This window comes from Pteronotus mesoamericanus, unplaced genomic scaffold (genome assembly GCF_021234165.1).
Source record: "Pteronotus mesoamericanus isolate MK-2021 breed Mesoamerican mustached bat unplaced genomic scaffold, CSHL_Meso_final contig_25, whole genome shotgun sequence".
NCBI lineage: Eukaryota > Metazoa > Chordata > Mammalia > Chiroptera > Mormoopidae > Pteronotus > Pteronotus mesoamericanus.
In genome coordinates, this window is record NW_026555105.1 from 5,430,797 (window position 1) to 5,574,975 (window position 144,179).

Sequence of the window (144,179 nt, forward strand, 5' to 3'; positions counted from 1 at the left end):
GGCAGGACATGCAGATGGTGGAAAAGTGTTCAGTTCCATACCAGCTGCTTCCAAAGACACAGTGCAGGAGACAGCCATCCCTCCATGGAAGAAGTTGACAATGAGGTCATAGGAAAGTGACAGATAAGAAGCAATAGATGCCCCTGACCAGTGTCCACCTGATGAAACTAAGGCAAAGGAATGATGATGTGTCCAAGGGAAAGTTCTTGAAAGCATGACTTCCTGAACCGTATCAGGAAAGAAGAGTAGTTGGAGCAGAAGAATATGGAAGCAAGAGAACAAAGTTTGCACTGATTCAACCAATATTTGATGAGTGCCAACTAAGTCAAAACACATCCAGGGCTTCTCTCCATTTCTTTATTCTTCCTCAGGGTACCTGGCAACGCCGATACAATATCCTGCCTCTGTGTGTGCTTATTGCTTGACTCTTGTCTCCCTCTGCACAATGCAAGCTCCCTGAGGGCAGGGACTTCATCTCTTTAGTTTACCAGGGTATGCTCAAAACTTAGAACAGCCCCCAAAGCACAGTAGGTTCTCAATAAATGTCATCGGAAAGTACCCATCCCCATGGAGCCCAGAGCCTAAGGCAGCAGAGCACCGAGCAGCGTGAGTGCATATGGCAAGGACAGCATGGAGCTCAGGCCCTGGCATGTCCCCAGAAACCAGAGCTGTCGTAACACCCTGCCCTACAGAAGGCGAAGCAAGGAGGTTGCTCCTCCTTGCACGTTTGTTAAATAGACTGTCCTGAAAGACACACCATCCGAAGCAAAAAAGGATGACGGCATTGCTTCATTTTTTACTTCTCTCTCCAGCTAACACGCATCTTCTACGAAGAAAAAAATGCCTCACACAATTTAGCCGTGCCTGGTGCCACTTAAACGGAGGTGGGGAGCCACCAGCCCGAGACAAGAGCATCCATGCCATTTCTGAGCTGTGCAGGAGCATCTCAACCTTGGAGGAATTAATTTAAGGCACTGGATGAGATTTTAAAGTGTGCGTGCATGTGTGTGTGGCATGCGTGCGTGTGCCTCTGTTCAGTGACAGCACATTCGCAAACCAGTGGACAGTCGCTACGCACCTCTCCTCTTCCCGCCAGACGGGATGTCGAGGCAAACACCGGAACCCCCCGCTGCCAATGCTGCCAGGGCAAAGCAGCGAGAAATTGTCAGTGAGGCTGACTTCTCAATAGGGGAAAAAGGACCTAAATTAGACTTCTATAAAAAATAATATCGCATATTTATTTCCACAATAACACCCAGGAAAAATGTTAGTCAAGAAGCAAGCAATTGGGTGAATAAATAAGCTTGTCTTTGTTCTCATCAATTAAGTTATTACATCAGTTGGAAAACCAGTGAATTATAATACAGATGTTTAATGAAACACTGCTGAGCCTATAAGTCAAACTCCTATTTTGTGGTGTGATTTTGGCTGCATAGTTTTGTGTGTGTTAAACCGTATTTATTAGCTGATACCCATTATTATTTTGAGCAAGGTATAATTCAGTTGTCAGGCTCCGTCACAGGCAAGGAGATTTAATCAGTAAGAGCCGCTTTGCTACTGAGTATAAAACAATGTGGGTTTCATGAAGCAATCAAGGCAGTGTGGAAAAAAATGGGATTAATTAGTATTGTAGAAGAACAGGCAGCATGCTCATTAAAACCTTGTGAGGTGGCTCTTGATAAACTGCCACTTGATAGGACCCCATTAATGTGACAAGGCAAAGACTTCATTTCCAAATCCTTTCTGATTGTATCTTGCTTTGAAGTTACCTGGAATGACCCTCCCCGGCATTCGGAAAACAAAGATCACAGTGAGGTCCAGGGGTCCGGAGCCACCTGGACGCGGGGCACCAAGCGTAGATGAGGAAGCTTCAAAGACAACTTTTTCTGAGCTCGCAGTCAAACACGAATCAATAGCTGTAAATGAAGCGGCACCAGGGGAGGCGGTTTTGCATTCGCACTCGGCAGGTCGGGCAGAAACTAATTTGACAATTGGCAACCCACCTTAATGGAGGCCTCGGACAAATCCCGTCTGTTTGTTTAGGCAGTGGGCGAGGTGTTTGGAAATGTAGGGACCCCCAGGAAGTCAGCAGGGACCTCAGAGAGCAGCGGGGGTACCGTGGGAGGGAAAGGAGGAGAAGGCAGAACTCAGCCTGCTCTGCCGCCCACACGGCAGAGCGCCCTGCCCAGCGACTAGCTCTGGGTTTCCAGAATGCCTCTCTTGGTTCCTAAAACGCAGTTCTATTTTTTTGTTTTATTTTGTTTTCACAGTGAAAGCATCTGCACATGAAAAAAATGCCCAGTGAGAACAATCTGTTTTGCTTAAGGAATATTTTTTGATGGGCTTTAGACTGGTTTTCCTCTTTGGGCATCCAATTTGACTGTCTTTCCAACTTGCAACCCTTTGGGCTGTGTCTTCAAGCAGAAGTCACTTGGCAGCAGGGAGGGGCGGCTCTCAAGTCAACATCTGCGGAAATGCCTTCTGTGCACCAGGTTCATCCAGTTCACTAGGTTCATAGTTTCCTAGAAAGACCTTCTCTTACCCTGGTGGCTTTAGCTAACACAGTTTGCAAGACAACTCTACATCGAGCAGGTATTTGTTAGGTGTATTTCTCAGACCAAAAAGGCCGTTCAAAAACCTCAAAGTCCCTTCCCTGCTCCCCCCAATTACATATATATGTTTGTTAAAGCTCATCAGCATATTAAGAGAATGCTTTCTACCATGCAGCTCAAGTACTCAGCTCACAATTATAGGTTGTTTGCAGTTGAACTTGGGTAATTCCAGGGCAATCTGCAGACTCAAGACAGAAGCGAGACTACCTGAGCAGGTTAGATAGGATTAGGAATATGGCTGTATCAAGTGATGGGTTACAATACTAATCATTTAAACCCTAACATCTCATTGTTGTGATCTGAGCTGCATGATGTAATGCAATGTGACAGCCATCGAATTAAGAGAAAATGGAATTCATCTCTCAAAATTTCACACAAAATAAAGGCACAGAGACAGACAAAAATAAAGAGAGAAAGACAGACAGATAAAGACCTCTCCTGTTTTTTTTCCTGTACCCGGCTAAGTCTGCCAGGAGTCACACAGCCTCAGCCCATTTGTGCAGAGAGCCGTCGTATTTATTCCTCTGTAAGGAAAAGTAGTGCGTCTGTTCCTATTTTGTTTCTTTTATTTTAGCAAGCGAATTGAATAGCGGTAATATGCTGTGAGCGAAGGTGAGAGCGTTACCACTTAGGCGGAACACAGTAATAGGAAATTTTCTGCCCCTCTTAGCTTGATGAGAACCTCCTGCAAAAGACCCACGAACTCCTTCAGGTAGTAGCCACCCACCTCCTTGATTTATAACCCTACAGTGGCGGAAGAGGTTAGCTGGGTAATTTAAATCGCTAGACTTCGCTAATGAACTAGGGCCGGAGAGAAGGCACTTTACATTGTAAAGGCTCCATTTCACCTTCCTTATGTCCCACATACTTTATCTCCAAATTTGTACATTATTCATATAAAAAGGGAAATGGTTCTCTCGGAGGAAAATGAGTGAGCCAAGCCTCTCCGCGGCTCAAGGAGCCCCTACAGCTCACGGCCACTCAGATTCCCTCGCTCAGGGACGTAACAGCAGAGTTGCTGGATTTAGCAAAGGAAAACACAGAATGCCCGGTTCAATTTGCCTATGACATTGACCATAAATAATACAATATTTTGGACCTATTTATATTAAACGTTCTTTGTTACCCATCTGAAATTCAGATAGAACTTAGTGTCCTGTATTTTATCTGAGATGCTGAACTGAACGGGGGTGGGAAGATGGAAAGGAGGTGGGACCAGGGAGGGCATTGCAGGAAATGTCAGGAGAGAACGCTCCACAAAGCCTGGGAAAACTGACCGTTACACAGAAGCCTTCTGGGGTCCGTGCTCCTCAGCAGAGCATTTTTATTCGACAGATTGCTACAGGCTTCACTGAGCTTCGAAATAAAGTATTGGTCACTTTTTCCCACACGGGTAAGCAAGTTTCAAAGGATGCTTCCTTCACATTAACCGCAAAGAGACTTTTCTCCTGTTCCACTTTGTGTAAAGGAAATATACGCCCGTTCTCACCCCTAGGAATTCCTGGAACCTTCCCAAACGCCACCAACATCAAATTTCTTCCTCTCTCCATAGACTGCCGTTTCAAAAAACATGGATCTTATAATCTAACCAAGGGAATTGAAAATGGGTATTCAAACAAATACCTGTGCAAATAAATACATGTACACACATGTCCATAGCAGCACGATTCACAACAACCGAAAGGTAGACACCACTAAAAGGGCATCCGTGGATGGATGGATAACGGAATCGGGATCTATACTTACAATGCAATATTATTCAGCCATTAAAAGGAATGACATATGGAGGCATGTCCCAACAAGGATGGACCTTGAAAACCTTATGCTAAGTAAAAGAAGCCACACACAAAAGGCCACATATTGTATGGCACTACTTATGTGAAACATTCCGGGTAGGTAAATGTAGAAAAACATAAAGCAGATGAGTGGTTGCCACAGCCAGGAAGGACAGGCAGGGAGCTGGAGGCAGGGACATGACCGCTGATGGGTTCCAGTCTCCTGTCGGGGGGATAAGAATGTTATGGAACGAAATAGAGGTGGTATTGGCACAGCATCGCCAGCATGTTAAATGCCATTAACTTGTTCACTTTAAAATGGTTAATTTTACATTTTGTCAGTGACACCTCAATAAATATAAATAAATGATCAGACCAAAAAATCATTGGTCCTAATGAGCAAATGGGGTTTGCTATTCTGCCTTCGGACTCCTTTTGGATGTATTACCACCTACAAAAAGACCTCGTCACTGTCCATAAAGCTTACCAATGGAGAGACCGTTCCATGTACGAAATTAATTCAACTACTGTGAATTGAGACCCTCAGGGAAAAGTCACAGGTAGCTATGCAGAGCCCTTGTGTGATTAGAAAAAGGTGTCCCATGGGGGGCTGCTTCATGAGCTGAGCCCACTTACCACCTGGGCAGGGCCCCTACGTGCAGCCCCAGCCTTCGCTCTCCTCGGAAGCGCCCCCACCCTCCCCGGCCGTGCGATGAATCTTAGGGGACTTCTAAGCCGGCACAAGGTAATGCTCCAGTGTGCATGCCCAAGAGCCAGGCATTGGGTCCTTATCAGCTGTGTGACCCTAGGCAACTCTTTAAACCCTGAGGCCTCAGTTTTCTTATATTTAAAACAGGAATAACAGTATCTACCTCCCAGCGCGATTAGGGATGGGGTGGAGAGGGTAAATCTGTTTAAAGCATTAAACGCAGTATCGGACACCCACCAGGAGGGCTAGAATTAAAGACTGGCAGCCCTAAATGCTGATGACATTGCGGGACAATGGGGTCCTTTCACGTATCTATTGGGAGTGTCACCCCACACCCTGTCACTGTTACGATCCCCGCAAGTATGAGCTCAGGAATTAGAGTTTGATCACACACTCTTTATTATTTGGCCAAGTTTTACCTGCACAGGGGCCACCTTTCCCTCGAAAGGAAAAAGGCGTGCCGCTGTCAGGGTACACGGGTTTTTATAAGCAGAGCAAGCAAGCAGGATACAAGGGCGAGAAGTGGCAGTTAGCGATAGGCTACTTTAGGCAGCTTCTTTTCTACTGATTGGGTTCAAGGCTGTTACTGGGCCCCCCTACTCTGTGGTCAGGCTGTTTATCTGAGGCAAGGCTCAACCGTTGTCCTATCTTGTTACTAAGGGGGGCTCTAATTCTTCCCTTCATCTTGGGGTATTGTTTGTTCTAGTTTGGGTCAACTTGTTCCCCTTAGTCTGCTCACATCGTGTTGTTCTTGTCCCATCTGCAAGTTGCAGCACCCTGAGGTTGTTTAGTCTTTCAGCTTAGTTCCTAGTTCCTGTTTCTTGTTTCGGCCTAGACTTGACCTAGTTTTAGAGTTTGGCCCCTTCAGTCACCACTATGGAAAGCCATTCAGCAGTTTCTTACAAAGTCCAACCCACCTAGGTTATGCCTCAGCAATTCTACCCCTTGGTCTTTACCCCCCAAAGATTAAAGCCTCTGTCTATAAAAAGACTTGTCCAAGAATAAATAAATGGAAGCAACCCAAGGATCCATCAGTAACAGACTGGATAACCACATTGCGCGTTCATACAATGGAATAATACTCAGCAATAAAAAGGAATGGACTACTGATACTCAGAAAAACACCAGTGAATTTCAAAAACATTATGCTCAGCAAAAGAATCCATCCAGTTCCTGAAGAGGATGTGCTACACGATTCTATTATTAATGAACCTCAGACACAGTCAAACTAATTTACGGGAATAGGAATCAGAGCAGTCTTTGCCTCTGGGGCACAGAGCATGAGGGACCTTTCTAGAGTGAGGGTGGTATCAAAAGTTTTCGGAAGAGGTTTTCTGGAAAGGGCCAGACAGTAAATAGTTTAGCCTTTGAGGTCCACAGAGAATCTTGGTTGTGTATTATTCTTTGTTTGTTTATTTTTTTAATAACCCTTTAGAAATGTTAAAACCATCCTTCGGCCCAGAGACCACACACCATCAGCCCCCAAGCCGGAACGCCCCGGGGGTTGCAGTCCGCCCACCTCCACTCGGTAACAGGTGCTGGCCACATGGGCGCGCACATTTGTCAGAACTCACTGAACAGTATGCCTAAGGCCTGTGCATTTCACTTTATGTAAGCATTTCTTAATAAAAGATAGAACTGTGCCAGGTAGTTGACTTAATACTCAAACAGCAGCTTATCTCATTCCAGCTTCACGTAAGTGATATACTTATTTAGTTTTAATTATAACAAAGAAACGATCCTCCTTTCACATTGCATAACAGATTCAAACACTCTATTTAAGGCCTTCATTATAATTCCCTCGCTCCCTCCCACTACCTACACACACACATTTCCATTCCCCTTCCTGCCAAGAGCATTTGATTGTTGGGGGCCACGTCTCAAACCCGGGAACACCCAGTGCAGGGGACGTATTCTCAGACCTCTCAGGGTCTTCAAACTATAGTCAGAGAAACCGGCACCAGTGGAGGCCAAACCGTCCCTCTCACCTGGCACCCAGGTGAGTGCTGGCTCGTCTTCGGCAGACCACCTTGCCTTTGAAGAGTGAGCCACGTGTCTTTCTTCCCAACTGGAGTTCTTACCAACATCAGCACTGAGGAGAGAGTGTTTTGGGAGGAGAATTCCTTGCATCAAAGAGCCACCAGATAAGAACTGGCAGCGTTTCCAAAGGAGAAGACCCTTTATCAAGAAGATTTTTTGTACATTCCTATTCACTTACATATGTATTGGCATCTCTTCCCACTCACGCTGAAGAATGCTCGGTGTAGAACCAGCAGTGGCAGCCTGCTGAGCAAGGCAGTGTGGGAGCATATCATGAGGCAAGTCCCACACGGAGTGGAGAGTTCTCATCTGAGGCCCGCAAGAGAAACCCTGGTATGGGTGGCAACAGGAAGTAAAGGCGCTTTGCTAACTGAATCATAGTAGGACACTGGAGTGTGGCTACCGCAGACAAAATTATTCAGCTCGCTCTTAAAATTCCAATTTCAGAGTTCCAGTCCCAGAACATAAGCTGAGACTCTGGTGGGTCTACTGTTTCTAGCTAAATTTGCTTCCTATAATTAAATTATCCATATCTCTTTTGCTTATTCCCTCTCACTCTTACTCATTCAATTATATATAATACACACACGTGCGCACATCCATATAAATAGATAGCTGGGATGAAGGAGAAATAAACTGTTTAATTAATGCAATTAATTTAATTGTACCGAACTATACTTTTTATCGGGTTTTTTATGTCCCTCTGTCCATTATTGCCACGTGCTATTTGGAAATGGCGGGGAGGGGGAAGGAGAGAGGCTCGCTGTTGTCCCTGGGAAGCCTCTAGTCCTTGGCAGGTAAGGGGAACATCCTCAACCAACAATGTCCCATTCGTCACCGCCTTGGCAACAGGTATTACTATGCCTGGCCTTGCACTAAACACTTTAGATGCCCTGATTTATTTAATCCTCATAATAACCCCTGGAAATAGACATTATCTGTACACCCATTCTACAGATGCGACAGCTGAGCGCAGTCAGAAGGTGAACAACTTAGCCAAGGTCCGACCCCAAACAGTAAGTGATGGAGTTCGCATTAGACTCCATTCCACCAGACTCCAAATACAACTGAAAATACCAGTGAAGGTGGACCAAGAAGGAGTGCCTGACATTGCCGAAAAGCATCCAGGATGACCAAGGACTCGAATGGAAAAGCCTGTATAAATTACGACCTCCGCTTCACTTGGAAACAGGAGTAATTTCTGAGTGTCAAAGACAGGTGAGGATAGCATTTCCTAAGGACATCCCAACTATCTGGGATAGATTCCTGGAAACATCTATTAAGGAAAAAAAAAACGCAAATATTAAATTCTCAAAAGGGAACTTCAGTCCAATTAAAACAGCTTCATTTGCTGTCACGTATTACCTCCTTACAGATACCCTGATCTGTGAAAATTGATCAGAACATGATGAATATTTCAAGGAAAAAATCACTCTTCCCAACGGCAGGGACAGCGATATGTCACGGAACTTTGGGCAATTACTGTTATTACAGTGGTGTAGGGAACGCTGCAATTTTGCCTGGTAAATGGAGTCAGGATACCATGTCTCCTATACAAGCTGATGCATATTTTATGGGCATGGAGACTGATGGGGAGAGAAAGGGCAGCAGCAATGAAGAGGTGCAAAATAAATCTAACGGAGTATGTCCAGTCTAGAAACATCTAATCTGTTTCATTTCTCTTTTCTGTGCTCGGGAACGAAGGACTAACTTCCCTCAGAAGCTGCTGAAGGGGAGGTGATTGGCAATCTGGCTGCAGGGCTGGGAGGACCCTGGGTGGCTGGGTGGCTGAGGGCGTCTCCAAAGCCTCCCCTTGCCAGAGGTACTCTGGAGAGGAGGAGATGCTGTTCTCCGTGGCCTCTGTTACTATGGCAACCTTCCCCTTTGTTTCCCTGGATCCAGAGCTGCTGCATTTAGCGAGGGGCACTCAGGTGAGGCAGCTGCGTGATGGCATTAGGAACACAAGGAAGTAGAAAAACAAAGGTGCTGCAACAAAGTCACCGGCGCACACCCGGGCCCTGAGAAGGCACTGTCAGGACAAGTTTCCGGACCTTTAGCCTCGTTCTCTGTGAGCCCATCAGCATCACGTGTTTGCCATTGCTGTTGAACAACATGCTTGAGGAATTTTCACTTTCCTCTGGCTGTCACTTGGGTGGCAGCCTTTCTCGCCTTCTTTACGTTGCCTGTAATACTTCGCTCTTCCTCACCCTGCAGAGGGGTCTCAGCGTAAAGGTCACTTTCTCAGACAGGCTTTCCCAGACTGCACCACTCCACCCCCTGCCGACTGCTCTCTCAGCGCCCGCTCTGCTCCCTTCACAGCAGTAAACACAGCTCATAACCGTTTCACTGATGGTCTCGTCTCCGTCCGTTTCTGCTCATCTCCCCACTAGAGCACAAGCTCCATGAGGTCAGGGACGCTGCCAAACTTGCACGACATGCTGTCACATGAAATGCACCATGCCATTGGCCGCAAATGAAAATGTGTGGAATAAATAAAGAACGTGGTAATTCTGAAAATGGGATTTAGGATGCTGAGATGCTGAGTGTTGGTCTCGTGGCTTAGAGACGCTCCCCCTCAGTTCTCCTGAAGGAACAATCAACCACAGAGTCCTAGTAGAATCAAAGAACAGGACCTGAACCCAAACTCCACGTACTGACATCGAAACATCTGCTTCCTTGTGGCTCTCCCCACATCTTAAGGATCTACTTAGCACTGAGTCGCGTATTTACAGTGGCGTAGTGCAGGAGGATGATGGAATGTAAAGTTGCCATCGAGAAATAAAGACAAGTTGAACCCCTGCAGAATGACTATTAGGTGTTTTCCAACGGGCTTGCAACCATGGGGGCAGGGGGGTGTCAGGACATTGATTTACATCCTAAATCATCAGAGGGAAGTTCCAAGAAAGAAATCTCTACCACCCACAGAGGGAAGAGAGCAGGTAGCGGTGTAAGTGATGTTAAGACTAGAGGAAGTTCTGCAAATGGGCAGCACCCTTCCCCAATCCACTCACTTAGTTCTCTAGAATCCCAGGGGATCATTTGCTTTCTTGATGTCCTTGTATAAAAGTTAGGAATGAAATCTATTCGTTGGGGGCAGGGTGCATTCCTCTACCCCAGCAATTTTCAACCCGGGTGCTGCAAGAATTTTTAAAACATGCAATACCTGACTATTTAGTCACGGGCACTCTTTTCCCCTTTGATGGTCAAATTAAAAAATGACAGCAGGCAACACAACAATAATCATTCCATGTGAACACCCTGTCCTGAACCATAAATATATAGGTCATATCATAGAGTCGCATCTTATTGGTCACGTCACATAATAGAGTAGAATCTGATTGGTTAATTCGTGGCACTAGAAATCCTTGGGTACAAGGACAGGCACCTGATTTTTAAAAAGTCACCTTAGAGCCAAAACGGTAGGTAATTACTATGATTTTTTTTGTAAATCAATCAAAATTATGCCTAATTTTTTGTCAGATTGGCAAAATGTATAATATATTGTTTGGTGTGTCGTGGAATTTTAGTAGTTACTCTGTGTGTGCTGTGAGATGGAAAAGATTGACAATCACTGCTCCACCCCATCCTGGAATATCTCCCCAAATGTATCATGTACGGGAATGAAAAATCGGCTTACTTTTACAGAAAGGTGTAATTTAGGCAACTTGGATGGGACTTATGCTTTCTAAAATACTAAAGCATGTGGCCAAATAAAATGACTCAGCAGAATCAATGGCACCAAACAAACCAAAAACAAAATTACAAAAAAAAAAAAGAAACAAAAGCTAGCCTGAAAATATCTGTGAATTCCAGTGACATACCAGGAGGCAAACTTAATGGATCAAGTTCACAGAGAGGCAGAGCATCCTACTTTCTTACACCGAAAAACAAATAGTCCCCGAAGGGAGAGGCTGTGATAAGCCGGCGGACTTCCGATGGCTCTGGTTCCCCGGTGGTCACTCACACTGAGGACAAACCCAGAACTCTTCCAGGGAGAGAAAGCAACTCTACCTCTGCTGAGAATCCCAAAATTATGTCACTGGCAAATGCAGTGTCCACACTGCTCCTCTTGCAACACTTTTAGCTCAAAGGTCTCCATGGGTGACCGGCCGGGCCCAGCTTTTGAGCCTACATTCCAAGCTCTGCTATTGGGACCTACAATAAAAAAAACAAACAAACGTGTATTTGGCCTTCGTTCCTGTTTCTGGCACACAGCTCCCATAATGCGTGGAATTTCCTAAGTGATAGGAAATTGCAGTCAAGGTGAAAGGAGTGATTTGCTATTCAGAACCAGCCCCTCTCACCACACCTGAATTTATGTTAATGAGGTGCCTCTTGGAAATCCCTTAAGGATGGGGGCACTGGTTGCCAGGGGAACCAGCCCAGTGATTAAGAGGGTTGTAACTTTCAGCCCCATCTCCTGACTTGCAGGGGAGGGGAAAGGGGCTGGAGATTGAGTTCAAGCGCCAATGGTCAATGATTTCATCAATCACGCTTACATAATAAAGCCTCCGTAAGAACCCTAAGAGGAGGGGTTCAGAGAGCTTGCAGATTGGGGAGCACAAGGAGATGCTGGGAGGGCGGAGCGCCTGCAAAAGGGCTTGGAAGCTCCGCCTCCCTGCCCCCGTAGCTTGCCCCACGCATCCCTTCCATCTGGCTATTCCTCACTTCTATTACTTGGTTTCTTTCTCTCTTTTTTAATTTTTAAAATTTTATTGTATTTTTTCATTACCTTTTATCTCCACCATACTCTCTTCCATCTCCTCTCCCTTCCAATAATTTTGAAATTGTGCGATTTCCAAGTAACTGATACGTAAACTGGCTTGCAGTGTTGTTCTTCTATTACTTGGTTTCTGCAATATGCTACTCTTTGTAGACAGCTGCCTGCCGCCCCAAAGATAGGTCCTACTCAACTCATATGAGGGTGAGGTGGACCACACCTTCTCTTCCAAAGATGAGTGACCCAGGTCACACAAAATAGAGATTGTTTCCTCTCTGGCCCCAGGGAATATTTTTTGATGGGTGCGTGACCCAAACTGAATTTTCCCTAGGGCCTTTGACTATGAAAAGAGACTTCAATAAAAATAATTTGTAAGATCCAAACCCAGGAATCAATAAAAATCCTATGAATAAATAAGTCATTGGACTAGAGCTGTGGTTCTCAAGCAAGCATACCTGGGAGGGTTTTGTTTTTGTTTTAGCTGCATACCTGGTATACTCCAGATAAATCAAATGAATCGCTATCTCAAGAAGACTATGGCACATCTCTCTAATTAAGAAGCAGTTTTATAGAAATACTAGATTCTTATGGGCAATTGAACTATGCTTTCACATTTTATACAGATCCTGAAAAATGAGTATGTAGAATAAAATTACAGAGCATTCATTCAACTGCTAAATTGCTTAAAAGGTACTTCCTATAGCAGAAATAGATGTGATAGAGCTGTAAGTTAGGGGAGCAGAATAAAGTTAGGAATGATAGGAAATAGCCGTTATTAACCAGGATTATTTTGGTTGAAAGTGACAGAAAACCCAAATCAAAGGGTTAAGGTAAGAGGGGAGGGTTAATTGGTTCATACAGTGGGAAATCCAGATGTAGAGATACCTCCAAGTAAGGCTAGTCTACAAGTTCAGACAAAAGCACCTAAGTTCTCTGTTTTCCTATGTCTGAGGCTCTGCTTATTCTTGCTTGGATACATTCTTCAACGTGGTAGAGGAGATGACTCCACACCCCCCCTCCCAGAACCCACGGTTGAAGCTTGCCAACCCCAGTGGAAAGAGGATTTCTTCTCTTCAGTGCCTACTTGCGAGTTCCAAGAAGACTTTAAATAGCTGGACCAAGAAGAATGACAAAGATAACTGATCCAATAATGAGAGGCCTGTTCTGGGTCAGATTTCATAGAGTAGAAGATCGTAATTAAAAGTCTCACCAGGAGGGTCACCAGTTCGATTCCCAGTCAGGGCACACGCCCGGGTTGCGGGCCAGGTCCCAGGCAGGGGGCGTGTGAGAGGCAACCACACATTGATATTTCTATTCCTCTCTTTCTTCCTCCTGCCCCCTCTCTAAAACTAAATAAATAAAATATTTCTTAAAAAAGGCGCTCCAGAAAACCTGGCCTGAGGAGAAAGAGGTCAGTGCCCCTCCCAACCTCACCCTGAAACGGGATGAGGGGAAGATAAAAATCAGCATAGGGCCACGGCCCTCATGCACACCTCGAGTCACACTGAAGACTTGCTTTAATTGCTGATTATCTATGACCAGTCAATGACTTCCCAAATGTCTGAAGTCAATGAAAAATGAATATGGCACTTACCAACAATAGCAAAGTGTTATTACTGCTAAAGTGCCAATCAGTGTGTATGGCACCAGGCTAGAGGTCTGTCCAGGAGAGCTTGGATCCATAAGAGCCTTCCTCAGTCCGAAGTCAGTCTTAGAAGGCAGCAAAATTTGAGGGTTCCACATCACCAAGGCTTTGTAAAAATACTCTCTGTTCCATTCTAGTGAACCCAGTCTTCTTCATGGAGAGCTGAGTCCAAGAAAAGGGAGGTGCCTGACTACATCTCACATGATTTCTGCTAAAAGCTGACCCCAAACTCTTGGGTGACACCCAGTTTCAGGGTCTGATATACCTGCTGTAAGAAGATGCCAAATGTTGGTCCTCACACCAGCTCACGCATGGAAATAACACAATTAGCACAAAGAGCTGCATGCTCGTGAATGTTTTCAGCAGAGGAGCTCTGCAGACTAACTCTGCTGGGATGGTGCCCCCGAAACCGCTCTGCCCACCCTCCCCAGCTGCGCCTGCACCAGCGGCCCGACCCCTGACGCACACAGGGAGAGTTCTGCCCGTGCCAGGGTTGAGAATAAAGAATATGCCTGCGGCTGTGGAAAGAATTTTAATATTTCGAACTTTCAGGAAACAGAACTACTCCAACTGATTTGCTATGTTAGGCCCCATGGCCGGATGTGTGGACCAGCTGGCAGGTTAGGCAGGCAATGAATAAAATGGAACCATTTAATAAGGGACTGAGACCACCAGCATTCATAGCACCTACAGCGCTGAGTGCCCTTTGAGTGCACCATGGGGTATGTGTTCAGGTGACTGGTTAGGTGACAGCAAACCTGATTCCATGAGCTCTAATAGTCACATGAAATCTCTCAAGCAGCAATGTATCATGGGTTAAATATTTTAAATCAGACGCAATCTAGACTGAATGACATCTGAACCGAAGGTGTGAATGAAACCATAAGGCAGACCCAAAATTAATTCGAGGGACTTTACCACATTTTTTTTTCTTACAAATAAATCAAAGGTTTTCATTGAAAGAAAAACTATTTTCCAAAGAAAGTGTCGATTTGCTCTGTAATTCAAAATAGGGTAAAATAGCATAACCACCACATGAGGGAGAATCCGGGTTCACGTTCAGCGTGTATTTATTGAACACCTAGTACGTGCTAGCCTTTCTGTGCTCAGGATACAGCAGTGAACTTAGCAGATGGCATTGCTCACCTCATGAATCTCAAAGTCTAATGGAGAGAGACACGCACATCTGGGAAATAAATAAATGCACAAAAAATATCCAGACCCTCAATCTCTTAAAGCAGGGGTTGACAAACTATGGCCCTTGGGCTGTTCCTACAAATAAAGTTTTATTAGACCACTGCTGCGCTCATTTGTTCATAGCTCATGCATCTTCTCGGGTGGTTTCTGTGCTACCATGGCGTGTGGAGCAGTTGGAACATATACCGTGTGACCCACAAAGCCTAAAACACTGTTATCTGGCCTTTACAGAAAAGGTTTGCTACCTCTGCGAAGAAACAAGAAGGATGACTTAAGAGCCTGGAGTGGGAGGTTGAGCAGAAGGCCTGGGCAGGACTCGCGAAAGCAGTGGCATTTGAGTTCAAACCCGAGAGCGATGAGAGGAAACCAGCCGTGGCAAACAAAGCATTTTAGACACACAGAGCAGCATGGCAATTTTGGTGGCTTTTGTTTTTTGTGAAGCATTGCCTTAAAGGCTGTGAACCAGATACCAGGTTGCAACTTTAAGAGAACCTCAGGTGAGGTAAGATAAACAAACGCCAGACTTTGAGCTTGCACCCTGTGCAAGGCAGTAAAAGCATTCTCCAGTCTCCTTCAAAGGAGGGCGCGGGCAGCAGGTCCAACAAGCTGCTCTGGGGGGAAACGCATTGGGGCGTCCCTGGAGGGCTGAGGCTTCCAGGTGAGAGCCCAAAGCTCGCCTTTCTTTAGGAACCCTTCCTCCTTGCTTTGTCTCCGATTACGATTTCTCTCACCTTCTTGCCTCAGTGCTGACCTAAGACATCTGCTTAAAACATTGCTGGGAGTATCTTTCCCCTGAAAAGGCATTTCAGTATCATTTGTGGAGACACAGAGGGACCCAGACCAGGGACTCTCAGTGAGAGAGATGCGGAGGGGATCCGAAGGCGCTGTGGGGAAGCTCTCCTGACTCTGGAGGAGGTTTGCTGGCAGGGGCCGGGGCGGGGGTGCGGGGAGGGACTCTTGTTCTTCCTTGGCTGCGCCCTGTGTCCCCGGGTGGGCTGCTTTGCAACAAAGGTGGAAAACCCACTCCCCCTTTTTGGGCAGTAGCTTAGACAAATGTCCCTTTCACTCTCGATCCTCACACCGTATTCGAAACTATCCCAGGCGGAATCAGGCACTTGGCATGTCCTTGCCTGTGTGAAAAGCCTTCGGTTTGACTTTTTCAGATATTTTCATGATGCTTGTGGTGGTCGTGGATGGAGAAATTAAATCCGCTTTTCTCCTGATTGCCTTGCTGGCTCTCTTTGTAACTTCACTTTGTATTCCTTTCTGTTCAATACTTTTCAAAGTACTGAGAGTTTAAAGAGGTACAATAAATCCCAGATCAGTTTTTAATGACCACAGTAAGCCTGCTTGTAATATGTCAGTAAGCTGAACCTAAAAGCCAATGGGGACTAGGCCATTTCTGCCTTAGTAATTGCCTCCACAGAAAGATTTATAATGTCATTATCTGAATCTACAAGAAATAACTCATAGAGCTGAAATACCCTAAAAAAATATTACAATTCTCTTAAAATCTAGTCATTCATAAATGCTAAATCATAAAACTTTTTCAAGATGTTTTATGTTAAAAGTAAAACCCAGTCAAAATATAAATGCTCGTTTCTTAATCAGATTCCTCATTCTTTATGTGTCTGTTTGTGGCTTTGCAGTTTTCTGGGCTGTATTTACAAACTGAACACTCAGCTGCCCGAGTCCCCAGCCACGGCAAGAAGCCACAGTGTCTAAGACGGCGTTTGTCCTCACCTTTTTATCTCCGTCTCATAGCTGGGAGGGAGGAGGAAGAGCATTAGTTAGTGGCAATAAAATTAATTTCAGCTGTAAAAGTCACCCTTCCCCCCCCCCAATTTACCCACAGAAAGAAGAAACATACTAAACTTCCTGCCAAACGCACCACCCGAGCCGTTTCTGCAGTGTTCCTTTCCCCCTCGCATTTCCAAATCAAGAAAGGATCCGTCACTTATTTCAAATAGCAGGAAACATCCTTTCCAATTTGTCCAGTTTAATCAAGCCCTGGTCTTGTCATGTCTCCTCGTCCCCCCACGCCATCAAATAGAGCAACATTTATACTAATTTCTGCAGAGCAAAAATGTTCTTTGGAGTAGAGAATCTATTACAGCATAAAAGGGACACTTGAGATGTTTTCTGTAATTTGTAAAATCATATTTTCTCCCTTTACATACAGTAATTTGGTGCAAATGTGAACCCTGAACAGGCTCTTTTCAGGATTTCCCTCTTGCCTCTATTAGCCTACTCAAAATTGGGATTTTATCTACATTTTTAATATCTAGGATTGCAGCAAAGCCGGGGGTGGAGGGTGGGCGGGAGGTGTGGAGAAGGTTTTTTTTTAAGGAATTGGGAAAGAGAGTGAATCCTGTGCCTGTTGTTTGCCTCTCCTGTCGCCCCGTCCTAGAGCTGACCACCGTCATTATTGCTCCTTCATTGTTGTTGTCCGTTTGACATCTCTGTGAACGTAACTCTCAAGTGTCTCAATGTACGGTATTTTGCCGTGTATAACGTGCTCCTGTGTTAATGAGCACCCACATTTCTGGCCCAGACTTTCAGGAAAAATAGCCTTCCTTTTAACTTTTTAATTCAATTTTTTACTTATTTATATTTAGAGACAAAACCAATGATCACAGTCCAGGGTATTATTTTGCATACGGATATTGTTATTGTTTTCTAAAGTTACACTTTTAACACATAAGCATAAACAAAAGAATTAAAAACATTTATATAGATATAGAATTAGTACTAGCCATGTATAATGCACATCCTTATTTTTCCGTCAAACATTTGGGCCCAAAAGTATGCATTATGCACTGCAAAATATGGTAGCTTGAGTCAACATCTCTAAACTGAACTAACCTCCCTCCCAGGAAAGTGCTGCTCTCAGTGAATGGTACTGCTTGTCCATCTGTTAGGAACCATCAACCCAGGTCGAGGTGAATACGTTGCCTCCCAATCTCTCACCACCCAGATCCAAATAATCACCAAGAAAAATTCTATATCCAAAAAGCTCCCAAACATGAACATTTTCATCGGTCACTGCCACAGCCACCTTAGTAATTTCTCACGTGAACTATTGTAGCTACCTCCCAGCTGGTCACCTCACATGGCTCTCCCCTTTTACCCACAAGCCAAACAAGAGCAAAGGAAATCTGAGAACTCAGACCTGATCACAAGTCTTTTAAATACACTTCGGGTAACATTTAAAGTCCTTTTCACGGCTTCCTTCAAGATCTGATGCCTTCTGACCTCTATGACATCATGACATTGCTCTCTCCACCTCTGACCCATTCCGGCCATTTCAGTCCTCTTCTGGTTCGGGGGGTACATCCATATACTCTTATCTCACTGCCCCCACGCATGCTATTCCTTCTACCTGGAACAACCTTCTCTCACCCTACCTCCTTTCCCTCTCTAACTTGTAGTGGGGGCCTCGGAGAAGTCTTCCATAAATCCCTGGTCTAGGAGAGCTTCCTTATGCTGTCTTAGCGACCTCCATCTCCTCTTGCGAAGCATTCAGTACACTGGACATCCCTTGTTAAATCCTGGTCCCATTATCAGTAGATGCCATGGCGGCAGGGAATATCTCTGTTTCATTCAGCACTGTACCCTCAGCTACTAGGAAAGATGACCTCAATATTTGATGAATGAATTAATCTTAAAACAGTTCTATAATTCATCTTCCCGTATCAATTGCTACCCATCCGTCCATCTCCTCAACCATAGCTACTGAAAATTTCTTAGACCGTGCTCATACTAAGCATTAGGATGAACTCCAGATAAAGTAGGACAGATAGTGTTGCTAGTGAGGAACCCAAAAAAGTATAAAAATAAGAAAATTGTAGATGGTGATAAGAACTGTGAAGAAAATACAGCAGTTGTACCACAACGCACCAGAAGGTAGGATGTGAGCTGAGAGCTGAACGCAGAGGAGGAATTGAGCAGTAAATGACGCAGAGGGGGACAGGCTCAAGCCAGAGGTCCAGCAAGGAGGGGCTTCCTTTCGTAGAAAGGAGATCCATGTGATCAAGGAAGACAGCATGGCTGGGGCATGGTGATCTGGGGACCCAGGTGCCTAAAACGAGGCAGGGCCAGATCACATGGGGCCACAGAAGCTGCAGGATAGAATGCGGGTTTTCTTTACATGCATGGGAAACCATCTGAGGCAACAATATGATGGGATTTTCATTGTCGAAGAGTAAATCTGTTTGTCTTCAGGAAAGTAGATTAGAGGGGGGCCAGGAGTGAAAGCAAGGTAATTAGAGAGCTGTGTTAATTTGGATGCAATCTTCAAAGACGCCCCACTGCCTATGGAACAAAGCTCAAATTCCACCACATGACATCTAAGGTCCCCTAAATCCTGGCTCCTGTGACCTCAATAGGGTCACTCCTACACACTCCGCGCTGGTCTTTACACTGCAGCTGGTTGGCACACAGCACCTTAAATCGACCCAGAACCTTTTCCCTCCAGCATTTAACATACTACAGTTTCCACTTTTGCTAATTTCCCTGAAAATGTGTCCTCCTTCCGAAATCCCATCTTCCACATGAAGGCTTCAGAACACTCCAGGCCACAGCAAACTTTCTTTGTCCTGAACAACGGGCTGCCCTTTATTTTCTTTTCTGTTAAACAGATATACCTCTTACCACCTCTGGGACCATTGCTTTGTATTATCATTTACCTCTTGGTTAGTTATTTCATTTTCCTTGCGTGTGCACAAGACTCATTTCTCCAGCCCCAGTGGAAACCCCTGAGGCAAAGAGCTCTCTGCTGTTTCCGTGGGTCCCCTGCCCCCGAGCCTGGCGCCCCGCCACGCCCATTAGCACGGCTCTGGGTGTTAATCTGCTGTGGAGGCGACGCTAATGCCCTTGTCAGAGCCCAGAGAGCCGTTGAGTGGCCTCAGGACTAGGTAAGTTAAGGAGTTGGAAGTTGGAGAGATTTTTTTTTTTTAAGACCATTTTTTAATAGCTTCTTGCCTGGAAGCCTCTTTTCTATAAAAACCCCCATGCTTGGAGTGGAATTGGAACTGGAATGGGAAAAAAAGCTTGATGTGCTGTTGCTCATTGGCTCCAAAATTCCGACCTGGCTGAGATCAACGATTTAGAACTAAGCCCCTCTGAAGGAGCGGCATAAAGAAGAGCGGGCGGGAGGAGGCAGCATGCTTGGTGTGGCCCTGGATCGAGTAGATGCTCACCTGATGTGAGGTCTGAAGGCCGAGGGCGGGCGATAGCGTTGAGGACAGAGAAAGGTAAGCCGGGGTGAAAAGAGCGAGATGTCAGCACAGACTACTGCGCTGCCCGGCGAGAACCAGGCAGTGTGTGCGGGGAGAGCTGGCCCCCGCCTGCTCCTCTCTGGCCACATTTCTTCACCTTTGTGGGCAGGAGACGCCACTGAGGGGGGCGGCATTGAATGGGGATGATAGAAGGATGAATATGCACGACTGGCTGGACCACAGCACTGGTGTTTCTGTCCTCTGCTGGTAGTTTCCTACGCCCATCAAACCAGAAGTCCCTGCAAGGGACGTGGAAAGTCACATGGAGGAAAGGTAAGAGCTCCCTAGTCAACTGGATATAGAACGAGAAACCGGTGGCCACTGGGAAATAGCACTTGTTAACTAAACTTTTTTCTATGGGAAGGAAGAGGAATGGAGGGAATCCCAAATTGTCTCCCTGGGATTAAGGAGAAGCTAGGACCCCTGGTGAAATATTCTGAATCTCAAGACTTAGAAGACTGTTGATGGTGCAAACTTGAGAGCAGGTTCCTTGAGTCTTGGCTCTATTGACATTTGGGGCTAAATAACCCAATGTCATGGAGGATCGTCCTACACCCTGTAGGATGTTAGGCTGCACCCCTGGCCTCACCCAGCTGATGCCAGAAGCCCCTCCATCCCAGTATAAAAACCAAAAATGTCTCCAGACATTTCTGTGTGTCCCTTCATGGGGGGGAGGCAGGGGGAACAGGAGGCAAAATCAACTCTAGTTACAAACCTCTGGGCTACAGTCAGACAGACTTGGTTTAGATTTCAGATTTGCCATGCCTTCATCTGTAAGATGGGAATAAATCTATGCCATTTTAAAGAGTTTTGGGGGATCATGGGATGGATGACACATGTAAACCATGAGCACAGCTCTGGCATGTAGTAAAGGCTCACTAAATAACAGCCATTGCTATTATTTTCATTATTATTTATTGACCATGGCCTGGGCAGATAATTCCTCACTCTAAATATTAGTTTTAACTATTTTAAATGAAAAGAAAAGGTATTTTTTATGTGACATTATTTCTTACTCCTGTTAATGAGGAATAATATCTCTTGCCACAAAATTTTTCACAGACAAGATCCAGAGCCCTGACTTCTCTTAACTTTACCCAACAAATAACTCGAGTATTAAGGAAATCTTCCCATATTTGCCTGCCTTTAAAAAGAAAAGGAAAAATGCTTGGTGTTTTTTTTCTTTTGCATTTTCAAGTCAATTCCCAAATGAAACAGCAGAAGAATGTCATGCACACCAATTATCTAATTGTGTGACCGATCCTCACTTAAAGTATCCATGTTTTTGACATAAATAGTCATGAAGCGGCAAGTTTTCAGCATGATTGTTAGGCTGCTTGCTGAGTGCCAGATACCAGAGGCTGAAGAGGTTTGCGCCTGAAATAGCACTTTCATGTCTTTCAGTTGGGGGAAAAGAAAAAAAATCACATCAAGTGAATTAAAATAAATTATGCCCTCGCTATGGGCCCTAGGTAATCTCCAACCTGTGTGTTAGAATTAGTGGTCGTGTGGAGGATCAAAAATGGGGGATGAGATGAAGTTCAGGAAATAATTTAGTCTTGTTTAGTTCTTCCATGGTTGATTTTGTTTTGTCTTGTTTTGAAACTGGGGAAGAGAGGTGAATGAAAGAGTACGAACAGATCTCTAACTTGTAAACAAGTCTTTTCTCATGTATGTGAACTTCACAGAGATGCCTGCCAACAACGCAGGTCCACAGCGTGTTTCCAGGTAAAACAGCGAGCTCTGTGGATATTCTGAAACGCCTCTCCTCATCGGGGTTGTTCACCAACACTGGCCAAGGTTTTCTGCACTAGGGTCAGACAGTAAATATTTTAGGCATTGCAAGCTGTATGATCTCTGTTGCGACTACCCCATTCTGCTGTTGCAGCACAAAAGAGCTATAAAAAGATATGTAAACGATTGAGTGTGTCTGTGTTCCAATAAAACTTTATTTACAAAAAAGGGCAGAGGGCTGCGTTTGGCCCACATGCCCTGGTTTGCCAACCCCCGATCAAGGTAATACCCTGTAAATGACTTCTCCTCAACACCCATGGATTTATTATTATATCTGTCCTTTCAATGCATTTGTGACCCTTTCTGTGTAAATCCCCTTAGGGAAATAATAAATACATAGAGGCCCTTTCATTTCCAAATGACTGGACAGAATGATTGAGAAGGCGGCTTCTTTTAACAGAATCATTCCAGTGTCTTTGCAGACTAAATAAGCCTAGTATGGAGCAGCACATTTAATTTAATTTTTCTCCTCCAAAAATAAAAAGCAGCCGTATTAAGAAATCCCATCACTCAACGCTGAGAGGGCACTCCTTCAGGTCTCTTCCGTGCTGCAGTAATTACTAGCGAAGGACCCCTGATGAGAGATCCTTGAAAAATGGAAAATGTACCCCCCCCCAAACTCATAAAAACCCAGTCAACTGCTGTTAGAGATCTCTAAACAGAATGCAGGGACGAGACAAGGAGGATTACAGCTCCGTAGCTGCCACCCAGCCCCCAAAGCAAGTCAGGAAGAAAGACTTGAAGAGGGTGGAGGCAGGCAGAGACCTGGAGAACCTGGAGGGGGTTTGCCCTTTCTGTTCGGATGCAGGTTTGGAATAGTGTTCACAGCCCTGATACCCTGAGGCTAACTGCGCACGCAGGTCAAGGGAGCTGGAAGGAGAAAAGAAAGGAGCCAGAAAGAAGGAATATGTCATTGTTTTGGAATTAGCCGTACCCATGGAAATAGTTTACAATTTAAAACTGTATATGGAAAGGAAAGAAAGAAAGGAGGGAAGGAAGGGAGGGAGGGAGGAACAGCCGAGCAGCCCATCAAATCAGAACATACATTAGAGAAAAATCGTACTAAGTAAATGAAAAAACACAGGGAACTAGGCACAAGAAGTAGTCGTTGCGTGCTGGGCTGCATTTGCCTCCATGTAGGAGACCTTGGAAGAAGTCCTTTGCCCCAGAGAGATGGCGCCAGGAGTCGTGACCAGGTGACACACCCTCCAGTATTGGAAGGGAGACCCTCTGGGTGGCATGGAGCGCCTGACCATCACAGAGGAAGGGAGCGCCTTCTCCTGCCTGTTCTCTCAGGAGCATCTCTGGGCGGTTTGGTGAGTTTTGCATAAACCGGCCTTTATTCTGACTAGAGATTATGGAACCCACAAGCCACACTAACGTCTCAGGAAAGCGGTGGAGCTGTGACTGCCCACCAGCTAGCTGCGCGGTCCCTGGCACTTCCTAGCTCCTTCTGCAGTTAGTCTGGGGCCCGTCGCTGAGCCAGGATAGTAGGATTCACCTGGAAAGGATGTCACCTGCACTGAGGGCTGGCTGTCTCTGTCTTTGCCACAACACCCACGGGAGATCATGTTCCAGGTGCACGGCGGAAACACAGAGGCAGCCCAACTCCTGAGTCAATTTTCAGGCAAGAGCCATGGAGCAGAATTGCTCAGCAGACTGTGATCTAAGTAAGAAACACATCTTTTTTCTTTTTTTAGCCACTGTATTTTCAGAGTGCCAGATCCCAGAGGCTAAAGAGGTTTTAGCGTCTTTAGCATCTCAGTGGTCAGGGTACATTGGGGACCCTAGGGAGCCCTAGGCTCCTCCCAGTGACAAAACCGGTGCAGTGTCTCCAGACCCTGTCTTCCTGTGGAAAAATCTGGAGGGTAAAGAGTTCCCTTTCCGGAGATACCTACAAAGGCCTCAGGGTGTACTATGATTGGGCCAGCTCAGTTCACCCTGAACTTGAACTCATCCTTGTACCTAAACGAGTGCAATGCCCTGTCCGCGCAGGCCTGAGCCACATGCTCTGTGGCTGGAGCTGAGGGAGAACCTTTATCCAGGACACGTGGACTGAGACTGGGAGAGGCGAGTTCCAGAGCCAAGAAAAGGAAAGGAGAGCAGGGGAGGTAAAGGTGTGTCTCGAATGACCAACAAGAGGAGCGGTCACAGCTGTTTCATTCAGTTGGCGCCCCAAAGGCTCACTCTGTAACCCCCCCGGGAACACGCAGCGCTCTGAATTTGTACATTGGGAAATCCAATGATTGGCTGATGTTCTAATTTTTAAGGCTACATTGAGAACGTAAGAGCAAAAGGTGCAATGTTGCTCACAAGAGCAATGTCGATTTGACACCCTTGTTAATCCAAGCAGTATCAGTGAATGCTCACAATGTGCCTCTTTAAAAGCTGCCTGTTTAGAGACAGCAAAGAGCAGCTGAAGAACACAGGCTGTGATGGAGAGAGACTACCTTCACGCATTTCTGTCCTGGTGATCTTGGGCGCTCTACCTGCCCCCTCAGGATCTCAGGCTCTGCCCTCCTGCAAGGGATGAGGATGCTTATTGTGCGAGGCTGTGGCAGGACTGGAGAATAATGTATGGAAAGAGCCTGCAACAGTGCCTGACACAGGGTAGGCACTCAGTTTGTGTCCCTTCATTTACTTAACGTTACCATTCTTCTGCTTCCACAGTGTCTGGTATATCATAAACGCTCAGTAAACAAACTAGCTGTCATTATTGTTAGTTCTGTATGTGTTTGCAGAATCCATCAAATAATTCATGAATGGGTGAAATGATATGAAAGGAGAGAAAGGAGGAGCTCAGGGAAGAAGGAGGGGGGAGGAGAGGGAAGGTGAATGGATTTCATTTATTTAATAAATCTTCTTGAAAAATTACTATGTGCTTATCACCATGAAGGGTATGCATTGATAAGACAGAGTTAACCCCTCTCTTTCTGGGGTTCACAGTCAAATTAGGAAAAGGGATGATCAGCAATCATACACGAAACAGCATTTGCATGCATTCAGAAGGTAAGTATCAAGGAAACGAAGGGCTGCAGTGTTAGGTAACAGTGCGTGTACCTGGTGGACGGAATGGTCAAGGAACCCTTTCTCATCCGATGGCAATGGCCAAGACCTAAAGATTAAATTGTAGTAGCTATTACTAGAAGTCCTGACTATCATTTACTAAATCTACAGTAAAATTACAAGCACGTAATTCAAAAATATTTCTAAAATTCAATGACTATAAGAACTATTGTTTTGAATTAAAATTAAACTCAGTCATATTTATGCATTCACTAAACACTTCCCGAGGAGCCGTGGAGATGGAGTCTGCCAACTGATGGCTTAGCACCTTGAAGGGCGCGTGAGAAGTGTGTGAGCCAACCAAGACGAAACAGTTCTTACCGACATCCACAAAAGAAAGGACAAACGCGTACACGAACGGTGCAAATCTCTTTACATTTCTATTTCAACCCTGCGAGTTTGTCTCAACCAAACGTCTTTGCTAACATTAAAGTCGTTACTGTCCGTCAATATGATAATGGAATGATGTCTTCATTTTGGGCATTTTCTAACTCCCTCTATTAGAATAGAAGCCCTCAAAGGGCAGAGCGATTTTTTGCATTACCCCTGAGGCTTCCCGTCTGCTCTTGACACATGCTAGGCACTCAATAAACTGCTATCAAGTGGATGCATTAATGCATGGATAAATGTGTTTGCATTTCTCCTAAATATATTTGCATTACAGACTTGTAATTTCACACTGGGTTTAGTCAATGTTTTTTAACACACTGACACTTATAATCAAGACTCAGAGTCTTACTTATGCTAACAAATGCTGATTCTTCCTAATATACAGTATTGCTTTTCCCAGCTCTGAATATGAGCTTCTCATTCAATCTTTATGACACAGATTTCTGAATAAATAAATAGGGTCCCCTGTGTAGAAACATCTATTGTAAAACTGATCACTATGATTCTATTTCATTAGGGGCTGGATACAGGATTAGAATCCTTCTGGGAAATAAAGAGCCATGACAAGAGCATACAAATAATTATTGTAGTGAAATGATATTCTGGCAAAGTACGTGGGTGCCCACATGGTTCAAGCCCCCGGAAGGGTCAAAAAGAGGGAGAGGCCAGAAGTAGACAGGGTGGTCAATGCACTTGAGTGAGGGGCCTTTAGCAGTGAGTAACACCCTTAAAGAACCAATCATAGTTGAATTGACACATTTAAGTCATTTTGGCAACCAGAACCGCAACCCTGTCTTCTGAATAAGATACTGCTGCTCTAGCAGAACAAAGGACCATTAATGACACTAACTAACCCGTGTAATTATCACTTACACCTCTTTATTACCTTCCATATACTCTGTGTGATGCATTACACATTCCATTAATTGTTAACATACACGCAAGTCAAGATCTTTTATTATGCGAGGTCATCAGTCAATGATAACAGAGATATTGATGTATTAGGCTTCTCATCAGAAGTTGAGCAATATTTCCATTCAAGATGATACATGGACCCTTAAAACGTACTCAATAATATTGAGTCTCAGTCTTCTGTTGCTTTTCTCTGAATGTGCATTTAGACCTTTATATATCTGTCTATCCACCCACCCATTCATTAAACACAGCATTAATTTTCTACACCGAGGTCCAGGATCATGCCTGCCTGTCTCGTTCACTGCCATGCCCTGAAGGACTAGAACATAGTAGGAGCTCAATAAACTGTTGGGATTAAAAATGAGTGATAGAAGAGCTGGCAGGCAGACTTCTGAGATTGCCGCAGGCCCTTCACCCCAGGTGTGCCTCCCATGATAATGTCACCTTACATGGCACAGGATTTGGCAGATGTAATGTAGGCTAATAATCAGTCCACCTTAACACAAGATTATCTGGGAGACCTAATGTAATTTCATGAGAACTTTAAAAGCAGGGGGCTTCCTATGTCTGAGAACGGAATGGGAAGTCAGAGAATTTTGATGCAAAAGGAGGATTCAGATCATCTTATTGACTCAAAAAAAAAAAAAAACAACTTCATTGAGGTATAATTGATATACAAAGAATTGCACAAACTTACTGTGTATATTGCAAACAACTGTAATACCATCGTCACAATCAATAATCAATAATAGACATATCCAATACCTCTCAGAGTTTCTTTGTGCCCCTTTTTTTCTTTTTGTAAGAACGCTTAACATGAAATCTACCTTCTTAACAAATTTGAAGTGCACAATACTGTATTGTTAATTTTAGACACTGTTTTGAGCAGCTCTCTAGAAGTTACTCACCTAGCATAACTGAAACTTTATACCCGCTGAATAGCAGCCCCTCAATTTCCCCAGCCCTCGCCCCAGCCTCTGGCAGCTGCTATCGCAATGTAATTTCTCCTGCTATGACTTTGACTATTTTAGATATCTCATAAAAGTAGAATCGCGCACTATTTGTCCTTTTTGGATTGGCTTGTTTAATTTAATATAATGCATTCCAGCTTCATTCTTGTTATTGCAAATGGCAAGACTTCCTTCTTTTTAAGGCTAATATTTCATTGTCGTGTTTACTGATGGAACAACGAGAGGACCAGAGAATGGTCCTTGGGACTCAAAGTGACCGCTCACTAACAGCTAGTGAGAAAGCAGCAACGACCAGTCCCACAGCCACAAGGAACTTAATTCGCCAGCAACCAGAATAGGGCTCATACAAGGATTCTACCCCCAGGGATCCAGAAAAGAAGACTCCAGCCCAGGAGACACTGCAATTTCCCCCTTACAAGACTCTAGTCACAGAATCAAGCTGAGCCCTCCCAGACTCCTTACCTATGAAACTGTGACATAATGCACAGGGGTTCATTTAAGCCACTAAATTTGTGGCCATTTGTTAGGCGTGGTAGATAATAGAGATTTGGGAAAGACATTGGTAGCAGTGACAACGTGATAGTTTAATCTCCTGAAATCCTTACAAAAAAATAAGAGATCGACTAAACAGCAAAATCAAGGACAACATCTGCAACATCTGAAGAAACTCCAGATTTGAAGTGGGAGGGGAGGGAAAAGATCCCCAGTCCTCAGTGGGTCTGACTCTGCACAGAGGAAAGAAATGTGGTGTCAGCACACTTGACAATAAGAGAAATTATCAACAGCCAACAGAAACTCCCGTGAAAGCACAGTGGGCAAGTCTGAGGCAGCCCAGAGAAGGCAGGGACCACTCTCAGGGCCAGTGAGAGCGAGACCAGCGTGAGTCTGGAAAGAGGCAGGAAGCCTCTGGGCCACGGGAGCCCTCGATGGCAACCAGCCAAAACTCCCCCCGGGGCAGAAGGGAGATGTTGGGAAGAGGATTAAAATAGAAAGTTCAGGCAAAAAAAAAAGATGCGTGTCATTTCATATAAAAATGACAACAGGAAAGTACTGAAGTTAGATTTTTTGCAATATTACAAGAGAATAAAGAGAACCAAGGACCAATTTTACAGAGATCAAAATATACCAGAAAGACATACCCATAAAACAGATCAAAACTTGTAGCCTATTACATTATACAAATGAAATTATACAAAATCTGAAAAAAAAAATTCCAGCAGAAATCAGAATCAGAAAATGAAGTAAAAAATACAAGAATATTTACAAATAAATATTTTTAAAATGAAAGATAAGCCAGAAAAAATACGAGATGAAACTAATAAATACATTTATTAGCATAATATCTTAAGACGAGTGAAAAGGTTAAAATTAAAATTTTAAAAATAAAAAAGAAACAAAATAGGCAATAAAAAAATGCCAAAAAAGAAGACAAGTATTAAAGATAAGCAGAGAAGATTTAAAAAATGGACGGAAAAGAAAGCAATCCCTAAAGAAGGAAATCGATGCAAGGGGACAGAACAAATATCAAAATACATAATTTAAGAAAACTTTTTTCAAATTAAAAAATATATGAATTTTGAACTAAATAATGAAATGCTATACCAAGTACCTGAGGACAGTAACCTGGAATGATAATCTCCAAGATATATTCAAATAAAATCCATTAGACTTAAAAACAAAAGAAATATCATTTGGACTATCAAGTAGAAAGAAAAAATTATTTATAAATAAAAGAAAATTATTAACAATAGACTTTGTGAGAGCCATATTTCATGTCCGAAGAAAATGGAGTAACATATTTTTTTAAAAGATGTGAGCCAAGGATTTTATATCCAGCTAAACCGACTTCCAAGGGCACTCACTATTATTAGTCTGTAGGAACTCAGGGAAAAAAGAAAACAGAACCCCTACAAACCACAAATTTTTAGTGCTCTGAAATGTGGGGACAAGACCCACAAGTCCTGAGCATATCAGACTTTCTGCAGAAGAAGCAGAGGGAAGAAATGAGGCACCTGACTGAGTTGAGGATGGAAGGAGCCATGAGGACTTCTTGAAGAATCTACCAGAGAAGGGGTGTCAGACAACCAAAAGGAGCAGAGACGTTTATAAGAAAACTGATGGTGGAGATCGAACATGCAATTAGTAATAGGTATAAGACTAGAGGGGGATTAAAGGGAGAATATGGCGTGCAACGGCCACATGCTCAGATCATGTGAACCTAGTGTAACGATCATAAAAAACAGGAGGGGGTGTTGAGTTGAGAAAAACATGTAAAAAATAAGTTTAATAGTTTTAAGTAATCATATTGGTGGTAGTGCCATTATTGTTTTTCCAAGGTTTTTGTGTCATCTGACATAAATGAGTAATTATAGTCTATATTCTTTTATATTCTGATTTTATTATCTCCTAGGAACCCAAGTAAAATTCTCAGCAGGGAAGAAAACAAAACACAGATATCATAAAAGAGGTTTGGCAAAATCCTGCAGTCCTGAATTTGAGATGGAAGTATCAATAGGAACTCATATGGTATTTTCTCTTCTTCTTGGCTCTGTGTACTGTGAAAACCTAAAACCAATCACCAACCAAGCACAGTGAGCATGCCTAGCACACAGGTTGTGGTCCTAAAATAGCATTTGAAAAGCGGGAGGAAGTCTTCTTTCAGATGGAGACCAAAAAAAAAAAAAAAAACAGGTAGAAAATGAGTTTAGAGGATCTTATTTTACCAGAAAGTAGAGAACCTATCAGAGTTCTCTACTCTGTGTCAGAAGAACTCAGAAATCAACTTGTTAAGGCTCCCACTTGCAAAAATGGAATAATTTGAGCTTCAATAATAATTGCAATGGATTGAAAGCTATCATATATCTCATTATGTTATAATGACATTCATAATAATAAAACTAAATGGTCTCTGGAGGATGTTAGAGAACCAATTCAGCATCTCAAAAACTGATAAAAAAGGAAAAAAAGGAAAGAAAAAAGAATGGTGTATTCACATTGCCTTTCCTATATGAACTTCTAAGAGCTTCCAGGAACTTGGATGGAAGATGAGGCAAAGTATCTCTTTTAAAAAGTATTCTGAGTTGTACATAAAAAAGTATTCTAAGTTGTACATAAAAAAGTATTGATTCAGCCAGAATATCAACATTTTACAAGTGACAGTAAACTATCAGATGCAGGCATAGTACTTTAGCAGCTGTGACATCTCAGAAAGAGAGATGACCAGGCATTCACTCTCTGCCTCCTGACAAATGAACACCCCACCTCAGGAAGCGAAATTGAACCCAAGTCTGATCAAGACTCTGGATTCAACTGTCAATTCACATGAAATACAACAGGCAGAGGAATACGCTAAGCCGTACCAATGAATGCAATTTCAAAACCCAGACTGTGGGAAACTACAGGTTAAGCACAGTTTCTGGGCCTCTCTCTCATAAACAAACTGCACTGGAAATAAAGGGATAGATGCAGGACCTAAAGATTAAATGAGACTTAAAAGACATACCAAGGGGGAAAAAAGAAATACAGAAAGGCAAAGCCTAGGGGTGCACACTGAGTGATAAAAATATTTAAAAGCTCAAGGAAATTACCACTATGAAATTTGAGATAAGAAGTCATCAAATTTTCCTGCGTTAAACATTTTTTAGGCTTTGAGTGCCGGGCAGTCTCTGTTGTAACAACCCTGGTATTATAGCATGAAAGCAGCCATAGACAATAAGCAAATGAATGGATGTGGCTGAGTGCCGATAAAACTTTATTTACAAAAACAGCAGGCCAGTCCCTAATCAGGATCATGTTTACTTTGGAGGAGAGAGCAGGAACTGGGACTGGGATAGGATACGTGAAGGGATTATTGGGGTGATGAGCCAAGTTCTGGGTTTTCTTGAGCAGACTGTTTATTATAAGGGTGTTCAGCTTCCTATTATTATATTAAGCTATGTAATTTTCACATGTGGGTTTCAGTGTCTGCATTTTATTTAAAAATGAAAAAGGTAAAATCAAGTGACTCATATAAAAGGTCTAAAGAGATACTATCCAGCTTTCCTATGAGCGATCAATGCTTTCCTTTCACATGACACTTTCCTTCAAAGACACCTGGTGAGCCACGCGGATGAGGGTGGCCCAGTGAGAAAGCCTGGCTTGAGGGCGGGCCTGCGTTTGAGTCTACAGGTTCACTAGGACTAACCATGATGGTTAGTTTTAGATGTCAGCTTGGTTGGGCCACTGTAGCCAAATATTTGATCAAACACCAGCCTAAATGTCACCGTGAACGTCTGTTTCAGGTGTGCTTAACCTTGAAGTCAGCAGACGTTGGGTAAAGCTCTTTACTCTCCATACGGTGGCAGGCCTCGTCCGATCGGCCGCAGGCCGTCAGAGCGAGAAGGCTGGGGGCCCCTGAGGAAGAGGGAACCCTGCCTCCACACGGCCTGCAGGCTTGCGCTGCAGAACCATCTCTTCCCTGGGTCTCCACCATGGCAGACCTGCCTCAACATCGCATGGGCCAGCTCCTTAAAATTCACATCCCGTTGGCCATTTCTCCGAAAAACCCTAAACCACTAACTGGGTAACCTTGAACAGGTTACTAACCTTACTCTGCTCTTGGTGCTTCACTGCTAAAATGGGGCAATAACTGCAGCAAATACAAAAAAAAGCAAGTTTCTTGTCCAATGGACTGGGGTTGGGGGTGCTTCCAGCATAGAAGACAAACCCTCTGGGAAGAAGGCTCTTTCACTCCCCGCACCCCAACCCCATTCTGACATGATAATATAGTGCCTGCCGGAGTGGCGGCCACCTCATGACCACGAAGATGGAAACCACATGCTCGGGATGGTGCAGGAGTCAAAGCAAAGGAACCTGGGTTCCCGATGTCATCGCCTAGCCTTCGCACCTGGTCGAGAGACAAAACTGCTGGTTTGAGCCAGAAAAATCACTATGGTTCAACTTAATAAATCTAACCCTAACCTTCATCTTTATAGTCAAGCACGAAGCGACAGACAGAATAATGAGCTAATACGTTGTACTTGGAACTGTGCCTAGAACATAGATACTGTTATCATTGCCATCGAGTGGCGTCCCTCCATGCTGGATGTCCCACCACGGCTCCAGGTGGCTGCAGCAACGGCCCCAGACAGTGACATCCTCGGCCTCAAATCTAGAGGAAGGAGAGTGTGTCTCTTCCTCAGGCATCCGACAAAAGTTCTAGTCTCAGTCCTCCACAGACTGAGGAAATTGCTGCTCTAGCTTACGTCAGTTGGGCACAGGCCTGGTACTGAGGGTTGGCTTCGGGTCACCTGATTTAGCAGATAAAACCACAGGATGTCCTGTGCAATGTGAATTTCAGATACACAGTGAATCGTTCTTAGGATAATAGGTCCCAGGCAATATATGGGAGACAACTTGTACTAAAAACAAAAAAACACACAAAAGAAAAATCCGATGCACTGATTATCTGAAACTCACTGGGAGGCCATATTTTATCTGACAGCCCTAGTTAGGGCCTATGACACCCAAACGCTGGGGCCGAGAGGGCGGGGGCAGCTGCGATGGAATTCTGGGGCTGCCTCACTGAAAGCAGGTAAGTGGGCGCCAGGGCCAGCAGGACACACGCACGCACGATGTTCTCTCCAAATATCTCATCTTTTGGAAACAGAGCAACTTACAGAAACTGAAAGCTGTATATGGGAAAGCCTTAGATATGGGGAGACTGTAAGGATCTGACAATGCCTGATGTAAAGCATAAAAAAAATCCTACTTGCATATAAGGTGGTTGTAATTTAACCACATTGATGTTTATGACAAAAAAAAAAATCTCAATTTCTTTTCCTTCAGTTGTTCAATTGCTGGATGAAACCCCCAATAAGGCATAAAGGAAATCACAGCAGAGAGTATAAAGATTCAGAAAGAATATAATTATATGATAGGTGTGTGTGTGTGCTGTAAGCTTGCACATATCTACCTCTTCCTTAAAAATAGATTGCATAAAGAAAATCTCTGATCTCATTGAAAACAATAATTATGTCAGTTATACTAAGAAAAGGATTATAATACTCAGAATTCAGAATACTTAGTAACTCACAGCTTCATATTCTGCATATTTGTTGCAAACTAGAATATACTGGTATGATTTATAGCAGGGTGCATGTGTGTGCATCCATATATACATGTACATTTACATTTTTTTTTTCATTTCTCCCTGGTCCTAGCCTGCGATCCACTTGGATCTAGCAAAAATCCATTGTGAAGACATGATAGGAATTAACAATATTATGCGAGTCTCAATGGTCTTAAATTAGACAGCTCTTAGCATTCCAGGATTCAAGCCCTTTGATTTTATATAACTGACAACTCCTGCACAGCACTTTGGTCAGGCAGCCTCTACAGCAATTAAGTAAGAACAAAAGGCATCTAGTACTGACATTATTGCAAATATATATAGGATGTACAGTTAATTCTCTCCCTTTACAAAATCCACTAACAGCCTACGAGTAGCCTCAAGTCTCTCGTCCTTTGTGCAAACTCAAGCTTCATGATAATGAGGGAATTGAATATGGCTCTTTAAAAAACGTGATATTCCAAAACAGACAAAGGGATGTGACATGTGATAACTGGAAACTATTTTTGTTTTAAAAAGAAACTAATAGAAAATCTGTTTTTAAAACCACCAGCATTGAAGGAGAAACATTGCGTTTGTTCATGTTTCCATTCCTTCATCCAGTATAAACTGAGGACCGATTTTGTGCCAAGTACTACGTACTGGGGACACAGGCGGGAATAGGGGACACTGTCTACCCCTCTGGGGGGACACTACCCACTCTGAATCATCAGGGCTGCTCTGTTCCCACAGGATGTGAGGTCTTCGTACGTTCGGTCTCTTGTCCACAGAGAAGATACTGAGAGACAGTCATTTCATGCCTTTGCTTTCCAAGGGTGGTAGGTGCCCTCTCTCATACTCGGCACTATTTTAGGCGGGGCACGGGGGAACTCTTTTAAGATTTTATTAGTCATATATTTATTTTTGTATCAACATCTAGCTTTCACCTGAGATTTCCATTTCTATTTCCTTTTACAATAGATTGTTAAGTCACTTAAAATAGAGAAAAAGTCAAGTAAAAAGAGATCGCACCTGGATGGGCAACATTGGCTTAAGTGACTCGGTTCCAGAGGCCCCAGGAAGAATCCTGTCTGCCTGAATCCCTCCCAGCTTGTCTGCTTAGGGCTCAGCTTCCTCTCACTGGGGACAAAAATCACAAAATCCTTCGGCAGATATTCCAAAGTAAGATATAAGAGCAAATGCTCCCATGAGAAAGAAAACATTGGCTGGTGCTTACGTAAAAGCTTAAACGTGGAGGAGGTAATGTTTACTGACAAGAGGGGGCTTCACCGTAGGCAGGATCGGTGTCTGGGAAGGGGTTAAAGGGCGAGGAGAAGCGGTGGGCGGGGCTGCACAGAGCCCCACGGACCTCTGCCTCCTCCAGTTTGGGCTTTGAGGAGCCAGATACAATATCAGCACTGAGTGCCAGGCCCCACAATCTTACAGTGATGTTGAGAGCAGCAAAAAGAAACTAGAACACTCTTGGTTCTTTATAGAGGGCAAAGTGCTTTACAGACTTCATCCAGTCTCCCAAAAACAAACAACAAACAAACAAACAAACCCATGAGATGATACTGTCTCAAGCCACGTTCTATGTTTGAGGACACGTATGCTCCAAATCATTAAGTAACTTGCCCAAAGTCACTCCGCGACCCAAATCTAAGTCTTCTCATTACCTGTCTCCTTTCTATCTATGTTTTCTTCGGAATTACAAAAAAAGCACAAGAACTTTGAAAATAGAAAAGAAATATTCCTTATAATGCTTCCTCCAGTGATCACCATTGTTAACCTTTTAGTGGTTTCTTTTTTTTTTTTCCAGAAACTTTACCAGGCTAATGAAAGAAAGCTTTACAGAGAGGTAATTCAACCTGAAAACATGTTTTTGTTTTTCTTTTATCTTTTTAAAAAATGTAACGTGACTTATATCCAGGACTTCCTTCTACGCCCTCACCTCGGGGGCACCTCGTTCTGGGGTTTCCGCTGCGGGGCGGCTCCCTCAGTGACCGGCTGCTGTGGACAGAGGCCCGCCAAAGGGCATTCGGGGTTCTTAGACTTTTTTTTTTCTGTTAAGCAATGATACACGAACCATCCTTGTCCATATCTCTCCTCACATTTGCACAGTATGTCTATGGAATTCATTTCAAATGGCGGGTTTACTAGGTCAGGGTATATGGTCCCTTTCAACCTTTAGTTTTACTACATATTTCCAATTTGCACTATAATTGGCGTGACTAGCACGAACCTGCCACAAACAACTCCAAAGGCTATTTTTACATAAAATAGAATCCAAAGAGGATGAAACAATAGCAAGCTGCACTTATCGAATGCTACAGTTTGCCAGATACTTCCAATACTTCCAAATGAATCTTCTCTTTTGAAAGTATCGGCCAAGGAGTCCCTCCTGAGCACTGGGTCCCAAAATAAGGTTGGTGGCTGTGGCACGTGGAGAGCTTCACAAGGTTGAAATTCCTGTTATGTTTCAGGTCCCAACCCTCTGCTCTGTCCAGGGCAAAACTGTCATGCTTTACGACTGACAGCTGGGGCGGGGGCACGCATGTCCCCATAGTCCGTGTCTCCAAGATTCATTTCCTTGAACTCCAACTGACTTGCCAAAAACCAAGTTGCATTATAAAGACTGGACAAAATTTGTATTGTAAGCTTCCTTCACTCGAGTGATAAATCCTCCAAATGAATTGATGTGGATCATAAGTTTGTTTATAGTGTGTGTTTGGTGATCTTTTTTCTTCTAATCAGTTTTTTTTTAATTTTTTTATCCATGGTTCCAGCCCCCCGTCGCTCCCCCCGCCCCCGGTCAGTCTGTTCCCTGAATCTAAAGGACTCTGATTGATTTGATTTAAATCCAGAAATGCTACAGCTCCTGGCTACTCTAGAATGGCCCACAGGGCTGCCACGTCTGCCTCTCTGAGAGCTTGTTAGAAAGACAGCATCTCGGGTCCACCCTAGGCCTCCTGAGCCCACATCGGCATTTTCAGAAGGTCCCAGGTGATCCCTGAGCACATTCGAGTTCGAGAATCACTGCTGAACACCTTTCCTCCATTCATCCAAGACAGAGAAATTGATTTTTAAAAAGTAATAACAAAATAAGGAACCAGCCCGCAGATCAGACCCGTGCTAACCTGCGTTGATAACAGCAGGGGAGAAAGAAGCACAGCAGAAAGGGAGGGCTCATTGTTTAGCAATCTGGAAATATACGCCTCATTTCAAAGGCTACTGTGAAAATATCCTTTTCCTATTCCCATTTCAAGCCCCGGGGTTTCATATTTCTTAGGGAAAGGGGCTAAAAGTCAGGGCATCATATATTTTGCAGAGGTGAGGTTTTAAGATGCTGCAGAACCCCCAGCGCCTAATAAAAGCCTTTTAAGTAAATCTCACGAAGCTCTAATCTCACAGAGCCTCCCATGTTCTTCTCTGCTGTTCTTATTTAATTTTTAATAAGAACAATTCCGCACAGCTCGAAAGCACGACTCAATTAAGAAATATTCCTACCAGGCATCTTTGAAATCTTGCAGCATTCTCTTCCTTCTGCTTCTTGATGACCCTCAATTTGGTTGTGTCGAGCGGTTTGGGGAGGAGGGGACAACTGAAGCTTATTTTTTAATTGCAAGTCCAATTTCACACTGTTCCTGAGGAGACAGCAAGACTGGTTTTCAAAGACAGAAACGCAATTCGCGTATCTGCTGCCAGAAGGCTACAGTGGAATATCTGAGTACTGTATTTTGAAATTTCAAGTGGCATCTTTGATCTGATTCCTTAGGCATTAGATGTCCTTGAAGTTATAGCGAGGTCATGAGAAGTAATTTGAAAAGAAACAATTGTTTCTGAATTACAGACGCCCGACCACAAGTATTTTAAAGTAATCTAAACTTAACTCCTTCCTAATGCCGTATGGTTTATAACAGAAGAAACGCTGCCTAGTTCTTCCCAGTAAAATTCAGCTTGCATTAATGTTTCCTTTCTTAAAGACCAGCTTCTAGAGATTTTTGAATCTAGCCACAGACTTTCACTATATGCTCCTATTTTTTTCAGCTGAAAATTCATGTTTACATCTGTCCATCAAAACACATCCGTGCGTGGACATACGTGACAACCACACACATGTGTGCGTGACAACCACAGCAAAAGGTGCTGCCCACGTTGGTTAGTTCCAAAAACACGAAAGGATAATCTATAATGTGTTCAAAAACAAAATCATGGGCTCATTATTTTTATTTGTAATCCATCCGCTGCCTAAAATGCGAGGAAGCCTACTGAACTAAGCCTAATATAAATGGGACAATTATATGGAGTCATGAGGAACAGGAACAGTGAAACAGCAATGTGTCATGGCCATGTGTCAGCGTTATAGCTATACTGACCATTGATTTCAACTTGGCCTCTCCTCACAGCAACGACAAACAGGGGGACGTGCTGATACATCTCACACTGGGTCACAGGAGAAGACGCACAAATGTACCAGAAGCAAAATTTGTTATGGCCCCCAAAGAAATTTTCTTAGGGATCGATATGCTGGGGACCTCAAGCAACCTAACAGCCAATATCTACAAATACGGCTATACTAAAGACAAAATACTGCAATATGGAGTTCTCTTTTTTTTTTTTTTCCTCCTTAGGATTTCATTTATTTATTTATTATTTTTAGAGAGGGGAAGGGAGGAAGAGAGAGAAAGAGACATCAACGTGTGTTTGCCTCTGCGCACCCCCTACAGGAGACCTGGCCCACAACCTAGGCACGTGCCTTAGACTGGGAAACGAACCAGCAACCCTTAGGTTCGCAGGCTGGCACTCAATCCACTGAGCCACACCAGCCAGGGTTACAGTATGGATTTCTGTTTGAATAATCTTTAGAACAAGAACACAGAGGGGGGATTTCTGCAGGTAGATAAAATGATGCTGTCCAAAGAATGTAACATGGGGAGGTGTCAGAGGTCTTGGAGTAGATGTGCTAGAAAATGCCCAAAGTGCCTTTCAAATACCAGGTGTTCCTAGCAAATTGATCGAGGCTACTTCTCAGTTTAGCTAACTGCTAATAGTCCATTTAACTTTGCCAGAGACTCAGCGTCTATAGAAATCAGATGTTTCAAAGTAAGGATTAACAGCCTGCTGTGAGAACTAAGAAGCCTGAACATTTAACTCAGCCACAAAGCACCTTTTCCTAAATAATTTTGTTGAGTTATCATTTATATAATATAAAAATTTACCTCATTTTAATGAGCTTTGGTGAACTTACCAAGGTGTGCGACCATCACCCCAACGCAGCGATGGAATATTTCATCCCCCAAGAAGCCTCCCCACATTTACAACTACCTTCTTCCCCCGCCAGCCCTAGGCCCCCACTAACCTACTTTCTGTCTCTGTGGCTTTGCCTTTTCTGGGCATTTCATGTCAATGGAATCATACAACATGTGGTCTTTTGTGTCTGGCTTCTGTCACTTAGCATAATGATTTTGAGACCCATCCAAGTAGTGGTGAGTATCAGGATATAATTCCTTTTTATTGTCAAATAGCAGTCCATTGTGTAGATATACCACATGGTGTCTATCCATTCACCAGTTGACAGACATTTGGGTTATTTCTAATTTTAGCCGCAGAGAAGCTTCCCCATACAAGAGGGGTTCACAGAGCCTGGAGACGGGGCTTGTATTTTGCTCGAGAAGTACTTTGGACTTATTCAAGTGCTTAGACAAACAGGTTCCCATGACAAGCAAGAGATAAATTAGGAACAAGTTTTGCTGGATCATAAAGTAATTTTCTGCATGCCCTGCCCTCAGCTAATATTTAATGATTATAAGACCTAACACTTACTGGAGACTTAGAACAGTGCCTGGCACATAGTAAGAAATATTTAAGTTGTAGTTCTTACAGTCATTGTTGCTGCCTGGATCTGAGCACATTGCCACCCAAAGCAAAACTGAGGTTTATTAGCAAGAGAGAAGCCTGGGCTAGATATTGTGACTAAATGACAGATAATGGTCCTTTATATACGAGCACATAAGAGCGTCAGCAACATCCTGTTTCCTAAAGTTGGGGGGATCAATTTCATGTAATAGCTCTGCTAAGATATTGAAATATAAGGAAAATAGGAAGGAAGTTAAGTCATAGTCCTTTCCTATCATTTCAAACTGGAAATTCATCCATCATAAGACCTTGACTGCTTGCTGTGAGTTTAAGAGTGGTAATATGTTACAGGCTTTAAGAAACGTTGAAAGCTGGTGTTTATTCCAGGAATATTATTCAGCTTACTCCGTCTATTGTTTCTGCCCACAAATGCAACCACCAGGGGAGCATCCTGAAGCAGATGGAGACAGATGCCATTCCCAACTACTTTCCCACCACAGAGAGGACTAGTAACTGAAAAGTGTGCCTAAACCAGCTTGTTACCCCTAAAAATGTATAAGAACTTATTCATTCACTTAATGTATGTATATGAATGCATATTTTTGAGGTCACACTCTGGGCAGACATGGTTCCAAGTATGAAGAACACAGCAGTGAGATAATCAGACACAACTGGCTGCCCTCATGGAGCTTATACTCTAGTGGTAAGAGAGGGAACGTGAACAAGATAACACGTAACACAGTCAGGATCTGAACTTGGGACTGAGAGACTCCATTGCATTTTGCCTTTCTTTCTTCAGTGGTTTTGCTGTATGGAAACAAAGGCTTGGATGAGGTTGATGAGGCTGGGAAAATGTTACAGATAACATTAAACCAAAGAACCCGGACTAGCCCCTCATTTTGTAGGCAAGAAAATTGAGTCCTGGAGAAAGGAAATGTCTCACCCAAAATCGCATTGTGTATTGACCAAGAATCTTTCCAATGAAAACACAAACCGACTCAATGCAAACTCCCTTAAGCCAAAAAGAGGATGAATTTGGTTTCTATAACTGGCATGTCCAGTGGGTAAATCAGGACATTGGGTAAGTTGAGATCCAGAGCTTCAAATCCCATCGTTGGGACGGGGATTCAAATCCCATCTCTCAGTTCTGTTTTCTTCCCTGCTGGCATCCTTCTCCCTGGGACTCAGCGAATTTACGGAAACGACCACCGGCAGCTCTGGGCTCACAGGCTCTCTGGTGAAGGGGATGGAGGAGGAGCGCAGGGCGCCCTGTGCCCTCCCCTCGTGCCAGCACAGGGAGGGACAACCTGGGAAACACACTCTAGATGACCCTTCCCTCTGGCACCCTCCCTCTGGGCTAGTATTTTTGGTGGGAGGGGATGTGTTGATTTTGTGGTTAAATTCATTTGAGAGTTTGCTATTTCTCTGCCTATTTTCTCAGTGCAAAATTGTAGGAAAATTCCTGAAACTTGATTTATAGCCAATGTGACAGGCTGGCTTTCCATGGGACAGCTCTGTCTCTCAGATGGCCTCATCTGACCCCACGATGTTTGGTAAGAATTAAAGTTGTCCACTACTGAAGGGTAAGGAGACTTCACACTACACGCAGATTTCTGGTTTCTCTTCTGACAGACTGAGGCACCTTGGCACCTGGCACTGCAGTCCCACAGGGAAATGGACGGAGTTGCGTTGCCCCTTTGGACAAAGCTGGTCTGTTCTAGTGTCTAGCTACTCAGAGTGACCCACGGACCAGCTGTGTTAGCATCACCTGGAACCTTGTTAGAAAGGCAGAATCTCGAGCCCCATCGTAGACCTGCATCATCCTGATTCAAACCACAACATCCTCAGGTGATTTAATGCATACTCACACGTGAGAGGCCTGTGCCAGCTAGTTCACCAGCGTCCCCAGGGGGGCTCCGCCCATTTCTCTCTTTGAAGGGCAGGGCGAGGCCCCAGGTGAGGCCAGAAGAGGTACTTTGGGGCATAAAACGTAAGGGGCCTCACTCCCAGGGTCAGGCGAGTGCCTGCTCCTCACACGCACACTCACACAGCCCTGAGAGTGTCTCCTTAATTTTGTGTCCTAGACACATCTCTTGCCAGGCCCTGCTGAAAGTGTTCAATTTACTGTTAATGTCCCATTTATAGAGTGTCAGGACTAGCAGGGAACACAGGAAAATCTAGTACAGCTCTGTATCTTTGCTATTAGAAATCTAACTGAAAAGGGAACACAACGGCCCAGAGTTGAGCTTCTCACTCGGGGCAGAGGAGCGAAGGAAATCCAGACGGCGGCGTGTTGCTCAGGCCTCCCCCGCCCTTCCCCCACGCCACAGCCACCCTGTCCACGCTGGCCCTGGCTCTGGAGATGCACACAGAAAACTAAGGGCATCTTGGGAGCAGGTTAAGGTCCATAAAAGGGATATTTTTTTCCCTTAATCAACAAATCATTACAAACGGTCACACTGATAAATAAGTTGGTTGCACAAGTAATATAGATACACTTAAAGGAACTTGAAAGGACACTTTCTCTTCCTTGATGAGAAAAATCAATTTTTAAAATTATCAAAGGCAAAGATTTCTTAGATACAACACCAAAAGCACAACCCTTAAAAGGGAAAAAATGATAAAGTGGCCTTGATAAAAATTAAGCAAGACGCTGTTAGGAGAGTGAAAAGGCAAGGCTTTGAATGGGAGGAAATACTTGCAACTCATATATCTGATAAAAGGCTTGCATCCGGATTACAAAAAGACCACTTAGAACTCAATAATCAAGAAACAAACAAACCAATTCCAAAAAAAAAAAAGGGCAAAAGATGCGAACAGATACTCCACCAAAGAAACCGTATGGAAGAATGGCAAAGACATGCATGAGAACTTGTCAACATTGCTAGTCATTTGGGAAACACAAATTGAAATTTCAGCAACGTATCACTACAGAACTATTTAAATACCTCAAATTATAAAGCTGACCTAACCGGGCGTGGATGGTGATGCAGGATAGTTAGAGCTCTCACACATGGCCGGCGGGGACATAAGACGGCAGAGGCACTTGGGAAAGCAGTTTGGCAGTTCCTTGCGCAGTTCAACCTACCTCCACCGTATGACCCAGCCATTCCACGGCTGGGCAGAGAAATGAAAGCGTATGTCCGCACAAAGGCCTGCGCATGAACGCTCACGGAGCTTTGTCTGTGGTTGCCCCAAAACTGGCAACAGTCCAAACAAATGATTGCACAAATAAATTATGGAATATCCATACATTCAAAGACTACTTGGCAATGAAAAGAAATGAATTATTGATACACAACGCAACATGAATGAATCTCCACGTTATTATGATGAGTGAAAGAAGCCAGACCGAAAAAAAGAAAGAGTGCAGACGGCGTGATTCCATACATACAAAATTCTATAAAATGCAAACTAAGCTAGAGTGACAAGAAGCAGATGAGTGGCTGTGTGGGGACGAGGGCGAGGGGACAATGGGAAAAACAGGAGAGAGGACAAAGAGGCACAGGGAAATTTCTGGGGATCATGGAATCGTCCTCATTGTAATGATGGTTTCATGTGTATAAACATACCAAAACTTATCAAAGTGTATACTTTAATATATATAATTACTGAATATCAATATCCGTTTTTAAATTCTCATCCAAAGACATTTTTATTATTGAATTGAGAGAGAGACATCAGTGTAAGAGAGAAACATTGATTGCTGACCTTCCATATGTGCCCTGACCAGGGATCAAACCTGTAACCTAGGTAATGTGCCCTGGCCAGGGTTTGAACCTGCACCTTTTGGTGTACTGGACGGTGCTCCAACCACCTGAGCCACCCGACCAGGGCTATAGGTCCATTTTTTAAAATGTACTCTGAGAACAATACCAAAAAAATATTCAAACTCCCTTCCATTTGACCACCTTCCTGTTCTAAAACCAACACACTGCACATCTACTGCTCAGAGCCTTCGCATTTGCTGTTCCCTCTGCCTGGAATGCTCTTCCCTAGATATTACAAAAGCTTGCTCCTCAGATCTTTTATATCTTTGTCAAATATTACCTTCTCCACTTACAGAGTTGATCCCTTTCCCCAGTACTCCCTCTTCCTCTTCCTGGCTTTATTTCACTGCTGCCAGGTGACATCTGACACACGCTATATTTTGCTTCCAGGGCTCTTTATCTGGTTAGTCATGGGCCTCTGCCCTCTGGAATGTAAACTCGCCTAGAGAAGGGAGGTTTGGACTGTTTTTATTCACTGTTAGCCTGCCAGCACCTGGAACAATGCCTGGCACATATTAGAAGCTTAATAGTCTTCGCTGATATTGATTCATTTAAGCCTTTACTTTTCATGTGTTCATAGGCACCTTCCAGAACCATTTGTGTGGCTACACTGCAGATACATATCATTTGACTCAGCTATTAAAAAAAATATAAGTGACTGAAATTCTTTTCTTTTTGTGTTATCAGTTCATACAACAAAATGGTTTGAAACCAAAATTAAGTAAGAGATCATGGGTGCGATAGCACCTTACATGCTGCAAAACACCACATTATTATTAGTAAGACTTACGGATCCCCCTAGATTAATTTTCTGAGTCTGGGGTAATGATTCTGAGCAAGTCACATCAAAATGTCTGGACTCAGTTCACCCACCTGTAAAATAAGCAGTTTAAATTCAGCAGCACCTACCGTTTCTAGGTTATATGAGTGTAGTGCTAAAGAATGTAGGCTGTTACCAGACAGACCTGGGCTAAAATCCCAGTTCTGCCCATGCAACCTGCAGATTTGGGGAAGTCACTTAACTTCTCAAAGCCTCAGTTTCCACATCTGTACAATGGAGGCACAAAATGCCCCTGCATCTTTGGGATGTTCTAAGGGCAAGAGGAGGTAGTACCTGAAAACTGCCCAGCATACGGTACGGACTCACACTGCTTTATGTGATGTATCATTGAATTTTTCTTTTCCTGAGTTTTTGATCCATCTGTAACTCAACATCCATTTTCCCTGATATTTCAGTCCTTTCTGCTTTCTAGGGGAATTTGATTTTAATTTTGATTCTAATATTTATAAATCTTGAAAGTGAATGAATTAAAGCTGCCAGCCAGCACAACTTGATTCAGGTAGAAAGTTTCCAAAAAGCATTGAGATCCACCCACCCATCTGGGTCTGGAAAGTCAGGAAGTTTAACCACGTTACACACTGCTCTATTTTAAATGCCACAATGAACATCACAGGCTTAACTGCAATTAAAGAGTCCCCGCTGACCACTGAATATACAGTACATCATGTCAGGAGAGGCAAAACTGTCAGATTAGTGGAAATTCATTTTGGGTTTGCTGGGTAATTTCAAGAGCTGACAGCCAAGGAAAAATCCACGATCCCTTGTGTACGCCAGCATATATCACTCTTCCACAGCAGTTGTTTGGGAACTCTTAAATGCAGCAATATTCCAGATTGTAAAGTTCTCTTCTCCAGTGAAGTTGGAAAAGCAAATGTGAGTGATGAGATCATTGTTTTAAATGATAAAAAGCGGAAAGAGATTCTTCTGGCACCTCTTTCGTTCAGCTAAGGAGATTAGCTGAACAGATAGGAGGTGGGCTTGTCGAGCTGGACTGGGATCCGCAGCCAGTCACTTCCGAGTGCAGGACTGGGGGCCACTCCCCTAGACAACAGCTGACGTTCGTTCAGGGCTCTGGAGGGGACCTTGTTACTTCGGAGACCTTTGCCTAAATGGCCGTATGTTTAGATTTTTTTTATGAAACTTGCTTGGCCCTAGATGAGCGTCTTCTAACTCTCCACTCCATCCATCAGCCACGCTGATGATAATTTTTGATGGACTAAAAATATTCCACTTAGTAGATAAGATATGGAGGACTTAAAGGTAATAACATGTACTAACTGCTCAGTCTATCCCAGGCACTGTGCAAAATGTTCTACCTGGACTATCTATTATTCCTTACTTGGACCACATGAGGGTCACATTCTTGTACCCATTACACAGATGAAGAAGCTAAGGCCTGATGAGGTATAAAAATATGACTGTGACCGCTCCATTGTTACCGGGATGACAGCAATTGGATTTTAGGGCCTCTCACTCTAGAGCAGTGGTTCTCAGTCAGGGGAGATTTCACCCCCAAGCCAAGGACAGTAGGTAATATCTGGAGACATTTTTGATGGTCACAACTTCTACTGAGCAGAAGCCGGAGATTCTACTAAGCATCCTATGGTGCAATGGAGAATCGTCCACCCCCAAGTGCCCACAGTCCTGAGGTTGGGAAGTGCTACTCTAGGACAGTGATTCTGAAGTGCGGCCCCCTCGACCAGCGGCAGGGACATCGCCTGGGGTCTTGCTAGCAATGCAGCGTCTAGGACTCCACCAGACCCCCTGAGGGGGGCCCAGGGACCTGTGTTTTCACAAGCCCACTGTTCTCGGGCCATCGAAACATGTGGCCTGCGCCCCACGGCTCATCCTAACTGCTCACAGTCCTCAAAGTCCAAAACCAAATGAGCATCAGAGCGTTTGGCCTGTGAAATTCTACCGCCATAAGAACCCTGGGTCAGCTGGACACGCTTCCTTGCTCCTGGATCAACCCAAGGATGCTACTGGCTGGTCTGGGACCTCCCCCGGGATATGCAGGCTCCAGGCATCTCCAGAAGGACCTGGAGCCCCCCGCCCATTTTCAGAACACTAAGGCACTCTAAGTAGAAACACATAAGGGAACCCATATTGGTGTTCACTTATATGTTGCTAATTAAGTGAGATTCTGGGAAAGGAGCTTGTACACACATCACCTCAGTTATTGTCATTAATAAGGACAATAACGATTATCGTTTCTGGTGGAATTTTCATGTGCCAGGCCTTTTACCTGCACAATCTCCTTCTCCACCACTGCCCTGGGAGTTAGGTTTTACAATCGCACCCATTTTATAGATGGAAAACTGAGGCTTGTGACTGGCCGTTAGGGCCATTCTGTCTGAGGCAGACATGTTCTAACTGGGTTGCCAGACCCCACCATTAATCTCATGGTGCCTCGCACGCGCCCCGGCATGTGGTTCACGGAACCCCCGCAGCTAACCTCAGTACCTCTTTTTTGTGTTTGTAAAATGAAAGGCTGAAAACAACGCAGCGCTGATTTCCTTCCCCATCTAACCAGTTATAATTATGGTGGGCCAGAATTATTCCATTTTCTTAGGACCAGCGCAATAAACACTGTCACTGTGTGCATTGATATTTATATAGATTTCATTGCATTGCATTGCTATCCGTTCACGTCGATACAGCATTTAGAAATGTTCCACATGCCTCCCCGCCCACGCTCTCATTTCAATTCACCACTGTGCTGTGAGGGACAAAGGAAGGCATGTTGACTTCATCTGATGCTTGAACACTTGAGTGGTACACCAGTAGCAAACATTTATTGGATCCTTGCTACACGCCTGGCAAGCGCTCAGTGCTTTACAATCCTTGTCTCTTTTTACCCCCACCGTGACCCCATGCAACAACCATGACTACCTCCACTTTTTAGGTGAGAGACAGGAGAACGAAAGGAGATGCACTATTCAGTGCTGGATCTGCGTTGGAACCAACGCCTGGCCAACTGCACAGCCCAAGCTGCTAGCCCCATTAGGCACGGGGCTTCCAGGAAACTGAGGCACCGAGAGAGCCAGGACTTCCGTAATTGCATTTATCGAGTTGGAGCCTAGGAAAAAATCAAGGCCCTGCCTCTTGTCCTGCATTCCTGATCGCAGAGCACAATTAAACTCGAGTCTTCCCTTCTGGGGGTGGGGGTGGGGGCAGGCTTGAGCCAACACCCGGTTCCCCTCTGCAGCCACTGAGAAGATGCTCACCTTCAGGCGGCCCTGCGCGTGGGGGCGGGGCGGGGCGGGGCGTATCTGCATACGCTCGCGCTCTCTAAACGGATGCACTGGCCTCTTGGGATATGAAGCTCGTTGGTTCTGTCACTCGTGAGTAATGCACCATAGCTCCCTGGTGGGGAAAATGCCAGATTATACAATCACATGCTTTGGTGTGCAACTGTCTTTAGAATAACAAATCTCCTCTTCTGCTTGTGAGCATTACGCTTTAATAAAAACCAAAATAGTGGCCACAAATCCCGGCTCTAGCTAAAGGGCCTGCCTTGTAAATTCATGTTAGTTACACCCCCTTACCATACCCACCCCCCGCAAACACACACACACACACACACACACACACACACACACCCCTTCCATAAGTCCCAGGGAATGGCCCGACCTATGGCTTTATTTAGCTTTTCCTTTGTGTGCGGAGTGAGGAGACAGTGGGGGGAGCAGAGTTTCTCAGCCCCGCACTACTGACTATTGACGTTTTGCGCCAGATAATTCTTTGTTGGGAGCGGGGCTGCCCTGCGCATTGTAGGATATTTAGAAGCATCTCTGCCCCTGCCCCCAGTTGTGACAACCAAAAATAGCTCCAGACATTGACAACATGTCCCTGGGGGCCGGGGGGTGGGGGGGGGGTGCAAATCACCCCCCAGCTGAAAAGCATTGCGTTAATGAGAAAATAAGTAGCTGACTGTGTCATGGGTGGGTGTCAGTAGAAATAATTCCTTACCGTTGAAACCTTTCTTTCCTAAAGAGAAAAACACGTGTATTCCCCTATGGGAGCGTCCGGTCCCAGTAATGCGCAACATAAAAGGATTGTCGACAGCAGTGGACCCTGCTGGGCCCGGCCACGGCTCCCCGCGGGCCTGGGGAGAGGTGGGTGGTGGTGCAAAGGCCCGGCCAGCTGGGCGGTTGCGCAGGCAGGGGGAGGGTGCCCGGCAGAGCAGAAGCGGCTGCCCGCCCATCCCAGCTGCACTCGCGGCACCTTCGCGGGTTCCAAACCTAGAAGGGAAAGCTGAGGCGAGGGATACGGAGGAGCCAGCCCGGCGACAGGCTGGAAACGGCACGTTCTGGGGCTACGGAAAGGATGGGCATACGGCAGAAATAAAGTGAGGCATTTTTCTTTGCAAATGGACACTAAATCGCCGCTCACCTCCACGTACCCAGTCGATTTTAGAGGCTCAATATGTCCCCTGAAAGATTTTGTTTGCCCCACAGAGTTTTTAAAATTTGGAATCATTGCCAACATTCAAAAAGTGGAATATAGCTCGTAAAAAGGCAGGTATCGGGCTTTTCAAAGAAACAAGCGGCAGTTCTGGATGCTATAGACCAGTAAGTCGGCCTGGCGACGGTGGGCGGGGGCTGCGTGGCGCCGCCCCCTGTTGGCGGGGAAAGTGTTTTGCTGTTCGCCACAGACCCTCCCACACTGCCTGCCAGGGTTCTGCAGGCAATTAAATTAAGGGCCCTCTCCTCTGTGTTTTTAAAATGTATTGTGCTAGGCAATGTTTGATATATTAAAAATACATTTAACACATAGATAATTTAGGAAGCATAGCACAACGAGCATCCATGAATCTGCCACCTAACTTTAAAATGAGAACATTACCTTGAATATACTCATTATTTTCTCTCTCCTCTCCCTCTCAGGTATACATTATTTTGCATTTGATGTTTAGCATTCTCCTGCCTTTTTTTGTATTTAGTCTTATCACATATGCATGCATCTCTAAATGATATATTGCTTAGTTTTGCTTGTATTTGAGCTTTGTAAAAACGATACCCTAGTGTATATCATTTTGGATGATTTGTTTTACCACTTAGCTGTATGCTTCTGAGATTCATCCACATTGCCACATGCAGCCGTGGCTTTCATTTTTCACTGCTGCATAATACTCCAGTGCGCTGTGATTTATTTCTTATTTTACGTTGTTTCTGCTCCCTGCATTTCTCTTCTCAGGGATCAGCTTTATAATGACACTTTCTCGGAGCCATGACTGCCAGTTTTCAAAAGGATACACTTTCCAGTTACTTTCTATCTAAGTATTCAGATTGTCGCTTTCAAAACACATGCCACAATATGTCATGCTTTTTAATTTGCTCATTTTCTTGCTCATTGCTGTTTTACAATAGACTGTAAGTTCCCTAGAGGAAGGATTTCACTTGTCTGTCGCCATCACTTCAGCACTCAGCATAGTTATTTGCACACAACCATGAATACATGTTATTATTTTTCTCGCAATGGGACCAATCCTCGTTGGCATAAAATTGAGATCATGCTCCCTGAAATACGCTAGCTGGCCTTTTGCACTGGAGGTGGAAACTCAGTCTTCCTTATTCACAATGCCTGGGACAGAAGTGCTTGGTAAAGAAAGGGCTGTGAGTGGAAGTGAAACGTGCAAATGCTAGACCACGGCCTTGAAAAGAGTGGCTTTGTCCACCGCTTTCCATTTACCTCTCCCCCTTGCAGAAATGTGAATATGATTCACATTCTGAGCCAGACACATAAAAAGGCTGTTCTATCAATGGACCACAAGAAAGCAGGTGTCTGGGTGACATATACTTAGCCGCACCAGCCCAGGGAGTGGAAAGAAAATGAACTGCCCTCTTGTTTCAGCCAATGTCGTGGTGGGTCCTGGACACAGCAGCCACACTTCTATGCCAATGGATACAGTTCGCAGTAGAACGCTACTGGGAGGGAATTCTTCTCCCCCAGGGAGACGAACCTGACCCCTAAGTAACCCTCTCACTACCCTCCCACCTGCTGTCTCCATGATAAGGGTGAGTGTGCGTCCAGAGTCCAGGGTCCAGGGTCCCTCCCCAAGCACCACCTCCTTCCTTGCCCCCATGCGTCCCCCCTCTCTGATGTGTTGCTGTTGCTAGCACAGCAAAGCTCTCTCTCACCAGTTGGTTCCATGACAACACTGGTGATCGGACTTCATCCGTGGAGGATGGGAGGTGCTGAGGGGAATCAGGGAGAAGAGGACAAGAAGAAGTAAATAGAAGTCTGAGGACAGCCTGGTATCAAAGCCAGGATTCCCCAATTTTGCCCACAAATTTTTCAAGACCCAAGAGAATCTCACAATTCCCAAATTGCTATGTACTGAAACTCCTGAGCCAGAGGACTCAGGTGTCCACCTCAACCAAAATGAAATCTTAATAAACCACCTGTAGGTCAGATATGCAGCGTCCCAGAGAACTCACCAAAACAAATCACGTGTGAAATGTATGCCAAAGATATGGAAGAAGGTGACTTCTTGTATGGAACCATTATTTATATTCCAGGAAAATGTTGTGGAACAATCATTTGCGAAGACAGGTTGGCTGTCCAATCCATCTGGCGATAATGAACTGGCAGGAGCTGTTGTCTATTCAGGACACTCCAGGGCTGATACAACGAAACCAAACCATTTTAGGAAAAACAGAAGTCTTGACTTTTCAGTTCAGGTCCCCCTGCAGCTCTTCTAATAAGGGTATCAGCTCACGGAAAGACAGGATAGAATCAGAACAACAAATGGCAACCATGTTTTAAGGGCTTCCCACATACCAGGTAATAAGCCAAGTGCTCTGCACATACGATCTCATTATAATTTCCTAACGGAACTGGGATGTTCATTCTATCCCCAATTGCTACCTGGGGAAAACCCAGGCTTGGAAAAGATAAACAATTTGCTGAAGGCTACCTGACTAGCAAGGCATCAATTCAGGACTCAAAACCAATGCCATCTATATTCTTAACAGTTATGACTGTATTTCTCGAACTCCATCCATTTGTGTACCTCATAGACAATTTTTGCCATATCTGTGCAACAACTGTTATAAAGACATGAAATACTTTTCTTTCAATCAGCTTTCCTTTTATTTTTACGTAGGCAAATTTATTTCGATGGAAATGTTATGAGAAAACCATAAACATAAAACACCAAGAATCATTTGCCTTAAATAGATAACCACCTTGACTATATCGCAATATAAACATAAAAAATGCTATTAAATGCTATCTAGACTTGGCTGCCAAAAGGTCCGAGCCTGAAATGTATTCTTGCTTTGTTAGAAAGGGAGATGGACAAAGGGTGAAGTGCTGTTAAAGACCACATTAGCACCCAGTGAGACTGCGTCCTCCACCCAAACAGAAGAACCAAATGAGGATTCGGTGGACAAATATTTCCCACTAGGAGTGTCAGCGTGATTTAAAGATGAGTGAATATACCCCCAAACTATACTCAGTATTGTATTTTCTTTATTGAGAAATACTATAGTACATGGTCTTCCTTGCTTTCATCCAAGAGATGTACACTGAGAACACAGACCTACCTCCTGGACCTGGACTTAAGGTCCTACATCAACTACCTATAGACTATGTTAAGCTTGTTCATCTTGAAGCCCATTGCTAATTCCCCCTCATGGACTGAAAACCTGAAAAAAGCAATAAAAGCGCAAATTAATCTACTCTTCTTCAAGATGGAGCTAGCCTTTGATTCGCTGAACCGAATCCACGGATTCATTCAGCGAGTGCTCACGGGAGAGCCTCAAGCGCTGGGAATGACGTAGTGAGCAATGCAGACGTGGCTGCGCCCCATATAAAGGAGATGGCAGCATTGATCCAACTGCGGTGGAAAATCGGGTAAAAGCCCTCCCCCTTAGGTAGCATGCGACACTGAGAACTTAGACGGGCAGACAGCTGTGCAGAAGGAGGGATCATTCTCTGTCCCCCTTCAGACAGTTCTCTGGGAATGACAGTCAGCACGACCAGGTTCAGTTTGTCCGTTGGAGAGGAGCCAGCCTCCTGAGGGCGTTGTCCAGGACCTGGGTTTGACACTCATTTTACTGAGCACGTTTCTTCCTCCGGTCGGAGAGCCACAGAACCCCCTCTCCTTGCCAAAGACGCAGTTGTGATCAACCAGTCGGTGTCTGGAATCCAAAAGACCTGGCCTCGCATCTTGGCTCTGTCATCGGCTCTCCCTACGGCCTTGACATGTGACTTTTCTCTAAGTTCTTCGTCTATAAAACAGGATCATAATGACAGCCACCTGGGGAGTTACTGTAAAGGCTGAAGGAGACAGTGCACGGAGCCACGAGCGCCTGAAAACCTGTGGAGACAAGTTCCCCTACAAGGTTTTATTGCAGCCTGAAACCCCTCCCCTGTAAAAATGAAGGGGCCAAGGCCGTTAGCGCCATTGGGTCCTTTCCACGGGGCATCAGACTGCCTTGCCTCTGCGGCAGAACCCCAGTCACTGCTGAGGATGCCCCAGGGAGTGGGGCACAGCCGCACACAGCCACGCCCACACTTCCACGCTGCAGGGCCCACCTGTCATTCACTAACCCAGAACAGGAACTACGGTGGCCCCAGGGGACATTCGAGAATGTGCGGAGACACTCGTTTGTCATCACTGGGTGGGACGTGCTACTGGCTTGCAGCGGGTGGGGGCGGGGCACTGCTGAACTGCCTCCCTGGCGCAGGACGGCCACCGCCTCGAGAATTCCCTGGACCAGAACGTCAGGGGCGCTCGCATTGTGGGGCGAGGTGAACTGCCCCAGACCAGGAAATCCTTACCATTTCTTAGTCTGGGCACTATGCTTCGGTAGCCCATGGGGAATAACCAGGACATTTGAAAGGGAAAGAAGCAGCAGCGTGGGAAAGTTCGGTGAGCCGGAGCAGCTGGGCTTGGAGGAAGACCTCCGCTTAGCCCGGGGTCTACGCCCAGCATCTCCAGAGTAGCCGCCTGCCTGCGCAGCCCTGAGTTGTTCCTTCCAGGGGAACCTGAGACCAGAACCTAAACCAGAGAGGATTACATGTAATCAGAAATGTTCATGATAATCCTGAAGTGCCACTTGGTCAAATTTCACACTCGTTAAGGCACTTTTTAAAAGAAAGATGGGAGTCCGTGGGCCAACCAGGGCTCGTGACTAACTGAGTGACCTCGGAGTGTGAATCGGGACAACACAATGAGACATGTACAAAAGCAGAAGCAGGTGCCAAGGCGGGGAGGCAGCCCGGAGCTTCGTTCCCTTCACCCAGACAAAGGGACAGGCTTGGAAGGCAACAGGCACGGTGGCAAAGCACCTGTGCTGCAGAGGAAGCGCTGACCGCGCCGCTCGGCTGGGGAAGCTGGGCGCTGCCATGAAGTCTCAGTCCCTGCATCTCTCAAATGCAGGCGCTCGGAGCTTCCCCCTTGTGCTGCTGGTCGGACACTGGGTAAAATAAGACATGCAAGGAGCACAGTAAGGGCACCAGTCACCGTAGCCATGATAAGGGCTTGATGTGCAAAGTCGCAGCGTGGTTTTGAAACAGGCACTGAGCCCAGCAACCGAAACCACAACAGAATAAAGGCTGGCAGCTTACAGCGTCACTGCCGGTCCGACAGAAACGGGCTTCCCATACGCTCTGTGTTTGTACACTCTAATTGGGGGGAATGGGGTCCAATCCAGGATAAACCACAGAGATGCAAAATTTCTATATTCTGTATCATTCACAAGTCAGAATTTCCAGCAAAACTTTGGAGCTTATCCTGATTTTCTTTAGGATAGAAATATTCTTGAAACAGAAGACATTGTAGACAGCTCTCATTGCCTTCTGGGTAATCATGTCTATAAAGTAAACTCCTGAGGCTTATTATGAAACAAAGTGCATCTTACTGTGTCCTTGGAGAGAAGGTTTAGATGGATGGGTGTTGGAGAGAAAGCTTCCAAAAGCCGATCTCATTTCAAAGGAGAAGAATGTGCTTTCACTTTTTGATGGTGTATAGTGGATTATTTTTATACCCATTCCTGAGTCTTTCATTGGAACACATAATGGCCATCTGCTGCCATAACAGTGAAGGAATTTTCCACTCTAATAACTGTGATCCTGTCTCATCTTTATGATGTGCACTGGGAACAAGTATTGGCCTGGAATTAGCAACTTTTGACCCATCCTCTCCTGGGAGCTCAGGATTCAACAACAGCCCTTGGCCAGTGTTTATTGAACCCCCCAATGTGTGTGATGCCCTGTGCTAGCATCTACAGCTGCAGTGGCGTAAAAGTGGTAGGTACAACTGGGGCAACCTCTATGGAAGGGGACAGAGACCAGGATTGGAAGGGACGGTCCACATTCGCCAGGGCCCCAGCAGGAAAGAGGTACACACTCTTGCTCTGGAGCAGTGAATAAAGGGACTGCTCACCCAGGTGGCGGTGATGTTTAAGGAAAGCAGCAAGGTACAGAGCTGCGCCCCTGGAATGTGACCATGGGGACCATTAACCCTAGGACTGAAGGGACAAGACAACAAAATGCCACCGGCACCCAGACATGTGGCTGCATGCATAGGCACACTGAAGGGACATGTGGTCTTTGTAAGAAGGACAACCCAGGGACCTGCGGCAGGGAGGGAGGGAGGAGAATGACTCCCAGACTCATTCTCTCCCCCCTCTGACCTTTGGTGTCCTTGCTGGCCAAGGCCCACAGGAAACTGGAGGGCAAAGGGCCAACGTATGCAGACGGTCACTTGCCCGGGACCCTGAGCAGCGGGGCCAGTATATGGATCTAGAGAAGCAAATAAAAGAAATCAGACATATGGTCCAAAAAAGGGCTACATTCCTTATCTGTGACGTTTTGATTTTGTACAAGGAGCATGCATTTGAGTGAAGAGGAGGAAGAGAAAGAGATAAGGGAGAAAAAGAAAGAAGCAAGAAAAGGCGATGACAGGTGAAGAAAGGCTAGTAAACAGGCGATTAAATCCGGAGGAAGCGTGTCCTGGCACCAGGCACCGGTTGCTATGGGAACACCAAGAGGAATCCCCTCCCCAGGCCCCGGAGAGACAGGCAAGGCCTTCAGAGGAAGGAGCACCTGAGTTGAAACCTGAAGCCCTGGTAGGAATTGGCCAGGTAAGAGGTGGAGGAGAATGGTTTTTACAAAGGCCCAAAAGTGCACCAAGGTTCCTAGAGGCCCAAAGTGAGTTTGGAAAGAAGAAAGAAGTCAGACTGGTGAGGCAAACAGAGAGGACCAAGGAGAACCTTGTATGTGACCACAAAGACCTCGGACTGCATCCTGAAGACTGCGGAGAGACGCAGAAGGAGGGACAGGGGTACGCTGCCACTTCCGTGTCTCCCTCCAACTTGACTCCCAAGAAGCACACTTGATGCTGCCAACCTTTCAGCAAATGCACACCTGTCTGTCCCTGTCCCTGACAAAAGGGTGTGTGGGAGAGTGGTTGGTCTTTTTAATCCATGGAAAAGATCCAAAGCCCCACCCCCCCCCAAAAAAAAAACACCCCACACAGGTGGCCCTTTGGTTAGGGGAAGGTTTCCATGAGAAAGGAAATCATGCAGGTACCTCTCTCCTAACCAGTGCACGCCTGAATAGAGATGCCAACATTTCGAAAGGCAATCTGACACACCTTTGGCATTTAAAAAATAGAAGTCTTAAGCCTCAGCGTCATGAGCTGAGCCCAGATTAATGACCTTTCAGGCTGTGGGCTCAGGAATTAGAAATAGGTCAGCCTTGCAAAGAATTTTAAGAAATCACTAAACCACAGTAAATCAGACATCTCATTGGGTCCATTCATCCTTAAGAATATGACCCTTTCCCTATCCTGGGAACCTCTGTTTCATCTGCTCTCTTCCTCTGGGGGTCAGGAGAGCAAATATAAACTTCTTGCAAAGACACCACCATTGGTGCAAAACAAAGGACATACATAAAAAGACACATGTGAATCCCTCATTGCATTTGCTATTTGCAGGTCACCAGTTCATGGAGGAAGGCCAATGTTCCTAACTGGCGTGAGCAACCTTTTATATTTTTTTTTCATGAGATGTGTCTATCCAATCAATGAATCATATAATAGAGTGATCCGACTGATAAAATTCCCAGGTTCTGGTTTGTTTTTATCCTGGTAAAAATGTATTCTGAAATTGTCAGTTTGGAAATAGAAACTGTCTTATCATACCCTGGCACAGGACCCCTCCCTCAACCCCTAAAACAAACATGAACAGGATCCTTTGGATTCGTCTATGTTTCTCAAAGGACAGGCGGGTACTTTCTCTTCCTGAATTCTGTAATCTTGCTGAGATAGAAAGATCAGCAGCCACCTGATGTCATTTCCTAACAAACCACGGCGATCCTCAAACAAACTGCATCCCACCCGCGGGCCTATGGAAGTCTCAGAACAACTCTGCTCGCTTGGGTCACGTAGCACTGCAGGTCTACGAGTCAAATGTCAGCACACCCCAGGAAAAGTGGTGTTTGCAAACTGAACTCTTGGGAGGTGGACTGATAAATCCACAAACCAATTTATTCATTTACAGCAGGCGACAGAGCCAGCACAATAACTCAACCAGTCTCTCTCCCGGTATTGACTTACCTGAGAAACCAAATTAATTACCAGAAGGTTGCTCTGCTAAGTATGGAATTAGAAAGAAAGGAAATTGGATGGTCTTAAGGTATTGCTCTCACAGGCTTGGATAAGTCCTGATAAATTGCCCTTAAAGAAAAAGGAACGCCTTGCTCCCTGAGAACCGGGCTCAGCCCTAAGCACCTTCCCCTTGAACTCTGATGTTGACCCAAGTTCATCATCCCAGGCTTTCCGTTTACACTTGTAATTATTATATTACCTGATTTTTTTTAAAAAAACCTAACTCGTATTTTACATCCGTGCAATTTGAAATGAGCTGTGTTCTGCCTGTGTCTCGGAAGATATCTTAATCTCATGGATAAATGGTAATCTTTCATCAGAAGTAATTTCCTCTTTTTGATCTTTCTCTTTATTCTTTGGTCTGTCTCACTTTGGGTCCTTTTCCCTTTTCTCCCCGCGTCATCACCATAGCATACATCTCAAAACGCTGGGAATAATGGGCAGATAAAACCCACACCTCTCTTTCATCGTGGTGGGTTCCGTCAGAACTGGCTACCTCATTTGTGGGGTCCAGTGCACAATGAAAATGGGAGGCCCCTTAATCAACCATAATTAAAATGTTAGGACTTCACCAGCCCAGCATGAATCAAGAGGAGTTGGTGGGGGTGGGGGGGTGGCGATGACACAGTTTGAATGTTCGCAGAGCCAGCCCTGGCTTCTATGCCAAGAAGCGAAGTGTCATGGCCTCTTCAAACCTGCCCCCTGTTATGCTCCTTGGGCAGGAAGGCAAGGCCAGGGGCCCACAACACACCGTGTTTTCTCACGGAAATAGGTCGTGTGGCTTCTGGTCTGCATCCCTCCAGCCAGAGGTGGCCCGTGGGCTCAGAAGGCGCAGACACCACGCCGTTTCTCCCTCCCTCCCCTTCAGCAGCCACACCAAACCCCGCGCCGCTGATCTGCGGCTGTGAACAGCTTTCAGAGGGTTGGGGACGAGTTAATGTTCACTCCCCACCGCTGTACCAGACCTGCGATCTCCTGCTGGCCTTGTATGCATAAAGAAATTTGATACGTGGAGAAAATTGAGAACTTAATTTTCTAAAAAGCATGAAGAGCATGATATATTCATCAGCACTCCTTCACTTATAGGTTATAGAAAAATCAAACTGTCATAAGCCAAAGCGGAACAGTTATTGTCTTGTTTAGCCAACCACGGTTGTTTTAAAACATCCCTAACCGTGGGCACTCTTGCAGTAGGTGTCCCCACCCCGTGTTAGACCGAGGGTATTTCAACACACTCCCTCTCGGGGCTGCCATATTGCACAGCACCAGCTGTAAGCGGAGCTCCCTGGAGTTGTGCCGTAAGTGACCCTACTTTCCCTCCGAATCAAATAGAATATGTTTTTGTTAAAAAATAATTGGAAATAATTTTTATAAAGTTGCTTATCTAGCTCTAAGTCACTCGATTGACTTACTTGGGGTCATAGATTCCCAGCAACTGTTATGTAAGGCAGGGAATGCTGATTTTCCTCCACTTCTTCACTTTAGAAACCGAATCCCCTCTGCACCCTGATAAGTTTTAGAGGACGCAGAGTCCTCAAGCAGGAGGCTTTTCTGTTCCTCTAAACAGGGCCATGATTTTAAGTCTGGTCAATTGGACGTACGTGGGCAACATCTGTGTGACTTCCACATCACATTCCTTGGAACTGAAGAGACTTGATTTCCTGTACCCTCCTTCCTTCTTGCTTTGAGCTGGAGCTGGTCAGTCAAGGCCAATGACACAGACGAGGACAATGCTCCAGAGCCTGCAGCTGAGCAACAAAATGGAAGGGACCTGGGCCCCTGGATGACGTCATGGAGTAGAGTAGCCCCTCTCTCTGCTGCGTGAGAGAGAAACTACTATGTTGTTTTATTCTGGGGTCTCTCTATTACACAGGCATGTCCTATTCCCCAACTAATAGCAGATTATATTGAAGTGAGTGAAGCAGCCACGGCTGCCGGTGGCTGCTGCCGTGCCCACAACGGAAGTCACGCCACACGAGGCCCTGCCCAGCTCTTCACTGCCCAGTGGCCTCCTGAATGCACAGCCAGCACCAGGCACACCCCAGAAGCGGGGAGAATTACAGGCTGAAGCAGGTAAAGAAAATGACCACATGATGCTCGGAAGTACCAAGGTTGGAAAATGATGCCAGGATATTGAGAAATGGGTTCAAGCACGGCGCACCTACAGCTGTGGTATGTGACCCTGGCTGGCACTGTCTTTGATAAATTCAAGCCACCCTGCCCTCCAAGAGCAAATCTGGGTTGAGCTTTTGATTCTTCCAAAGAACACATACCACAACCTACATACCACAACCTAGCTTTTGTTCCCAGCCTGCTTGTTGGACTTAAAGCTTTGCAGCATTTAGGTTCATGGTATCTCTGGGGAGGAGTGAATATGTCAGCGTAATTAACTCATCTGATGAGAGAGGTCCTGTTTATTTCCCCTACAAAATAACAGGTGGCGGCTGAGCTCCGATACATTATGCTGATGTGAAATGCACTTAGAATAAATCGTATTCAATAAATAGGGAGACAAAACGATTTCAAGGTACTTTTTTTTATTGTTTTTAAATTAAGTTTTGAAAGGCCAACAACTGCATACTAAAGAGCCACAAAGCTGCTGCCCTCCTCCAACCTGCCCTGGTGAGAAAGGGTTAATGACACTCAGGGTTCAATCCACAGAGAGTCATAGAATCTCAAGATTGTTTTCAAATTATTGCCCAAACAGTCACAGGGTTTCTGAGAACCCTCTTTGTGCGTGGGAAATGACAGTCTAATCAATTTGGGTAATCAGTTAAAACAACCATACGCAATTCATTTTACAAAATCCACAATGACATTCATTTAATAAACACGTAAGAGCAACACCGTGTGTTGGGCATTGTGTAAATAAAAACAGATAAGATGGAGTGTTTGTCACTGGGAGCTCACAGTCTAAAGAAGTATGGTAGATAAAGAGGTATTTTCCAGGATTGAAATGTTAAAGCATATTCTTCCTCCCTCCAAAAATTTAATAAAATTCCAGAAACTCATTTTTTTTTTTTTTACATTTAAATAAATCCTGATACTAGAAAGCAAGTAGAAAAAGATGTCAGCAAACCAGAAGTGGTGAAGAAGTCCCGACGTGTTAGGGATGAGAAGACCTCATTGGAGCTGAGGTGATATTAGTCTGAAGAAAACCTTAGAGAAGGAGGAAATGGTGAAAGGGAAGGAGAAGGGGAGAAGGTGAAATTTGGGGGACAAGATGAGGTGCTGAAGGGCAGCAGAGAAGTGGAGAGAGGAAGGAGCAAGGGGGAAGAAAAATGGAAAAGGGAAAAGGAATGTGTTGGGAGGACTGGAAGGTATGCAGATTTGTTGATGTGGTTAAATTAAGGAACTTGCAAAGGGATATTAATGGGATTATGTCAGGGGCCCCCAAATGCTATCGCAAGAAAGAGGCAGAGTGAGATTTGACACACAACAAAAGAGGAGAAGACAAGGTGAACACAGAGGCAGAGACTGGAGAATGTGGACCCAGAATTTCCAACGTTCCTCAAGAAGGGTTCTAGGAGAGAAGGAAATAACAACAACAACAACAATAAAAATCTCCCAGTGCCAAAGAAAGAAAAATATCTTTAAACTGAATGGTGACATTTCAGAGCAAAAGACAAAAACATAATAATCTGAAAATCTGCCATAAAGCTAAAATAGCTTACCTAAAAAGATTAAAATTCTGAGTCTCATTAGATTGCATTGATAGCATTGTAAGAGTAGGTCTAGAAGGAAAATTAATACAAACTTAGAACCTTGTACCTAATTAAATTAGCACTCAGATCTTTTCAAACAATGAAGAAATCAAAAATGTTACCATCCACAGAATCTCTCATATTGCCTTGAAGATACACCAGGGGGAAAATATCAAAGAGCCCATGCTAGGGGAAGATGACGTACAAGAAAAAGTGGGAAGCAAGAAACAGTAGAATATAAAATCAAGTTTAAATAATTAATGAGTTACCTAAATATTTTTAATAAGAACATGCAGCTGAAATCCCAAAAGGTTATCACATGGCAGGCTGAGGGAGTCAGGTGACGCTCCGGGTCTGACTCAGCCGGGTTATTTTTACTGGATTTTAAAGAAAAGACCATCCTCTAAGTCCTGGAGTCAATTTCCCCTGCAGGTCTCACAGGTGAGGAGAATCCAGGGCAGATGCTCACTGTCACAGAATCTCATCATGGAGGCCAATTGTGTCCACGATGCACTGGGCGTGGACAGACACTGGGCAGCGTCTCTCATATGAGATGAGTGATCGCTAAAGACAACAGATGAACTTGTGAGCACTAATTTTATGTCACACTCTTGTAGAGATGATCTCATTTAATCCTCAGAACAACCCTTGTCATTACACCGTTAGTATTATTAACACATTATACGGAGGAGGACTAGAGTTCATAGAGACTAAATAAATTGCCTAAACTGACAGACACTAAGTCAACATTGGTCAGTCGAAGGCCCTAGTCTCAACTCGTATCTTTTTTGCTTATAAAGTTTTCCTGACATGGGGACATTGGGGAGTTCACTACTCAGAGGTCAGATGTTCAAAAACGGGTGGGTTAGTTAACCTCCCTAAGTAAGGAAGATCCCTTCAGGTTGGTTAGGACCAGCCTCTGCTCTACAGAACCCTGCACAATTGTCACTGAGAGCAGTAAAGGCAAGGTAACAGGTACAGGAAGGGCAAAGCTGGGCTTCCGAACCAGGAGTTACCAATGAGAGAATGTGGATTTGGTTTGGTGCAAAGGCCTATGTTGTCGCTCAGGAAGTGAAAAGAACGGAACAACCAGAGTGTCCATAATAACCGAGGCTTCCTGCGTCCCTGAGGGAACCCTGTCAACACTGGGACTGCATTCCAACAGGACAATAAGCACATTATGCTTCTGCTAGCTCGTCACTGTAGGCTACAACCTGGCTCCCTGTTTCCCTACACCTGTCCGATTCGCTCACACGATCTGACTGGCCCAGGGAGGTGTTTGAATGTGCAGCCCCTGCCATAAACAAGAGCTCTCCAGCACCAACTCAGAACGCCTGGGACGGGGTTCCTCTCGCCATCCTGTCCAGAACCCAGGCTCAAGGGATGAGGTCCTCCGTCTCTAATGGGCATGCTGTATAATCACAATGTAGCACATTTCTCATTTCATTTAAAAGGAGTGACTGCTGGAATTACATTTCCCTTGTAAAACAATAACCCAACTCCCAGTTGGTCGGCAAATAAATAAGAGAAAACAGCTTTGTAATTATTTCGACAGTGGTCGGACTCAAAGAAACCCATCAAAGCCCATTTCATGAGAGAGAGCGCTAAGCAGAGGTGAGCAAACATTTTACCTGACCCTAGTCTGACACATGCTACTCCCAAAGATGACTCCTATAATGAAAATCTGTCTCTCACAAATGATTCATCATGTGAAAACTGTGTTGAAGATGTTGGAGACGCGGGCAACACGGGCATCGCATGCGAAAATTAAATTAATCAATATGACGATGGAGATCAGCAGTCTATCACCGCCAAGCTGTTTGATAATAATGAAACGGGAGGCGGGGACAGGCAGGGCTCATGAAACTCATCAAAGTGCAGGACATGTTGGTGGCAATCAGGAATTAGTAACTATTGCTAGAAATGGAGAAACAAGGGCCAACAAAGAAAAACATATTGTCAGGAAATGACCACTTTCATGCCTACCTCCCTAGACCAAGCCAGCAACAGCTGTGTCCTGAATTGGGGCAATGAACTATTCACATGCCTGTTCCCCACAATGTGTGAGCCTCACAGAAGCCAGAACGATCCTGTGAGACCACTGTTCACATGGGGGCGCCCCTCTGGTCAGAATCTCTGTTGGCATCTGTGTCACTTGCTCATAACAGCCAACACCCCCGTATGACCGATGACACCTGAATGGCTTGGTCTCCCAGGACCTGTCTCCCTCCACTTACACCAGGCACATCAACCAGAAACACAGTTCCCAAAACACAAGCTGTGGTTCCTTCTCACGGCACTGACACTCGCTTTCCATCCTCCTGGAGTTTGCTTCTCTCAGGCCACCTCAGAAGCATCTCTCGCTTGCTCCCAGCCTTCCCTACCTGAAACGGCAACCCTCTTCCCCGGCACGCGTCTCACTTTCTTACCTCCTTCGCGTTCTTCTTAGCATAGAGCTATTGTAGCCAAGCACCTGGTTTACTGCCCGTCTCACTAGTTAAGACTGTGAACTCCAGGAGATCAAGAAGTTTTGCCTACTTTGTTCTCTGTGGTGTCCCGAGGAACAGAAGAGTGTCTGCGATATAATAGATGCTGAATAAATATTTGTTGAATGCATGACTGTAATTTCTAGATAAGAGGGAAAAGAATGATGATAACACGTAAAAAGGACTTGCCCAGGTATCAGCCCGCTCCCCTTCCAAGGGGCTTTGTAGAGGTGGTGAGACAATGCCAAGTTTTTGTCCAATGAACAGGTACAAGGAAGGGTCTGGAACTGCCAGGAATGCACTGTGCCTGGAACGGTGGCATTCTGGCTACCCTCGCCCCCCTTCTTCTGGAGCTGTCATATGGTGAGCCCCAGCCTGGAATTGCCAGTCTCTCTGTTCTGTCTCTCTCTCTCTCTCTCTCTCTCTCTCTCTCTCTCTCTCTCTCTTCTGCATTAAGAATCAAAATCTATTGATACACAATTCAGTTTAACAAATATTTTTTTACTGGACTAAATTTGCAAGGATGTTAAGGCTTCCCTGTGGCAGAAAGGGAAGATTGTGAAGTGAGCCTTAGAAGGAGTTTTTCTTCCACTCATTTGTAAAGATGGATGATAAATATTGCACATCAATCTGTGTTGTATTTGGTATTTGCACACATCTTCTGTAAGAACCATTGATGATAATTTCGCAACATGTGGTGCTTATCTGCAAAACTCTAGCAAGAATAAGGGGTAAGAATGGTGCACTTGCAAGATGTCTGTTCTCAAAATGTATTACCTGCATCTAGGCAAGTGTTCCTCTTCTACATGGGAAGCCGACCCTCTTACAGGGTAGATCACTGCTTCCAGGCAGATAAAAGGGACCAAAGAGGAGGGGCCACATCCGCTGATTCTCCTCAGAGGGCCAAACATCTGTACTGGAAAGTATAGTTTTCATTATCCTTTCTCCTTCCTTGAACTTAGAGGAGACACGGTGTAGGTTCAGAAAGCCCTCCCGGGAGCCAGGCGTATGTCTGCTTTCACAGCAGTCTGCAGAGACGTTTCTCAGCCTCAGCACTGTTGACATTGAGGGTCGGATCAGTCTTCGTTGTGGGGGCCTGTCCTGGGCACTGTAGGATGTTCAGCAGCATCCATGACCTCCACCCACTAGAGGCCAGTAGCGCCCCCACTACCGCCAATCAAAAATGTCTCCAGACATTGGCAAATGTTCCCTGGAGGGGGCAGAATCATCCTCAGTTGAGAGCTACTCTTGTAGAATGGGTCTTTCCAACAGTTGAACTATATTTTTACCACTTAGAGTGAAAAATACTACATGATTAAGTCCTACAAATGCATCACCATGGTATACTTTCTAGCCACCCCTTACTCCCCTTATGTGCTACTTCTACCATATTTGAGGTTCGTAGAAACTGTCCTAATTTTGAGGAATTGAAATCAACTCAATTTAACCAAGTAAAGAAGTGCACATCTTAAGTATGCAGAAGAATTTCTCAGGCCAAACAAGGAGGACTTCCAGGACCTACAGGATGGATGAGTAGTCAATCCCTCTCTTCTCTCTCCCCTCCTTCTTTCTATTTTCACCCCCTGCCCTATCATTGGTCCTCCACTGAACAGCAAGAGCGATCCCTTCAACACATAAGTCACATCATGTTTCTCCATGGTTTCCAGCGGGCTCCAAATAAAACCTCTGCTCCTTCCCGTGGCCTCAGGGCCCACATGACCTGGCCTCCGACCTCACCTTGCTCCTACTCCTTCTCCTTCTCCGCTAGGATCTAACTTTGGGCACTGGGCAGGACGTCCGCACACCGCCTCCCTGTCACCTGGCTTTTCTGATGGGAGAAGGTGTGTGAAGCCTCCTGGACAAAGGCCGGTCTCAGCAGAAATCGGTGCTGCAGCTCGGCGCTGGGCCCAGGGGGTTTCTCATGGTCCCCATAACCAGCTCTCATCGTAAGCCAATCCATCACGCACACTATTCCCACATTAATGTTATTAAAATGACACGTAGAGCACGTCACTTCTTTGCTCAGAAGCCACCAGTGACTCACTGATGCCTACTGGATGAAGTACAAAGGCCTCAACCTTGCGCTTACAATTGTGAATGCTTTCCACTAAAAGGTTTATAGTACAAGAACCCAAGACTACAAGACTGAGCATTATGAGTTAAACCGTGTCCCCCTTCCTACAAAGATATGTTGAAGTCCTAACCCTCAGTACCTCACTTGGAAATAGGGTCTTTGAAGATCTAACCAAGTTTAATCAAGTTTAGATGAGGCCATTAGAATGGGATCTAATCCAATAGAAATGGTGTCCTTGCAGTTAAAAAAGAGGGAAATTTTGACACAGGTGTAGTACAGAGGGAAGACCCTGTGAAGAAGCACGGAGAGAAGCTGGCCACGTGATGGGAGGCCAAGCTCAGACCGATCTTTGGATTGCCAGCCAGCAGCGGCAGCTGGGAGCGGCAAGGGAGGATGCAGCCCTGAGGCATCAGAGAGAGCGTGGCCCTCCAGCCTCTAGGGCTGTGAGAGGATTAATTTCTGTTGTTTTAATCCTCCCAGTTTGTGATCCTTTGTTACAGTGGCCCTAGAAAACTAACACACTGGAGAAATGGCGCAGCGGGATTTTTTGTTTTATTTCACACAACGGTAGGGTGACCAGTGGTCTCAGCCTGCCTGGGATGAGGGTTTCTCGCAGGGATTTGTGATGCTACAACGAGGCAGGTCCAGGGAAACTGGGATGAAGGGGCCACTGTTTATGGCAGTGTCCTCCCTCAGTCAGGATGAGGGAAGTGGCCAGTCGGCATAAACAGGAGCCTCTTCTGCCCGAGGGTCAAAGTTAAGGGGGAGCGGTCAGGAGGACCTGCTGGTCTCCAAGGCACGGTGGCAAGAAAGGGCCAAGAGACCACAAAAGAAAAATTAAAATGAAGTCCTATAAATTAAGATTGGTAAGCTAGTCCCCACAGGGGCTGAATGAGGAGAGAGATAAAAGCAAAGTGTGTTTCCATCTTCACAACGGTGAGAGACAGATGTTGTCCACATCTGGACTTCCTGGGGCAGATGGACCACAACTTCCTCCAGCACTGGGAATTCTTTACAACTTTTTTTTGTTGTTTTAATATAAATTGCTTTCTTGGTAGGGTTTAACACTTTCTAATGTTCACTGGCCTGTCCTCTTATAGGAATGGTCTTTTCTTTCCCATAGGTTCTTAGTTTTTAAAAATTGGTTTACATGATCTCTTCAATAGTAAATAGATTTACACCTTTTGGGCCATGTATGTTGCACACATTTCAATCTTTTTTTAAAGTTTAGACAGCCCTTACCCACACAGACAGCAAATTAAAATTGTTTGTAATTTTTTTACTAGGAAATGTTCATCGTTTATCTCTGGAAATAGGGACCCATTCGGTTAAAATACTTCCCTCTCCATTTCACTGTAATAGACAGTCACGTCGCCCTTACTTATTCCATGAAGTGGCTCTCCCTTGGCCTGCCTGTGGCTGGCACGACAGGACCCAGGCCTGGACGGCAGGGCGGGGGTGTGGGGACCGCAGCCTGACATTTAAGAGGGCCTCGCTCTCCGAGCATGGAAGGACGGAAGGATCGAACAGTTAGTAACAAATTAGCATGTTTGAAAACAGGAATGGGGCACCGATAACCTGAAGACTAACAAAGGGGAATGAGAAGGGAATGCTGGAGAATAGGAAAGGAACCCAGAGAACGAAACAGCTTTCAAAAACTAGCAGAAATAAAATTCGGGGTAATCCTCAAAGAGCTGAGTTTGTAAGGATGAATTGGAAAAATGATCAATTCCCTGTTAATGAATACAATAGCTACTGGGGATTCACATTAAACATTATTTTTTAATCATTGTATACATATAGAACTAATATTTTTAGGATGTGTTGATAAATGATAGCTTTGGCCGAAGAAAATGAAGGCGCAGTGTCATAAAAATACCAAAAGTCAAGATTCATAATGGAATATATTGTATATATTATTATTTATATACATATAAAGTCTGAATTTAAAGGATCCATACTTTATTCCTTCCTTGTGGACTGGAATAATAATGACGAGGCCAGCAGAAGCTTGGCCTTCCAGGGGCCTATGGCCGCTCTCTGTCCTTCTGCGCCTGGTCCCACAAGCGTCGGTAAAGACTTAAGAGAGATGGCTGTGGGTCTCCCCGCCGCTCTCCCCCCTCCACCTGCACACCTCCTTTCTTCTTGGGACTTTTCTTGCACGGTTTCTGCCTCTGATATATAATGTAAGGGCTCCTATGACCCACCCCCCATCCCCAACGAGGAGTCCAGAGCTCTCCTTTTAAAAGGGAAATGATTCTATAAAGTCTTTTCCATTCTTAATTGTTTATATCGTTCATCTTAAGTATCATTTAACATGTACTGCGGACAGTCTTCATGGGGTTGATGTATTACATGTTCAAGATGTGGGAATGTGGTCCTTTTATGTTACATTTAATGCCCCTGAAAATAATGTTCATGTATGAATTTCTTCCTGACGAGTGGTGTTTTCTTTTTATGTGTTTATCCTCAGTGTGTATCAAAACTAAATCACTCCTACTGATAATTTTTTTCTTTTGTATAAATTGCATTTTCCTGTGATGTAACTTTAACTCACAGGCGAGACCAAATTACTCCCTGCATATTGTTCTAGAACATAACCACAGCATATATTGGAATCTCCTGTATTTACAGAGCACTCTGGGCCAGGACTGTCCTAGGTGGTAGAAATTTGGATTAACAAGATAGGCGTGGCCTTCACCATCGGGAAGTTTGGTGTGGTGTGTTTTCAGAAATACCTTCCCTCTCCTGGCCTAGCGGTGCAGCCTACCTGCACTGTGGCACTTAGTTTAGGGGCAGGAATGGTCCACAGGCTCCTAGAAAAGTTGGTGTGGAGCATACACGCTCACCTCTATTGTTTCCTGGCAGGAAAGAGTGGCGTGGAAGAACTGGACAACTGTAAGCAGCAGTCTCCAAGAGAGATGCAAGACATCGCTGATATAATCGGCACCTTGTTGATTAACTTTCTTTGGAAGAGTATCTATAGCAGCTAATCAATAACAGGAGTTATCTTCTCCTCTCCTACTACCTATTCTTTGGTTGGTTGAAGTTTAAAAAAAACAAAACTTCCGTTTATGTAATTTTTAACAACTACCAAAACCAATTTTAAGTTGTGTTTGACAAGTCAGATCCTTTTCAAGGCCTCCAAGAACTGCAAGTTGTCTAGTGATCAGATCCTTGTGTTTGGCAAATGATTTTCTCTATGAAATTGGGGGAAGAAAGTCCAACAATATGAATAAGTTAGTCTTTTCTACCAAAGCCAATAACAAAATAATTTATACAGAATTATATGTGAATCAGCACATGAGACAGTGAGACTTATCTTCAGAGGAAAAAATCTATATGTTCGTCCAATTGAAATAGTCACACTAGTCTCCTGTCTGTTAAAGAAAAAATTAAACAAAAGGCCTAGTGCATGAATCCTAAGAAGAATGGCTTGAAAATGAAGATTTAAATTTTTCCCCAAGAAAAGAAATGAAATATGAATATTTCCACCCATTTTATCTTTTTAAATTGATAACATATGTTGAAATTGCACATTTAGAGACAATTTTAATTTGAACAACTGGATAATTCTTCATTGTATTTTGTCCATTAACCATTACTTTTAGGCAGAAGCAATACCAAAATAACCAACAACCTATATAGCACAATACCAGCCAATCAAAACAGGTGGCCCCGTGTACTGGCCTCAGCCTTTCAACTGCTTGACCACTAGGGTCGGTGCTTAGGTGACCAGGATGCGGGAGGGGGCACCCAGATGGCCTTCAGGAAGTTGCTGTATACAGACTGGTATGGAAATACCAATCATTTTTGTGGACTATCAACTCTAAGTTCAAGGTCAAATCTCATTATAAAGGTTGTCACAGAACCACCCCAATTCTTCTGCGGTGATATTTAGTCTTATGTGATTCTGTGATTACCATAATCCTAATTATACACTTTTGGTTTAAAGGGGAAAGAAAGGAAACAACTCAGGTACAGTCGTTTTAATGTCAATGACGAAGTACAGAGTTCTTAGCAAACTAGAACGTTTAATATTATATACAGGGCCCGGCAGAAGTAACGCCTGCTTGAGTGTGGTTGGTAGGGTAATAATATGGGTGTAATAATTTATAGTTTTAATTTTAACCTTTCACCTAAACTGTTATATGGTGCACTTGAGTGTGATATTGTTATGTTACAGGATTACATGCTTATGATTTTATAATAAAGGATTTTGTAATAAAAAGGGGGTGTTATTTGTGCCAGACCCCATATGTGTGAGTACCACCTCTTCCTTTTTTAAGCTCTTAAATCTTTTGGTTTGGATGTTTTATTAGTCAGGGTTCATATGATAAACAGAACCAATGGGATATAAATAGAGAAATTTATTGTAAGAAATGCTTTCACACGATTATGGGGACTGGCAATTGCCAAAATTTGTAGGGGAGGCTGGAAGGAAATTCAGATAAGAGTTGGTGTTGCAGTCTGGAATCTTAACCTGCAGGGCAAGCCAGTGGGCAAAAAGCTTGGGCAGGGTTTCTCTATTTCAGCCTTGAGACGGAATGGCTTCTGCCCTGAAAATCTCAGTCTTTGCTCTTAAAGCCTTCCACTCATTGGATGAGGACCACCCACATTCTGGAGGGTAACCTGCTTTACTTAAAGTCAACTAAGTGTAAATGTTAATCACATCCACAAAGACGGGAGCCAGGAACTCACATCAACATCTAGACTAGTATTTGACCAAACAACTGGGCACCAGAATGTAGACAAGTCGACACATAAAATTAACCATCACAGATGGGTATTTTGGGAGCTTAATAGCAAGCAGGATGATAGAGATGCTAGCATATAGCAAGATCGAAAGCTCATGACTAATTCTGTGTCTTTAAGCATGTACTCTGCTCCAGACCCAGTGCCAAGCACATCTCTTGTTCATTTTCCACAACAACCCAAGTAGGACAGATATTGTTATTATCCTTCTTTGTATATGACCAAGCAATCATTTCCAGAGATTAGGTTGCTTGCTGTACTAGTTTCCTGTGACAAATCAATAAAAACTTAGTAGCTTAAAACTACACAAATTCATTATCTTACAGTTCAGAGGTTAAAGGCCAAAATGAGTCATACTGGGCTAGAATCCAGGAGTCAGCAGGATTGCATTCCTTTGGAAACTCCAGGGGCGAATACATTTCCTTACCTTTTACAGTTTCTAGAGGTTGCCTACAGTCTTTGGCTTGTGGCCTCTTCCTCCATGTGCAAAGCCAACAGCATAGCATATTCCAGTCTCTCTTTCTCTCTGACTCTGACCCCCTTCTTGTGATATTGGGCCCATCCAGATAATCCAGGATAACATTCCACCTTGAGATTCTTAATTGAAATACATCTGCTAAGTCCTTTTGCCAGGAGAGTAACATATTCACAGGTGTCAGGGTTTCGGACACTGGCACCTCTGGGCAGCCATTACGTCACCTGCCACACTTACTTGCCTAATCTCACAAAGACAGTAGTGGTGGTGCCTGGATTCAGATCCAGTTCCCTCTGACTGCCGGGTCCACACTCTCACAGTTCACCTCTCACAAACAGCGCGCAAACAGAATTGAAGCCATCAGTAATTATTTTATGAGCAGGGCTAGGGGCCATGGAAAACGTTGGTCCTAGGGAGTTGTAAGCACACTAACAAAGCACTGTTTTATAAGTTATCCAAAAGCACATGGAAATGCTTTGTTATAAAGAATGCTTCCACATCATGGGATCATGCACTCACGATCAATTGAAAAAGTGAATTCTTCAGGCTTCCAACTCTAAAATGAAGCTTCCCTGATCACATAGATTAGCTATACAGCCAAATTTGGAAGAGACTGAATTAAAGAGTGTTTCCGCCAGACAAAAGAAAGGAGACAAATAAGGACACGTTAATACCAAAGTTCTAGCTATTGTCCTCACACAAAACATCCAAAAATCTCAAGGATCAGTTTTCGAACTTGACCGGTTCTAAGAAGCCACATGGATAAAATGGGGTTTGAGGGATTTGAAACCTAAAGCTTGGAATCTCCAGGCTTGTGACAGAAAGAAGAGGGATTTATTTACTTGGGTGAGAGAGGTTCAAAGTAGAATGCTAAAAAAAATTCACAAATAAAACACCCAGAGAAAATGGAAAAGAATAAAACAAATTGCTCCATATGAACTCACTGTCCTTTCTCATCTAATGGTCTTTTCACCTATTTTTCAGTTAATCAAATTGAAAGATAAGATTTAAACGAAACGACCGTGCAAACAGCCTGTCCAAAGGGCATGTAACAAAGTTCAGTGGGCAAGCTAAGACCAGAACGCCTTGCTCACAACACAGATGCGCCCCAAAAACTTACTTTTCAATAACATTATTCCTACTTTCCCTTTCTCTACATGAAAGATACTTGGTTGCTGATTTCCAGATGCAATCAGCTCCAAACCACTACCGTCCTTATTTTATAGGAAGGAAAATTAAGCGATAGAGAAAGGACTTTTTATCTACTTTCTATACACATGTGCTAGGCAGTGCTGATGGCTTTGTAATGACAGCCGCGGTCCTTGACTGGAGCTGTGTGCACCTTGGTGGGCGTTTGGCATAGTCCAGCGCAGCTATTTTCAACTGGTGTCCTACAAGAATTGTTAAAACAGGCACTACCTGACTACTTAGTTAGGGGCACTGCCTTCTTTTCCCTTAGATGGTCAGATTTTAAAAAATGACAGCCACCAACACAACAATAGGCATCTAGTGCAAATGCTGTGCTTTGAACCATAAATATGTAGGTCATAAAGGAGAGTTGCATCTTACTGGTCACTTCGCATAATAAGTTTGCATCTGATTGGTTAATTCTTGACATGAGAAGTCCTTATATACAAGTATAGACACCTGATTTTTTTAAAAGATCATTTTGGAGGAAAAACAAGGTATATAATTACTATTAATATTTTTTTGTAAATTAAAATTATACCTATTTTTGTCAGATTGGCAAAAATATTTTTTGGTGTGCCGCAGGATTTTAGTAGTTAGATTATGTGTGCCGTGAGATGACAAAGGTTGGAAATCGTTGGTCTAGAGATACGTCTGGTTGTCACGAGTCAGAAGGCGGGGACAGAGCGATGGGAGATGCTACTGGCTTCCAGCAGAGAGGGGCCAGGGATGCTGCCAAACACCTGGAAGCGCCCAGGGCGGCCCTCAGGTCCAAGGGTAATCCAGCTTGGAATGTCAGTATTGGCAGAGTTGGGAAGCTGACCGCATACAGCGCAGCCAGTAAGGATGGGCTCTGGAACCAGGCAGTCCGCGTTTAACATTCGGCTCCACCACACATTGGCCAAAAACCTTCAAATGTGTTTCCTTATCCCTAAAAGAGATAAGGAAACACCCACCTTGTACAGTTCCTGTGATTAAAATAAATTAATCTAGTGGTTGGAGTGCCGCCTGGCCCACATGCTATACAAATTGTTACATATAGCATAAATATATCTGAAATATGATATATTAATATATTAATTTTAGTGCACTATCAGATGTGTCAATTAATTAATATGATTAGTTATTAGTATAATATTAAATATATGTTGATACATTATTAACATTAAATACGTTATATATTGACATAGTATATATATCAGTAATATTACTGGCTCAAAATTATTTTTACCTGCCTGTCCCGTGCACTGACTCTCTCATTACATTGTGAGCATCCTAGGGACAGAACTTGACCTTAATCATCCGTGTGACCTCAGCCCGAAGCACAGGGTCTAAACAGACAAATCAGAAACCAAACATTCGACCCACTGATAGCACTTGCAGCCATCTTCATTGGTGCCCACCCGTGTCTGCTGAGCCCTCCCACCGCAAGACACACTGGCCTGGCATCCTTTGTGCCTGAGGGCGTGCCCTGACCTCTACGTCCACCCTGTCCGGACCATGGCAGGACTAGAGCGCCCCGGAGCCAATGGCGCCAGGGAGCAGCCCTCAACTAGGGACCTCTTGTCCCTCACCCCCAGTGGGGACGACTCAGAGGTGTGCGTTCCACTCTGTCTCACAGGGTGCCCAGCAGGAGAAAGCTCCACTTGTTCACAGTGGGAACTTCCTACATCGCATCCCGTCCCAACCTTGTCTCATGCTTCCGTCTCTTCCCAGGGTTCTTTGGCTTCGCACGTGCTCATGAACTACCACCCTCCAGTACTGGTTGCAGAGTTGGCTCCTGGTGCAACTCGAGACACTAGGCAAGCAGGAGGGATCAGGTTGCCAGGAAGGTGATGCCCCTGACTTAAATCTTTCTGCCAATTAGTATGGCTCGGGCTTCAGTCCTGCTCAAGTCTCATCTCTCAGGCACGCGAACCCGTGCGCAGGATGGCAGGGACTGAAACGGGACGTGGAAAAGCAACCCATTCTCAGAGTGGTGAGGTAAATAATACCTCCCGCTCTGAGACCGGTATGAAAGGGAACTTGGGGTAACCTTCCAAGCACAGCTTGGGGCACCTGTGACTGTAAAAGGGAGCTAATCTGTTCCTAGGGAAATACAGACTTTTAAAAATTAAGCTGCAGGCTAAAAGCTTCAAACAATCCACCTCCCTGAGGCGTACTCCCCTAGGGACAAATAGATGGGGAAATTTTCAAAGAGGGTGCTCGGTTTATCACTTGGTGTCTCTGTCTGCAGACGGAGGAAGTCCCTTTGATTCTACAGAGAAATCAAATCCCCCCGGACCTCTTTGAAGGTTCAAGAGTTCCTCAGCTCTCCCCTACCTCCATCACAGAAAGACTGCAGATGGTCCTGAAAATAACCCTTTGGGAGTTGAAAACCAATAGCAGATTTAGTAATCACTGCTGTTTCTTAAGCCCTTTCCTCAGGAGCTGAAGAAAAAAACAATAACAGAACCCACCCTGCTGCATAATGCAGCTTCAGATCTGTTCTCTTATCCTTCACAGGAGACTGTGCAATAATAGTAATACGAATTTGTTGAGCATTTACTATACCCCAGGTATTTAAATGCCTTACCTCAGCAAACAACCCTCTAAGTAACATTATTCCATTTTACAGATGGAAAGTTTGCAAAGTAAAGCCTAAAAAAATTGACCAAGGTCACATAGCTCATAAATAGTAGAGCAGGGATTTTTAAACTAGGAGAGTCTGACTTTAGAACCCTGCCGTGATTACCTTATATGAAACGTTAAGTACAATTTAACTGATAAATATCATCTGAGTAAAGCTGGTAATTATTCTACTGGGTAACAGGCACGGAGAAGAGAGAGGACACACAAAAACCAACGGTGACCACAGGGAACAGTGCGACCGCGAGGGAAGAACAGGAGCAGCGGCCAGTGAAGTGTTCCACCTCAGATCCTGCACCGATAAACTTTGTTCTCATGCATATGTCAAAGATGCATGTGCCTGCAACAGAATCTTGGAGGACTCTAGTCTATAGGAAGATGCAAATAAAGCCAGGGGAATAGAAAAAACGATTTGTCATTAAAGAAAGGGAACTGTGCCCCACAGCAGTGAATCCAGCACAGGGACTGCAAGACCTCGTGGCTTTCACAGGAGTGAATGTGATTGATGTTCTTCACGTCCCTCACCTGCTTCACACTTTAAGCCGGTGTCAGACTGCCCTGGTTCAACTCTGAGCTCCAACACCCGCTACTGTTGTTAAGATTGAATGGAGGGCAAAGGGGGAAACATTCAGACAACTGTAACAGAATAACAATAAAAAATAAAAATAAAAAGTTGAATGAGAAATTCATGCAAAAGGCATGACTCGGTGACCAGCCCATAAAAAGCACTCATTAAATATTTAGGAGCGTCCTTCCGCCTTCACCTGAATCCTGAGCATGCAAGGCAGGTGCGCAATCACCTGTCGCCTCAAGCTCTCCCCAGCTGCCCTGGCGCTTGGCTTCCCTCGCAGCCCCGAGCGCAGGAGAGAAGCCCTCCGTCTGGGAGCCAGCCTCTGCACTGAGTTCCGGGGAGGGACTATCGTATTCATGGCACAGCCACTCAGATGGCGCAAGGCCAGGGGAGTCTCCTCTCTTATTCCCAGGCCCTCTGTGGCGAGATTAAATCATCCTGCAGTGAAGGATCTAAAGGGCAATCCAGCTGCGGGTTCAGGGGTTCCCATGGTGCTTTGGGGGAACCCTGTACAGAAAGAGAGGAAAAGGCAGGTTTAGGTCAGTATTTGGGAGATTAATGGGTGGCCCAAAACATGGTCTCTCTCTCTCTCCAGAGGTTCAGAACAATATCTTCCATGGGCCAAAAATATGTTGCAGAAATTATTCCAAGTCCTCATCATAAGTCAATAAAACGCTGCCCATAGGCCCATTTTACAGACTGGATTAATCTTGGGGTTCAGCTAAACTACCACAATGGCCTAGCCAGGAAGAGGTAGGTTTGGGATAAGAAATCAGGTGTCCCAGTCAAGACCCCTATAATCTTTCTACTCCCTCTTCTGTGCCTCTCTTGAATGGGTAGTGTTTCTACAGATCGATCAGAAAGCAGTGTGGTGTAGACAGAGGTGCGCTTCCCCACTTTGTCTTCTTGAATTCAGGGGCTACCACAGCTGTGAAATGCCAGCTAACCCCGGGTCTCACCCTCGGAGCCGTTGGAATAGAGATGGAGGAGGGCGGTGGCTTGGAGGGCTGGCCAGGTCTGCTGGACGCAGACACAGCGACGGGTGGTACCAGCCCCGGCGCGCCCCGCGGGGCTGGCCAAGGCTCTCTGGGGCCTGCCCCGAAGCCCAACTGCTGCCTCCGCCCAATCATGCTGCCCCCACTCCGCTTATAGGCAATGGCCCCAAAGGACATCTTGAATATCCAATTCTGTCTCCGGGTCTGGTCTCCAGAGTGAGGTTTTTTGAAGCCACAGAAAGGTGGGTTGTACAAAACAAATGTTGGGTTTTGGGGTCAAAAGGCTTCAATGGGACCACTAACTCATCCGCTTTCTACCTCTGTGTTGGGCAAACCAGGTCATCTCACTGAACTTGACATGACAATAAAGACCAATCTCACTAGACAGGCTCCGTCAAGAAATTGAGAAGAACAGTCACAGCACATCTTACAACAGTCGTCCCTATTATCCTGACAGATCCTCACTCTGTTACGGCTGCATGTTACTCTGTGGGATGAGAAAACTCTGAGAACAAATGTAAAACAAATTGTAAATATGTAAAAAAAAATTGGAAAAGAGTAGTTCTCTTTTTGTAGTTCTGGAGCCTCCAAAGTCAGCAGCCCCAGCAGCGGCAGGAAAGTAAGGGACATTATTATTCTTGTACAGCAGAGCTGTAGCATATAATTAAATCATTAAGAGGCAAATTAACTCCTCTAGCAATAGTCATCTAAGTATTTGTGGGCAAACCCATTAGCATTGTGCCAGTAAATCCTGAAAGCTCTTCTCAGGCAACCTGAACAACTAGAGCGTCAAAGGCAAGGGGTGTGTGGTGCACAGGTGGTTTGACCTCCTATGGAGACACGTAGGAGGGGTAGGGTGGGGAGCGGATGGGACGCTAATGACATGTTGTGACTATACTTCATAAACCCTTTGAAAACACAGCTGCCAAATTTCCCCTACCTGGAACCAACAATAAATCTATTCTTTTCCCAGGAAAACCATTCAAAAGCTTTTGTTCTCCCATTTACCCTACCCTTACCACGTCTCCTTAATTCGGCTGTATTCATGCAGTGTGGATCATTTGGTTTTGGAGGGGACACAACTGGCGGGGGGGGTCACTGGGTAAATATAAAGAGCATATTCCAGAGGTATGCTTTGCAGCTATTTATTTAGCAAGGTTTTCAGAATAATGAATATAAAGTTGGCTTCGATTCTGTAGCCAAATATATATTTACGCTATTGACTTGAATTCAAGCTGACCAATCTGGTTCGCTGTCTGTGGCCTTCAATTCATTCAGGCTTGAGTGTTTCAGTCAATATGTTGATCATTTCTATGATGACCCTGCTTAAACCATTTAATAAAATGTAAACAACATGAAAGTATATTGGAAGTCAACATAACTCATTATTGCCGCTTATACGCTCATCAGACTCCTGAGGGGTGCCTGACCCGACGGCAGGTTCCCTCCAGAGTCATACAATAATTTTAGCTGTGAAAGGAAATTTTATGGCATGTAAGATTAGCCCACACTAATGCAAGGTCAAAAATAATAGAATCAATAGGCAAACTCAATACTGTGAACATTTTGAGAAAATTACTACCAGAAAACAATGTCAACAACAGATTGAAATGGGTCTCCAAAGTCGTCCCATTGATTTCCTTTCACTTTGGTGGTAACCTAACTCTTTCTTTTATGCAATATGGAATTTTTCGTCTTTTTTTTTTTCAGCTCTGCTTTAAACATGGAATATTTCTCTTGTGCTTTTTTTTTTGATGGATGCCAAACATTACATGTGTCAAGAAATTTAGATCGTGGTTCATATCAAAGAGAATAGGAAGACTTATTCAATCAGATAAAGCCTTGAGCAGGTCTTTAATGTAGGGCTCAGTTGATAAATTCAAGAGTTATTTTAATTATAGCAAGACATCCAAGTTCAAATGTAAACAGTTCCATTAACAGATTACTAAGTAAATAAAAACCTTAGACTGAACATACTTGGCATTAGCGATGGTCTTATATTGGACATATTGCACACATAGTCCTCATTCTTTTTGTTGGAAGGGGAGATTACTGTTTGACACATCATGTTCTTTAGCAGTAACAGAAACATCAGCAAGCAGCCAAACTTGACTGATATAATAACAACCCCAATCCACCCCCAACTTTTCTGCTCTAGTCTCCCCATTTCAGTCAATGACTAAATCACCCCCTTCCACCACTGACTGACGTATTCAAGCGAAAACCTTAGGAATTACCATTAATTTCTTTCTGTTTCCATCATCAAGTTCTGGAGTTTTATATCCAAATTATATCCCGAAACCACCCACTTCACTCCCTCTCTGGTTTTGCATTTCCATGGCCTCTCTCCAGTCCTTCCAGTTTCCCTTTTCTACCCAAGAGGCTGTAATGACCACTTTGAGTCACAAATTAAATCACACAGTACTTACCCTTTGAGCTCTTTCACGGGTGCCCATTGGACTTTGTATAAAATCCAGACCCCTCACCGTGGTCTGCTGGGCCCTGCATAGCCTGGTCCATGCCTGCTGCTCCTTCCTCAACTCATCCTTGGTCTCTTCACCCCTAACTTTCCAAGATCCCATTGGCTTTTTTCTGTGACCTCAATCATGCCCAGCTAAATAACACTTCAAGGCCTTTGCCTGGGCTCTTTCTTCTTTGCAGCACACTTTTCTTTCAATCTTTTCCATCACTGGTTTCTTCTCTTTAGCCCAGTTCTAGAGGAGCCTTCTCTGAACATATTATCAAAGGATGCCCACGGCCTCGACCTCTTACCTTCTAATTATTGTCATTATGTACATCATTTCCATAAAGAAGTTGACATTTATAACTATGGCACCAGGGTATAAAATGGGGGGTGATGGGAAGCAGATTATATAAATCATTTTCTCTAACATATAATCCTTTTGTTCTCAAATTTCATTTCTGCTGAGAGTGGAAATCCCTTACTTCATCAGGGAAGGGCATTGCTACATTTTTTTGCTAACTTTTCTTTTGGGTAATTTTCCAACCTTTTGGAGCTTTCCTTCAACCTCAGTGTTCTTGTCCCCTTCCCAAGATGCAATGGGGTTCCAGGAAACAGTTATGTCCTCATAGTTCTGGGAAGGTATGTCTGGCCCATGGGCTCTGCTTCCACATCAGTTCCTTATATTCATGCTCTTCAAGCATCGTGCTCCATCCTTACTAAAATTACTGTTCAGCAGCGCAGCTTTCATGCTCAAAGGGCGTTCTGGGCTGGTGTCCACTGAGACGCAGCTGAACCCACCCACTCCTCTGGGCTCTGTACAGACGTCTGGTGTGAATGACCATAGGGCTCATCACTGCCTCTGACCGTGAAGTCCCAGTCACCTAAACTCCCTTCCCTTGAGCTCACTCTTCTTCTAGGAAAATGGCTTATACAACACTTCCACATCCCCCTTCATTCAGTAGCTGATTGTAACCCACTGCACCATGGATGTTCCCCCGCGAGGCTGCCCAGGCTGACCAAGGGCATTCTCCTGCCCCAAGCCAATCACAGGCACCCTTTTCCCAATGTGATGCTTCCCTGAATAGCTTACATTCTCTCAGACCTTCCAACTAAAGATCTAGCTGCCCTCAAGCCTGGAATCAGGATACTCCTGTCAGAATCGCGGCTCTCCCCTATCCTGGCCATGTTTCTGGGCTCCTACTTCCGACCCCAAGAGCTTTTCCTGTTCTGTGTGATGAGAAATTTCTCTGAATTCGTGACCTCACCTTTCCCACTCTACATTTCCCACTGTGGTCTACCCACCAAGCCTTGGTTCCTGAGAGATAAAAGGCCAGTTTGGGAAATATGCAGAATAACAGTGTTTTCCAGTAAAAGTCTGGCTTTTAAGACCATAGCCTTACTAAAGATCTATTTTGCAACTCCGAGCTAAGAATCGTCCTTAAGCTAATTATGCAGTAAGTGCTGCTTGAAGATTTTTTATCATCATCTTGGGGCCACTTCAAAATTGCAGAAAATTTAACCCATGAAATATAAGAGTAAGTTGGTACCTGATGCCACGACACCTGTACATTCCTACAAACAAGGACGTTCTTTTATATAACCACAATCAACCATCGAAATCAGGAAAGTAACATGAAATGTGCCTATCACCTCATCCTCAGATCCCATACTTGTTCCTCCCATTGCCCTAAGAATGTCTTTTGTAGTTAAAGTATCACATTCAGAATCACCTGATGCCTTTGGCTCTCATGCCTCTAACCTCTGGAGTCTGGGACAGTCCCTTAGCCTTCCCATGACTTTCATGTCCTTGACACTCTGGAAAATTAGAAGTCAGTAACTCTGTAGACCTCCTCTGGCACTTCTGCTATTGCCCAGCCTTTTTGTGTGAGAGCGAGCAGAGCACCATCAGAAGCTGTAAGAAGACAGACTCTAAGACAGACTTCCAGGGTCACATTCTGCCCCCACCACCCCGGTGTGGCCATGGGCAATTTATTGGACCAGTCTGTGCCTCAGTTTCCTTGTCTGCAGAATGAAAGTAACCATCATTCTTATCTGTGAGAACATGATTCTCTCTGTATACTCCGAGCTGGGTTGTCTAGGCAGGCATGACCCCTGGCTACAGTCCCTACAAAGGACTAGATACAAGGCCTGTGGAAGCACCTGCTCCCTTGCTCCTGATTGGGGCAGCCCGGGGTGTGGCCTACACTCTAAAGCTCTCCCTCGGGCTAATTCCAGAGAAGGACCCACTGAGGTGGCATGTTTTCTCTGCCTCTTTCCCTTCCAGGCCTCGCTTCCCTACTCCATTTCTGGTCTTTGCTAGGAACACTTCTTAATGAGTTCCTTTCGCACAAATCCTCACCTGAGGGCCTGCTGGGGTTGTGTTCTCCTCTTTAGGGGAACACAACCTAAAACAGTGTCCAGATTTCAGGAGAGTGGTTTGCCTGATGTGTCCAGAACGGAGAGCACAGAGGCCACTCGGAGCTGCTGGAGCTGCCCCGACAGGCACCACACCAGTAGAGAAGTGAGTGTTCACAGCGTCTACATGGAGGTGCCGTCCACAGGACTGGCTTCTAAGTAGGACGCAGGGAATAAGGGAAAGAGACAAAATTAAGGACAAATCCTTAGATGTATGCAAATTGTTTCACATGGCGACCAGAACAGCACTTAAGCTATAGAGTGCTGATATTCTTAGAGCCTCAGTTAATAATACGAAACATCGTTGGCAACAAGGACTGTAGGCGCACGAAGAAATTTAATCACTGGTACCACAGTCTCACAGCGGGAAATTATAATGCCTTGAATTTAATAGGTTTTATTTTTCAAAGTGAATATTTTGCTTTCCTAATGTCTCACTGACAATGATGTTCTTGGATTAGAACCCATTCGTCTTTGATCTAGAAACAAGGGCCTTGGCTATTTACACAGGCTGGTTGGCTTTGTCCAACTGAAACAAAGACCCCTTGCATTCTTCTTCCTTCTTTATGTTCTAACATTTTCATGATCTCAGAAAAGGCTTCAATTTATTTTCCTTTTAGCAAGCCAGTAATGGTTAGGCAGTCCCTGTTTATCCTCAGGAAATACATTCCAACATGCCCAGTGAATGTCTAAAACCATGGGTAGGACCAAACCCTTTATGTATTACATTTTGTTCCTATATATGCATACCTAGTATAAGGTTTAATTTATAAATTAGGCACCATAAGAGATTATCAATGATCATAATAAAATAAAATAATTATAACAATATACTCTAATAAAAGCTATGTTAATGTGGTCTCTCTCAAAAATATTTTATTGTACTACACTCACCCTTATTCTTCTTGTAATAATGTAAGACGATAAAATGTCTTATTAAGTAGAGAACTCTCACTTTTCACTGAAAGGAAGCACTTTACGGCTTCTCTTTGGCACATCCAGGTTGCCAGCATCCCTAGTCTTGCCTTTGGGGTCACTATGCAGTCAAATAAGGGTCACTTGAACACAAGTAGTACGGAGCCATGATGTCGACCTGGGAACAGAGACGGCTACTAAGTGACTCGTGGGAGTGTGTGCAGGGTGCAGGCGCTGGACAAAGGGTGATTCACAGCCTGGCCTGGGCAGCACAGGATGCACAGGATTTCATCACGCTACTCAGAACAGCGTGCAATTGAAAACTTACAACCTGTTTGCTTCTGGAATTTTCCATTTCCTACTTCCAGAGCACAGTGGACAGAGGGTAACTGAAACCACGGGGGCCAGAACCATGGAGAAGGGGAGCGATTGCAAAGAGAGGAAAACACTGGAGCGGTGTCAAAGACCTGAGCTCTAGCTCACCCACTCCTGAACCTGGGTGGGCCACCTCAAACTGGATCTCCAGGAGCCCCAACTTTTACACTAATTGCATTCTGCAAATATTTACTGAGCAGCTACTATTGTTCAGACTCAGTTCTACATCGAGGGGACAGGGATAAAAGTGCACATCCTAGTCCCTGACCTCACAGAGTTCACAGGAGGATAAAATTCTCCGTCCCCATCCACAAGTGAAATAGGTGTTCGTGATATAAAGGTTTTGTAAAATTAGTGGGACAGGCAAATATGAGCATCATTAGTATTTGTAAAACTTCTCTGTTCGTCATCTCTTCAATGAACCCCCATAACTTCCTAACATTCATAATTACAATTCAAATGCTTTTCTTATGCATTCTGAATAAAAATGGTCATGTGTGGTTATGGAGGCCCCTAATCCTCTATCTGGAACTCTTTAGGCCCAATATATTTTGGAATTCAAGCGTTATTTGGATCAAGTAATTTGGTGCAAATATAAGTAACACTCCCAAAGGGGATGGAAGTCCCTGCGATCACACCCGACATTTCTGCGGTAAAACGAGAATACTCCCACCCCCAGAATATGTCTATGTCTATATCCAGATACAGACATAGATCTAGACATTCATGTCAGCTTAATTCCATTTGGGCCATTAAGGACATTATTTTAAAAATTTAAAAGACACTAACTCTGGTGCTCAGGTGGTTTTATTTTTCAAAACTGCATGTAAGAAATGGTGGGCCTAGAGCGTATATTGTTTGAAATAAGTAGGACATGGGTTGGGGCTTAAAAACCATATTTATCAAAGATATTCATTACAATTGCATTTGCTATAATGGTATTTGACCTATAGATGACCTACCTTTATAAATAAACTTAAAGCACCTCCAGGTCCATTAATATTTCATTGATCCATAAAATACTCCCAAGCACTTATATTTATCAGCCTCATAGAAAGCTGTTTCTGATGTAGAAACCACAAAAAAAAAAAAAAAGGCAACCTAGCTCTGGTGTCCTGGATCATAATTCATGTGAATGTTAGTAGTCAGCTGTAATACAATTTTGAAGGCCCCAGGAGGGACCCGTGAAGCCGGCATGACAGAATTGGACCATGCCATCTGGTGGGTCGGCTTTTCGGGTGCTTAAGATAGCGCTATCCAGAGAGATCTCTTTAAAATGCACGAGGCAATGACTGCCCCTTCCAAGCCTCCAGGGGCTTCCCACGGAATCTAGAACAAAGGCGAACTTCCTTATCTTGGTCTGGCACCATCCGACACCACCTTTCCCCATTTCTCTCGATGTTCCCAGCGCGGGCCCTCTGATTCGCAAACACTCACTCACTCACCCACCTGCGCCTGGAACACCGGAGCCGGCCCCACCCTTCCCAGGAATGGCTCCTCCTTCTCATCCAGGTTTCGGCTCAAAGGCCACCCACCGAAAGTCCCTTCATCCACCTCAGTCATGGTTCATCGTGACACCCTATTTATTTACTTCCTATCACTACTACTCTGAAATGACGGTTTCTTTTTTCTTATGATATAAAACCTGGATTCCATCCTGTTCGATTCTGTGAGAAACACCACCAGGCAGACAAAGCACCTGGCACACAGTAGGCGATCAATAAATGCGCCTCAGATTGAACCGCGGTTTTATTTTATTGTGATTTTTATGGACCTCTGTGGGTATCGCTTCCTTTCTTGTGATCTAAGTGCCACGCACACCCTTCAGGCACATCCCTTATTCCTATCTGTGAACGTAGTCAACCACTCCAAACATAAACTGTTTTCTTCTCTCTTTTTGTAATATGATCATACGGCTGGGGTGTGACGTAATAACATAATAATAACAAAGAATTATTAGGCTAAGCTACGTGACTGTTATTACGGTGATGACAATGCTTAAAGGCCTGCTGTTCCCTGAGGGTCCCCACCCACATGCTCAGAAGATACGTGACTTATCAATACGAAGGCTATACTCAAAAACCCCCAGCCATTCATTTGCTGCCATTCTAATATCACTCAATGAACAGATGTTGGTCAAAAACTATGTCAACAGCAATTGGGTTCACCAGTTTTTGCCAACAGATCATAAAAGTCTGTGATTTTAATCAAAGTTTGTCATCTACCCCGAACTTAAGAAATAAATTGCCATCAAAAGGAAATTTAAGCTTCTGAAAGGTACCTAGCCCCCGAGCCATGAAGATGAACTCTGGGTCCAGAAGGAAAATAAAAATCAATCGTGACAATTATTTTTCTAAATTATTTTAAACTGCAGTGTATTGAGAAGGCTCGGGTAAATGTCGACTGTCACACCAACATGCAGTGCTGTCCCCATCACTGACCTTTATCTTGTTAAAATGCATGTCAATATGCAAAACAGAAGTGTTCCGTAGCAGAGCCAAATGCATTCTCCATTTCCAGAGGCTCCCAAAATAATCTGCAGAAAATGAAATTCAAGGGACAGTTCTGTTTTGTTGGAGACAAGTACAAACAACCTTTAAAGCCTGCCTTATTTGAGGGTTTGTTCCTTCATCATGCCAGCTCTTATTTCAATGGACTCAGACCAGAGCTTACTTCAAAATAAGGCAGAGTTGAGTGGGAAGCCCTAACGGCAAAACATGCTGAAACACCTCCTTCGTGAAGCGGTTACTTCTCTACCAACTTCCACCCTCTAGAATGTAACCCCTTTCTTGCTTCCAACAGAAAGCAAGAGAAATGGTCCTCAGAACAGCCCAGAGAGACGCCGCCAAATGCTGCCGCTGTACTGGTGAGAAAGACACAGTCAGAGCCTGTGGGCATTTGTGTAACAAGGAGTAAAAATGTAACGACCTCGGTGTATCGGTCAAGGGCCTATCGGGACTCCGATGGCACTGTCGGGCTGGGAGCCTGTACCCAGACATCTTTCACAGAGGGACAGGGTGCCTGGAAGTCACGGGAGCTATCACACCACCCAGAGGCCTGGCAGGGCAGGGGAGGAGGAACTTTCAGAATAAGGAACTAGGAAAAGCCCTGTGGCAGAGGCAACCTGGAGCTGGAAGAAACAGTCATCAAGGCAACCCCACAGGAAATAGACCTCACGCTCTTCCGTCCTACTTCTTGCCAGCGCCCCCTGGAAAGCCAAAGCGCAAGGGAGCCGGCCGGTGCTGCCCCCCAGGGTCAGGAGCAAGGGGTGGGTCTCTGGGGCCAACAGAAGGGCCTGGCACGTCTGGTGGATACTTGTGGTTTTCTCGGCCCACCGCACGGGAGGAAACCAGAAATGACTGTGGTTAGACACAGCACATGGCCGTGCTCAGAAGGGATATATGTGACAACCGTGGAAGAGAACACCAGACACCAAGACATGCCAATATGGGGACAGGAACTTCTACAAGATTCATTCTAGAAGGATTTGTCCCACAAGGAATTAAAATAAAAATCACTTGGAATGGGACCTGTTAGGGCGAAGGCCCAATTCTCCATGGTGCCTGAAGACACCACTGTAGTACAGACACTCCAAGACTGGATAACAAGTAGCCTGGGAAACTTGGCAAAGAATTCCATAAACTCACCTTGGAGAAGGAGAGACACGTTTGGGATATTTTATAAGGTTTCTCTCCAAAGCAGATAAAATACATCTACCTGCTAATTCACACAGCACAACAATAACTGACAATTTATGGAGTTCTTACCAAGCACCGGCGACTTAGCGTGCCGATGCCATTGCACCCACATCCCCGCCTCGTGAGCTAGTATCACTCCGGTTTGACGCACGACAGTTAAGTCATCTGTCCCAGGTCCCAGAGCCAGGAAGGTGGGCGCCATGTTTTCACCCAGTCCGTCTGGCTCTGGAGCTGCCTCCCTAACCACACACAGTCTCCCTAGCGCACGCTGCAGCACCTGCTACCCGCAAAGTGCAACGCAAAGGAGATGATTTTTTAAAAAACAAAGGAAACACTTTCATGGCACTTCAGTAAATGCAAAGTATAGAAGAGATACACGGCATATATTAGGTTTTTATTGTTGTGAGACATATTGCCATCAACAGAGCGGCGTACACCACCGTCCATTTATCAGCCTGTGGTTCTGTAGACCAGGAGCCCAGCAGAGCACAGCTGCATTCTTTGCTTGTGATCTCATGAGGCTGAAGTCCAGGGACTGGCTGAGCAGTGTTCACATCGGGAGGCTCTGGGGAAGGATCCATTTCCTAGCTCATTCAGGCTGTTGACATCATTCAGTTCCTTAAGTCTGTAGGACTGGAGTCCCCATTTTCTTGCTGCCTCTTGGCAGCGGCCACTTACAGCTCAGAGAGGCCACCCCCCAACACACACATTCCTTGCCAGGCGGCCCCTCCCTCCTCCACAGGCCAGCAGTGGAGGCTGCTCTGCAAGTCAAATCTCAGTCTCTGAATCTCCTTCTGCAGGAAAAGTCTGGGCTCATTCAGGTATTTGACTGATTGGGTGAGGCCCACCCAAGATAATGTCCCTATTTGAAGGCCACCAGATTACACATCTTAATGTACATCCACAAAATCCTTTCTTCCACAGGAGTGATATTTTGCCCTATTCACAGATCCCTCCCATACCCAAGGGGAAGGGCTGGCACAAGGACAAGGATTGCTGAGGGTCATCTTAGAAGCCTGCCTACACCTCTAGCATTCACACAGGATGATCACAAAGCTGGAGCTGGCCCTTATGACACTCTCAGAATATACGCAGCGAGGTCATTAGCCTTGCAGCTCTGGGAGTGAGCTGTATGGCTCCTCCCTGCGCCCAGCTTGTTATTCAAGTGTTTAATTTCTCTGGACCCCAGACACGTTTCTTTCTCTGGTGGTAGAAAAAGGATCATCTATACCTCACAGGGTTAAATCCACGTGACCACCTGGCACCGTCTCCCTCAAGGAGTGGGCGCTGAGTAGCTCTTAGCTATTAGAATTAATATTAGCATTGCTGTTAATTTCTCTACTGCTGTTCATATTCAAATTATTTAACCAGAATTGAGAAAGGCCCGGACTGAGTCCGTAGCACAGCTGAGAAAAATCTCTGTGGCTTGTGTGTTTTAACGTGGACTCTGAGAGCAATAAGCCTGGGCACTGAGGCATCAACTCGGGAACAAAAGCAAGGGGCCCCTGGCAAGGGAGGAACAAGAACATCTCACATTCCAGCTCCACTCACAAGGCAGCCTATCACTCTTGATGCATTTCTCCTGCAACGCGAGCACAAAGGCTCCCAGAGACCAACGCCCGGGCTGTTCTGATATGCGGACAAAACACTTGGGAGATTCCTGAAGCCCACTGACTCCGCCCAAAGCAGCGGACCCTCACCCCCAACCACCCGCCCCCAACACCTCTGTGAGTTATCTCGAGCTTCTCTTATGCATTTGCTCTCATTCAAACAACATTGTACGTCCAGCTCCTTCCTACGAGATACAACTTATTGGAGTTCCTTTTGCTTTGTTACTCATGGGAAGCTACTGCAGGAGACAAGATGTGGGGACTGTGTCGTTACTGGGAACAGTGTCCTTTCTAGATGCATCCCTTGCCTTTGACTGTGGAGGGGCCAGGAAGTGGTTTCTGATTCTGTCAACAGCCGGGGCTTCCAAAGGGGAAAATAAGCAGGAAAAAAAATAACAAAATTAGACCTTCTATTGTTACTTATTTTCATAGTAAAAATAAGAAAGGACTTGAGCTTTGTTGTATTTTAGTAAGAAGCTTGGTGCCTGTCTCCCTCGGTCTGCAGGGTTGCACAAGGTGTTACAGGAATCCTGAGAGAAGAAAGAATTCAGCCACGGGGAGGAGGGGACAGACACAGGGGAGTTCTTATTCCCTCTAGCCACGGCTTCTTGAGGCTTCTCGCAATTATATGTGCTCAGTAATGCGGATTCACAGATTGCATTATCTGCTTTTAACTACAGCAGCAATGATGAGAACTTTTTTTCACGTGAACTATCTTCTGTTACACTCCACAGATTAAAAATGCATTTGCAACTGGCCAAGTGCATAGTTTCCAATACTTAAAAAAAAAAAAGAAAAAAGAAAAAGAAAATGCACAATTTAATAGATAAAGGCTCAGAGTATTTTTTTTAAAAAACATAGTCAGCCATCCTCCAGCTACTTTCGAATAGTCATCTCGTCTTCAGACCATCGGAAGGGCGGAGTCAGCACTTTCAGTCATTCACACCTTGGTTTGCAACGCCACTATAAGCCAATCCAGTTCCCGAGGGAGATTCCTCTGGAGCACAAGGGAAATTTGTCTGAAGAGGTTTTCTGCAGCAGTCTTTTGGCAACAAGGGTCAAGAACATAATTGAATCTGATTGAAGCGAAAAAGAGCTCATATAAAAAAGGAATAAAAGTCTCACAGGCCATGGAAGTTTAAGGATAAGCTTACCTTCAGGAAGGGCTAGATCCAGCCATCCCAGGCTGCATCAGGACTCTCTCCTCATTTCTCATCTCGGCTTCCCTTGACGGTGACTTTACTCTCCAGCTGACTCTGTCCCCTGGTAGCACCCAAGCACCGGGCTTACATCCTCTGGGCGTTGTGGGCCTTGCGAAAAGATGGCTTCTTATTCCCAGCGGAGCCCACGCAAGGGCCCAGCTTAACTGTCATCGGCCACACCTGGGTCAGCAGTCACCTGGTGCCAGGGGGAGGAGTCTGTGCTCTCCAAACCCCATGGGTTTGGGTGAAAGAAGCATGAGTCCCCGAAAGGAAGTGTGAGGTGTTGTTTCCAGAAGGAGGGGGACTGGGCCTGGGGCCAGCAGAGCCACAGACGTCTGTTTCAGGGGGTGCAGAGAGTCGGCGACTCAGGCCATGGAGCCACCGTGCGGCACCTGTGGAAATGAGTGAGAAGCCAAGGAGCCCCGGCAAGCCTTTGGGGCCACGCTAGGGCAGTGGGAACATTGGACCAGGTGATTCGGAATGACTGATGGGGTCTTACACCCTTTTAACTGGGGAGCTCTGGCATTTGAACTCGGTTAAAAAGAATACCTTCGCTACCTCTGCCACACACTTACAGGCCTGCCAAAGATGTTAAAGGTAGTGCTGATGAACGGCGAGCCAAATCACAGCTGCCTCCCTCCCGCTGCACCACTCGGCTGCTGTGTGACTACGTGGAAGTGCTCAACTTCTCTGTGCTTCATTTCCTCGCCAGGCAAATGGAGCTGATTTCAGTATCCACCTCAGGAACTCTCAGCCAGCATTCAAGGAGATTCTGTTTTTCGTTTTTTGGATTTTTTTTTTTTTTTTGAGGGTTACAAAATGGAGCCGTGAAGAGGGTAAAGAATCGAATCCCACTACTTGGAGTTTCTGCTCTCTTACTCACCAGCTAGCTAGGTAAACTTGGGCGATTTATTTAGCTGCTCTGAAATTATTTCCTCAGCCAAAAAAAAGAAAATTGAGAACAGTGCTCGCTTCCTGTGTTTCTTTGTGGGACACACATCTCCGATGTCCTGCACTGTGCCTGCCAGACAGGAAGTGCACAACGCACAGCACCTGCTGGTCCCACCTGCCGGGGGTTCTTCTCTCGCTCAGATGCAAGCCCCACAAGAACAGGGTATTCCTCCCACTCGATTGCTGCTGTCACTTAGAAGGGAGCCTGGCACATAACAGATGTTCAATCAACATTTGTTAGGTGGCCAGTCGAATTCTTGTCGTCACTTGGAGGGATGTTACCTCAGCCCTCAGCTTTCCCATCCACAGCTTCCTATATTTCCCCAACGTTCTGATTGGGATGTTTTATTCAACAAATAATTATGGAGTGTCAATTTTGTTTCAGATGCTGACTTACCTCTGGGAATGGAGCAGTGAGCAAGACGTGCACAGCGGCTCCCCCCAGGAGTTTATATTCTCATGGAGAGAGGAAGGAAGGCTGCCCTTCAGGGGGTGACAAGATTTATGAGAGAAATACAGTCCAGCGATGACAGGAAGTTGGGGGTGGGTAGTTCAGTGTGGGTGGTCCAGGAAGGCTCCTGAGAAAGTGACTTTTGAGCTGACCCCTGAGAGAAGGGAAAGAGCCAGCCACGGAAAGACCTAAGAGAGGAGGACTCAAGGTAGAAGTCATGAGGGGGGCGTCACAGGTTGAACTGCATCCCCCCAAAATGTATGCTGAAGCCCTAACTCCCCACACTTGTCCATAGGACCTCATTTGGAAATAGGGTCTTTGAAGGTGTCATCAAGTTCAGACGTAGTCATCAGCCTCCAGAACAATGAGAATAGACTGCTGTGGTTTTAGTCACCCATTTCACGGCGCTTGGTCAGGGCGGCCCTAGGATATGCGCACGGGCAGGAACATGCCTGGCTTGTTCAGGGACAGAAGGAAGCGCACAGAGGACTGCAGGGGAGAGAGGAGGAGAGGTGGCCAGAGCCAAAAAAAGGTGGCCCATGCAGGACCTTGTCGGCCAGATCACTGTGAGAACACTCCCTGCTACCAGGCGGGGACTGGAAGCCAGGGAGGGACAAGAAACAAAGGAAGGACATGATCTGGCTTAGGTTTTTCAAGGTCACGTGGGCACCTGTGACACGCGGGCACCTGCCAAAGCGTGCAGACCAGTTAGCCTGGAGATGGTTGTTTCTGTTAAGAGCTGAGATGGCTTTTACTACCTTGGTGGCAGCGTCAACTATGTGCTGGAAGGAGGAAACATCGACCAAGTTACGTGGGCCCGGAAGTGTCCCGAGGAACCGGAAGTTGCTCAGAAGGCACGTCAGATGCTCCACTGTTCCTGTGTCTTCGGGTCCTTGTACCCCAAGCCGAAGCAATGACCATTCTTTCATACCTAATTCACTAATAATGTGCCAGAAGGGATGCATTTCTTTTCAATGGCCATGGATACAGACATGCATGTAAACATATGCATTTTGCACATTGTCCTAAAGCAGAGATTTTCAACCTTTTTTATAGCATGGCATACATAAACGAATTACTAAAATTCTGTGGCACACCAAAAAACATATTTTTTGCCAGTCTGACTACAAAAAGGTATAATTTTGATTTATTCACACCAGATGGCTATTGTTGTGTTGGCTGCTGTCATTTTTTAATTTGACAGTCTAAAGAAAAAGAGGTCAGCGCCCCTGACTAAATAGTCAGGTAGTGCGTGTTTAAACATTCTTGCAGCTCACCGGTGGAAAATCGCCGTCCTAAATCAATGAAGAACACTGAAGGGAGAAACAGGTACCAGCCAGTTTCTGCTACCTATAGCCAACCTAGGCTTTTATTTTTCTTTCTGTTTCTCTAAGCATGAAAATACTGCATTTTGAATGTTTTTCCCCACTGTGATCATTCTGGTTTTGTGACTGTGTATTAGTTACCCTGGCAACATGGCAGACTTGGATCTGATTGGCCAGGTTGCCAGGTTCATTGTCAGAGCCGTGGGCCCAGTTTTGAGTAGTAGATGTGTTTGCGTTAAGCAGGGCTGGAGAGACCAGGCTGGCCAGGAAAACTCAATCTAGTAGAATTTCTGCCTCCCCTCCGCCTGCCAAAAGGACCCTTCCCTTCCTCCAGCTGCTGCGAATGTCCCTTGCGTTGCTTTGGGGAAGATACAAAAGCGTATTTGAATATATTTATATCTTTTAAATATCTGTTAGGAAATGTGCTCATTGTTGTTACGTTCAGCCCATGGTGCAGAACGCGTTTATTTGTAAGGAGAAATTAATTCTAAAGGAGGCTAAACAGACCATGGTCCAATCGCTGGACCATGGGATTGGGACTTACTACCCATCCTTCAGTCAGACTCACTGGGCAATCTGAGATGAGCCACAAACTCAGCCAAATACTTCACTTTCTATATATCAATTTCATTCATAAAGACAGGGCCTTGTCTTAAGAATGAGGTCCGGGGAGCATAGTATGCGAAAGATTTAAACTGGGATAAAACCGTAACCCAGTTTATGCCAACAATATTGAATCATGTATTCATTCAATTTATCAGCTGCAGCATTTACTTATTAGAGTCTGGCTCTATTCATTTACCAATTACCTAGGAAAAGACAAGCCCCTACCTACAGCTGAAAAACCTTTATTAGCCAGTGAATAGAGAATTGCCACAGAGAATCAAGTACAGACCAACGCCTAAAAAAGTAGTAGTATGTTTTTTCGTATTTGCACAAATTTCTGAGTAGCCATACCTGGCTCACTTTCCACAATCTTTGTGTTTTCAAGGGAAGCATATCATTGGCCTGGATCTACCACGCTCTCTGCATTTGAACATACTATATTTAACCGTGCTATATAACCAGCATAGTCTTAATATAGACGTAAAAGTCATTGGCAAGCAGTCATTTTTCACCTGGGTTAAGTGTTACAGTGTGTTCAGCTCCAGTAAAGTTAACATTTAGACTGTCCAATTTCACAGAGAAGAAAATCTGAAGGGAAAAGAGACAAGAAACACATTCCAAATAGTCTTCCAAAGAAGATGATTGCACAGTAATAATTCATTCCTGTGCAAAGTTCCGGGGCGGGTTGGGGGGATGGGGCATGTGTCTTCTAAAACTTCTCTTTCCCCGCATTGAGATAAACGCCTTGTGAACTGTGCACAGAGCACAGGAGAATCAGAGTTTGACCAGGGAACCCGCCAGCTCCTCCAGGATTTAGCCCATCGCCCAACTGATACTAGCTTTCAGGTATCACATGCTTTCTAAGACACCATCTTCTGTGGCTGGGTTTTCTTAGAGAGTCTTGTTTGTAGCACATACTGAATAGTGCTTATAGATCTGCTACTTTTCTGACAGAGGAGCACAATTACATAGCCTTAGATTTGTGCAAGAAGCATTCATCTGTTAAGCGTACATATTTAGAATGCACCACAATTTTTATAACCCTCCTTTGGTATGTTTTCATTATCTGACACACTGGGTACCCCTAAACAGAGGTGGCCTGGTCCGTTGGACTCCTGAGAGGCCTGCTTGCCCGAGGATTTGGGCACGAGGAAGCTCTCTTGCTGTGGAGTGAAGGGGGCCAGGGCGGGGGGCGGTGGTAGAAAGAGGCTTCCCCATTGAGCTCCAGCTTGGAAGCTCTTGCTTTGAACAACTCCAGACTACAGACAACGGCCCAGAACATCACGTGCAGATTCTCGGAAAAGAAACAGCAGAACAAGGAAGTGAAAAACACAATGTACGTCTGTGGGGAGAGCATTTGTTAAAAGGAAAAAAATAAGGAGGGCTAGGCAGGGATGGGGGTGGGAGGGAGAGAACAACAGCACAACTTCCTTTGGAGCCAACAGAGATAATCTGAGGAGAAGCAAAGAAAGGAGCCCATAGGAGAGACTCTGCGCCAATCTAGGGAGACGATGCAGTGACGTGCGAGGAGACAAAAGGACACAGGCCCGTTAATAAAACAGAGGACAATAAGAACGCAGCACAAAGCCCTGTGGTTCTACATAGAAGCCAAGGTACATACACACGCCAGTAAACGCAGGGAAGGGGGGAACAAAGGATGTCATAGCAACCTCAACAAGTCCCGTTGTGCTACCAACTGCAGTGGTCTTGGTCATCCATCAAGGAGCCTCAGAGATCCAGACACGGCATTCACGCGGGGAGGGCCGCGGCCGCCCCAGTCAGACGTGCGGGGCCCTGCAACGCACTGTGGTCTCCCTTTCTTCCTTCCTCCCCCACTAAAGTCGCCCGTGCCAAGCCTCTCCCTCCCTTCTGCCAACAGCCGAAGTGCAGAAAACAATCTGGACACAGCGTCCTGATACACTCATGGCCCTCAGCTCCGCTTCCCACATTGTTTCAGATCTGGGGAAAGCAGCCTTCCCCTGGGCTCTCAAAAACTCCCCTGCCCCTTTCAAAACAAAGACAAGATAATCACAAGAGAAGGGGGAGAACAGCACACAGAGGCGTTTTGCCTGATCTTGGGAAATCAAGCACCCCACTGCTGGAACCCACTTGGGACTGGGTTTCCCAAGGGATGGAAATCTCATTTACCTGTGCGGAATTCAAAAGAGAAACGCTCGTTTCCTTCCTCCCACCTCTGCCTTCTACTTAACTTATAGGTCCCTTCTTTATTAATAAACTCTCATTTTTTTTGTACTTTCTTCTAGTTTGAGTAGGGGGAATATTGTGGCCCTCGGGGGGAAAAAAAAGAAATAAAAAGATAAGTGTCTCATCAGCAAGACTTGGAATGCTGTAGAAAATAAAAGAGAACTTTCACAAGAACCTAATGGAGATATTGACATGTGCGTCTGGAAATCTAAACTTAGCAAAGTGTAAGGCAAGAGCAGGCTTTCTCGCTTTATTTCTGTATCTGGAAAGTTTCCGTGGCTGGTACCGTATGAATATTTATTAATGCATTGTGAATCAGAACCTGTGATTATTACTCAAACTATCTTTTTACCTTGCAAGCTTCAACTCAGAAGAATAAAAACACATCTGCTTTTGCTCTCCCCATATTTTATTCAATGTTTTAACAGCTTTGCTGTAAATATCTCATCCATTACGATTCAGTTGTGACTATATCGGCTTCACGTCTCCCGTTTTATTACTGTCATTGCAGTGCAACAACACGCTGTTAATTCTGTTAACTAACAAGTTCATTGTTCCCGCTAGTCAGCGGTCTCCTGTTGGTCGGGGCCATGTGTTCAATGAGAATTGGTTGTAAATCAAAGAAGGGCCTGAGTGAGCTGTGTTCCCTTTGTTAGGATGAGTCCTTATCTGAAACTGTCATTTCATAGGCTGCCATGGAAGAAATGAGAAAATCTGAAGGCAGGGCCAAATCCAATCGTATTAGATGAAGAGGTTACACAGCCCTTAAAGAATTCAGCTCTGGAATATGCAAGCATCCTCAGTGCTCCAGAGTCTGCATGAAACCCGCACATCCTTCAGAGCACGCGGCCAACGCAGACCTTGTAAACCTGTCTTCTTCTAGGTTCTCTCCAGCAGAAATGGGCTCATGTTTCTTTTCCCCAGACAGGACTTTGTTCTTTGGTCAGTGTGGTCTGGGGGGTTGGAATGTGGGTTTTGCAGTGAGCAGGCTCATTTGCTTTCAGCTCGGTGACATTTCCCAGTTGCCTGGATACAGATGCCTTATCACCCATGAACCTCATCTGGAAAATGGGAGCAGCAGTCATACCTGCCACTGGGTTATTGTGATCAGAGGGAGGCTAAGGGGTGCTGGAAGGAGACCTGACTTGGGGTGGTGAGCACACAGTGCAATATTCAGATAATGCGGTATAGACTTGTGCACCTGAAACCTACCAGATTTTATGAACCAAAGTCACCCAAATAAATTCAATCAAAAAATCTTTAAAAGGGAGCAAATGTGGGTAAAGTTCTGGCTCCAGTGCAGGAAGTGCAATCACTACAGATATTTCAAGCACCAAATGAGTTAATTTGGGCACTAAGTGTGCACCAGTTACGTCATGCTATGATGATGTTGAAACGCACATACAGAGCAGCTTAAAACTGTGAGCATTCCTTTAAACCACGGCTGCAGACTGAAGGTTTGGGGACAGCACAGCTGGGCAGCTCTTCTGGGCACGCGTTGTTCGCTCTGTGTCTTGGTGAATCTGGGTTGAATGCTCATCAGAAGAGCCCGGGAATTTTCTGGTGTGGGCAGAAAAGCAAAAGGGCTTCTTCTTGAGTGAATTTTGCTCACATCCCATGGACCGAAGCAAGTTCTACGTTCAGCCCACAGGCAAGGTTTGGGGTAGGGAGACTGCCCCACCCAGAGTGGCCGGATCTTAAGGTGGTGACCTACCATTTTGGTTTTCCAGAGCCTACGGAGTTTCTTGGGAGGCAGGACTTTTCAGAGTTAAAATTGGGATAGTCCTGGACAAACCAGATGCATTGATCCTCCTGTTGGCACTTTTACAGGAAAAGAACAGAGAGGCAAGGGGACAGGGGAAGAATTGTAGCATTACGAAGACGACTCCAAAGCTGTCTATCAACTTATTGGATGGATTGGAAGAGGAACCATTGGCCTGAAAGGCATGGCACTGTTTCTGTTAGTATTACCGCCTCTGCCAATATCCCCACCAAACTGGCAAGCAGACACTGACACGTGGAACCGAGCTGAGACGGACTCACCCTGTGAGCACTCACTTGTCAATCATCACGGTCACAGGAGGTATCTGGCCCACTTCTACCTTCCCGATCTCCTCCGAGGGCAACTGATGAATAGGGTGTAACTCTAACCCAGAACCCTGACTGCAGGGAATCTGAGAGCTACGCGACGCAGCTTTCCAGCCACCTGGAGTGGGGACGGGGAATGGAACGTGAGGGGCTGGCCCCGGTATCTATGACAAAGGCTGACATGAACATCTGGCTCAAGGTGGACACACTCGGTTGTGGCACTGATGGTCAGATCCATTCAGACTGTTTGATCGACATGACCTGCCACCCATCCCAAGGTCTGCGACTCTCTCTCTACTTTAGCTAAACATATAGATCTAAGGGTTTCCTTCAAAGGTAGCTGATTCCTAGAAGGCTACCCTCAAAAGAGCAGAATCATTACAAAGAAAAGGGGTTTTGGAGCATTTCTACTCACAAGGACAATTGGGGAATATTCAAGAAGGTACAAGTCTTTTTCGCCTTATTTTGTTGCAGGTGTTACTGGGGGTCAGGGGTGGTGTATGTTTTCAATTGTCCTTCTTCTGAAAATTTTCTGGGTGTTCTCAATCTCCGAAAGGCTTTGCTCAAATTCTGGCTGAAGGTTTACATCAGTTTTCGTCACTTTAGCCCAGGCTGACTCCTTTGTAATCACACATAGTTACAAAATAAATAAGCAAAAAGAATGAATTCTGACGGTATCTGAAATGAGCACCATAGCTCTTGGCCTGTGTCTGACCTATTCTTAAGGCGGAAGGAGACAAAACACCTTATCTTCAGAAGGTCATTTGAGCCTACAGATTTCAAAGTACAAATGAGCTGAATTTATTAGGAAAAATTCGGGTTCATTAGAGGTAATTTTTCTAAGGTTCAGGTCCTTAAGGAAAACATACCTTAGTTACGATTCTAAATCTGTCTCCTGAGAAATCTTGGGTGCCTGCTAACCATTTTGAATCCTTTGCTGCCCTTAACTTTCTGGCTGCAATGTTAGAAATCATTTTAAATGAATTGAATAAAATTCACAAGTGTTATATGCCAGCAAATGATGAACTCACAGGAAATATGACTCAAATCCACTTTTTTCATTTTGGTTTTTTCTCATAATAAATAGAAATGAACAAATGTGGCTTTGATGACATCTTGGAGTGAGAGGCTGTATTGATATATTATCAGTCGGAAGCAGGTAATGCTTTGGTGAAACAAACTCCATTCCGCATATTTATAACCAGAATGAAAAAGGTGTGTTTGTTATTTTGTGTGACACTTCCTAATGATGGTGAAGTTTTATATATGAAGATATACATGCACTATCATAAAAACGAACAATATTTCAGCTTACAAAATGTTTCTTTGATTGAAGATGTTTTTGTACTTAGTTTCCAATTACTTTTTTAACCTGGGCTCACAAACTTGCAAATACCCTTTCCTCGTTTCTGTAAAGCTATGAACAGATACTCCAAAATATATCCTTTGGGGGACAAACGGGGAAGGCCTGTTTCAGAGTCCTTCTTTGGACAACTGAGGTTCTGGTCATTTAGGCAATTCCGTTTGTATCGGGTCACACTCTGTTGAACTGCAAAAAATGGAAAATGGCAAAAGAAAAAAGGTTGTCCCGTGTCTCGCGTAAGTTAGGCGGAGAGGGTGGCTTCAGACACAGTGGGATGAAGGCGCTCGAACGATGTCTCCACAACCTGCTGTCCCTCCATCTCTCAGCTTTGCTTTCTGATTTCTGTTAGCATTCTTTTAAAACAGGCTCTCTCCACAAAGCGACAAGATGATGGAACTCCCATGCTGCACCCAGTCCCATCCAGGAAAAACCAAACTCAAAAGCTCACAGGGACATGTGGACGCTGCTCCCCTAAAGAGACGGCCGCCGCTCAGGTCCAGCCTCCTGACGGCAGGTGGGAACATGAGCCTGGGGTCATCAGGCCTCCTGAGTTCCCAAAGAGGAAATTCATACTGATTTTCCAAGAAAACTAGAAACTGTCCTGTTGACTCCATTAAAAATAAAATACTCTTAAACGGGTTTGCTGGCCAAGCAAAACTGGTCTGGGGCCAGCTCCAACGCACTGGCTGCCTCTCTGAGACTTAGAAGCTAGTGGCTGTAATTCTGAGGTTGACCCTAAGGAGGGGGGGAGAAAAACCTAAACATGGGAAATAGCAAAACTATGGAGACAATAAAGAGATCAGCGGTTACCAGGGCTTAGGCAGAAGGGAGCGGCAAAGAGGCAGAGCGCCGGGGATTTTTATGGCAGTGAAACTACTGTGTATGAGCCTACAGTAGTGGATACGTGCCATTATCCGGTTGTTAAAACACATAGAACGCACACCACCAAGAGTGGACCCTCACGTCCGCCATGGGCTCTGGATGCAGTGATGGGCAGGCTCATCAGCTGCGGCATGTTGGTCGGACGGGAGGCTGTGGGTGCGTGGGGGCAGGGTGTTTCCAGGAGACCTCTGTACTCTGCTGCTCAACTTTGCCGTGAACCTAAAACTGTTCTAAAACTGAAGTCTATAAAAAATAAAAACAAAGTTCCTTGAGAAGCTTAATTACAACAATGTAAAACAAATAAGTATATACCAATCAATGTCTATTGATAAGAGATGCATTTATGGACCAACAAGTGCCTTTGAGGGGTGAGATTATGTCTAAATTATCTCTCTTGGTCTATTTTCCAAATTGTACGGGCAGTTCTCACTTTGCACAGTAATGCGAGACTATAAAAATGACTGTGCAAGCTGACGCCATGCAAAATGATATTAATAACCAGTGGTAAAAATTCCAATCATTCCATGACCTTTAAAAATGTTTGTGAAAACATTGAAACTGTCTTACTGTCCCTTATAAATGCATATGGAAATGAAAAATAGTATAACTAAAATTTATTTAGCATAGTATACTTTAATTATTGGAAACATTGAGAATTAGAGTGCTTATTTCTTCGTGAGAACTTATCTCAGGGTTTGAATACTGATGCTCTTCCCTTCACGGCGTAACTCACAACACACAGAGACCCTCTTTTCCATGCTTCGGTGAATCGCCATACTTAAATCTAAGTTCGGATCAGCTTCTCACATTTTGATCTTCGTACTTCGAATGTCTTTAAACATCTCCAAGTTCCTTTACCGTGACGCTTTTTGCCAGCATCACTTCCTCTGGGACATCTCCAGCCTTCTTGTCACAGGCCTCTGGCAGCACAGCCCAAGTCTCTCAAACAGCAACAGTGTTACCATCCCGGGCCCCTTTTCATTTCTTTGCTGAACTTTGATCTTTGTTGGCCAGTCCCCTGCTTTGATTGCTGACTTTTCTGAAAGGTCACATGGGTTTATCACTGGGAGACAAGGAGGCAACACAGTCACACACTTTGCTGTCTGTGTGTGGACTGAACACAGGCGTGTAGGGACTGTCCTCGACGGGCCGAGGAAGGGATATGACAGGCCATGGCTGGGGTGCGGGGCTGCCTCTGCTAGTCACGTGATGATTCATGGGCTGAAGAACTAGCGGCAAAGCTTGTATTTTATGCAACTTATCACAGTTAATGTATCAGGTATCCCAAAATTGAAACGTGTCACTGGGGGACTGGTGTTATACAGCTAAAACACGGTAACTAGAATTTGTGCATAGCAGAGGTATGCAAAGCAAAGGCTGCCTATACGTCAATACTGGAAAAATTAACTTTATTATAAAATAAAATGATTCTGTGCTTTTTTTCCTTTTTGGTCATGTGCAGACCCAAGGACTAAAGACAGACTGCTGGAGAAGACACTGCTGGTTGAGTTCAGTTGATTTATGACCCTGCGGACCTCAAGGAACATGTCAAAATGCTATTCTGTTCAGACTCCCTGTGAATATGTACATCTGGAGACATACATATTTATGGAAAATGATAAATATTTGTTCTCCCCTACCTTATGTCTAAGTAGGTCATGGTGGTGATAGGTTGAGTAGTTATTACATTTCAGCCAATGTCCTTCCAAGAGCATGTGGAATGTAGCTATAGGGTGCACATAGGTGGTGACAGTGAGTGTCCCAGCTTCAAGGTCCTGCAAACATGAGTGTTCTCTGGGAGCTAAACAGGGAAAACAGAACATCTCGGGTCAAAGCCCGAAAATGCAAAGTCAACTTAGAGCTCTCTAAAAGCCATGCGGTGTCCTTAAATAGGTGCAAAATGGATAAGTTCAACATTTCGTCATGGTTCTTTCAAAAAGAGACACTGAGTAAAGAGAAAATTCTTTAAAAGGGTAAACACACAGCAAATATCCGTCTTCATGTTGAAAATTTACAAGAATTGCTATCCAAACTAGCAATACGGCAAGCATACCCGCCGCCGTTATTTTATACAACAGTTCTGAAGGTCCCAGCCAAAGACATTCGGAAAAGGAAAGCAAATCGCAGAAATAAAAATCAGAAAGGGAGCAACTACCATCATGATGTGCAGCCAGCGAAGCCACCAGTAAAGAATATGGAGGTTCAACAAATCACTACAACTAAGGGGAAGTGGTATCAAGATTACTAGACATCAGGTAGACATTTAACACGTCCTAGACGGTAGATACAATCAATTAGAAAATATAAGGAAGCGTTAATATGATTCCTGAGCCAGCAAAGCTGGAGGGAACTGGATTGGAGCGCATAACACGGATAGGTAACCATGTGGATAGTTAGGGACTAAGTGAGTCACAAATTCAGGGACCATGAGACCCACAGAGGACTATGTCAATGAAACCCGGGCAGATCCCATATTATGACACAGGTATCTAATACAGCCATCAAATATGGCAATACTGTGAAGCCGGTTAGTACCCGAAGTCATGGCATTTCCTAATCGTATATAATCATCTCAAGTCTCACGCACTCCTTAGGGTTCCAGTGAATTTTCACTGTGCTCTTTGTTCAACTGTCCTTGGAAGGCCAGTGCTGCCTGACGGTTTGTCGAGTTCAGCCAGCGGCGACCCATGGGCTCAGCAGCCTGTGAGCCATTCGCGGACAATCACACCTTCCCGGGAGAGCGGCCTCAGCAGGACCCAGTCCCTCCCCTTTCCCTCTGAGTCAAAGACGACGTCTTCATAGATTTCCCATATAGTACTTGCCTCAGATCCCTTGTAAAGAATATGATTGTTTGAGCCATATCTCCTCTCCTCGGAAAAAAGATTGTGCCTGTTCCTAGGGGGTCCACAGGCCTCCCAAACCCATCCAAGGGAACCCAGCTCAAACACCTCTGCTCTGCAGAGCACAGCGCGACCCCTCCTAGGTGCATCGGTGCTCATCACAGTGACTCAAAATAAAGAAGCCCTTCCTGCCGGCTGCCAGAGATCGTACTGTGACGTGGCCCTTCGTCGGCTGTGTGACCCTGGTTACATGGCTTCACTTCTCTGGGCCTCAGTGTTACCATTTGCAAGGAGGGGTTATCGTAGTTCCTACCCCCCTAGACAGTTATGAGGATCAAGTGAGACAACGTGGGGAAAGTTGTTGGTGCAGTGCCAGCCACATACAGGACCAAAAAATGTTGGCTATTATTACTTCGTTATTAGCTACACTACGACTGCTTGGTCTTTTATTTTGTTTTCACGTTTAAAGGTAAATACACTCCATCATCTATCTATACCAGAGTTTTTCATCCTTGGCACTATTGAAATGGCATTTGAGCCAGATAATCCTTTGTTGCGGGGCTGTTCTATGCATTGAAGGGTGTTTATTTGGCAGCATCCCTGACCTCTACCCACTAGATGCCAGAAGCACCCTATCATTGTGACAACCAAAAATGTCCCCAGAGACTTACAAATACCCCTTGGTAGGCAAGGTTACCCCTGACGGAGAATCACTGCTGTATAATAATGATATGGATATTTCAAGGTTTTCTTATGGCAAAGGCAAAAGTAATCACAATATTTCAAATGCTCCCATTGCTGATGAAAAGACAATGAAGCCAACAAACACACAGTCAGAAGGCGGAAGAGAGGGCCCAGGGAGGGGAGGAGAGAGTGCCGGCGCCGACGAGGATGGGGAGCCACAAAGCTCCGGCGAGGGCAGGGCAAAGGTGGTTCTGAAACAGGGGGCTGTGAAAATACAGAGGAAAAATAAACTTGGGCAGTGGGATGAATAAATTGGAAACCGTTTCAGGAAACAAATGGCCTAGTCTGGAGACGATGCAACCTGAGTAACGCCTGGAAGGAGTCAGCAGAGGCTGACTACAAAAAGCAGGGAAGCAATGAAGACAGTGGTTCCGTGGATTTTGGGAGAGGTCGGCCCCGCTGATTCGGGGTCAGACAGGATATGCTGGTGTGCACTAAAGGGGGTCGCCAGGGGTTAAGGGGTCCTTGGAACAGGACCCAGACTCATGTTGGGCTGAGATCCCGAGGATCGGCCTGTTAGGAAACGGACGCAGCAAACTCACTCCTGAAACAAACTTCACATTTTGTGGGTGTGTGGTCCGCGTACTGTCATAGGTTCATTTACATTCTGAGTAAATGCGTTTATAGGGTCTCAAAGTCTATCTGAGAAAAGGGCCGCTCAGAGAAGTTAAACGTCAGCCCCGCTCAGAAGGTGCAGAGTCGGCGAATGAGAGGGGGGTCCTTCCCTAGGGTGGTGGCGGCAGACACTCAGTTGTCACTCCAGTGTCGATGTTGGTAATATGACTCTGAGCACTTTGGAGCACTTTGCATATGTCAGGCTAAGTTTTTCTCTTTTCCTACCCCCTTTAATCCTCACAGCAACCTTACAGGCACCAACAAGTATGACCCCCACTTCACGGAGAAGAAACCCAGGCTTTGAGAGGTAAACGTTTGCTCGGAGGATGCACAGCCGGAGGGCAAGGATTCACCACCCAGCCGTCGGTCTCTGACACTTGCTCTCTTGCCTCCTGTGCTGCTCTCTCTGGAGTATGTGCAGGGAGGGGCGGGGGGCTGAATTCACCTCGACGCAATGTGCTCAACAGACTAAGGGCTGAACCGACTGAGAACGCCTGAAAAACGTGTATCTATTCTGTCGAACATTTGTTTTTAGACCATTAATATTTCACTTTGCAATTGAACAGTGCCCTAAACATGTTAGCCATGTCACTAAAGTTGATAGAGGGTGAAGAAAGAGGGGGGAAATCCAGCTGGGGGGAAAACTGCCGTGGTTACCTGCGTCACCCCTTCACCCTCCAATGACTGAAACTGGTCCGTAGAAGAGTATTTGTTGACTATGCCCTGCACACAATACCAGGTATTCCCAGGAGAATTATTTAACTTCCATTGACATCCAAAAGTATTTTCCAGGTTGGCATCAGTATCCCCATTGTTCACAGAGTAAGCCAAAGTAACCCAGACATCCAGAGAGCGAGCTAAAACCCAACCAAGCTCCATCTGACCCCAAAGTCTAAAGGCTTTTATTTCACCAGATCAAAACAAACACATTAAAATCAAGAATCCTGTGCTCTGACGTCTTTTCCATGTCTCCAAATTTTTGCCATGTGTGACCAATTAGCACAGTTGGCCAGAACATGGTGCTAATGAGGCCTAGGTCAGGGGTGCAATTCCCTGAGGGGCTGAAACGCGATGCCTCCTTCCCGAGTCGCAGGCTGGGGCCTGCACCACAGCTGGGCTCCTCCTAGGAGTATCGGGTTGGTCAGGAGCACAGATGACAAAGCCTTGCTGAGTCACGGGAACTCCATGCCCACTGCCGGATCGACTCAGAACACATACCACACTGACGGTGTGACTATAGGCATAAACGAGGACCAACATGGGGATTAGTTGAACAAATTAATAATTCTTGCCTACATTCTATAAATTTTTACTGCACTCTTTATGGATCAATGGAGCTGTGACTTTACTTGTAAAAACTCATGTATACTAAGAGAGATGCTAAAATTTTGAGATGTTGAGAAACTCATGTATACTAAGAGAGATGCTAAAATTTTGAGATGTTGAGAAACTCATGTATACTAAGAGAGATGCTAAAATTTTGAGATATAGTAATATCTTGATTACTTAAATTCATAAGGAAATGAGTTATTTTGTACATGTAAATTATGTTCAGATAATGGAAGTGTCTCCTTAGTACCAAGACATGTTCCTATTTGAAATTTTGATGGAAATCCTTCTAAATGAAATTAGTATTTTCCTGTCTTCTCAAATAGGAGCGATGGGACACAATTTATCCCAGACATCTTATTTACAAGAAACACAATGTAAATAAAGTGATTTTTAATTGAAAATAAAGGGATAGACAAAAATATACCAGCCAGGGAAGTCAATGTTAAGATTAAGCAGTAGCAGAATAAAAAAGGAATGTAATGTAATAATAGAAGACTTTTTCCCCCAAAGAAAATGCAATCATTGTAAACCTATGTGCACCAAATAATATGACAGTCTCGCCAAGTGTCACCCTTGTTAGCCTTCTTGCTAGTCCATAAATGGCCAAAGCAGTCCCTTACCAGAGTCTTTGTAGCTGCATTGTCTTCTGCCTGGAACTCACTTCCTTTTGGGACTTGCACCCCCAACTTCTTCAGTTCTCTGCCCAAATACCGTTCATGTAATGGCGGCCAGCCACTTTATCTGATTTTCCATCTATGATCTCAAGATTTCAAGTTGTTCAGTAATTGATGTCTTACTGCTGTGGGAAAAATTAAAGGTACCCAGAATCCTGACTCCACCTACCCTAAATTGAATTAGGTTCCTAACAAATGTCTACTAACCTCAAAATCCTCTAAGCAAATGTACCAGTCAAGCCTTTTGACCCAAAACCCCACAGAAGGAATAAGCCCACAGATTCCCCCTCAGCCTTTTCCTCCACAGCCAATCCTGACATTGTCTAATTAAGTCCTTATCAACCTAAACATGAAGAAAGTCACAGAAAAACAAGATGAATGCAATGAAGAAAACTATCTTCTTCCTGTATTACTTTCTTGTGGCGGTTGTAACAGATAACCACAAACTTGATGCCATAAGACAGCAGAAATTTATGCTCTCACAGCTCCAGAGGCCAGAAGTCTGAAATCGGGGGTTCATCGGGGCCATGTGCCTTCCCGAGGGTCCACGCTCTCTCCTCTTCCAGCTTCTGGTGGCAGCTGGCAATTCCGTGGCTCGTGGCCACGCAATGTCAGTCTCTGCCTCCATCTTCACATTGCCTTCCCGGGTGCATGCACACATGCCCTTGTGTCAAATTTCCTCTATATCTCTCTTATAAGGATACTTGTAAAAGCCCATGAATACATAATCCAAGATTATCTCCTCCAAGGAGATAGCCCCATTAGATTTATGTTTTGCAAAGATTACTCAGGGCTCTCTCTGAAGAATGAATGATTGGAAAGGGGGAAGGGTTTCTTAGACTCCAAGGGGACAATGATGGTGGCTTGGACCAGAGAGGTGGTGGCAGCGGTAATGGAAAAAATAAATGGATTTAGGAGACATTGAGAACAAAATTAGCAAGACACTCTGAATTGGGCAGAGGAGATGGGGAGAGAGAGGTATCAAGGATGAGTCCCAGACTCCCAGGTTTTCTTCGCAGTCACTGACAGAGGACGCTGACACTGACCAGGTCAGAGGCCCGGGGAAGGGGCGCTGTGTTACGAGACTGGCTTTAGACGTACGGAGCCTGGAGATGCCTTTGGAATCCCAGGTCTCCCAAAGCTGACGTCAAGGGGACCTCATGCGTGTCTAGCGCTCAGAAGGGCTCCCAAGAAAGGTGTGGTCTAGAGACATGAATGGCTGAATCATACGGGGTTGGGGAGTCATTAAGCTGCAGTCAGAGAAAGGTCCTGGTTACACAGAACCCGCAGTTTGTACAATTCGGGGACCCTAATTAAGAACCACAAGAACATAAAATTAGGTGCAGAAGGGAATATTTATGAAATAAGAAACCACAACAAATGACAAATTTTAAGAAGGTGAAAATGCCACAAGATCCAGAAAAATAACATAAGTTATTATTAATTAACTGCCATCTCTGCAATAAATCTCTTTTCCACATTTTTGGCTATATAAAATTGATAGTCTTTTCTTATGGTGATGTATTTTTATATTTTCCATTACAAAAGTAATGTAATTCAGATGGTTCTCTAACACAGTTAATTGAAATTGGTTTCATATTATTGATAACTAGTTTATATAAAACATGTGGCTCCGTATACAGATGTATTTGCCTTCATACTACTTCTATATGAGGATTGTGCCCCATGATTCAAGAATTCTGATAAATTTTATTTGACTTAAAAAATAATAAAAATGCATACTGCTTTTATAGTTGTATACACACTGTACAATCAAGTGAATTTCAGGCAGGGAAGAAGTTCTGTTTTGTCATAGCATCAATGAGAAATTAATCCTGCTTCCATTTGCCCATTTGATGGTTGGGAAATTTTTCCACGGACTAGCTTCTGGCTGCCTATATGTTAAAGCCTGCATCTCCTCCACTGCCCACACCATCGAGCGCTGGGGGCCTAGGAAATACGCAGACCCCCTATGGAGCCTCTAGCCTATAGCTTTGTGTCACTGTGCTGGGGGAGCAGGCGAAGTGGCCATTAGGACTATTCCGGAAGGCATTCTTACACCAGGACAATGAGTACAAGGAGCAGTCACCTCACGGTATACACGTGACCTAGAACCACATGTGCATATTCCACTAAACCCAAGTTAAATGAATGCCCAGCGCTCTCTCTTAGCCATGTCCCCAAACTGTCGATAGCCACCTGCATTTGCAAATGGGGCAAAAACACATGGCCGCGTGAAGACGTTGCTCCGGCACCCCCCAGGTACTTGGAAAAGATGGTGCAAGAGGGCAAGAGGCACTAGCTTTACTGAGGTCCATCTAAAGCGAGGCTTCTCCGCTTTGGCACCGTGGACGCTTGGGGCCAGGTAATTCTTTGCTACGGGGGCTGTCCTGTGCCTGGCAGGGTGTTCAGCAGCATCCCTGGCCTCCACCCACTTGGTGCCTACAGCACTATACCCCTACCCCGGTGGGTGTACCCAATCTTCTCCAGAGATTGCCCGATGCCCCTGAGGGCCAACACGGCCCCCTGTTGAAAACCACGGCTCTTGAGAATGAAGTTAGAGCCAGAATAATTCATTTATTTAGTGATGGCTTATTGAACACCAGCTATGTTTAAAGCCCTGGGGAAGGTGGCTTCGCACAAGACCACCGTGCATTTGGGAAGACAGATAATGAATAATAATTTCCAGGAGAATTCGGTGAGTGCCATAAGGAGGCTCTCGAAGCCACTGTGGGAACGCTAGACAGACCCCTTTTCTACTTCACGAGGCTGCCACAGGACTCAAAGAGACGAGGACAGTAAAAGGTGAAATTGCTGTGCATGTATTACCAAGGCATTTCTTTGTCTGGGCATGAGATAAGCTGAACATATACAGCAAGTTACAAGAAATACTTCAATTAGCTGGAACAGTCGTGTTTACAAACCTTGGTAAAGAAAGACTGAGGAAGGGTATTAAGCGCGGCGAGGTGGAGGGACCCACCTCCTTTGCGTTTATTCTGGCGTTTACATGTTCCTTACCCCATCCAGCCACACTCACACTGGAAATCTACAAATACATGCACTGAGCCTTTCCTCGGGGAGGTTGACAATTTTATTCATAGAAGATTTGCCACAAGGGTTTATCCCAGCTAAGTGGAGCGGGGAGAAAGAGGCTAAATCAATGAGAATTTAGATTGTGAACAGCACTGTATATACACTTAAAAAAAAAATGCTCACCTGCTTTGACACAAATCATTCCTCTAGAACTCTTGAGATAACCCTGGTATTGTTCTCACCCTATTGTGTTTCCCCCCACAATCAATTATTAAACCTATTGACAACAAAATAAACTAACTCGAGGGTACACAGAAAATCAGGACCTATTTCACTCAGAGTGTCTTCTCAACCATCAAATGTATTTGTTCACGGAAAAGCTATAGAACAGACAATGTGTCCCTTTGCTGAGCTGTTTGCGTTTCTGTAAAATTAGTAATTGGAGAGGGAATGTCACTAATTCCCATTTCTCCGTTTGAAAGTTACCACAGGGTCTTTTATCAAATTGAACACTGACTGTGCTCGGCAGAAATGAGTTAACCCATTAGCTCTCTTTTGATTGCATTTAATCACAGGAGCCCCTTAAAAAGTGTGTTCCTTTAATCTTTTCCTTTATCATCACTCTTTCTTTTGCTGATCTTACCTTAATTTGGCCATTTAAACCCCTTCTTGAGGATGCTCTGTGGTCCTCCCATGGATTAATTAATCAATTATTCTAATAATTCCCACTTATGTAGTACTTGATCATTAGAAATTAATTTTGCTATCGACAAGAAGCAGTTTAACGTGGTGGTTTTAAAGCAGTGTTTCCTCAGAATGTACCAGGAAAAGGACATACGCCAGCGGGCTGAGCCCATGATTGCAGGGTGTCACGGCTGCGGGTGAGGTGAGATGGATTTAAATGTTCAAAAATCAGGAAAGTAGCAATGCCGCTGCCTCATGGGCACAGGAAAATCGGTAGAGCGGGCGTGGAGTGACAGATTTCAGAGATCCCAGCCCAGGACCAGGGCTTCGGCGCTGACACAGCTAAGGCTGACATCTGCCCCTCGCACTGACCAGGGCTCACGGGGTCTTTGGCAAGTCACGGGGGCTCCCCTCTGGATGGGGTTGGCCACACCCACAGGGTTGTGGGCAGGGTTATACCAGGCGATTCATGGAGCGAGTCCAATGCTGTACCTGACGGATAACCACACAGGACATTTCAGGTCAAGGAAAAAGGTCATTACCTCGCTATGTAATGACTCTGCACACACAGAAACACACACAGGCACACGTGAGCGCATGCACACAGGCACACATGCACACTGCCATTGCTGTTTTAACTGAACAGAGAGGTCAGTTTTAGAAAATGAACAGATGAACGAGCCTTTCCCACCCACAGATTGACTCATTGTTAATTGGGGAAGAAAGTCTGAGTCAGTTCAGTTAAGACAGGTGCATAGTATTGGTTAGTTGGTTAGTTAACTAATTAGCTATTTAGGTAACTAGCTAATCAGCTACCTAGATAAGGCTTATCTCTCCACGTCCTCTGGTTCGGGGTCTAAAATCTCAGCACGACTGCCATTTGGGGTCAGATCACTCGGTTGTGGGCCTGTTCTGGGCATCGCCCCCCAGGCCTCAACCCCCCACGATGCCAGCCGTGCGCGCCCCCCTCCCACCCACCCCTGGCTGTGACGACCAAAACCGTCTCCAGATACTGTCACGTATCTTGTGGGTTGAGAATCACTGCTCTGGTCCAAACTTCCAAATAATTTACATTGCTATGACTTTCCCACATGTGCTATTTACTTTTAAATCTCATTTTCCTGCATCCTCTCCCACCATTATTTCTGGAGACTTCACTTGAATTTAATAACCATGAAAGCTGAAGCCTTACTATTAAATTTTTTAAGAAATAGAAGGGCCAATTGTGCTTCATTTTAAGTATTTTAAAATTACTACCAAATATGATGTTGGGATAGGTCTTAATTTTGCCCTAATTTGCAAAAGTATAAATTAGTCCCTGCCATCAAGTAGCTCATGCTCTAACTTGGGAAATGATATGTAAGAGTGTAAAATTCTAAACAAGCTCACACCTCTGTCCAGTAGCGCGTTCTGGTTCTCCCCAGGGAAGTGCTCAGAGTAGAGAAGAGCTCACGGCAGGGCAGGGCCTGTGTGCAGTGGCCGGGGCGAGTTTCTAGGATTGGGCAAATGTTAGACAAGCAGGGAGAGGGCAAGGGAGAGGGAGGCTCAGCGTGAGGGATAACAACACGGTTAGGGACTGGGACACTTGGGGGAAAGGGCTTTCAGGACCCTTCACCACGGCCCATTGAGGGAATCCAGGTGGTAGATCAGCCCTTCGAGGAGAGCTGCAGCAAGGACCCTCACACCCCCCGGGGCGCACCCTGCTCACTTCCTGTTGTGTTCGGAGTTGGCCTGCTGGCGGACTGCAGAGCCTGAAGGCCGCCCTGTGGCAGCTGGGTTCCACCAGAAGCCAGAGCTCTAAACTCCATACGCCCGGCACCTGCAGCGCGCTTGCCACGCTGCTAATGAGTTTCAGGGCTCCTCACTTGCACAGGTTCGTTCTGAGGTCCTGAATTTAATTTTGTGGCTGTAACTTAACATTCTTTTCCAAAAGAGGCCCCTCCCAATGGGGGTCTCAATCCCCACAAGATCTGGCCCTCCCCTAATGGACACCATTTCCGGCCTGTTCTCCTATGTACCCTCAGCACCACTCCGCGTGCCTGAAATAGCATAGACACACAAAGATGTTTGCTGAGTGACTGAGTGATGGACTCAATAGGTGAACAAAGGCACTGGCGATTTACAAACTTCAGGAAAGCACAGGTGGTGATAATGCCCTTGGGGACATGATTTGTTGGCTGCTGATTTAGGCAGACAGTAAAGGCCACTGGGGTTCAAAAGAGAGAGATGCCACTTCAGGTGTGATGAAAAGGAGACATTACAAGCCAATCATAAACTCACAGAGTTTAAAAATCACATTACAGTGAACTACAGCAGCTGACACAATATGCGATCGCTGCTCACCAGGTGGAAAGCACTCAGCCACTCTCTAAAATGGGGACAAAAAGAGTGTCTCTGGCATAAGACCATTGTGGGGATTAGAGAGATGTCACCTGCAACATGTGGACTGTAGAGCCCAGCCTATAGTAGATGCTCAATAAATGCTAGCTAATAATTGTATTGATTGGTTTCAATAGGCCAGGCCTTGTACTAAGTGTCTTCCAGACCTTAGTGGGAAAATGCCCACTAAGCTGTGGGCAAAAGTGACCAGTAATTGAGCAGCCTTGTAGTTCATCAATGCTCAAGTCCTTCACTATGTTCTCCATTTAATACTCACAGCAACTCAGAACCATAGGTGTTATTCCAATTTTGTAAGTGCGAAGTGAAACTTTCAGACATTAGTTATGTGTAAAAGTGTTAAGTGAGAGAGACAAGATGGACCACAAGCTCCCAAATGCCAAAACCACTATTTCTGCTGATTGGCATTCCTCTATCCTACTGGCTAAGAGCTTGGGGGTCAGATGTAAGAGTTCAAATCCTGGCTCAGCCCTGTTTGGCGCTTGACAACTTATTTAACCTTTTAAATTTCAGTCTCCTTATCTGCGAAAGAGAGATGACTATTATATCTAAATCATAAGACTATAGAAAAGAATAAGTGGCATAATGCATGCGAATCACCCAACTCAGTGCCTGGTACATGATAAATGTCCAAAACATCTTATTACTGTTGTACAAAATTACAAAAAAGTAGAAAATGCTATATTTACCAACTTTTAAGTTCCAATTTTACGTGTGGGATGCCCTAAAGAAGTAGCCTGATAAAAATTTAAATCTCAGCCCTGGCCAGGTCACTCAGTTAGTTGGTGCATTGTCCCATACACCAGAAAGGTTGTGGGTTCAATCCCCAGTCAGGGACCATACCTGGGTGCAATCCCCAGGGGGGCTGCGAACAGGAGGCAACCAATCTATGTTTCTCTCGCATATCAATGTCTGTTTGCCTGTCTCTCCCCTCTCCCCACTTCCCTCTCTCTATAAATCAGTTTTAAAAAAACATACCCTCAGGTGAGGATTAAAAAAAATTAAATCTCATATTCAAATTGTGCCCACCCAATTAACTAAAAGATCTGATTCCATTCCACATCAGCATGACCATGGCCAGTTCACCAAGACCAACATTCTGGTGGGCAAATTGGGAAAAGTTCACAAGGATCAGGGAAACAGTGAACCCCATGGAATGTGGAAATAGATGCCAAAGTCCTGAGCCTCAGGGCCACAGGACCAAGGTATCTGAGGAGTAAATTATGTTCTTGACATTGTGGCCTCTGATCCTGTTGCGAACACGCAGCTTCCTGGAATAGCAACAGTGACCTCTGGAAAGATGGCAGCCAAATCTTTAGCTTTAAAAATTATTAATCTTAACATGAAATTCCTAGTTAGTGGCAGGGAGAATATTAGTATTATTTAATTTCATTCAAATTACACTACAAAAAACAATTAAGGTGAATAATTGTGAAAGTAAGGTCAACTCAATTTTCTATAATAATGTTTTTTTGTTACCAGGCTCATTATTGCTAATTCCTTTCATAATCTTTGCCATCTAACCTCATTTGTTTCATTTATAAATGGCAAGAAATGCACATCATCAAACAGCAATGAAATCAAGACAGCAGCTTGTCACTTGCGTGATCTCTGGAGAAAGTAATTATTGTCTCTAGTTAACCTTTTAGGGAGAACCTCGCCTGCATGTCCCCCATGTAGGTGTTACATCTGTCTAAGTACTGTTTTCCTCCTTTAATTTTTCAGTCGTACATCCTAGCTGGAGAGGGTACAAGCTTGCCCAAGCCAAAGTCTGATCCTGCTGTTCTGAATGTTTATAAACCAAAAGAAAAAGCACTCGGGTAGGTTTTAAATGGGCTTTTGGCGGAACCCAAATCACACTCACACACACAGACACACACCCACATTTTAAATATTGAAAGTCATCTTGCTTTAACAAAAACCTTTCATGTTCAATAACAAGACACTCACATCTGAAATCCTCAGAATTTAATTTGCCCCCATTACTATATTTTGAACCTGTACTTTTGGGCTTATGAAGAATCTCCAAATTTTTACTAACCAAGGCCAGACTTACTTTAAGCACGTTGTGTTGTAAACATAGCCACTCCACTGCTAGAAGTTGACCCTAACCCAGTGTGAACAAACATTTGAATGATCAACGCCCCTGACACATTGGCATTTAAATACTTTGAATATCACCCTTCTTGTGAATCACTAAAGAAACATAAGAACAAACAAACATAGTCCCTGTGCTCTTAGCCCTCACAATGTATTAATTTAATCAGCATCCAAACATATAAAGGGGTGATTATCAATTATGATAAGTGCTTTGAAAACAATGGACAGTGCCTTAGCTCAGGCTGCCGAACAAAATGTCATAGACGCGGGTCGGGGGGGGCGGGGCTTAAACAGCAGACATTTATTTCTCCCCATTCCGGAGGCTGGAAGTCCAAGATCAGGGTGCCGACGTGGTCAGGTTCTGGCAAGAATCTTGCTGGGTCTTCACATGGTGGAGAAGGGGAGGGCTCTGATCTCTCATTTTATAAAGGCATCAGTCCTATGATAGGGGCTCTGCTTTCATGATCTGAACTAAAGCTAATCACCTCCCAAATAAACTACCCACGCCTGCCTTTGGGGAACCTATGCTAAGATCAGGACCTACCGTGAAAAGGTAACATTTGACCCGGTCCATGAAGGAAGAGAAGCAGCCTTCTCTGTGAGCATCTGGGGAAGGTATCTCATAGAGAAGGGAACAGCAGAACAGCCAAAGGCCTCACGGCACGAAGCAGCTATTACACTGGAGAGTGTCCGAGCAGAGCCAACATGGCCGAATGATGGTGCTCGGAGCGCCGCGGGGCTGGGACCCAGCAGGGGCCTGACCGAGCAGAACCTGGCAAGCCACAAGCAGGAGTCAGGGTTATGTCCTAGGCAGGCCTCCATTCCACAAATGACGAAACTGAAGCTTAGAGAGGTTATAGTGCAGAGTCAAATGGCTAGTAAACATTTAAGCAGGAATCCAAAAACAACCCTGGCCAGGTAGCTCGGTTGGTTAGAGCATCGTCCTGATAGCCCAAGGTTGCAAGTTTGATCCCCAATCCGGGCACATAGAAGAAGCAACCAATGAATACAGCAATAGGTGGAGCAACAAACTGATGTTTCTCTCTTTTTCTCTTCCCCTTCTTCTTTCTCTCTAAAAATTAATCAATAAATTAAAAAATTTTAAGAATCTAAAAATAGGGCAATTTGAGTACCGAGCCTCTACTTTCCATCACTCTTCTACCAAACTTGAGGCGAAAATAGCCTCAACCTGCAATTGCCCCCCGATTCTCACCCGTTCTCTTTTCATGCCTTCCTGAGACCAGTCTCTGCTCAGTCCCGCTGCCAACATGACAGATAATGAACTCTGTTGCTCACGTCAACGGCAAGAGCAGCGCACCTGCATTCCTAGCCAATTTCTGGCACATCCTTTTGCAACATCAAGATATATAGCCTCCGTAAATTCTCAGAGACATATTAACGTTCACCTCCATAATGCCTTAATTGTAGAGAAACCATTAGACAAGAGTGTTAAGGTGACAAAAGGACCAATGCAAATGGTAAAGAAAGAGAGCAAGATGCCTAAATTAAAAGGGGTGAAGGGCCAAGACGGTGTTTCATGGGGAAAAGATTCATGGAGATGTGCTGTCTGAACAAGAATGGACTGCCTCATAAATTATCTCGATATGATGCCAGCAAGTCAAGGGGAACTTTTTTAAAGTATGAATTTGCAAAAGGTTAAATGAAAATGAAGGCTGAACAATTATTTTTGTCCTCCTGCCTCGCAGGGCTTCCGCTAATGTTTGTGTACAGAAGTGATAACGGCGGGATACTTCAAAGCCTTTTCAGGGAACTATCAGATCATTGGTGAGAAAGGATTTGATTCTGTAAAAAGCTCCCATTGTAAGTGATATTGAAAGTAAAGAGACAAGATTGCGTGAGCTAAGTGCTTTATTTTTGTCAGTGCTGGTGGGGTTCCGCAGACCCTCATCACGCCTGTAATTGGGGTTTTAAAAGTAGAAATAGAAGAGTCCTTGTTTTCCTTTGTCCATGAAGATGGTCGCCCTGACCCCCCAGGGGCGGGCCATGCACTTTACATTTTGTTTCCAGAACAAAAGAGGTGTTTTCTTCAAGGGCTTCTGGTTCTCTTAGCCCGGCCGTTACAGCTGATTAGGGAGAGATGACTTCGAGGTCAGCATGTTGAGTTAAGCTCCTGCTTTTCTTGATCCGTTCCCCTTAGGCACCTTCACTAACTTCACAGAGAGGAGGAGGCTGAATAAACTGGGGGCAATAACAACCCCTGCCTTCCTCAGCCACAAGCACCTACGGGCCTGTGTCCTGCTCATTCCCACGCAGACGCCTGGCGCAGGGCCCACCACGGACAGGAGTCGCATTCACTGCAGGTGACATAGAACCGCGCTGTAACTTCAAGTGGGAAAGTGACTTTCTCAGGCAACTAGCCATCTAGAGGCGGGGCCTCATCTGGAGTCACTGATTTCCTCAACAATGTCATCCAAGTCCCCCTGCCCTTTCAAAATTTCTTTCTTTTTTAACTAAGAAAAAAAAATTATTGAATGTATTGGGGTTACACTGGTTAATAAAATTATATAGGTTTCGAGTGTACAGTTCTGTCATACATCATCTGTATATTGTACTGTGTGTCCCCCATCCAAAGGCGAGTTTCCTTATGTTACCGTTTATCTACATTTCTGGCATGTGAGCTAGGTCTACAGGTTAGCGTCCTCTGGGTTTTTAACACGTCTCCTAATTGTATGGCCTTTTCTTTTTTCACTTTAAATATTTGTTTTAATCTTTGAATTACAGTTGATATACTATATTATATTAGTTTAGGTGTTCAGCCCAGTGATTAAACCTTCTATAACTTACTAAATAATCATCGTGAAAAATCTGTGTACCCTTTTAAAACAAAGAACAGCTTTCCCTGAAGCTTCCTAGACTTCACTTTATATTTTGTTGCCCAAAGTGTTGCTTATGCTTATGCCTTAAAGAAATGCACAGAAACAGGCTAGGACTACCATGACTGACTTAGACAATCAATATTTGCCCCTGGGTTTGGAGACAGAGCAGCCTCCTCTCAAACACGTGGCCACCTAAAGGGGGTGGATAGTTGAGCAAAGAATGGCTCCATTTGGAAGACAGAATGGCAGATAGGCAGTAGATATTGCCCCTGCTAAAAGAATTTCAGTAAGTATCTATTAAAAAAAAACATTGAATGAACATATGAGCCTCTCTTATGTCATTACTTTCTTCCTGGGGGGTACTGATTTTGTTCAAATGCGTGTCAGTTCATTGTTGCCTTTCTAGGATTTATTCTCCCTTCTTCTAGCAGTGTCTCCATTTCCCCCTGAAGATGCCATGAGCTCCAGCATATGGTTCAGTTGATGCTAACTTGCTCCCAGATGCATAGAGACACAGGTCCCAAATCTATCCCATCAGTATCTTCCATCCCTCTTGCCATACCAACTGGTGCACATGAAAAACTAAACCAATGAGAGCTAATTCAGAGGAATTATTGGAAAAGTGAATGTCTCTTTCCACTAGAATGAGTAGGGGTTTGGAGCTTCCATAATGTGATTCTGGACAGGGTCTGTCTGTATTGAGGGGAACACTTGAGAGAGAACCCAACAGAGAGAAAAACAAAACCAGAAAATGGGGAGAGTCTACATTGTGAGGCTATAGCGTGGAGTCTGCATCTAGGCGTGCAGGACAGTAAATATTTATTTCTGAACTGTTTGGTCAAATAACCCACTGCATTCCTTGTCTTCCCTTAAGTCACTTTGAATTGAATTTCTGTCACTTGCAACTAAAAGTCTCCTCTCTAATACATTCCTTTATCTCTAGTATGTTATGAGTTCCCTAAGACCTTAGGCCCTGACCTATTCATCTTATAATTTCCATAGTCCTCAGTACCTAGCAGAGTGTTTTCCAATGTTTTTATTATATGAGAACTTTTTAATTTAAAAAATAATAACGGGCTTCACGCAACAGTGGTTTTGCTTCTTTAATATCTGTTGAGTGAGAAAATACATAACAACAAAACGCTGCTCTAAAAGGAGGAATGCTTCTGTGTTAAATGAATTTGTATTTTGTGGCAAAGGCCTCTGCCTACATTCTAAAATGGCCATATGTAATGTGTGAACATCTTACCTGTTTAGCCTAAGACAAATTGTGGACTTGTGGTCTATGAATTTAGTAACTGCACAGGGAGATCCACAGAGCCTTCTGTGAGCCTTTCCTTTCCTCAAAAGTGCCAGGATGGCTGTGGATAAAGAGGAAATAATGCTTACCCCCTAAAAAAATGTAAATGGTCCATGACTCAACCATTCCGTCCCAGGTGCTGAACACACCTCCTCAGGGGCCCATTTAGAAGAGAAGGAAGTATGTAATACAAGGCATTGGTTAAGATGCTAGACTACCAGAATCACTCAGGAGAATGTTTGTTAAAGTCTGTTAAGGGAAAATCAATTCAAGTGGCAAGACTACAGATGCTGACCACAGGGCCCATGCAAATGCTGCTATAAGTTTTTTTTAAAGAATGCCTACTGTTTATTCTTTAAAAGCACAGCATCATAATATGAACATTTCAGAGTAGCCAGACCTCTTTAAGATATGGAAACCTAGAGATAAGTTTCCAATACATTCACTTCCTAAAACTTGTCTGTCTGCTCCCTGTTTCTGCTTAATTCTTCAGCTCACTGGTGGTGGATGTTGCTGTTGCTAACCCCCACGCCCCAACTCCATGTTGCTCTCACTGCAGAGTCACTAGGAGATTTGGAGTTCTCTGGTTAGTCCCACCCCCTCGTGACATGATTGACTAAGCTTTGCTCCTATCGGAGTGACTCGCAGAGTATTTGCTCACTGGCTCTGACAAGTTGCTCTCTCCCTCACTAGGTGTGAGTAAGGAAAGAAGCGATTCCAGTTTCTAAGGACAGTCTGGAAGGAATCTAGGCTCAGGATAAAGTTAACCAAGGTAGGCGGGCAGAATGAAGATAACCTCCCCAAAAATAAAACCAGAGTTCTGAATTAGCTCATCTTGAAGCCTGCACTACCTCTAAATTCTTTGTAATGTTCTAAGTCAATAAATCCTCTTTCAGTTAAGCCAGCAGTCGGCAAACAACAGTCTGTGGGTCAAATCCAACACATACCATGTTTCTGTATGAGCTGTAAGTTAAGAATCGTTTTTACAAGTGAACATTTACAATCGATTTGATGATAGTGAACACCAACTTTGAATCCCAATGAAGGAAAACATTATCCCCTTCGAAATAAGGATTCTATTCTTCTCATTAGTATACATGTATTACAATAACATGAACTCAATTATTATTACATTTTCAATTTCATCAATAAAAACTTTGTGAAGTTTTTCTCTCTCTTCTAAGTATCTACATAATATCCTCTGTCTTGGCTCATGAAGCCTAAGATATTTATTCTCTGCCCCTTTACAGAAGCAATGTGCTAACCCCTGTGTTAAGCTATTATCTTTCAATTTTCTGAAATGTGCAAATAAAGTCATGTTAAATGGTACACTGTGGCTGTAAGGGCAGAAATGAAATATGACCATTTTAGCTTCTAAAGTTTTCTGTTATATAAAAACTCCACCAGAACCACCAAATCAAGTGGCTGAAGGAGCCTCTTCTCCAGCCCCTCCCAGCTCTCCTCACTCCTCAACAAATGCACGTTGTTCTCTTAGGTATTATAATACTTTCTGCCCATTGAACTTTTAATCATGAGCTTTCCTGTCATCTCCCACACTCCTGTGGGAACACAGAACCAAAATGCCAGCATGAAATAAGTAATGCATAGTGAAACAATTATTTTACGGTTCTTAGGAACTTCTTTATCTCAGCCTCCCCAATAATTGTGAGATATTTGTGACATATTTTTCTCAAAGTTAGCTGGAACCAGGAGATTGTTTTTTTCCTTGGAAGACGGCAGTTTTTTCTCAGAGGCAGCATGACGACTCAGACGTTTGGGTGTGCACCGTACAGCGCTGATCCCCCTTCCTCTGGTAAAAGAACAGTTTTCCCCGGAGAACCACCACCAGCCACGTTTACCTCCCGGGACTGGGAGCAGCTGACAGGTAACCTTGGGGCCCAAGTCTAGCCTTACATAGCTCTCTAGGCACAGTGATTGGCTCAAAGATGGGCACAGGATCCAATGAGAGCCAACCAGGTCAAATCTTAGGACTTGAGCTGGAGTTCAAGGATGGGCACATGACCCAGTCAGAGCCAACCAGATCTAGTGCCAGGACTTAGCTGAAGTTATCTGGAAGGAGATGCCTTCTTTCCCACTGGACTTAAACCTGGAAAGGTCGCCTGCTTGAGGAAGAAGCCAATGCAGAGGAAAGTAGAGCAGAGAGGTGGAAAGAGGGGACCAGAGAGCTAGTAACATAGTTTAAAGAAATAGATTCAGCGGTGCCTGAGGCTAGAGCTATTAGCCTGGACTGTTCAATTACATGAGCCGATAAACTCTTTTCTGCTTGAGCCAGTTTAAGTTGGGGTTTCTGTCACTTGTAATGCAAATAGACAACCACTATCTAACGTGGCAGCTGCCTTGGCTTAGGTTCTCCCAAAAGCAAGCCCTAAGACAAAGACATGAGCGGAAGCAACTTACATGGGACGCGTGCCCAGGAAGGCCGCTGTAACCATGCATTGTCAAGCACACCAGGCATGGAGGACTAGTGGGGCTCTGCCCGCTGCGGAGCTGAGATGCCTCACAGTCACCCTCCTTCACTGCTCCAGGAGTAAGGGAGCTAGAGTGCGAATCGGCTAACTCAATCCATCACTGGCTGAGAGGCTATTTTGGGGGGCAGGAACGCCCCCCATCTCCAGCCAGCGCTCGCAGGCTTGGGCCTCTCCAGGAACGCCACCTGCCGAGGGGAACCGACAACACGCTCATCAAATCGGCTCCTCCATGTCCCGCGCTGCAGTTGCTACAGAGGTATTTGGGGGGCCGTTAGTATGGCGTGGGCGCTCCCCCCCCTCTGTCATTTAACTATTGCCATAAAAATGCTGTGCAACCTCAAAACACAGTGACTTTGAGCAACAAGGATATATTGTCTCAGGCTTCTGTGGGCTGACAGGGTAATTAATCATGCTGCAGGTCCTCGGACCAGCAGGGGGAGGGACGGAGGGTGAAGGGGCAGCAGCTACCCCCAGGAAGCTCTCCTCACAACCACGGCGGCGGGAAGCCTGGCTGTTCCGACTCCAGTCTGCAGCACCTGCTAACATCCCACCAGCCAAAAGCAAGCAATGTGGTCAACCTCATCGCCAATGAAAAAAAAAGGTCTGTTCAGCCTGGGAAGGAAGAAGGAAGAGTCACCAGGCAAAGGGCAGGGACACAGAGGGAGGGGTGAAGAACTGAGAGCAATGATTCAATCTATCCCCTCCCTCAAATTTAAACTCTCTGAAAGCAAGGGCCCAGCCTGCATTTGTTACTGCTTCATCTCCAGAGCCGAGCGCAAGGTAAGCACATAGTAGGTACTTCATACAGATGTGCTAGACATTCTGTATTCCAAAGAATATACTCCAGATGAACTTTTGCAACCCAATCCATTTTGGAGTCAGGAACTGCTTATAATGCGAGGATGCGTGAAATATATCTCCCGGAAAGGTAATGGCACCTGTGCTAGACTCTAAATCAGCCATCAACGAGCTACTATCATAGTATCGTCAATGGATTATAAAAACGATGGCTTTGAAGAATGCCTTTGCCTTGCCAGAATTATGATTTGTTATTCATCTTGTGGATTTTTAAACAGAACCTTGTACTTAGTATTCAAATTAATGACTCCAATGTATTTGCCTGGATTTAGGGGGAAAAAAAGAACCATTTTGCACAATACACGTAATAGTTACATTTCTATGATAAACTTACTTGGTAAAAGCTTTCTCGATTTTATCATTTAGACAAGTAGGTATCAGTAAATCAAACTCGAAAGCCAGAATGGCGGAGGGGGAGAGAGGCTTACAAACCAGGGTGTGAGGCAAGCCTTCAGTTCAGTAAGGACAGTGGCAGGAAAAATGAAGGAAGAAAAGACTAAACCGATACAGAAGAATGCGAGAATGTTCCAGGAAATCACCTCCAGTCAGCAACCTGTTATCTTGTAGTTTTCTGATTTGATTCATTAAAAACTCATCTAGCCTGGGAACAATTTAATGAAGCGCAGTGCTATTAGTGGAAATAGCAAAAACTTGTACCATAGTTTAGGTTTACATTCTGGATCCATCACTTTCTAACGAAGCAACCTAGGAGAAACAACTGGAATTTCCTATGCCTTCATCCATCACCTGCAAAATGGGAAAGAAAGTCCGGGGGCATGAGTAGGGTCCCAAAGCTGTGAGGATTGAAAACAAAAATCGCACATGTCATTCATCCCAAATGCCAGTCAACAGGCCCACGGTGGCCCCTGAAAATGTCTTCATGGGTCCACCGTGGACGGAGAAAAATGCAGTGCTATGGGCTGAATTGTGTCCCCCTGGAAGATCACCTTGAAGTCCTAACCACCCATGTCTATGAATGTGGCCTTATTCAGAAATGAGGTCTTTGCAGATGGAACCCAGTTAGGATGAGGTTACCGGGGTGGGCCCTACTCCAATCGGACGGTACCACGGGGCGGGGGAAATCCCACGTGAAGACAGAGACACAAGGAGAGCGCCCCGTGAGGATGGAGGCAGAGAGTGCAGGGATGCGGCTGTAAGCCCGGGGTCCCCGCCTCCCCTGGGAAGTGGGCAGAGTGGAGGAAACGCGCTATGCAGCACTTCAAAGGGTGCGTGGCCGGCACCCTGACTTCAGACTTCTGGCCTCCAGGGCTGAGAGACAGTGCATGCTGTCGCTGAAAGCCACGTACTTGGCGGTACTTCGTTAGGGCAAACTGCAGAAATGACTACATAGGGAAACAAGGAATTTTTAAGTAAAATTTATTTAATTTAAAAGAATGGTCCTTTGTAAAATTTTATTTTCTTATTCTCACCTTAACAAGAAGCGTGGAGACTGGCAGTTCAGGGCTAATCCGGCAGCTGCCTCCGCCCTGCCCCCACCGCCCTAAGGCCGCCCCAGTTCTCCCCCTCCAGCACCTGAGTGTGCAAAACAGGCGGCGGGGGCAGGGGGCAGGGAGGCAGAGCGCAAAAAGGCACAAGCGGCTGCCCCTTTCAAAACTTTTTACATTTTAGAATAGTCTAGATGCACAGAAAAATTGAAAAGGGATTATGGAGAATTCCCATATACTCTGTACGCAGTTTCCCCTCTTACGAGCTTACATTAATATGATATTTGTTATCATTAATGAAGCAATATCAATACATTATTATAAACTAAAGTCTATGCTTGATTAAAATTGTCTGATTTTTTACTCAGTGTCCTCTTTGTGGTTCAGGAACCCATCTAGGCGGCCACGTGGCCGTCAGTTATAACATCTCCTCGGGCTCCTCTTGGTTCTGACCGTTTCTCAGACTCTCCTTGTTTGAGACGACCTTGACAATATTGAGGGCTACTGATCAGCTATTTTGCCGCGTGCCTCTCTATTTTTATTTTCTAGGTAAAATTCACATCACATAAAAGTAGTCATTTTGGAGTGTACAGTTTAAAGGCATTTAGTACATATACAAGTTGTGCAACAATCACTTCTATTTCAAAACATTTTCATCAACCTTAAAGGAAATGCCATCCCCGCCAGCGGTCACTCTCTGCCCCCCCACCCCCAGTCCCTGGCAACTACCAAGTATTCTCTGTCTCTATGGATTAGCCTATCCTGAGTATTTCACGTAAATGAAGTCCTACAACATGTAACTATTTCTGGCTTCATTCATTAAGCATAATGTTTTGAACATGCCGCCATATTGTAGCAGGAATCAGATTGTTCTTCATTTTTTTCAGCTGAGTAACGTTCGATTGCATGGAGGGCACACATTTTGTGTACCGCTTCGTCAATCCATAGACACCAGTGTTTTCCATCTCTTGGTGTTTGCAAATAATGCTGCTATGAACTTTTGCACACTCTTTGTTTGAATACCTGTTTTCATTTTTTTTTAAATGTAGATACCTAGGAGTGGAATTGCTGGGTCATATAAAAATTCTATTTTCAACCTTTGGAGGACCTACCAAATTGTTTTTATACAGCACCTACATTATTATACAGAATTCTTTAAAATTCTTTATTTAGGGTCAGTCTTAGGTGTACTGAAGACTAATTGGGAACTACAGAGAATTCTCCCATTCCTCTCCCTGCAATGCAGTGTCCCTATTAGTTGTAACTTTTATTAGTGGGGTACATTTGCAAAGCGGCTTTTTTCTCCTGAATCCCTGCCAGAATTTTGTTTTCCCAGAATGGCTTTTTAAGTGAGGCATTGTTCCCACTTTTTTGCAATGGTAAAAGACTTTTAAATAAAATCATAATGATATTGGCTGGGAGGGAGGGAGAGTGTGTGTGTGTGTGTGTGTGTGTGTGTGTAAGGATCTTACATGACAACCCAAGTTAGTACACTACTTTGTCCTAATAGCATATGGAATATAATAATTTAAAAATCAGGGAATCATTGGCAAAGATAGAACATGCAAGTACAAGCCTGACACACAGTTCTCAATAAATGCCGGTGCTGCGTCCTATGGCAACCCAGGCACAGGAAGAGCAGGGCAGCCTGCATGTCCCTGTGCCGGGTTTCTGGGAACATTGGGACAGACAGGAAGCCACACATCCTCCAGCCTCTTCCCATTACCCTCAGAGTTTGTCGGCATGTGCTAGTGTCTCCAGAATTCCTCATTCTGGTCCCTCTCTCCGACGCAGGACACGTGCTCAAGTCAAAGACAATGTGGAATTTTGAGATTTAGCAGCCCTAGGTCTGGTGGGCTGAAGGGAAAGTCGATCAAGGCTTATCTTTCTAGTGGGAATGGAGCGAGCCCATATTTTAAAATGCGCTGTCTCCACCTTGCCAAACTGTGCAGAGGACTTAAAAAATGGATGCCAAAGAAGAAGTGGAATGACCTCCTGGAATTTGTTTGCACGTTCCACAGAGGGATGGACGTGCTTAATGCTGCTACAAGTACATTATCATTTGTCACCGTAACTCTTGCCATTAACATTTTTCTCATCTGAATCCTTTAGTGCCAGAGGTTTATTTAGACATTTCCCCTACTTCTTAAAGTTCAGGGACCAAAACGACGACCCAACCAATTCTTCCCCGTGCTTCAGGAACTACAAACTTCTGTGTCCCAGTAACTGCTTTGCACACTATAGCCTTAGTCCTTCCGCACATTAATCCCCGCATATTATTAGACACTAAGAACAAAACAGTATATTTAAGTGGCATCTGGTTAGACTTATTTTCTCTTGAAAAATCCTTCTACACAACCCAAAGCATTTCCTTATTATTTTTTAATGTTGCTTATTATTTCTGACTTAGTACAATTCCCATGAAAACTCAACCACCAGCTAGTCATTTTGAAAATACCTTCATTTATGAAGTCAAAATTCAAAAACAGGTTAAACTCTCTTCTCAGATAAACCCAGTGAACATTTAAGCGGCTGAAACTACAGAAATAAACTTTCTCCCTTTCATTTGATCATCCTCTTTGAAAGTGTGCATTTTCTCCTACCACAAAATGTCATTGTTTTAAAATTTCAAGCAGGGCTAGAATCAGCTAGGACAGGCAATTTGCCCCTTTTTACTTAAATGTTCTATTGTTAACTTTTTTTTCGCCTCTGTTGGCACACATGTGCATCGCTGATGCACACACACCCACGCAGAAGTAAACAGCTGCTCACGCACGCCCACCTGCATAGCAGGCACATCAGCTCAACTCTTCTTTCTTTGGTTTGATAGGGATCTTTTTGTTCTGCTTATGTGAGACTCTTTTAAAAATGTGCTAAACAACCTTTTAGTTACCTTGAAATCCACCACTATTGGTGTTTAACTGAGTGCAGAAGAGAGAAAATTAAAATAATCAATGAATGTAGTTTGCTGCTTGGTCAATGTCATCAGCATTTAATTTACTCTTTCCCTCAAGCGAGTTGGAGGTAGCGTCACTCTTTCCGCTACTAGTAGCCTTAATGAAATCTTCTTCACTGCCTTCCCACTGGAAGCTGGCACGGCTTAGCCATAGAAGGATCTTTACCTGTTTTAATTTCATTTTTTACGAAGGGAGGGAGGCAGAAGATTGACTCTTAATTGATTTTATTTTCTTAAACAATGAATATCTAATTTTGAAAATGTTTCCCTCATTACCTTAAACTTGGTTCCAAAGCACAAGATGAGAAGTGTAGCAGCAGCTAAGAGGGTCCCACCGATATCCCGGGGTAGGCACCGTGCCCCGTGTGCTCACGTGATAGATTCCAACCTGGGATTCCTTGCACGAGCGCTGTTGAAGGCAGCTGCTCGCTTGGCGTGGGATGGACGTGCTGGGAGTTAGCACCTCTTGGGAACAGCTTTCAACCAATAACTGGTGGGATTCAGGAGACCGGTGCCCAGTCTGCTGCCCCTCTGCTGGAAGAGCTCTGTAGAACTCCATTTGACACTCTCTCTGCGCTGCCCCAAAGGGTTGAGCGGCAGCTGCCCACGGCCCTGACTTGCTAGATACTTCGCCCTTTGTCTGTCTACCCTGTCCTCTCTCATCTCTACTCTCCTTCCAGGGCTCCTTGGGGTCGCCCTCCACACAATCTACTCGGACTCAAATCCTTCTTGGCAGCTGTAGTTTTCAAAGTGCCCTCAGCTTGAGTGTGAAGGCCATGTTCAGATCCTGCTACGACCGGTTCTGATAGAAAGAAAAATCAGTTCATTGTCATCGATATGTTGGAGCTGCTGTGACTGTGGCAGTTACTATAATGATTACTATTAATAACATCACAATTCACCCAATGGTACGCATATAAAAAAAAGACGTTTTTATATGTCTTCCTAAGGTCCTGATTTTCAATTAGAAATTACAGTTGTCAGATGAATTAGGATTAAAATACCTTTAATCTTAGATGATACAGAAACGTCTTTTAAATCTGACTTCTTTCAAACATTTAGTCAGCGCGGACCACCCCAGGTCAGCTTCTGAGCATACCCAGAAGAGATTCTTCTCCGTGTGGCCCATACAAAGAATTACAGGTCTGGCGTGTCCTTGGGAGGTTTCAAATGGGTTCTATGGGAGTTGGTAAATATAACCAAGATTCGAAATCCCTTTTATCCATTTTTCAGGTGCAGTGAGGGAACCAAGCCTACCAAGACATCAATCTTATGTTTGATCTTAGATTTTACTTTACTGTAAGGGAACATATGAGCTTAGATTTTATTTGCCTAAAAGGGGCATCATTGGGAGAATCTGAGAGAAGTCTCTATATTAGAAAGTAATAGTATATCAATTTTAGTTTTCCAGTTATGGTAATTATATGAGAATTGAAGAATGTGTCTTTACTAAATTCATACTGTTGAATTCAGAGGAAAGGGGACATCATGCCTGCAACTTACTATTAAACAGCTCTGGAAAAAATTATATATGATTTATATAGGATATATATGCATATATACCTATACATGTACCTGACATATAACTAGGCTATACATCTGTGACATATAGATATCGATTTAGATATGGGTATACAGATACATTAGAGAGAATGAAAAGGAAAAAAGCAAATGTAGTAAAATATCAATATTTGGGGAATCCCAGTAACCTTTCCCTTGGAATACTGGGAAGCTCCCCTAACTATACAAAGAGAATCGCCTACATTTTTGTTGGAAAAGAATTTCTTTATCTTGTATCTCAGAGTCTAACTCCATTTGGATTGTGGTGATAACTGTAAAAACTCTGTAAATTTACAAAAAAAACAGCACTGACTCATACATATAAATAGGTGAGTTTTATGGTATGTAAACCACCCTTCAATAAAGCTGTGAGAAACTGAAGTCAGACACCAGGCAACTTGAAAAGGGTGACATTTCTGACTGGCTGGCCAAATAGGGCAAGGCCTCTGCTCACTGTACCCTTATTCCAAAAAGAAACACCTGCTATTTAACCTGCTGTATCACAGAAACCAGGATAAGTAACCACATTCTCAGTGACGGGCAGGTACATCCTGTGCATCGCACATGCTTTGTCCTATGTAATCTTCACGTCTTACCTGCAAAGTCTTAGATGCTGTTGTCTCCTGCAAATTTATAGATGAGAGAGCTGAGGTTCGTACAATCCAAAAAGATGCTCAGAGTTCCCCGGCAGGCAGATGCCACAGTTAAGACTCCAACCCAGCAAGAGTTACACCGTCTTTCTTTCCTCCCTTAAAGAAACCTCTGGGTACCCAGTCTGGACATATTTGTAGCCGCTTCTGATCTAACACGAGGACTTGTACATCAACTCACAACAAATCGGTAAACAGGAAAGAAATACAAGCACACTCGTTTAATTGACAGAATTTAATCTATATTATAAAAGTGAACATACATAATATCTCTTACTGATTTAAGAGACAACCAAAAAGCTTCCTAGGTTGAATCTTTGTGAGTTATAAAAACAAAATCCATTTACCTATCTTTGACATTCTAATAAAAAGATAAGATTATGAATCTGAAGAATTATATAGATGATAAACACAGAAAAGCTGAAAGACAGGGGAAATGTAATAAATAAAATACCACATTGCAAAAAGTCAGGACAATCAGCATGTCTAACAAGAGATAAATAAATTATGGTCTATACATAAACTCAAAAATAAGGTAGCCTTGAAAAATTGTGCTTTCAAAGAATACTTAATGGCATAGGAAAATGTTTAAGATACAATTTAGTGAGAAAAGCAGGATATAAAACTCCATAAAGAATATAATACCAAATTTGTAATAAATAGTTACAGTAGATTTGCACATATATATACAAATAAGCATGTGTATACACACTATGTCACTGGAAGAAAAATGCACCAAAAATAATATTAACAGAGGTTATCTCTGCATGACGAGATAATTCATGAATTGTGTTTCCTTGCTTATAATTTTCTATATTTTGCAAAGAAACGTGATTTACTTTTAAAATTAGAACAAGCTACAGATAGATACATTTTAAGGAAAACATAGTTATTAGAAAAATGGATTTGATTTTTACCTAAAAGCTTGCTCTATAAATAAACTGTTACCTATGATATTGGTAGGGACGTGCGTGACATTTTACATGGAGAACTGAGGTCTAACTTCCGGAATGAATTTTCCTCTTTGTTCCATCTGAAACCAAGCCGGGAGGCCCTCCCAAGATGCCACCTCTCCTTTCCCAGAAGGGGCCTCACTGCCACCCTGGATAACTCTTTTCAGATGAGGCGGGGACCTCTGTGGTGTCCACTCTCTGACAGCTTTGAAAATTATTTAGCTTCTATCATGATGGATACTCTTTGCCTAAAATGATGGATGGGCAGCAACTGAAAAAGGATGACATGAAATTTGAAAAATGATACGAGGGTTGGTGGGCAGACATTTTTTTTTTAGGAGAAAAGTTGACATAAGTTTGAAATATAGCATGGAGGACTGTTCTATCATTTTTCTCTCTGGGAAGAAATCAGTAGCTGTCCTTTATCCATACGCTCTTTAGGGAAGAAAACCTATACTCAAGTTAAAATGAATTCTTTCTCCCTCCTGAAGAAGTACGCGGGTCGGCGTTGGGAGGGAGCTTGCTCATTCGCTCACTCCACGATTTATCGAGCTCGTGTTACACTGAGGGCACAGCTCAGGGGCTGCGGGTAAAACAGGAATGAGACGCAGACCCTGCCCCGGGGGCGACAGTCCCCAGCACAGGGACTGAGGCGCCAGCAGCTCTTTCCGATCCCCTGCGGTATGGAGGGGGCGCACAGAGCTGGGGCAGGGTGTCCAGGAAGTACTGGATGAAGATCGAGGAGGGGGGGCAGCCGAGCAGCCTCCCCCGCGAAGACGCCGTCTGAACCGAGACCCGTGCAATGAGCAATTATTTTTCCTACTGCCCGGGCTAAATCCTGGTGCTATACCCATGAACCGCCTGCTTTCTGACTGCGAGGCAGGCCTTTTCATGGTCACACATGTGCAACCTTCGTCTTGAGAAGACTGGGGAAAGTTTTAAATCCCTTTGGTGAGTCTCAGCCACAGCAGATAGGGTCCCCAAGCATAATGTTTACAACTTGGGGGTGGGCGGGGTAGGGGTTACTTCTATTTGTCACTGTGACTTGGAGAGATCTACTGGCATGGAATTCAGGGGTCCGGGGAGGCTAAACATCATACCACGCGCAGAACAGCCCCATGTAGTAAAGAGCTGACCTGCTCCAAGGGCCAACTCTGGTCCCCACCATGGGCAACCCTGAGCTAAATGTCCCTGAAAAGCCATCTGAAGTCCTCCATAGGCTCTGTGAGTTGCCAGCCTTCCAGACGAGGCCACATCAAATGTTAATGGTTGGGTGCGGCAGGCTTTTCTGTGCGGCAATCTAGTTACCCAGGAGAGCCAGGGAAAAGAGGAATTTGCCAAGCGAGGAAGGGGTCAGAAGTAAGTACAGTTAAAAACAGCCTCCCAGTTGGATGGGACGCTGCCCTGCGCTCTCCCTTGCGGCGCGGTGCACAGTGTCAGTCAGGGCCGCCGAGGCTGGCCCGAGTGAGGAGGCGGCCCTGTTTTCCCAGTCCATTCTCAGCCTGGTGGGGTACCATTTAAAAATAAAAGCAACGGGATTTATGTTATCACATTTTGCAAAGACAAAAAAAAAAAGTTCCCAGCTTGAAGCAGCAAAGGGATGCCAAATTTCAGTTTCAGATGAAATTTTGCTAAAATTCACTGAAAGTGGCCATCTATATTGGAAACTATAATTTACACTTCACTATGGATGTGACAGAAGAAACCTAGAAAGATTTTGGGGAAAGACAGCAGATGGGGGGGGGGGACCAGAAAAATACACTCATTCTATTTTTTTCCCCCTGGTTCTTATTTATCTTCTAGTTTTCTTCCTTAATCAGAATGCTGTTTTTTTAATGAATTGCATAGATGGTAGAAACTGTCGTATTAATCTGTCCTATGACCCATTCTCCACTTTTTCTTCCCCCCCATCCCCAGTCCAGCACGGTTCTACATGCCCTGCGCCAAGGTTTCACGCAGGCTGCTATAGCACAGCCCACCACGGCGTATTGAACGAACACCCGTGTTAGGCCAGCAATGCGGAGGCGCGTGCTATAACATATCTAACAGAAACAGGAGGTGGACGTCTGTCCTCCTGGCCCTTGCAATCCAGCTCAGGAACCATGACACGCCTGCAAGATTGTGTCCCTCCACCTGTCAGGCACATGCCCTGCTGCGCACCGGGCCCTGGGCCCGTGCTAAGAATACTTCTGTGGACCCGAGAGGCATTCTGTCCCGTCCTCGTGGAGCTTACAATCTAAACGGGGAAACAGACCACCCACCGGTGAAGAACTCCCTGAACAATATGATCAGCACTAGGAAGGACATGGTAGAGAATCAAAGTAAGGTGGCAGATGAATTCGTCTAATGAGGAAACAGTGCAGAGCGTATTTACTATATAAAGACAAAGGCAAGTGGGAGTTCGGGGCAAAGAGTGCTAGGTAGAGAGCAACGGTTCTAAGTTGGAAAAGAATCCTCCTGGTTCAGAAGAAGGCCAGCGAGGCAGGGACAACAGCGCGGGACAAGGTCGAGAGAGAGGCTGGAGTCAGAGGGAGGACAAAGGAAGTCGCAGGCAGAGACGGCGGGGCTGGCAGCGCACTGTTGCAGCTTCTGTTCCATGAGCACCTCTGTCCCCACAGAGAACACAGAGGGGGCACATTGAAAATGTTGGCAGAAACTGTCCCCCACCGGCCACGAGGGAGGTGGCAGTGGCAAGCCCTATCCAGCCTCGGGGGCGAAAGAGAAAAGCACAGGCAGGTGTGAGATGCCGCATCAGGGCAGCAAGCCCAGGACTTGCAAGTTGGAAGGGGGAGGAATCAAAGGGAGCCTGGGCTTCTGGCCCCAGAAGCTCTGGCAAATCTGAGACATTGGCGGTCAAGTTCAGAAACGGGCTGGGCGAATGGGAAAGGAAGCGGTGTTGCCAGCGTTTGGGGGCTAGAGGGTATGGCAAGGTCGGGAAAGGTACATAGTGCATCTTGGCTTCATCGCAGTGTGTTGGGGGCCTTGAGGGCCAGGGGGAGGGGAGCAGAGGCTGGAGGTAACAGGGATGGTACGATGTGGCAACTGCCCACTGATGCTGAACTCGACGTTTCGATCCGCTCAGCCTTTTACCTGCCCCCCACCCCGGGTCTGCGGTGAGTTGTAGCACCTAAATGCTTTACAGTCAACAGCACCGGCTCTGGCGTAAGAATATGGGATTGCTATCACTTATTGGCTGTGCTGCACCTCTCTGTGCCTCAGTTTCCTCATCTGCACACCGGGTGATTGCAGTTCCTGCCATATAGAGAGGTCACGAGGGTTATGTCTGACACCCTAACCTGCCGCCTGGGACACAGGAGGAGTTCGACAAAGCTTAGTGCGTGTTATTATTATTTTTTTTTATCATTTTTACAAATGCTGCACCTTTCAAATGGCCAAATCTGTTTTTCTACGGTTGGTACCTGTCAGGGCTGACTCTGAAGAACCTTGAGTATCAGGGACTCACTAATGTTTTACGATATTTTACCTCACTTTATGGTAGTCATTTATGACAAGACCGGTATGGCATAAAGCGCCATAAAGCAAAGCAGCGCAATCACACAAATGACCATAAATCAAGGGTCGCAACCAAAAAGGGTCGTAAAGGGAAGGAAATTGAGGGAAACAAGAGCAAGGGAGGGTGCGGAGGTGGGAGCTAGCAGCACAAACTTTGAGAGCATGGGATTTCAATTTGAGAGCAAACTCCCCCAAAAATCAGATGGATGTCTTCAGGGGTTGTTTAAATTTCACATACACATTTCTAGACAAATATGGTGCACTTTCATGGTTTCAAAGAGAAATACATCATTTCATGGCCTACTCTGTTACGCATCTTTTATTGAAAATGCTATTTCTAATCCTATCAATGTGTTTTGAATCCATATCGGACTTCGGAGATTTTTAGAATTCACAAGACTAGGAAATATTTGTGCAGTTCGGGAACTACTGATGGCCCAGATTCTTTTGGAACCTCCCTGGCTAAAAAGGATTTCTTAATAAGTAGGATTTTTTTTTCTTCTTCTACCTTTTCTTTGCTTTTAGTATTTCTTTTATTTTTATTTTTTCTGGAACTTGCTATCATGAATAGAGACTCCGAGAGTATATAGCTTCAATGTGCTTACAGTAATTCTGCTCAGTTTGTATGGAGAGACAGGAAAGATGCATAGAAAGATCAAGCAGCAACAATTTGAAGACTCTCATTGAATAGACTTTGCTCAACCTTTAAACAAAGTCACAGAAGTCATACTAGGACTTGCTTTGGACCCACTTTGATTGTAACTTTCCTGGTGGTTTTAAGATAATCCAGGCAATGAATAGAACCTAGATTGGAAGAAGACACAAACGTACAAAAGTTTACCTTCCATTTTTATCACAGAGAAAATACTGGTGTCCAAATACACTCCCATCCCACATAAGGTATTTGAAAGTACGTGCAATTGATCCTCTCCAAGTGATTTAAAAATCAAATCCTCCTTCAGATGTGTTAGAGATTTGCCAGGCTAAAAGAATACTTTAATTCCTCTAAAAGTGAACAATCCTTTTATAACATAATCACTCTCCTTCCAAATACGTATCATTTGTTGAAGTAGAATGTATGAGTTTTTATGAAGCAGAAACCATATGCTTTCCAAAGTACATTTATGCTCCAGAGAGTGACTGTCCCATGCTACAGCGTGGACTTAACACACTAATGCCAGGTACGTCACAGGCACCGCCCTCTGCCAGGCACAGGCTGACACACAAGACAAGGAATTAATATCGAAAAGTCTGTATTACACAGCAGCGAGTTCGGTGCCTCTCTTACAGGCGTCTCAGAAACGTCGTAACGACCCAGGCCACCCTGCCATCAGCTTTTCACCTCTGTATTTTTAGGTGCCCTTGCTTGTGAAAGAGGTTGTGGGCTTTCTTTTATTTCTTGGTGGGTTTTTTTGTTTGTTTGTTTGTTTTGCTTTTGCTTTTATCATATTCAGGTTCTGCCTTTTATTGGTACATTCTTGTTCTCATTCTCACAAAGGCCCTTCCCAGTATTGTGTTTCTTGGTTTATTATTTACTTAGTTTGTTTCGTTTGGGTGTATCTCTTTGATACTTAATTACCCGACATGGCCCCCCTCCAATGTGGCCGGCAACGTCACCGGCTGGCCCTGACACAGCGGTGTGTCTTAAGGAAATATTTGGACAGCCGTGCAAAATTGATTTATAATTATAAAAATGGACATACCTTAAATATTCACTAAAAAGACAAATGTCACTGAATTAAGGTACATCCATTCCCTGGAACACGATACTGAAGTTTAAAAGGATACGAAAAAAATAGCATTATTGATATTTGTCTAGAAACATATATACTCCCACATACATATCTAAAAACTCTGAAAGTACATATACAAAACTGTTAACAGTGGTTATCTCTGAAGGGTGGCATTTCTATGGAAATTTTCACTTTCTGGTATTTACACTTCTTTATTGAGTGAACTTAGAGAGTGGGCATGTGATATATGGGTATGGACGTTCAAAAAGATACTTTTATTTCGGGAACCATGCTGAGTAAGTGTCCATTTTCATTGGCACATACAAACACGGACATAGAACATGTGGTCTCCGAGGAGGGAGAACACTAGGGGTTTCTATTTTCAAATTCTCCTATAGTGAACATATATTAATTTTGTAATATGGGAAATTCATTTTTTTTTTTTTTTTTTAGAAATTCCCTTACAAAAAATAAAACGCCTGGAAGAAAAAAAGAAAGAAAGAAAGAAAGAAAGGGAGGGAGGGAGGGAGGGACCAAGCAGGTCCTCTACTGACGTCTCTCCCTTCCTGGAAACCAGGGAGCTCAGATGCTTGCACGTCGTTATCCACAACGTGTGCAACGAACTAAACATCCCTGATGAAAGGAGTGAGCCCAAGCCTGCCCAGGCCTTCGGGAGCTGCAGGTGAACAGTCACCCTTACCCGCAAACCCCCTCCTGCCCTCAGCCTCCACCGAGGCCGGCACGGGGCCCAGGCTGCCGTTGGTGCTGCCCCCTCCTCCACCAGCCGGAAGCGGCCTGTTGCACCAGGACAGACCATGAGCCCCCAGGGTAGACCCCCGCGAAGAGCAGCCCCGAGAAAAGGGGATGACCCCTGCAAGGGTGGACGATGGTTGCCTATCCGACACAAGAGCACTTTCTAACCCCAAATGCCGTGAGGAATTATCATTTCTAATTAGCTACACAGGCTGCATTCCACAGTGCCCTGTTCACTTGGGTCCTCACGATATCCTCAGTTCCTAGAATAGTGCCTCGGATATTGCAAGTACTCGGCATATACTTGTTGAAGGAACTGATGAACACAAGGAGTCAATAAAGACAGCCCTGGAGCTCCGAAGACGGCAGACAGTAGTTTCCCTTTTGAAAGCCCACCAGTGGCAGGATGTGCCTGGCTGAGAGCTCTCACACTGGGGGATGTGCAGCTGGGATGCAAAACTTTCTTGAAAGATTTAAGTAGACTTTCAAATCTGACTTCTCCCTCTCTATCCCAGGAAGCATGTCTGAGGGTATCCTGTTTTCTGTTGGACATTCGCAGGGGAGAGGGACCATGAAGATTCGGGCCTGGGGCAGACACTGTCGACGGCCCTCCACAGGCAAAAAAGGCAAAGATAAAGTATCGGTAGTCGCCCGCACTACTAGCAAGACGGTTTTACATCTCTTTTGCATAATGCTGTTTCGTCCTTTCTTCCCTGTCCATGAACTTTTTTTCTTTTCTGGTCTTTCAAAATAAATTTGAGAAGAAAGGGCAGGTATAGAAAGAGGGGGGAAAAAAACCTATATTCTATATTGTTTCTTGGCTCAACTAGTAAAAATCATTTTCGGAGGTAAAAGGGGTATTTATTATGATGATGAGTTTGTGGCTACATTGCTTGAGAAAATAAAATAAATTAACAGGAGGATGGCAGACAGAGGGAGATGCTGATATCTGGATTTTTGATGCAGCCTCTGCATTCTCATTATTGCATTGTCTTTTTGTATTACTTTTGATTTATAACGTAATTGGAGAACCATAGAAATGTTAATGGCAGCAGCACAGCTTTGAGGATGACAAAAATGTTTACTAATTATTGTCTTTAAACTTGGTTAATTATGGAAGCATTCCTTCTCTGGGTTCATTTCAGATGGGACTTCCATTGGGGGAGGTCGGGATGAAACGGATTGCCTAGTTAGAAAGGCAACTTTCATAATTTTATTGTATTTCCCCCTCGGTTGACCTTTTAAAGGAAGGGACAGATTGTAAATTAAAATTCTCGACATTAGCGCTCAATAGCAAACCTTAAGGTGAATCATTGCCTTTTGTTTTGTATTTAGATGATAAATTCTTGCTCATGTTTACATGTTTTTATTTCAGTGTGTGTTGCTCATTATCTTAAGAGAGACTGAGAATACGGCGATGATTATTAGTAAGGCTGGTGATGAGGTTACTGAACCATTTGAAGTTGACTTTCCTTTTGTGATGCATAATTATAGGGGTTTATTTACAGTCTTTTTTTTTTTTTTTTGCTTTTTAATGATTCCCATTTTTATTCTTTATTCCCTCCCCCAGGAAGGGTATGATTTTTCCATTCTTATTATGACTCATTAATTTGGAATGCTCCATTTTTCCCTAGAATGCTAGAATTAAAGAAAATTTTTCAAAACTAAATAAATAAAGAGCTAACCTCACTCCAGCAATGATCTTAAGACCTGCATAAAGCCCGCCCCACAAGAAAGGCGCAGCACCGCTATCTGAGCTTCCCATTCCCTCTTGTACAGCAATCTTGGGGCATGTTAGGCATATTACGCTGTAAAACATGTTATTCTCCTTCTAACTTCTTAAATTGCTCCAGATGCTCCTTAACCATAAAAAAATTGTAATGATAATTTTTTTTAAAGCTGCATCATCTGTTTCCATAGCTGACTTCCCTGAGATGTGCCAGGTAGTTAGGGAAGTTCGAAGATTATGTATATGGTTCATTTGCACATAAACAGAGGAAAGGCCAGAGCGAGCAGCACCGTGGCAGGGACTGACTAACCGCCTCACCTTAGCAGAGAACTGCTTAGATGCTCAGTGACATAATTTCCTCATCCACAGAATGGCAATGATAATAGTGCCTACCTGATGAGTTCTGTAAGGATTCAATTCGTTCATACATATAAAATATTTAGAATCCAATGCCAGGCACGTAAGTGTTTAGTGAATGCAAACGGTTATTTCCTAAAGTTTGCTCTTCATCCATTTGGTAGATGTAAGGTGGTTCAGGGTGATTCATTGAGAAATTTTTATTTTCATGTTTAATGTGTATCAATTAGAATGCCCTTGGCTATAAATAGTAGAGATTATCTGTAAACAATAATTGTCAACCAATAATTGCCTTGAAACAGGAGTTGGCAAAATATAGCCCACAAGTCAAATCCGAACCATGGCCTGGTTGCGTATGATCTGCAAATCAAGAATGGCTTTTACAGATGAATATTTGCAAACAATTTGGTGATAGAGACCACTTTTTAAAAATTCCATTCTCATCTGTAAATCTCGACTATAAAATATTACACTCCATTAATTATTACTGTATTTTGAGTCTCATCCCCAAATTATGGGTGGAAATTTCTTGTCCCTCTTTTTCTATAAATACCTATACAAACCCTTGATTTCTGCCTCTTGGCCTGTAAAGCCTGAAATATTTACTACCTGGCCATTTACTCTTCTCTCACACAGTAAGCCACCTGAAAGTAGAGCAACTCTCAGCTGGTTAAGAGAGTGCTTCTATGATTTGTCAACACTGAAAGTCTTTCCATGTGTCCACTCTGTGACCTTTATGCCTGAGCCTTACCCGAGGACTGGCTTCTTTCCTGCAAGTTTCTGCAGCTCCAGATGCAGAAGTATCCTCTCCTGATGTCTCCTTGAGAGACATTCTTTCTTAAGAATAAGAAGACCTTTGCCAGAAATTCCCCAACAGAACTTCTTACCTCTCACTGGCCAGAGCTGAGCCATCCCTGAACCAATCACTGGAGAGGGAAATAGATTTTTGATAACTGGCTTCAATGAATTAGGCTCTACCCCCTTGGACTGGGAATGTGGTCAGCTTTTCTTGAAGCACATTAGTGTGTGGAGAAAAGGTGGTCACACAACCCAACACACTGGCGTGCTGTTAGGAAACAGGAAAGGCAGGGCATGGACGTTGGATAAGCAATTTATAGCATGTTTATTTCTTCAAATGTGTATTAGAAAAAAACTAAAATTAGCACTTCGAACCATGCTTTCATTGCTTCTATTATTTAGAATAAAGCTAAATGTTTGGCCTACTTAAATAAAAGTATTAATTAAATAAGAACATAGAAAAGAAAATGCCCTGGAAAAAAATAGGACTTTGGTACACAAGGAGTTATATCACAAAATGTTGGCCAGTGTTTATGGTATGCCTTTCGCTTAGAAACTCCTACTGATTCTTCAAAGCCAAAATCATAATGTTACCTCCTCACAGGAGACTTTCCTGATTTCCTCCTACTCTTTTAATGTTCATGTAGGATTGGTGTCTCCCAGAGCTCAGTCTTTTTCTTATATCTCTTACAACAAAGGCCAGGTTGTGTTACTTAAGTCCCAATTCCTGACTGAGAATACCCTATTTCTCATTCAGCCATTCATCAAACACTCGTTCAGCATCACTTACATGGCTCACAGAGAATATCTTTATGCTCATTTCCAGCCCACGACAAGCCAAGGTATTTATGGTATCCTTGTTGTACACACAAAGGAAGACTCAATTGATCAAGTAATTTCATGAATTGACAATAACTAAGTGTAGCAAAGGGAACGCAGGTTTTGAATGCCCAGCACTTTAGCAGTTTCTTATTTAATTCAAAAGGAAACCAACCAGTTTCATTAAATCTCTGAAGTCTACATCACTTTTAGAAATGGCTAAGATGGAAGTGTCTCTGGAGAAGACTGGGTTAATACACAGATAATTGGAGGTACGGCCTTTGGCCCCAACCATTGACTCTTTCTTATTTTACTCTACTTCAAGAGTGCCTGTTATGCCCCGGCAGGTGTGGCTCAGTGGATTGAGCACCAGCCTGTGAACCAAAGGGGCGCCGGTTGGATTCCCAGTCAGGGCACACGCCTGGGTTGCAGGTCAGGTTCCTGGTAGAGGGCGCCTGAGAGGCAACCACACGTTGACGTTTCTTTCCCTCCCCTTCTACCTCACTTTCCCTCTCTCTAAAAATAAACAAATAAAATCTTTTTAAAAAGTGCCTCTTACTTTCCATCTTGTAAGAGAACCCAAGGCAAACTAAAAATGGACTCCTCACCATTTAAGACTAATTTTATTTCTATTTTATCTGAATGAAATTTAAAAAATTGAAGTGTGATCCCTTGACGACATTCCTTGGAATGCCTCGATCATAGCTCATTCCTCTTGGCACAGAGGCGGCAGCCTTCGGGGCGGCTGTCACAGGCACGGTGATTTCACCGGGGCCAGTGCTTGCCTTCTTCCGGGTCTCACTCTCCTCCCTCCCGCTTCCTCCCGCTGCTGCGGCCACACCAGTGTGCTCTTCTCCTTCACACCTGAAGCTGCTCCCACCTCAGGACCGTTGCTCATGCTTCCCCTCTGCCCTGAATACTCTCCAACGTCTACCCATCCCCAAGGTCTCGGGTTAAATGGTACCATGTGACCGTTGCAAGGAAGCCTTCCTGATCTCTCCAAGCTAAGCCAGGCTGCTGTATCGCATGTTCTCAGGGCCCCTGTATTTTTTTCTTCAAAACAAGGATGTAACTTTTAATTAAACTCATTGTTTGTGTAACTATGGGTTTGATGTCTGCTTTTCCCCTAAAAAGATAAGGAAAGCATGCGTTGTGAACTGCTATGTCCACAGCACTTAGAATAGGTTCCAGCACATGGCAGGTCCCCCCTCGAGACTGCTTGAGTAAAAAGATCATGAGCCTGTCCACTGACCAGCAACGTCCCTGCCTGGGCCAATCAGTTTTCCTCCAGGACCACACGAGTCCCAAAGTCACCTTCTCGTTACAACAGGTACTCATTCCTGCCTTCATTCCACAAACGGTGGAGCTCCTGCCGGGTGCGAGGGTTTGCGTGGGGAGAACAACAACGAGCGAATAAGCAAATAAACACATAACGAAATATCACAAAACAACACGACTCGGAAAACAAAGCACCAGAATTTTCTTTGAAAATATGTTTCTGTGGTGGTACTGGTGGAGTCTGTTTTCTCCCCAAAAATTGCCTTTCTGTGCTATGCAAAATAACAGCCACCATAAGTTTAGCAAGGATCCGCGCGCAGCCTACCTCAGAATGAGTCTTCCCAACAGCCAGCCAGTCTGTTTACGGGAGGGTCTCCTTCCTAAGTGGGAAACAGACAACAAATAATATATTTCAGGGTTAATTTAACTTCTCAAATTACAAATTCATCTAAAGCGCCATCCCCCTCCAGGCGATAACCCACTGCGCTGCCAGGTGTTAAGTACCGTCGTGACGGGCTGCTGCTCAGCTCCTCACCCACACTTCTTAAAAGATGGCCACGCCGGGGTTTACAGCAAGCCTATAGAATCATATATTGAAGCTTGGTTTATTTATTTCCATGTTTCTGAAGTACTGTTAATCACTGTTCTATGATGGCCGATGTGTTACATAATTAATAAAACACAGGAGCCCAGGAAGAAGGCCCAGAGCGGTCCGGGCAAACACGCAGAAACGGTGTCAGTTTTTGGCAGGTGAATATCTCCGTCTTCAGAAGATCAAGTCTTGACTGAAAAAAAAAAAAAAAAAAATGCGAGATAACCTTCCTTCCCCCCGCCCCCCCACCCTTTCGGCCTTCTCCTGCCTATCGGTGTTTGCTGAACTTAGACCCAGGCCAAGTGCTAAATTTTCACCGAGAAAGAAAGTGTGCATGGAGGGAGGAAGGGGAAAGAGTAAATAAAATCATTAGTTCAATTTCTCACTGTTTTGTCTCCAGTGATTGCCGTCCCTGCGGGTAATAGCCTGTCTGTGGTTTTGACCCAATTCTTAACCCTTCTTATGGTGCTCCACCAATTAATCTAATGGTTCATTAATTGCAAATATCTGAAATCATTAGAAGCTGATTGAGCACAGGAGCACCAAACCTTCCAAAGCTGTAACTGCTTAACCAGCAAACGGGCTCATTGCAAAGGAATGTCGATGTTTATAGTAGATGTAACCCGAACCCGGGTGTTCATTGACACATTGTTCCATTTGTATACAACCACCCTGGCATCTATCTGTTCGAGAGAGCATGATTTATCCAGTGCTATATCCTGGAACTGACAGGCCAAAGATTAGAGCTTAGCCCAGATGAAAGGCGAGGCTGTGTGTATTCCTAAAACAAATATTTAGTATCTGACAAGCTCTGGTTAATATTAATTTGTGATAGAAAGCAGTCAATTTAAGCTTACTTCATGCCAAAATCTATTTGGGTTTTGTAAATCATTTTTCAGGATTACAGTGTAGAGAATCAGACAAAAAGGAGACTTCCCTAAAATTAGAAATCTGCAGATCTGCACGGAGCTTTCAGAAAACATCCAGCCCGGAGTTAGAAGCGGGCAGCCCACTAGCAAGAAATCCTCCTGTAGATACATTTTCTTTGACTAGCACGCTGTTTTAAAATCATCGTTTTTAATTATTTGCCAAGTCTGAATTTCTGACTTTTCTTGCAGATCTGGCAATACCGGGTCCAGCTGGAGTTGAGTCGAGGCTGTCCGTGTGGAAGAGCCACACGTGTGCCATTTGGCCAGAGGCACCCCCTCCCACACACACACACCGCCACCATTTATACCTTCCCACCTACACCTGGCCGCTGTTCCTCTGACAGGTGAGAAAACTGACGTCTAAAAAGGGATAAGGATTTCCAAGGACATGTATTCAGTTAGCATCAAGGTCAGGGCAAGAACCCAAATCTTATTCTACTTTATCATTTAATCCCTGACACTCCACGCTGATACCCTCATGGTTTGGGGAAGAACATTTTTAACCTGGTATTTAGGGAGTTTTCAAAGGCCACAGAGCATGCTTGGATCACTGGCCTTACTATCAATCACTCTTCATTCTATCACATGTGCGTTGTTACTTCTGCAGTTCTGAATAAGCATCGTTTTTGCAAAACCACAAAAATCCAGCAAGACCTTCCTGTCTCCATGCACTCCAAAGTGCGGCGGGCGGTGACCTTCTGCATTGGGTATTGCAGTCCTTACCCGACCTTGGGCCAAGTCTGTAATAAAAAATGAGCATGACTACCATTTTTTAAACACCTGCTGTGTTCCAAATTGTGTCTGTATACTTTCCTTCTTCACGCGCACGGCAGTCCTCAAAGATGAGTTAGTTGGTTGTTCTCGCTTTACTGATGAAGAATTTTAGGTGCAGGGCGCTGAGCAGCTGGGTCAGGATTCCACAGCTTGTGAAGGGCGGAGCTGGAGTCTGAACCGAAGTGCATCGGCTTCAAGCCCCTGGCCTTGCTACCGCCTCCCACGCTGGCTGGCTGGCTGGCTGGCTGCCGCCGAGCTGAGCCTGGGCCCCGTTGGCAAACGCTAAAACGATGCTCCTGTGTCATGTGTGGCTCAAACTAAGAAGGCAAAGCAACACAAGAGAGACATGTAGTCAAGAAGGGGTTAAATTTTCTGCTAGCACTGGTTTAAAAAAATGAATTCTTTGCATTTTTAAAATGTGTGTTGGAAGCATATTTCTCGCTGTGCAACAAAAACATTTAGGCTTCCCTGTCATTTAGGTGAATTCTGTTTGCATGCTCTCTTCATGGAATACTGATGTTAATTTTTGGTTAAGTTTAATCTTACAAAGTATAAAGCAATTTGATAGAATAAGTAACCTTTCATTAAAGTTCAATACCGTACTTAAAGAAAATGGAGCCGTGTGCATTAATTGATAGTTGACAGCTATTATTTCCATGAAAACCTTTTATAGTAAAATTTCTGTTTGATGGATGGGAATTTATAAAATTTGCATTTCACTGAGCTGGATTCAACTGGAAAGACTGGGAATGCATTTCTTCTTCAAACATTTTTCCATCTTAAATTTTTATTAAACATTTATTAATGGATGGAATCTTAATTTGAAGAGTACAGCTCTGATTTTATTTAATAAGTCAGGTTTATTAGTACATGAACATAAGTATTTGCCCTGTATTTGACTTTGATAAAACATGACTATTTATGAGTATATTTATCCATGGAGACTCAATTAGTACAGTTGAGTTTGGGGCAAATTGCTTAATAAAGGATTTTATTTTATTTTACTTTTTTAAACTCATAATAAATTACATAAATATCGCTGGGAATTTTTCTTCCAGCCAGCAGTGTAGAAGGAAGCAATATCTCAGATTTGGCATATTTGACTGGAATTACAAAAAATTGTTCAATGAAATTCTAATTTTATTCAGATTCTGCCCTCCCGCCCCACCCCTTTAAAAATATGAAGATGCTTGAGACACTACAATTCAGTCTGGCATTGTTATCCAAGATTTTAACAAATGAGATGATATTAACACAAAAGCTATTTTTCTCCTGTTAATTCTGATCAAAATATTAGCAAGATTTCCCATGGTTTTCTCTAAAGCTCTCACGCTGAAGTTGCTATTACCGTTTAAGAGACGAGGAGGTAAAGGCCAAGCACAGCGAAGTTTCTTGAAATTAAACTAATTCAAGACTAGGTCAACATCAATAGCTAGGCTCTGAGATCTTTTTTCAGACAGTAGCCACCAGGTGAAAAGCCTTCCCTCCTGCTGCTTCTGTACCGGGACCGTCCTCCTCTCTCATGAGACTGAGATGGAAGGTTCCATGCCACCCTTACTTCAGGGTCCAGGCGAAGTCCGCAGACACCCTCTCTAGCTAAGTGAGCCCTGCTGTTACCCAGCAGTGGAGCACGGGCCTCACAGGTGAAGGTTATACAGTGGTGTGAGTACTTTCTAGGTCTCTCTCTCCCCTATTAGATTTTTGACCTCCATGAGGGCAAGGGTGCTGTGGAATTTGCTTCTCTCTCTCCATTCTCAGTGCATGGTATAGAGCAGGTTCTCAGCGAATTGTTGAATGAATGGAAGGACAGAAACGCTTAAAACTCAGAGCTCAGAATTAACTTCTGCATCCACGCAGTCAGTATCCTGTGAGACCAAGAGTCCCAGTTTGTATGAAAAGGCACAGTTTCCTTCTGTCCGCCACAAATTGGAAAAGAGAAATCTGTTCAAGATATTTATATGAGCTGCTTAAAAGTCCTTATGATGTGATACAAATCAGGAAGCTGAGTGTCTCTTCTCAGAAGTCCCATTCATTTCCCTGAAAGCCACTGATGTGGTACCAGCCATCAATCCGAATCCGCGGGGCCTGAAGGAGGCTGTTCTTAAGCACTTCAAAGGCAGCTCTCTGCTTATTTTCCCCTCAGCGACACTGCTACCCCAAAAGCAATTTAACAGGAATTACAGTGCAACTTACTAGACGTGGTAAAAGACAGAGTAATATCTCATGATGACATCATTTATTCTAAAGGCCAACGCGTTGCTACGTGAAGGGAACATGAGAAAATTTCATAAGGAAATGGGCAACTATGCAATTCCTAGGAGGGTGACTCTGAGTTCAGGTTTAAGGGCCAGGATGGCTGAAGGGCAACCAAGTTCCTGGTTACTATCAATTCCTGCCTTTTCAGGGAGTTTCACTCTCCTTTTGGCGTCTTTTCTAAAGTTAGGATTACGAATATACAGACATAGGTAGCATCTCACCTTATGAACTGCAAAAAAGTAAGAACTTACTAAGAGGAGCTAAAAAAAAAAGCAACTCTGAGTTCATAGTTCTTAAAGGTGTCATCTTGTCACCAGGCCAAGGCCAGTGTCATTTTTTAAGGGCCAGAGAGTAAATATTTCAGGCTTTGCAGGCCACCCAGTTTCTGTCACTGCCACTCAGCCCTACCCTGTGACGCCGAAGCAGCTCTAAATAATGCAGCAACGCATGGACATGACTCTGTTCTAATAAAATTTTGTTTATTTTTTTAAAGTGTGCTTGGCCATAGTTATCAATCTCTGATGTAGGTTAAACTTTTGGATAAAGCCACATTTTCTAGTGCGGAGTTAATAAGCACTCGCATCTGGGAAGGCCTGGAATTCACCCCCGCCCCCTAAGACGCTCCTCCCCATTGATGGGTGTCTGAAATCACACTTTAAAGATTTCAACGACTTTCCTATTAATATATGTTAATAGGGTTATGCCTTGAAGGAGAAAAGTGTTGTGTAGTCAGATATGTTTGGGATGCTGGATCAACAAATAGAAGCAGATTTATTTACTGAAGAACTTTTTAGAGCTTTTAATATGCTAATGGACCTTGAAGACAGGAAGGAAGAGCATAAGCGTTTTCTAAATGTATTTGACGACAAAATCCGTTTGTGAGGGCATTTGCAGGGCTGTTTTGCAGCAAACACGCCTTGGAAAATGCTGTTTTAAGATAAAACATGTCACTGGGAAGGAGACTAAATAATGATAGTTATCATTTATTGAATCTTTATTACATATGATTACATGTGCATTATTTTATTCAATGGTTGCTACCACCCTCCGAATCACACCCTGCTTTGTGCTGAGGAACACTGAAATGTAAACAGGTTAAGAAACCTCCTTTTGAATATATGATTAGTAAGTGACAGAGGCAGCTTTCAAATGTATGTGTGTTTGTGCTCAAAGCTTAACTCTGTTAAGTCTGAGAGTCACTAACACTTTAGTTTGAAATGAGTCCTTCCTAGAATCAGAGCATTTTAGACCAAAAGGGCCCAATAGAGATATAGTTTAATTCAATGTATAGAGAAATGAACTTATTACTTAAAAGAGAAAAATCAAAGCCCAGAGAAAGGGCAGGGTTGGCCTAAAAATATTAGTTTTCAACCTGCAAAGTCAAAAAAAAAAAATTCAAAGAATATTGCTTTAATCTCAGTCGAATATCCTTTCCAGAGAGGACTTTGCTGAGATTTTGTCC